This window comes from Mesoplodon mirus, assembly GCF_964341445.2.
Source record: "Mesoplodon mirus genome assembly, chromosome: 5".
Taxonomy (NCBI): domain Eukaryota; kingdom Metazoa; phylum Chordata; class Mammalia; order Artiodactyla; family Ziphiidae; genus Mesoplodon; species Mesoplodon mirus.
The window spans coordinates 44613971-44738191 of record NC_138980.1 but is presented as its reverse complement, the minus strand read 5'-3'; the positions used below and the strand labels follow the sequence as shown (position 1 = coordinate 44738191).

General features: G+C 51.9%; 6 protein-coding genes across 7 annotated transcripts; 4 read left to right on the top strand and 2 right to left on the bottom strand.

The window, feature by feature from the left end:
• The first annotated feature begins 11808 nt into the window (after positions 1-11808).
• FCHO1 (FCH and mu domain containing endocytic adaptor 1) lies at positions 11809-39438 on the top strand. Its single transcript, XM_082621692.1, has 28 exons — positions 11809-11855; positions 16691-16735; positions 17462-17532; positions 22117-22208; positions 23494-23568; positions 24701-24842; positions 26016-26168; positions 26410-26514; positions 27562-27660; positions 27753-27849; positions 28935-28979; positions 29094-29172; positions 29911-29935; positions 30327-30384; positions 30874-31052; positions 31135-31159; positions 31480-31531; positions 32099-32190; positions 32568-32843; positions 34713-34825; positions 34935-35022; positions 35178-35286; positions 36006-36161; positions 36476-36608; positions 37050-37249; positions 37895-37950; positions 38464-38628; positions 39185-39438. Exons 3-28 carry the CDS (start codon positions 17506-17508, stop codon positions 39205-39207), a joined length of 2664 nt encoding a protein of 887 aa, XP_082477818.1. The 5' UTR covers positions 11809-11855; positions 16691-16735; positions 17462-17505; the 3' UTR covers positions 39208-39438.
• A 3815-nt stretch (positions 39439-43253) lies between these two features.
• Positions 43254-59273, top strand: B3GNT3 (UDP-GlcNAc:betaGal beta-1,3-N-acetylglucosaminyltransferase 3; the record flags this gene model as incomplete). Its single annotated transcript, XM_082623246.1, is given in 9 exon segments — positions 43254-43393; positions 54122-54255; positions 55410-55907; positions 56953-57088; positions 57090-57183; positions 57185-57490; positions 57494-57571; positions 59027-59061; positions 59063-59273. Coding segments are annotated over 6 exon segments (810 nt in total). The 5' UTR covers positions 43254-43393; positions 54122-54255; positions 55410-55907; positions 56953-57002.
• Positions 59274-62133: 2860 nt separating this feature from the next.
• INSL3 (insulin like 3) lies at positions 62134-63353 on the bottom strand (the record flags this gene model as incomplete). Its single annotated transcript, XM_082622594.1, has 2 exons — positions 62134-62345; positions 63164-63353. The coding sequence occupies 2 exons, from the start codon at positions 63351-63353 to the stop codon at positions 62134-62136; spliced, it is 402 nt and encodes a 133-aa protein (XP_082478720.1).
• Positions 63354-65601: 2248 nt separating this feature from the next.
• Positions 65602-81546, bottom strand: JAK3 (Janus kinase 3). 2 transcript variants are annotated; one of them, XM_082623587.1, is made up of 24 exons: positions 81470-81546; positions 79014-79210; positions 78437-78560; positions 78013-78124; positions 77690-77835; positions 76973-77267; positions 76300-76422; positions 76043-76200; positions 75481-75592; positions 75085-75271; positions 74381-74508; positions 74020-74151; positions 73350-73434; positions 72392-72519; positions 71557-71689; positions 71323-71474; positions 71033-71183; positions 70248-70387; positions 69987-70176; positions 69364-69488; positions 68905-69077; positions 68464-68581; positions 67989-68099; positions 65602-66925 (listed from the first exon to the last, which is right to left on the bottom strand). In XM_082623587.1, the coding sequence occupies exons 2-24, from the start codon at positions 79195-79197 to the stop codon at positions 66818-66820; spliced, it is 3315 nt and encodes a 1104-aa protein (XP_082479713.1). In that variant the 5' UTR covers positions 79198-79210; positions 81470-81546; the 3' UTR covers positions 65602-66817. The 2 variants fall into 2 exon arrangements, with proteins under 2 accessions (XP_082479713.1, XP_082479714.1); XM_082623588.1 differs by lacking the exon at positions 81470-81546 and adding an exon at positions 81130-81214.
• Positions 81547-95668: 14122 nt separating this feature from the next.
• RPL18A (ribosomal protein L18a) lies at positions 95669-99161 on the top strand. The gene is made up of 5 exons (XM_082623973.1): positions 95669-95765; positions 97118-97297; positions 97898-98027; positions 98691-98800; positions 99014-99161. Exons 1-5 carry the CDS (start codon positions 95748-95750, stop codon positions 99104-99106), a joined length of 531 nt encoding a protein of 176 aa, XP_082480099.1. The 5' UTR covers positions 95669-95747; the 3' UTR covers positions 99107-99161.
• Positions 99162-104552: 5391 nt separating this feature from the next.
• SLC5A5 (solute carrier family 5 member 5) lies at positions 104553-116435 on the top strand (the record flags this gene model as incomplete). The annotated part of the gene is made up of 15 exons (XM_082622020.1): positions 104553-104909; positions 105789-105854; positions 106232-106283; positions 106466-106533; positions 107442-107596; positions 108030-108170; positions 108251-108380; positions 109452-109540; positions 110248-110360; positions 110435-110505; positions 110972-111058; positions 111124-111317; positions 113694-113818; positions 114571-114686; positions 116112-116435. The coding sequence occupies 15 exons, from the start codon at positions 104553-104555 to the stop codon at positions 116274-116276; spliced, it is 1929 nt and encodes a 642-aa protein (XP_082478146.1). The 3' UTR covers positions 116277-116435.
• Positions 116436-124221: the final 7786 nt, after the last annotated feature.

Sequence of the window (124221 nt, the reverse complement as noted above, 5' to 3'; positions counted from 1 at the left end):
TTATTTGTTTATTTTTACCCACCTAGGAATTATTTTGGGATGAAGAGAGAGGTAAGGATTGCCCCAACCTGGGCAATTTAGTTGTTCAATGCTATGTACAGACTTGAAACACTCCCTCCTCCCTGAAAAAGATCCCATGTGTGTCGTTGTTTGTTTCTAAATCTGTTCTAATCCATCGCCAACTTTTCTGGCCATCTCCTTGTTTTCGTTGGTATAGCTTTGTGTGCCTTAATAGCTCACCAGGCAGGTTCTTTCTCCTTAATTTTACTTTTTTCCTTCACAAAAAATTGATTTTACATTCTGATTCTTCTTGGAGTTCTAGAATCTCCACGGAGGGGACCCAAACACATGCATAAGAAGCACTGTCAACTTCTGCTTCTGACCAGATATTGGGCTAGAGTCCCAATAAAAACAACTAATATTGCTGGGTAAAAATGAGTTAAGTCTTGATTAACATAATGTAAGAGTTAAGTCTTAATTTCTGGTTGCTTAGTGAGCAACCAGAAAATAAGTAACAGTCAGAGGCCAGACCAGTGCAGACAGAAACCCCAGGAGGGAAGCGGCTTTTGTGTTAGACAAGGCAGGTTTGGTCTTCCGTTTTCATGGACCTTCAAGATGGTGTGTCTGATAAGTAAAGACCTCAAAGCATGAAGTAGAAATCAAAATAAGATCTTCCCAAGAATGGAAAGCAAACTTGGGCAGATGACATGGTTTAAAGTAGTCTAGGATGAGAGGGTGTGGAGAAACACTCTTGCATTGTTGGGAATGTAAATTGATACAGCCACTATGGAGAACAATATGGAGGTTCCTTAAAAAACTAAAAATAGAACTACCATAGACCCAGCAAATCCACTACTGGGCATATACCCTGAGGAAACCATAATTCAAAAAGAGACATGAAATGCTCATGAAACTGCAAAGCACTGTCAGGTGAAATGTGTAATGATTATGGCCAGTGCTTCTTTTTTAAACATTTATTTATTTGGCTGCGCCAGACCTTAGTTGCGGCACGTGGGATCTTTAGTTTCGGCATGTGGGACCTAGCTCCCTGACTAGGGATCGAACCTGGGCCCCCTGCATTGGAGCATGGAGTCTTAGCCGCTGGACCACCAGGGAAGTCCCTAGGCCAGTGCCTCTTAAACTGAGAGCCACACAACACATTCTTCAGCATTTTTGAGTTCTGTAGGAGAATTTTTAATTTTAGTGTTTAATTAGATGCTAATTTAAAAGTTAATACAAGCATATTTCAAATTATCTGATACACTTATTGTCTGCTGAGGAGACAGGCTGAAAAACTGCACTGACCAACAGTTTTAGATCAGAGGAGGGCTCCGTATTTATGATTGCATTTGTGCTGAGGGATCCACCAAAGAGTTTAGTTTTAAATATGTTGGTAAGAATGTCCAGCCCTACTACACATCCTGATGTCAAGAAGGTAACACTTATCCCACAACTACTATTACACAACTCATTAGTTTCAAATACAGGAAAAAAATTTCACTCTTCTTTTTTACAGTGATAATTTGCAATTGAAAACCATATTCATAGAATAAAATGTTGATTTCTTATTTAGTGACTATGATACTATCATTTGACAATGGTACATAAAAGACCTGTACTCAGAAAACTATAAGACACTGATGAAAGAAATCACAGATGACACAAACAGATGGAGAGATATACCACGTTCTTGGATTGGAAGAAACAATATTGTGAAAATGCCTATACTACCCAAAGCAATCTACGGATTCAATGCAATCCCTATCAAATTACCAATGGCATTTTTTTTACAGAACTAGAAAAAAGATCTTAAAATTTGTATGGAGACACAAAGGACCCCGAGTAGCCAAAGCAATCTTGAGGGGAAAAAACGGCGCTGGAGGAATCAGACTCCCCAACTTCAGACTATACTACAAAGTTACAGTCATCAAGACAATATGGTACTGGCACAAAAACAGAAATATAGATCAATGGAACAGGATAGAAAGCCCAGAGATAAACCCATACACCTGTGGTCAACTAATCTATGACAAAGGAGGCAAGGATATACAATGGAGAAAAGACAGTCTTTTCAATAAGTGGTGCTAGGAAAACTGGACAGCTACATATAAAAGAATGAAATTAGGGCTTCCCTGGTGGCGCAGTGGTTGAGAATCTGCCTGCTAATGCAGGGGACACGGGTTCGAGCCCTGGTCTGGGAAGATCCCACATGCCATGGCGCAACTAGGCCTGTGAGCCACAGCTACTGAGCCTGCGCGTCTGGAGCCTGTGCTCCGCAACAAGAGAGGCCGTGATAGTGAGAGGCCCACGCACCGCGATGAAGAGTGGCCCCCGCTTGCCACAACTAGAGAAAGCCCTTGCACAGAAACGAAGACCCAACACAGCAAAAATAAATAAACAAATAAATAAATAAATAAATAAAAGCCAATCATTTGAAGCCCTTAAAAAAAAAAAATGAAATTAGAACACTCCCTAACACCATACACAAAAATAAACTCAAAATGGATTAAAGACCTAAGTGTAAGACCAGACACTATAAAACTCTTAGAGGAAAACGTAGGAAGGACACTCTGACATAAATCACAGCAAGATCCTTTTTCACCCACCTCCTAGAGTAATGGAAATAAAACCAAAAATAAACTAATGGGACCTAATGAAACAAAAATTTTTGCATAGCAAAGGAGACTATAAACAAAATGGAAAGACAACCCTCAGAATGGGAGAAAATATTTGCAAATGAATCAACAGACAAAGGATTAATCTCCAAGATATATAAACAGCTCATGCAGCTCAATATTAAAAAAACAAAAAACCCAATCAAAAAATGGGCAAAATATCTAACTAGACATCTCTCCAAAGAAGACCTATAGATGGCCAAGAGGCACATGAAAAGCTGCTCAACATCACTAATTATTAGAGAAATGAAAATCAAAACTAAAGTATCACCTCACACAGGTTAGAATGAGCATCATCAGAAAATCTACAAACAACAAATGCTGGAGAGGGTGTGGAGAAAAAGGAACCCTCTTACACTATTGGTGGGAATGTAAATTGATACAGCCACTATGGAGAACAGTATGGAGTTTCCTTAAGACACTAAAAATAGAGCTACTATGTGACCCAGCAATCCCACTACTGGTCATATACCCTGAGAAAACCATAATTCAGAAAGACACATGCACCCCAATGTTCACTGCAGCACTATTTACAATAGCCAGGTCATGGAAGCAACCTAAATGCCCATTGACAGCTGAATGGATAAACAAGATGGGGGACATATATACAATGGAATATTACTCAGCTGTAAAAAGGAATGAACTTGGGTCATTTGTAGAGATGTGGATGGACATAGAGACTGTCATACAGAGTGAAGTAAGTCAGAAAGAGAAAAACAAATATCGTATATTAACACATATATGTGGAATCTAGAAAAATGGTACAACTTTGCAAGGCAGAAATAGAGACACAGATGTAGAGAACAAACATGGACACCAAGGGGGAAAGTTGGGGGGGGTGGGATGAACTGGGAGATTGTGATTGACATACATACACTAATATGTATAAAATAGATAACTAATAACCTGTTGTATAAAAAACAAAAATTTTAAAAGGGAGACATGTACCACAATGTTCACTGCAGCACTATTTACAATAGCCAGGACATGGAAGCAACCTAAGTGTCCATCGACAGATGAATGGATGAAGGAGATGTGGTACATATATACAGTGGAATATTACTCAGCCATAAAAAGAAACAAAATTGAGTTATTGGTAGTGAGGTGGATGGACCTAGAGTCTGTCATACAGAGTGAAGTAAGTCAGAGAAAAGTAAATACTGTATGCTAACACATATATATGGAATCTAAAAGAAAAGGGGGGGGGCGTTCTGAAGAACCTAGGAGCAGGACAGGAATAAAGACGCAGACGTAGAAAATGGACTTGAGGACACAGGGAGGGGGAAGGGTAAGCTGAGACGAAGTGAGAGAGTGGCATTGACATATATACACTACCAAAAGTAAAATAGATAGTGGGAAGCAGCCGCATAGCACAGGGAGATCAGATCAGGGAGAACACCTAGAGGAGTGGGATAGGGAGGGTGGGAGGGAGACACAAGAGGGAGGGGATATGGGGATATATGTATAAATATAGCTGATTCACTTTGTTATACAGCAGAAACTAGCACCACATTGTAAAGCAATTATACTCCAGTAAAGATGCTTTAAAAAAAAAGTCTTAAGATTTATAGATTTTAAATAAATACTTACTGAACACATTAAAAAAAAAAAGTAGTCCAGGATGGTGGTGACCCTGGGGGTCTACTGGCAGAAACTTCAACCCCAGTCTTAAAGAATCACCCCAGTCACATCCCAGGAAATTAGAGCCAGAATCAAAACTCACACCCTATCAATGCCAGCAGCAAAGACCTGATATCTTTAATCCTGGTGTCTTTGCTGTGTTTAATCTTAAAAAGTGAACAAAGAGCAAGAGAGAGTAATATTTGTAGAAGAACCAAATAGAACTAAGAGAAATTAAAAAGCAAATAATTGGGTCAACAGTGGATTTGAGACAGCTGAAGAGAAAATTGGTGAACTAGAAGATGGAACTGAATGAATTTCCCAAACATGGGAACAGAAAAAGATTAAGAGACAGAGGAGAGAGAGCAGAGGCAAACTCTGAAGGGGATAATGGCGGAGAATTGTCTAGAACTGATGAAAAGTATCAATTCACCCGTATTCAGAAAGCCAGCCAAATCCCAAGCAAGATATATAAAAAGACAACTGATAGTGCAGGAAACCAAAGTCAACAAGAAAAGCAGACCAAGAGCCAGCTCCTCAGCGCCACAACATGAAACTCAGGACACAGTGGGGCACCATCTAAATTGCTAATAGAAAATAGCAAGAAGTTCTCACGCAACAGAAACATCTTTGGGTGAGAGAAATGAAGACCCTCACTGAAAGAAATTCTGAGGGAATATATTTTCAGGCAGAAAGAAAATGATCCAGGTGGAAGTGCTGACTTGCAGAAGGAAACAGCAGAAAAGCAGGAAAAACATTGATGCAGCTAAAGAAACATCACCATCATTAACAAGAATTATAATGTCCAATATGTAGGATTAAAAACTAAATTAAATTTAGGCAAAAATGGCCAATAATAAGAGCTGATTGGAGTAAGGTTTTAAAATCTTTGTATTGTTTGAGGGGAGAGTAACATATTGCTTAGCTGAGCAGAGTAGCAATATTAATAGTTACAGTAAATACTAGGAGAATAGAACTAGTCTATAGCTTCCAAATTAGTAGAGGGGGAAAAATTAGAATGAAGAAGAAATAATCCAAAATAAGCCTTCCATAGGGAAGGAGGTACAAATAGAAAGCACAAAATAAGATAATGGAAATACATAAAAATTTTCCAGTACTTAAAAGAAATGCAAATGGACAAAAACCTCCAGTTAAAAGACAAGATTTTTTAGACTGTATTTTTTTTAATTCGTTTTATGCTATTTACAAGAAACATCTCAACATGAAGGTGCTGACTATTTACAATAACCAGGATATGGAAGCATCCTAAATGTCCATCAACAGATGAATGTATAAAGAAGATGTGGCACATATATACAGCGGAATATTACTCAGCCATAAGAAGGAACAAAATTGAGTTATTTGTAGTGAGATGGATGGACCTAGAATCTGTCATACAGAGTGAAGTAAGTCAGAAAGAGAAAAACAAATACTGTATGCTAACGCATATATATGGGATTTTAAAAAGCGTTACTGACGAACCTAGTGGCAGGGCACAAATAAAGACGCAGACATAGAGAATGGACTTGAGGGCATGGGGTGGGAGGAGGAAGCTGGGATGAAGTGAGGGTAGCACTGACATATGTACACTACCAAATGTGAAATGGATGGCTAGTGGGAAGCTGCCGCATAGCACAGGGCGATCAGCTTGGTGCTTTGTACGACCTAGAGGGATGGGATAGGGAGGGGGGAGGGAGGCTCAAGAGGGAGGGGATATGGGGATATATGTATACGTGTAGCTGATTCACTTTGTTGTACAGTAGAAACTAACACAACATTGTAAGGCATTTGTACTCCAATAAAGATGTGAAAATAAAATAAAATAAATAAACATGAAAGTGCTGAAACTTTGAAACTAAAGGATGGAAAAAAATAAACCTGGGAAATACTAAAGAAAAAATTAAAGCTGATATACCCATACTAATAAAGTTATATGTTTGGTATAGTACTAGAAATAGGACTATCAAATCAAAACTTTTAATTCACCAAGAAGATGTAACAGTTCCAAACTTGTATGCACCTAATAACAGGGCCTCAAAATAAATAAAGTGAAGAACCACTGGAGGGAATAAGTTTATCTTAAAAAATCTATTAATAGGTTTTCTAACATTGATCCATCCTTACATTCCTAGAAAGAACTCCACTCTGATTTTTATTTTAATAAGTTGTGTATGTGTTGTGGGGAGAGGGGGGTCTGGACTTTTGCACTCAACACTTGGTGGACCTTTCCCTGCCCTTCAGATTTCTGATGCTCTTGTGTTTCTCATCACCCTCATTTAACAGCCCAGCATAATGGAACTTCCACCATCTAGAACATCAGGTGGCAAGACGGGAAAGGGACATGGCAAATCAGGCACCAGCTCCTAGGGGTTTCCACCAGGAAGTTACATGCCACTTCCACTCTCCTTTCATTGGCCAAAGCAAGTGACATGACTCTGCCTAATTCAGAAGCTGAAAGGTATACTCCTCCCTTGTACGTGGAAGGAGGAGAATCAGAAATAGTGGTGAAAATCAATGAATAACCACTGACACATCCCCCCAAAGAGATAGTTTTGTCCTGGCAGGAGGTTGGCAAGCTCATTCTGTAAAAAAAAAAAAAAAAAAACAACCACAGATGATTTTTTTTGGTGTTGTGGGCCATAGAGTCTGTCCAGACCTCAACTCTGCTGTTATAGCTGAACAAATGGAAATAAATGGCTGAATTCCAATAAAACCTTATTTACGGAAAGAACCCAGTGGGCTGGATTTGGCTTATGGACTGTGGTTTGCCAACTCCTGGTCTAGGGCATTACTCTGACTCTTTCCCATCTGCCTCCTAGAACAATTTGGGGCCTGGAGTTCCCTGCCCCCTCTTTCTCCTCTCTCTTTCTCTTTCCTCTCTGTGCCTCTCTTCTTCCTCTCCCCCAGTCCCTCCTGACAGCTGTCTGGCCCAGCCTCTGCGGAGCATGCGCTAAAAATATCCTGTCAGTAGCTGAAACACCTGGGGACCCTGGAGCATGCGGCAGGAGCCAGATGTGCGATCTTGACCTGGGCACCCACTCTCTGCGCTACCTGCTCGTCGGCAGCCCCTCCCCGATACTCAGCCAGAGCCCGATCCGCAACCGCCCCCTGATTTCTCTGTGTTGCTTCTACATCCACATCCCGCCTCCAGGCCTTTGCACCCGCGGTGTCCACTCCCTGGAATGCCACCATCCAGCCATTCATCAGTCAGCACCTACTGGATGTTGCCCTCGCGGGGCAAACAGTGTCAAGTAGGGGAGTCAGACGCATAGGTGGGGACAACAACCCACAATGACGGGTGTGGTGGGTGGCACGGGGCGCCAGAGGAGCCCCCCAGGCCTGGGGGTCGGGGAAAGCTTCCTGAGGATACAAAGTATTAAGCCAATGTTAGGGGATGACAGAGAGCATGGCTGGCGCAGGGACCCGCAGAGGCAGAGGCTTGGTCTTTTAGAGGAACTGAGAGGAGACAGAAAATTGAAGCTCCCGGAACACTGGCAGGCCGGGGGCGGGGCCGGCCCTACAGCTGCGTGGACACCCCACTGAGCAGTTGGGACTTCCCCTTCAAAAGACTGGGAGTCAGGGAGAGAGGGGTCCAAGCTGGGGAGCTGTGAGCATGCCAGGGTTGGCGCTTGGAGTTGGCAGGGGTTCCCGAGGGGATAGAGATGGGTCTGAGGGGACCGGGTCCCTCGTGGGTTGTGGCCAGGGCACTTTTCTGGAAAGATGTGGACTCTTTGAAGGCCACGATGGAGGAGGAAAGGGTAGCCTTTCTCTGAAAGAGCAACGCAAAACCTCTATATCTTCCCAACCCCACCTGCTAGGGGCCCTTCTCCAGGAAGCCCTCCCTGTTCTTCTCCTGGTCCCCACGTCCAGCCCAGGCCCTTCTCTGGCTCTTCCTGACCCACTCCCTTTAAAATGCCACCCTGACCACCAGTGAGTCACCCTCTTGTGCTGCCTTCTGGTCTGTAAGCTGGGTTGCTGCTGGGACAGGACAAGGTCGGCACCCGCCTACACAGTATGTGCCCTTCCCCTCCCTGGCACATAGTAGGTGCTCAGGAAATGTTGGTTGTGTCCCAGCTTGGCATCACTGGGAATGTGACCTTGGAAACATTACTTAACCTCTCTGGACCCCACCGACCCCCCACCCCACACACAATCTCAGAAAACTGGCCTGAACCTCCAGGTACCCTCGGGCTATATTGGAGGTGACTGTACACCTGAGTTTCCTTCCCCAACCCCAGACAGGCCTGTTCTGCATCCTGTCTTCCCCATCCTCACAGCATCTTTTGGGATCCAAGGTCAGGCCAGGCGAGAGCTTAGGCATCAGTGCACCTGGGTCAAGCCCTGCCTCTGACATGTCTTCACTCTCTGACTTCAGAGAGTAGCCTCTTGTCCACCAGCCTTGGTCCCTTCACCTGTAAAACAAGAATCAAAGCCCCCTTCCCAAACTTGCCCCTGGCCCAGGCTTGAGGGAGGCTTGTATGGGGGTATGAATGCAGTTCAGACCCCACCTGGCTGGTGTGGGTGGTGCCAGGCCCCCATGGATCTCCCAGCTTCTGGCAGGGAGAGGGCCAAGCCTAACACAATACCCCAGCCCTGGGGGTTATCACTGGGCTGAAAGGAAGCCAGACCAGAGCTTCCATGCAGGAACTGAGAGCTAAGTTACCAGTCAGATGGGGAACTGGGAAGAGAGCACTCCAGCTGGAGGGAACAGCAGGTGCAAAGGCCCTGAAGTGGGACTGATGGTGGTGGGACTGCCGCAAGGGGCGCGTGGCCAGACTGGGCTGGCCTGGAGGGCTTGGCGTGTGTGTGTGGGGGGGTCTTTACTGAGGGTGCTGGGCACTCAGGCAGGGTTTGGAGCTGGAGAGGCAGGTGATCAGTTTCTGTTTGAAAACCGCTCTGTGGGTACAAGTTAACATCCTGAAGCCACTATGCCTGTGCCCCTGAATGGAATAATTAAGCGAATGGAGAGCAGTTGGTGGGAGCCAGGTTTCTCACTACTGGAGTGGGAGGTTATAGACAGGCAAGGGAGGAGGCTAGGAGGATCCATTTGGTAATGGATTAGGTATAGACATATCTGTATGAACTCATGTTTAACTTAATATAGATACAGTTACATATGGAAATATTTACAGATCTGTGTATATACACAGGTTAGTATACAAACATATATGTCCTTGCTCTGTCAGCCGCCTAGAAGCAACTACACCCCAGTAGTGATGAGCAAACCTACTACCCAGATCTTGGTTTCTAACAGTATTCTCCAATAAAAGACACCAGGGCTGCTCCTTGGAGAAAGGCTGATTCTAGGACTGGGGCAGGAAATATACCAGATGAGCTTGGAGCATTTTGTAGTGACAACGTAAGCGAAGTGCTAAAAGAAAACAAACCAAGGATGCGATGGATGGGGGCATGTCAAAGGGACATGAGAGCCAACTGAATGAGCTTCTGGGGGCCAAAGCTGGAAAAATTTGAGTAAGAAAATCAATAAATTAGTATTGGATTATAACCCAAAATGTAGAATAAATATCCATGAGTCCGTACTGATATGAATGACTGAATAGATAAATAAATGGGGAGAAGAGATATATTTCCCATCAGAGGAATTCCAAATAATTTTTGCCCTCGAGGTGGGGGAGAGTGAATCCTTATCCCTTAGGTGTGAGCTGTAAATAGTGACTTCCTTCCAAAGGGTACAGCAGGGAAAGGGGGAAGAGACTAACTTGACAGTGGAGACACCTGACAGATGCTACCTCAGCCAGGTGATCTCAACATCAGAGTGAAAATTCACGTTGATGGCATGTGCCCCGGGAGTTTCACCTCTGTGATCCTCTCCAAACCTATCACCCAAGTCTAACCCAGAGAAAAACATCAGACAAATACCAATTGTGGCAAGCATATTAAGGCATATAAATGTATCAAATCCACATGTTGTACACATGAAATTTATACAACGTTATATGTCAAATATAGTTCAACTTAAAAAAATTTTTTTAAATCTTGACTGAGGGGCATCCTACAAAACACCTGACTAGTTCTCAAAACTGTCAAGGTCATCAATACCAAGAAATTCTGAGAAACTACTTAGCCCAGAGGAGCCTGAGAGACATGATGACGATCCCTAACAGGATCCTGGGACAGAAAAAGGACATTAGGGGAAACTGAGGAAATCTGAATAATGTATGTATTTTAGTTAATAATAATGTCTCAATATTTGTTCACTAATTGTGATAAATGTACCATATTAATGTAAGATGTTAATAGGGGAAATTGGGTGTAGGACACATAGGAACTCTCTGTATTAGCTTCACAATAATTCTGTAAATCAAAAACTGCTCTAAAATTAAAAGTTTATTAACAAAAAAACCCTGTAGTTGCCATGGGGAACAGGGACTGTCGGGGGAGGAGGTGGAGGCAACAAGAGGCCCAAGCAGAAGCCCAGGCAGCATCCAGGCTGGAGATGACTGGGCCCAGGCCACTGCAGGGTACAGGAAAGTTAGCAAATTGGGAGTGTTTCAGAGACACAGGGCCAGCAGGACCAGTGTGGATGATGAAGGGAAGAGAAGGCTCTCAGGGACTCCCAGGCCTCTGGCCAGCCTCCTGAGCGGCCTTTCTAAGCTGGGGAGGCTGGTGGAGGAGCAGGCCTGTGGGCAGGCAGATCAACCAGGAGTGGAGGTTTGAACGGAGGACCGGCAGGTGCTGTATAAATCTCATTTTATGAGGACTCACTTGAGGGCGACTGGACCCTTTCAGACTTGTGACATGACGACATTCTTTTTTTTTTTTTTTTTTTTTTGCGGTATGCGGGCCTCTCACTGTTGTGGCCTCTGCCGTTGCGGAGCACAGGCTCCGGACGTGCAGGCCCAGCGGCCATGGCTCACGGGCCCAGCCGCTCCGCGGCATGTGGGATCCTCCCGGACCGGGGCACAAACCCGTGTCCCCTGCTTCGGCAGGCAGACTCTCAACCACTGCGCCACCAGGGAAGCCCCATGACAACATTCTTAACGATGGTTCTCCCTACCTCTGGGACCAGATCCTGAGACTGCTCTTATAAGGCTGTGGACTTGCTATGTGGCCTGCAGGAGCCTTCTCTGAGCCTCAGTTTCCCCACCTGTAAAATGAGGATCAATAATGTCCCACTCACAGTCTTGTAGAGGGAATCAAATGAGTCCTTCTCAATGCCTGACACACATTGGGAGCTCAATAATCTATAGTCACCCCTTCCCACCCAGTCTCAGGTGAAAAGAGCGGGACCTGTCGCTTTAAATTATGGAGATTTAAAAAAAAAAAGGAGCCGCTTCTCCGACTCAGCCAATCAGCGCGCTGTGCTGGAGGGGCTGGCCTCCTAAATGGTCCAATGGTTGGCGGCGGGCTCTCAGAGCCCGCCCCTGCCTCCAGGCCGCCGCGGAGGTGGGGACTCTCCAGGCCACGCCCCAAAGGCGGAGCCAGCTGGCGGCCGCGCCGCACCGCGGAGGGAGGGGAGAGGAGGGGCGGGGCGGGCTCGCGTGTCAGCGACCGAGCCGCAGGTGGCGGCGGGCGCGGGGCTCGACCCGAGCTCGGGAGGTAAGTGCTGTTCACCGAGACCCCCCCGAAGCCCCCTGGTCCGCGCAGCCCCCCATTCGCACCGCGCCTGGCAGCCCGGCGGCCCCGGGGGTCAAAGGCGCGGCGGGGTGTGAGGGATGGAGAACAGGGGGTGGGGGGGCTGCGCAATGGGCGCCCCGTCCTTCCCCTCGCTCCCCCGTGATAATCGGGGATCCGCGAAGGGAGCTAGAGACCCCTCCCAAATCCTCCATCTCCTGGCCTAGAACTGGAGCGTGCAGCGGGGCAGCTATGAAGCGAGACCCCTCCCCAGATCCCTTTATTCTAAGCCTGGATCTGGGTCTAGGTTCCGGGGCAAAGATGCGGACGCCACTCTCCCTCCAGCCTGGGACCCAGGACAGCCGAAACGGGTCCCAATTTCCCTGTTCCCAGCTCTGGCCTGTAGACCCCTGGGGACCAAGACGAGGAACCCCTTTTCTCTGCTATGAACCCCGATCTAGGCCTGGCCGAGGAGCTGGGGGTCCCCTGGTCCCTCCTCTAGAGTGCCCTTTTCCAGCCCCCTGAGCACAAGGATGGGCGGTGGAGGGGCCTTTCACTGGCGTCCTCTGCAGGGACCCCAAGTTTGGAATTCTAGCGAGGGGTCAGTGTGGGGTCCCTTGCCTGGCAGGCCAGGCCGGGCCAGGCTTAGAGAGACTTAGAGCATGGACTTGGTGGTGGTCCCTGCTTCAGTGGGGTTGGGCAGCGAGCATCTGTTCCCAGGGATTAAAATAAATCGTAAATTAGGATCTTGCTGGAGGCTGGCTGCAAGTGGAGTGCGGAGGAGTGTTGGGGGGTGGGTGGCCCCTCCATCTGCCTCGGATCCCAGAATTCGCCTGCCCCAGCCACAGTGGGGACCTGGAGGTGGCTTTGGATGGACCTGACTCACTGGTGACCTTGGGCAGGTGACAGACCTCCCTGAGCCTTGATTTTTTTTTTTTTTATTTGAAAGTGGGCTTTGGAGCCTGTATTCTACAGATTCTGAAACCCACCCACCCCATCTTTTGCCACATGTAACTCCACCCTTTTGCTAAAGATGTTGGTGGTTGGAGGAGAGAGAGCAATAGGTTTGGAGATCTCCCCATATGCCTTGCTGGCCTCTGAGCCTCAGTTTACTGCACTGCAAAATGGGTTGATGGTCACATTCTGGCATTGCTGAAAGGGTTGCTCTGCCAGACAATAAAACATATTGCCAAGCTGCCATCATCAGAACAGGAGCTCCTCCACCCTGGTCGCACCCACTGGACTGCCCGGGGCACACCCTGACCCACATGCCTTCACCCACACCAGGGGCAAAGCCGGTACCTGGGCAGGATCCTGGGCAGGAGGAGGTGGGAGGCACTGGGCCAGTCTATCCCCTATCCCTTGGGGCTCTTTCCCTGTGGTGGGGCTGGGAGTCCAATGCTCTCAGGTTCAAATCCAGCTCTCCTGTGCATGGCTTTGCCCCTCTGCACCTTGATGTGTTCTTCTGTGAAATGGGCTGAATCCCCATTGGAAGATCAGAGCAGACTGTGAGAATGGGAGTGCTGCAAATGCAGACATGATCATTATAATACTACAATCATTATCATACAATATTATAATCATTATAATATTGTAATTATAATACTAATTACAAAATTAGTGAGCATAAATGGGGTCAACAGCTGACTCGGGTTGGGGCAGGGGTAGGAGAGAGGGGAGTCTGCAAGGGTATTGGCTGCTGTGTCTCCAGAGCTCGGTAGTCAGGTACACAGTTGGTGCTCAATAAGTGTTTTCCAAGTGAAGTGTTGGAGAGGGAGGAGACCAGGGCGGGAGGACTGAAAAATTCCTGAGCATGAGCTCAGATGCTGTTCACAACCCAGTCACTGTGTGACATGGGGCTGGTGCCTCAGTTGCCTCATTGGGGTAATGGCTGAGTTGAGACACTGCTTCCAAGTGCCACTGTGAGAATCAAGCCAGATTGTGTACATGGGCACAGCCCTGGTGGTCAGCCTTAGAGCGGAGGAAGCACATGACAGAGCTGGTCCTTGAAACAGCATAGCCAAGCGGCCAGTCACAGGAAAGGAAGAGAAAAACCCCAAACTGGCCCTACTGTGAGCAAATTGGAGTCCAAGGGGGAACAAAATGACAGATCCTGTTTCGCAGAACCTTAGAGGCCCAGAGAGGTGAGGGGCAGCCCAGGGCCACCAAGTGAGAGGTCAGGAGCTCCAGACAACCCATCAGGAACATGAGCCCTGCCTTCTTTGCTGACTTGGTTCCTGTCTTGTTTTATCTGCTCCGAGACCTGCTCTAATGCTGAACCGGCAAGAAGCCCCAAGGTTTTGGGAATTGGTGCTGGGGAGGGTGGATCTCTGGACAGCACCCAGAGCCTGTGTCAGCCACCTCCCAGAAGGACTCTTCCCCACTTCCAGCAGCCAGAGGATGGGGACATCCAGGTCCACTGACAACCTGCTCTGTGACCTTGGGCAAGTCCCTGTCCATCTCTGGGCTTTGCCCTGGCTCTGTGGAGGCTGGGAGACCTGGGTTCACGCAAGGCTGACTTCATCAGACACAGTGACCACCATGTCTCAGGCACAATATTTTAGGGATCTGTAAAGGTGTTTTAACTTCTTTTAAAATCAGAAGGGGGAAAAAAAACAAGTTTTGGGGTTAAAGAAAACATTTAATATATGGTATTAATATATTCGTCTCTATGCCAAATGTAATTGTAAAATATAGTTTAAATTCTCTTTTTTTATTGGAGGAAGGGGCCCATGAAAGCAAAAGTGCCTCTGGCCTATGAACGTCCTCATGCGGCCTTGGGTTCGAGTCTTGGTGCTCCCATTCATGGGCTGTGCAACCTTGGGCAGGTGGACTCCCCTCTCTGAGTCTTGGGTTCCCCCCCAGTGAAGCAGGCATCATTGGCCTACCTCCCAATGGTGAGGTGTGGAATGTTTAGCCCAGGGTTGGTGCTCAGTTTGTGGGTACTATTATTTCACAATCGTTGTGAAGGTTATTTGCTCGGTAATAATAGCCCCGGCTAGGGGCCTCAGCTTACCCACCCAGGACCTGCACGGTGCCAGGGAGGTCCCATGGGTGCTGTCTGGAGGGGGAGGGGAGGTGGCGGTTGGGCTGTGGGCGGGGCAGGGTGAGCTTCCTGTCCCCCAGGCACAGGGGCCTCTGCTTGGTGCTAACGGAAGTGGCAGGGGCCATGTGGCTCTCTCCTGGTGCCTTCCCCAGCTGACAGGGGCTCTGGCCCCATTCACTGTCTGGTGAGTTTGAGCCCAGGCCAGGAGGCCCCCATTGCCCCCCCTTGCCCCGCCCAGGAGCAGAAGGGAAACGCTTCTACCTGGCCCGGGTTTCAGGAGAAACAGTAGGTGTCACTTCCTGGGCCGGGCTGGGGCCTGCGCAGGGCCACCCTTTGCTCTGCCACCCTGACCCCCATTACGACTCTTGAGTGGCAGGAGGGATGGCAGGGTGGTTGGGGGAAGATGGAGATCCAGAGCCAAGTGTGGAAGTTTCGAACAGGAGTTCTTTTGCAGACAGGTCAGGGACAAAATCATAGTGACCTGGGGCCAGTGAGTGACCTCTCTGTGGCTCAATTTCCTCATCTGTAAAGTTGGGATTGAGCCTTGCGGTGTGGTTGTGAAGGCTGAATGAATGTGTGGTACCTGTGAAGAGCTGGGCACAGTGCCGCACACACACTCGTGCTCAGTGTATGTGTTGGGGGAGGGGCCATCTAATGGGACTTGTAAAAACAGTAGCATCATGCTTGGTTTCTGGGGAACTTGGGCCCGGTGGCTCCTAGGATCCTCTAGAGCTGCACTGTCTAGCAGAACTTCATCTGTGCTTTCCAGTAGGGTGGCCACCGGCCCCATGTGGCTCCTGAGCCCTGGAAACAAGACTGGCACAACTGAGGAACTAGGGGTTTAACTGTATATAATTTTATTTAGTTTAAAATTAAGTTGCCACATGGGACTAGTGGTTCCCTTATCAGTTAACATAACTCTAAGGGATTTGGAGATGCTCAGGGTCTAGGTCATAACCAGAAACTAAGAAATGAGATGGGAATTTAGGGCTTTTCCCCCTTGGGATGTCAGCTTAGCATGTCCCCAGCTAGACTGGGTTTCCTCAGGGGCTACACTAGGAGCTAGAGTTTCTCAGGGGCCCCAGCATCACCCAGCACAGGGTGGTGGTTGGGAATGTTTGTTGAATCAAATAATTGTTTGCCTGGTGAACACCTATTCATGCTTTAAAACCCCAACTTCCATGCCCCCTCCTTTAGTCCAGGTCCCCCAGTCCTTGTTCCTCCATTTGGTTCAGCTTTGACCCTGCAGGACTGGGGTATCTGTGTTCAGCTCTGTTTTCCTAGACTGAGGGCTCCTCAGGGAGCAGGCCCAGGGCTGAATCATCTCATGGACCCTGGTATTGTCCAGGCCAGGTAGGCACATGGTGGGTGCTGGGTGACTTACAGAAGTCAAGTGACCAGGGGCTAGCTGATAATGGGTCGAATTAAACTCACTTTCAAGATTAGAAAACTGAGGCTCAGAAAAGGGCAGCTTTGTCCAAGGTCCTTGCTCAGTTCTTTCCTGGTGAGGCCCAGGGAGTTTTCCCATCCTGCGGTCACCAGCCCCGTCCCTGCTGCTACTGTGCCTCCTGGGCTCCCAGCTGCTGCTGAGCTGCCCGTGGGGTCATGAAATATGGATGAGGCTTGCGGGCTCCAGTGACAAGCCCAACGTCAAGAACATGCCAAGGACACCAAGTGTCCCTCCCTCGCCTGGTGGCTTGGCCCTGCCCCCTCTGCAGGGAGGCCTGGGGTCCTCCAGCAAGACCCCTTCTAGGCATTCCCTCTTGTTTTGCAGATGGGGAAACTGAGGCACAGAGCTGGACAGTGACTCAGATACCAGGTGAACATACTGGCTTCCAGCGGGTAGGGTTGGGACTCATGGGGCCACCAGTGTCAGCTGGGTCACCATGGTGAGGGATGAGCTTTCCATCACAGGAGTGTGCATGACATGGGGACTGTTGTAGAGGGATTCAGGAGACCCCAAGGGAACCTTAGGGACACTTCAAGGACCCCGACTGCCATGTGGCCGATCACAGTCCCAGTGTCCACCTCTCACCAGACCCTCTTCCCACAGGAGCTGCCCATCGTGGGGCTGAGTGCTCAGGTTGGGACTCAGCTGGCCCGAGTGCAAATCCACTGTCTCCTGGCTGTGTGACCTTGGCAAGTAGCTTCCCCTCTGGGCAGGGCTCAGTTTTTCCATCTGTGAAATGGCCTAGAGCTTTTCTACCCATCCCCGACCGTGAACTCCTATTCATGCTTAAAAACCCCAACCCCTATGCCCCTTCCTCTAGTCTAGGCTCCCCTAGCCCATATCTCTTCATTTAGTCTGACCCCCCAGGGCTTGGGCATCTGTATCCAGCTCTGTCCCCCTAGGCTGGGAGCTACTTGAGGACCATGCCCAGAGCTGTATCATTTCAGGGGCCCTGGCATACTCCCAGCCTTGGGATTTTTGGTTCATTCTCCATCCTCTTTCTCCCTCCTCCACAAGGAGAGCAGTTGGAAATTCCCTTCCTCAGGCCCGAGCTGGCTATGACTACAGCTCAAACTTGCCTCTCTCTTCAGACAGGCACCAGACGGGAGCCTTCGGGGGTCTCCATAGAGGCCATCAGGATGTCGTATTTTGGGGAGTATTTTTGGGTAAGTAAGATCCACTGTTACTTTGGTGGGGGCTCCTGGAAGGGCTGTGGGTGCTTTTATGGAGATGGAGGGACCTGGGGGCTTGTGGGCAGAGTCTTGTGCAGATGGAGGGTCTGCAGGGGGTAGAAGTTAAGGTGGGAAAAGTCAGGCTGGGTTTGAATCTATACCCCCAGATGTCATAGGCCTTGTGATCTCGGGCAAGTCACAGGTTGAACAGGAAGACTGAGGCCCAGAGTAGGAATCTCTCACCTGAAGTTGCCCAGTGAGAAAGTGCAGAGTCAGGGCTCAAACCCAGGGTCAGACTGAACTTTCAGGATCCAGGATCATTCCAGCCAGGGAATTTCCACATCTTCCCCATCCTGGAGAGTTGGGGGGTTTTCTTCACTTGACCCCTAGGGACCCGCTCACCTGTCTGCCCTCCAGGCTGGGGACCACATACTGTGACTCAAGGAGCCAAGTGAGACAGACTTGTTTTTATTCACTCCCTCCCTCCCTCCCTGTCACCACCACCCCACACCCAGCCAACTCTGGGAGATGCTGGAGCCGCCAAGAGATTCCATCCAAGCCCTGACCCTGAGAAGCCCCCAGTCTGGGGGACACAGAGCCAGTAAGATACACCCAGCCTTGTAGGGTCAGGGCTGAACCCAGCCTTGGGTATGCCCAGAGGAGGAGCAAGGACACAGAGCTGTGTTTGCCATGGGCTTTGAAGGCTGATTTTCCAGGATGTCAAAAAGACATTCTGGGCAGGGGGAACAGCCTGGGCAGAAATCCAGAGGTGTGACACTGGGTGGCCAGTTGAGGGCACAAGGACTCCTCCCGCAGAGCTAGGCTAATGGGGAGCCACAGAGGATGTGTGAACAGGAGAATCAGGGAAGGACCAGGGCAGAAAGCCCCTTCCTCAGTTGCAGGCCCAGAGCTTGCAGAGGAAGCCCAGTTGCTAGGCAACTGGTTGCCCATGGCAACAGGCCATTCTCCCTCCCCAGCTGGGGCTCCTCTTACTAGCACTTGCTTTCTTAGAGGGGCTGCATCCCCTTGCCAATTGCGGGATGGGGTGGGGACGGATCTCCACCTCCTTCCCAAGGGTCAGAGTCCCTGGATTTGCCTCTGAACGGCTGTGTGACCCCATCAAAGGGCTGCCACTCTCTGAGGCCCTGGTGGCGATCTGTGTAAGTGTGGGGGGGGGGGCTGTTGAGCCGTTTGAGGATCGGTGGTCGCCCAAGTATTGGAACCCTGACAGCGGCACCTACATTTATTTTAAATTTCTCTTAATGGCATGCGGCACCTACATTTCTTTTAAATTCTTTTTCATTGTATGAGGTATGCAAGTTCGCTGCAGAAAATTCAGACCAGCAAAGAGAAAATAGAAGCCACCCCCAACTCCTCCTTCCAAAGATAGCCTGGTACACAGTGGATAAGAGCTTTGAGTTTGGGATTTGAATTGGGCTCTTCTGGGAGCCCTTGGGCAGGTGGCTTTGCATCTCAAAGCCTCAGGTTCTGCATCTGGGAAAGAGGGATGAAACTCCTGCTTCCCCAGGACTAAGGTAGTACCCCTAGAATGTCTGTTTCTTTTAATTAATGTTTCTTTTTTAATCTATTGTTAGTATTGGTGACTCTTTGCTGGGTGACGCTGGGGCCCTGACTGGCCTGAAGGAGGCTCCAGTCAGGGGAAATCAAGCCAGACAGGGATGCCCCAGTCTTGTTGGACCAAGTTAGGCCTGGAGGCATGGACGGCACTGGGGAGCCACGGGGGAAGTGTGAGCAGGAGAGGGACATGATCAAGCTGTATTAGAAAGATCTCTCTGGGGCTGGCGTGGGAGCAAGATTGGAGTCCAGAAGTTCTGAAAGAAGACACAGGCCCGAGACAGCCCCTCCCAGGACCCTCGGCTGCCAGCCCAGCCTGAGGGAGCCAGACACTGCTGGGGGCTTTGCCAGGTCTGGGAAACAGGCCAGCAGTTGGCTCTGAGTCAGCTCCAGATGCTGGCCTGGGCGGCGGTGCCTGGTGCAGCCTCACCCGAGGATCCCCTGGGCAGGGTGGGCGGGGGCCTGCTGGGGCTGTTTGCTGAGCCCTCAGCACTGTGCAGGAGGCCCTATGTCTTGTACCAGCCTCATCTCACCAAGACCTTTGGGAGGTGAGTGCTGTCATTGTCCCCATTTGTCAGATGAGAAAACTGAGACCCAGAGAGGTGAAGTCACTGGCTCAGAGTGACCCAGTGCATAAAAGGAGGATTTGACACTTGAGCCTTGAAAATACGATTCTAGGGAATTCCCTGGCGGTCCAGTGGTTAGGACTGTGTGCTTTCACTGCCGAGGGTGCAGGTTCAATCCCTGGTCAGGGAACTAAGATCCCGTAAGCCGAGGCCAAAGATAAAATTAAATTAAAAAAAAAAAGAAATATAATTCTAGACATGAGAAGAGAGAAAATATATTCCTGGGGAGCTGGAGGGATCAACAATGAATGTTGGGAAGTGGGGGTCTGAGGAGGGTCTAAGAATGTTCCTGAAGGAGGAGGGCCTGGCAGTGATCCTTGAGAGGTGGAAGAATTTGGATGTGTTGAAAAAGTTGCAGGCTAGTGAGCCAGGTGACAGTAACAGCCCCAGCAAAGATACCGTGGTGGGAAAGAGCAGCATGTCTGCACCATTTGCTGTTTGCTGGCGAGGCCAAGAGGCTGTCCTGGGTCTTCCCAGTCTTAGCCTCCATTTTTCCATTTGCACAGCAAGAGGGATTATCTGGTGGTGACTTCTGGCTTTATCCTTCAAGCTTCCAGGTAACTGGGAGGGTGAACCCCTCAAGTTGGAGGAGGATGGCGGAAACCATCATTTCCAGAGGGTCTGTGAAGTGCTCCCAAAGGGGTCACTTTAGTGATTTGTGTTGGGAATTAAATAACATTGGTTCCCTCCACGAGCTTCCTCTTTCAGTCTAATTACAAGGCCCCATTTGGTGCTAAAATATCTCTACTTCCCTCCGACCCCAGCTGATCACCCTTTTTAACTGACAGCTCAGTGTTCAGACATGTTGCCTTTCACGTGTGACAGGTTCTGGCTGGCATTAAAACATAGTCATTGCCTTATTTTTTCCCGTCCCCTTCATTATGGCAAGGGGTCCTGGCTTTCCACTTAGAATAGTGGTAGGGACTTCCCTGACAGTCCAGTGGTTAAGACTCCACGCTTCCACTGCAGGGGGCATGGATTCGATCCCTGGTTGGGGAGCTAAGATCCCACATGTTGTGTGGTGTGGCCTAAAAATAAGAAAAAATTTAAAAAAAGAAAAAGAAAAAAGAGAATAGTGGTAAGCATTGCCCTTTTAAATCAATATATTTGGAGAAGAAACGAGCAACCTTAAAGCAAAATGATAACTAAGTAATACCATGAATCAGCAAAAACTAGGGTTGCCTTTGGGGCTTCAGGGGACCGTGATGTGGATCATCTTGGTGTTTACTTCATCCCCATATGAGAGGTAGGTGACTCCCTGCCCCCATCTTAATGAGGAGCCACTACAAGTTCAGAGAGAGTCAGTGACTGATCTGGATCACACAGCACAGCCCTGGCCTCTCCCACCATGGTAACCCCAGAACTAGGAGGAAAGAGGTTTGGTGCAAGGCATCAGCAGGCACCAGGGTAGAGGCTCTGTTCCCACCAGTCCCAGGTAAGAGCAAAATAACTTTTGTCCACCTATTCAACAATCTGAAATGCCCTTTCTGTGCCCCACCCTGTACTGGATATTGCTGGGTCCTGAGAGAGGTGTCAGACCTGCATCCTGCTTTGTGGGGTCCTCAGAGAGGGAGTTTTCATGTTGAAGAGAACAGAAAACACAACTACAGTGACTTAAGCAACAGGGGTCATATTATTTCATAAAATTGAAAAGTTGTGCAGTAGTGTGGCTTTCAGGGTTGGTTTGATCCAGCAACTCTACTTGACACACTTTTTATTCAGACCCTCTCAGGTTCAGCTTCTTTCTAAAGTTCATGGTTTCCACTTGGTTTCCAGTATCTCCTGTGACCACATAATCATTTATGGAAAGATAGAGAGAAAAACAGGGGAAGAGACTGATAGAGAAAGGAACAAACAGAGGCAGAGATACACACACACACAGAGACAGAAAGATAGTGACAGAGAGAGACAACCAGTGAATGAGAATGTCTCTCCCTCAACTATGGGAGAAAAATCCCAGGATTCTTTCTTTTTTTAAATTTTAATTTTATTTATTTTTAAATTTTGTTTGTTTGTTTATTTATTTATTTATTTATTTATTTATTTATTTATTTGTCACACCTTGCGGCTTGTGGGATCTTAGTTCCTTGACCAGGGTTGGAACCCGGGCCCCCTGACGTGGAAGCGCAGAGTCCTAACCACTGGACCGCCAGGGGATTCTCCCAGGCTTCTTTCTGATTGGACCAAATTAAGGGCCATGAACCAATCCTTGTGACCAGGGGGAAATGCAACAGGCTGACTGGCTCAGGCCTGAACCAATCCCTACAACCAAGAGGATGGACTTCTTCTGGTTAGCTCCTCAGCCCAGCCCCTGTTGCTAGGTAACCTTGATGTCCTCTCCATCCCCTTTCTCAATCTCCACCCCCATTCCCTGCAGGGAGAGAAGAACCATGGCTTTGAGGTCCTGTACCACAGTGTGAAGCAGGGACCCATCTCCACCAAGGAGCTGGCCGACTTCATCCGGGAGAGGTGAGGTCCCCAAGCCCCACCCACCCCATGGCCATGTCCCACAGTCCACACAGCCATGCTCATCTTGTGCCCCAACCCTGGTGCCCCCTTTTTCCTTGCCCATTCCATCCTCCCACCACACCACACCCTGCCAGAAAGGATCCAGGCCCCTGGGGTCTCCAGGAACCAAATGGGCTTGAAGACCCTCCAAACCAACGGTTCTCAACACTGTCAGCCCCATGGCCCATCTTAAATGACAATCACCAGGTTCTAACGCCTCCCCCTGAAGAGACGCTAATATGACCTACTTACAAGGAGAATTTTGAAAACTCAATCTCGGGCCCTGAGTATGATAAAAGAAAAATCATGTATGATGAAATAATCTACATCTCAGCATGTCAATGCTCCAACGTCTGAGAAAACATAATAAACTCAAATTGCAAGGCAGCCTCTGCTCCCCAGCTTCTCAGCAGCTGAACGCCCGTTAAATCTGGGCAGAAAGTCCAAAGGATTATTAACCAGGTTTTTCTCTTTGTGGCTGTCACGTGGGACCTGTCACAGCCATACAGGAGAGGGGCCACTCTTTATTTTATGGGCCTTCAGACCCTGGATCCATCCACTGTTGCTTATGCTACCCCATGGGTGCCTCTCTCAGAAAATACCCCAATGGGCTTCCCTGGTGGTGCAGTGGTTGAGAGTCCGCCTGCCGATGCAGGGGACATGGGTTCGTGCCCCGGTCCGGGAAGATCCCGCATGCCGCGGAGCGGCTAGGCCCGTGAGCCATGGCCGCTGAGCCTGCGCGTCCGGAGCCTGTGCTCCGCAACGGGAGAGGCCACAACAGTGAGAGGCCCGCGTACCACAAAAAAAAAAAAAAGAAAATACCCCAATGGGTAACTGGTTTTAACTGGGCACACTGCTACCCCTAACAAAACTGAGGTTCTATTAGGATGAAAATGTGAGTGGATATTAGGTAGGCATTTAGCAGTGTCTGTCTAGAGGGAAAAAGGAAATAAGAGTTTGTCTTCTGCAATTGAATGAGACAAAGCATACAAAACATTTATATTATGTGCTTAAAAATATGCTTATTTGCTGTTGCTACTGCTGCTACTACTACCGATGTTTTACTTAAGGATTAAAACCTCTCCCATGAATTTCCAGAACACCTCCCCCTGTCAGGGGACTGTATCATTCTCCTGGAGAGACATTGCTCAGATGTTTGAGATGGGGAAACTGAGGCCCAGGGGTGTGGGGCCTTTTCCAAGTGTGCTCAGAACCTTCCCCATCCTTGCCTTGTCCTCCTACCCAGGGCCACCATCGAAGAGACCTACTCGAAGGCGATGGCAAAACTTTCCAAGCTGGCCAGCAACGGGACCTCGGTGGGGTGAGTGGGCTCTGGGTGGGGCAGGAGTGGCCAAGGGTGTGGTGCGCTGGGGGGGGGCAACAGGAGCCTGCCGTTGGGTGGACATCTCTTCACGCTTGTGATATGTGGACCAGGGAGTCATCCTCCTGCTTATGGGGCTAATTGGACCAAGGAATATAGTTCATTCATTCACTAGTTCATTCATTCATTCACTGGATATTTACTGAGCACCTACTGTGTGCCAGGCACTGTTCAAGGCACCAGGGGGCCCAGGACAATCAAGACAGATAAAGCCTCCCATCACCTTCATGCCCTGTTCATAGGTGTACATCTGGGATGTGTGACGAGATGGTTGTTAACCACAAACATGAACAAAATCCTTTCCCAGGGAGAAAAGTGCTAGGAAGAGAACAAAATAGGAGCATTAGAGGCTGGACACTATCTCTGGAGCCAAGACCTCAATAATGCAAAGGAATCAGCCATGGGGGTGTCTGCGGGACACAGACCCAGGCAGGTGGCTCAGCTAGTACAAAGGCCCTGAGATAGCAACGCACCATACATGTTCAAGGAAGAGCAAAGAGACTGGCATGGCCGCAGGGCCTGGACAAGTGGAGATGAAGTAGGGGAGAAATAGAGGGAAGGGGCCACAGGGCCCCAACACACAGGTGACTCTTACACCAGGATGTGATGTGGTTCCATTGGCATTGCAAAGTTCCCTGTGGCTCCTGTGGGGCAAAGGTTCTGTCGGGGGCCGAAATGGCGGCAGCAGAGAGCGAAGGCAGTGGCGAGGCCAGAGGGATCTTCTGTCGAGGTGGGAAAGCCCCGCAAACTTGATTTGGGCAGGTTGAGTCTCAGCTTCCTGTGAGTATCAGGTGGGGCCTGGAGTCCAGACAGAGGACTACGGGGCCTCGGCCTGGGTTTAAATTCCAGCTCTGATATTCATTTGCTGAGGGCCCTTGGGTGAGTTATGGAGCCTCCCATGCCTCAGTTTCCCCATCTGCCACAGGCCCACCTCACACAACTGCAGTGGGGATTAAATGAATTCATATGTGTTCATGCTTAGCAGGGCCCGGCACACATTAGATGCTGTATGAGGGGTCCCTGGGGAGCTGGGCCTGCTGGGCCCGGGATGTGTGACCCCAGCTGTTTCCAGGACCTTCGCCCCACTCTGGGAGGTCTTCCGAGTCTCCTCAGACAAGCTGGCGCTCTGCCACCTGGAGCTGACACGGAAGCTGCAGGACCTCATCAAGGACGTGCTCCGCTACAGCGAGGAACAGCTTAAGGCACACAAGAAGGTGTGTGCTGTGGGTACCACAAGGCTGGTGGATGGGGGATGCCAGCGGCTCCCAGGATCCCAGGACTTCTGGGGCCTTGGAACCTCCAGCCCCTGGTGTGTGCCTCTGAGAATTCTGTTAATTCCACGACATCAAACTCAGAATCTCACAGACCTGAGCATTGGTGAATTTCAGTCTCAAAATTCAAGAGCAGGGATCTGCAAACTACGGCCCGCGGGCCACATCCAGCCCACCACCTGTTTTTGTGCAGCCCTCGAGCTAAGAATAATTTCTCCATTTTTAAGTGGTTGAAAAAAAAATCAAAAGAAGAATATTTTGTGATGTGTGAAAATGACCCCTGATCTAGAGCATCAGGGGCTACAGATCTTGTTATTTGACGTTTCTAGACTCTGGAAGAGTCAGACCTTAGACTCTCGGGATCCCAAAATGTTTGAAGCTTATAATTCTAGAGTTATAAAGGCTTTGCATTTACAGATCCCTGGAATCTGCAGGGGTTTTTGTTCGTTGGTTTGTTTTGTTTTGTTTTCTGGCCGTACCTTGCGGCATTCGGGATCCTAGTTCCCTGACCAGGGATCGAACCTGCGCTCCCTGCAGCGGAAGTGCAGAGTCTTGACCGCTGGACCGCCAGGGAAGTCTTGAGTCTGCGGTTTTTAACCCCTGTTAAAAAAGGGAGTTGGTAGTACTTCATACTGTACAGTTAAAAATGGTTAAGATGGCAGCTTTTATGTTATATGTGTTTTACCACAGTTTTTTAAAAATTGAGGAACAAGGAAGTTTTCTACAGGCTGATATGGAACAATCTTGGGAATGAATTACTAAGTGGAAAAAGCAGTGAGTTTAACAGTATGGACTGTTGCCATTTGTCATAAAAAATGGGCACATTTGATGGTCCACGTGCCAGTTATTTCTGGAGAAGTATCATGGTAATGGAGGTTTTTACCTGAACTCATCCCTTAAAACTTTCTGAAATGTGAATTATGTGTAAATATTACCTATTTAAAGAGTTAAAATTTTTGAAATTCATAGAATACTCAGAAAAAGTATTCTCTAGGACCTGGAATCCCACAGAGTTTGGGAAGCTGGGAATTTCACGGCATACACCTGGGGTCTGCTCAGGTCCTGCACCCCAGCAGGGGCTTCAGGTAGCCCGCATGCTCTTCTCCGCCCCCACAGTGCAAAGAGGAAGCAGTGGGCACCCTGGACGCTGTGCAGGTCCTTGCAGGCGTCAGCCAGCTCCTGCCCAAGTCCCGCGAGAACTACCTGAACCGTTGCATGGACCAGGAGCGGCTGCGGAGGGAGAGCACCAGCCAGAAGGAGATGGACAAGGTGGGCACACAGCTGCAGGTCCCCAGCCACCGCTGGCCCACCCAGGTCAGAGGAATTTGCTGAGGGGTGACGGAGCTGCCTGCTGGGAGAGTGAAAACATATCACAGAGCGATGGTCATTGAACCTGCATGAACCACATACATGCTGGGCACCCCAAGGAGTCTACGTGCTGGGGGATGGGGCCGGGGGAAGTGCCCTGAGTGTCACCCTCTCAACTCCGTCCCCTCCCTGTGCCTCCTAGGCAGAGACTAAGACCAAGAAGGCAGCAGAGAGCCTGCGGCGTTCAGTGGAGAAGTACAACTCAGCCCGTGCTGACTTCGAGCAGAAGATGCTGGACTCAGCTCTGGTAAGAACCAGGCATCTGTACCTTGGAGACCTACACATTCCTGGGCCCAGGATGCTCTGGCCCCAAAAGTCCAGAACCTTCCAAACCCTCGACTCCAGAAGACTTAGAATCACAGGCTTAAAGCCGTAGAATTCTAGAGCCACTTAGCTATTGTTACTGTTATTATTATTTCAAAAAATAAATCAGTTTTGTGCCTTAGTTTCCCCACCTGTAAAATCGGGGCAGTAATAGTACCTGACTCATAGAATTGTTGTGAAGATTAAATGAGTCACCATATGTGAAGTTTTCAGACTAGTACCAGGTGCATAGAAACCACTCTATGAAGTATTAGTAGTATTATTTTTATTATCACTGATGAGGTTTTTGAAGAAGACAGTGTAGGGTTTAGAAGCCAAGAGTCTCCTGACATGTCATGGTGGCTGAAAAGCCTGGATTCCTGGTCCAGCCTCCATCTCTCACCAGCTCTGCAACCTTTGGCAAGGCACTGCACCTCTCTGGGTCTCTGTCTACCCAAATGTTTGAAAAGCAGATTGGGATCTCAGGATTAAGAATCAGATTTTTTTTCTGATTTTGCAGTGATAGAAAGTTGCAAGTGATAGAAATCTTCATTCAAACTGACAAGGAGACGTATAGGCTCAGGGAACTGAAAAGTTCAGGGGGCAGAGCTTCAGGTATGGCTGGATCCAGGTGCTCCAATGGCATTGGCAGGAAGTTGTGCCTCTCTGCTTCTCAAGTCTGTTTTTCTCCCTGAGGGCTTTACTCCCAGGCAGACATACCCTCCCGGATGTGTGTGTGTGTGTGTGTGTGTGTGTGTGTGTGTGTGTGTGTGTAGCAAAGTAGCCACCAGCAGCCCCCACATGCATCCACCAACACATTGACTCAGGGTATGAAAGTGTTTTTTTCCATGGTTCCAGCAAAAGTCCCAGAGCTCTTCCCCAAACCAATCACTGAGGCCAGGGGATTGGAACATCCTGATTGGTCAGGCTGGGTCACATAGCCACTCCTTGTGGCCCCACCTTCCCATTTGCCCCTCCCCTCCTGCCTCAGCGCTTCCAAGCCATGGAGGAGACCCACCTGCGGCAAATGAAGGCACTGCTGGGCTCTTATGCTCACTCAGTGGAGGACACCCATGTGCAGATTGGACAGGTGAGTGGGGCCAGGGCTGGGGAATGAAGCTGGGGTTCTGGGCAAGAGGGCCTTGGCCCTGCCTGATTACACACTCCGTCCGCCTGGCCCAGGTACATGAGGAGTTTAAGCAGAACATAGAAAACATCAGCGTGGAGATGCTGCTGAGGAAGTTTGCAGAGAGCAAGGGCACAGGCCAGGAGAAGCCTGGTGAGTGTGGGCATCTGTGGGGGTTGGGCTGTGGAGCTGTAGGGAAGGAATGAGAGGGAGGAGAATGAACCTCTCTGGGCTTCGTTTTCCTCATCAGAAAAATGGGCTGATGACAAATCTAAGTCAGCAGCCCACAGATGAAGAGGATCTGCTGCCTGATCTTATGTGTAAATCTCTTACACCTGGATACCAGAGGGGCCTTGAATGCCAAGCTCAGCCTTTCAGACTTTTCCCTGAGGGCCCAAGGGAGCCACTGAGGGTTGTTGAGCAAAAGACCAATTTGAAAATGTCCAGATACAGAGTTGAGGAAGAATTGAGAGCAAAAGTTTTGGGGTCACATCTGGGTTTGTGTCTGTTCTTTGTCGCTCATTGTGTGACCTTGGACGTCTGTCTTGCCTTCTCTGAGTCTCAGTTTCCTCATCTGTAAAGTGGGGATGATAATAACCCCCACCTAATGGTGTTGTGAATGTTCGGTAATTTGATGCAGATAAAGGGCAAAGTGTGTACCCGGCACATAGTAGGCACTCAGTAGATGCTGGTACACAGTTTACATCCCTAGCTCTAGTCAACCACTAGGGTCTGTCTTTTCTCCCTCCTGTCTCTATAGCTCAGCACCAGCTCAGGCCACCTCTCCTTGTGTGGGCCCCCACTCTTGCCCTTCACTGGTTCCAGGTTTGTCATGCCCTGCTCCTGCTCACATAACCTCTATGGCTCCCCATCACCCTTGAGAGAGAGTCCCAGGTCATCATCCTGGCACCTGAGGCTCAGCCCACCTCACAGACTTATGGTCCATCCCCTGAACCACCCAAGTTCCACCCAGAAATGCTGGAGGTAGAAGAAATAACTCAGGCAGCGCCCCCTCCAGTCCATCCCAAGGTGGCAACCATCCAAGGCAGGACCAGAACACTTGGCCCATCCCACTCATGACCATCTCTGGGGCTGGTTCAGCATCTTGGCTCAGGCCCTGGACCCTGACTGGTCTTGAGCTCAAATCCAGGTGCCATTGTGTGGCCAGAGGTATGCTGCTACCCTTGCCAGGCCCAGTCTCCCTGCCCAGCTGAGTTTCTCAATCTTTTCTGTTTCAGGGCCTTTGGACTTTGAGGCGTACAGTGCGGCTGCCCTGCAGGAAGGCAAGTACGTCTGGGCCTGGACGCCCAGGCTGGACCACAGGGATGAGGGAGACAGAGCTGAATGGGAAGGGGAACCCCCCAGGGCTCAGCTGCATCCCCCTCATCTGTCCTCAGCAATGAAACGTTTGCGGGGAGCCAAGGCCTTTCGCCTCCCAGGACTGAGCCGGCGGGAGCGGGAGCCGCCTGCAGCTGTGTGAGGAAACACCCCAACCCAGCCCTGGCCCAGGCTAACCCAAGATCCCTCCCCCTGCCCAGGGTATCCCCGAAGGTCCCTGCTTAGGGTAGCCCAGGAGAATCGTATTCCAAGCTAGCCCAGGAGTCCCTCTACCCAGGTTAGGCCAGGACCTCCTCTGTTCCAGACTGGCTCAATATTACCACTGCCCAAGCTAGTCCAGAATTCTCCTTTTGCCAAGACTAGACCAGGGCCTGCCTGTTCCCCCTTCCCCGGCTGGCCCAGGACTTCTCCCTTTGTCAAGGCTAGCCTTACTGTTTCCCCACCTAATCTAGCCTGGCAATTCTTGCTTTGTTAAGATGAGCCCAAGAGTCCCCCTGCCCAGACTAGTATCACTTTCTTCCCTATGCCCATGGTCTCCCTGGCTAGCCCAGGATTACCCTTGCCCAGGCTAGCCCAGGATTCTTTTCTTTGCCAAGGCTAGCCCCGTTATTTCCCTGCCAAGGTGAGCCCTACATTCAGACTAACTCCAGGGTTCCTCTCCTCCCAAGTTGACCGAGAACACCCCATGCTCAGCTAACTCCAGATTCACCGACCCGGCCCCAAGCAAGCCCCAAGTTCCCACCACCTGCAGGGCTAGTTCAGGACAACATAGCAGCCCAGGGGTTGGCCCCAGGTTCCGTGTCCGGTGTTGGGGGCGGAGGGGAGGGCCAGAGGAGGTGGGGGAGCTGACACTGACACCTCCTTCTGCATTCCCAGAGATTCCCTGGAGCCCGATTCAGGGGTGAGTGCCATGGGAGGGGCCAGGCTGGACTGCAAGTGGGAGGGGTCCATCCCACCTTGGCCCCGCCGCCCAGGCCTGGAAGCCAAGCCTGGAGCTCAAGGGGCAAGAGGTAGCACAGCTTAGGGACCAGTTTCAAATCCCACTGTGGCTGCAAACTCCCATGGACCACGTGGGAGGGACCAATGTCCCCTCTTAGCCTCGATTTGCCCCTCAGGACAGGTTGCGGCATGTTCTGTTCCCCCAAGAACCTGCCCACAAACTGCGAGAAGATCGTTATTGCCATTGGGGTTGTTTCTCGGTCTGAGTCAGGGCCCACAGGTGGAGGGGGGCATGGCAGGGTGAGATGGGAGGTTTGGTACCAGAGAGACTAACTCACCACTTGTGCCCCCAGACATGTCCAGAGGTGGATGAAGAAGGTTTCACTGTCCGGCCTGATGTGACCCAGAACAATATCCTCCTGGCGCCTTCTGGGGGCAGTTGTTGGCACAGCAAGGACAAAGCTCTGTCCACAGTGATCCGCCCACCATTAGCAGCCCTCTCTGTGTACATCCTGAGGGGAGCCTCCAGCTGTGAACCAAGCAGATTCAAATGCAGACACTCGCCCTGCGCCCTGCGGGGTCAGGGCTGAACAAGAGGGAGAGAGGGGAGCTTGGTTACCCCAGAGGGGGAGCCAAGGGGATTTCCTGGAGGAGGGGGTCACCGGTGTTGGGGTTTAGCAGCTGAATAGGAGTTTGCTAGTTAGGACAGGGCATGCTTGTATGAAGGCTTGTGGGGGGAGGAGAATGGCAAATACATGGTGTCGAGGCAAGGGAGGCAAGTGGTGAGAGATGGAATTGTGCAGCGCCTCGAAGGGATGTGAGCAGGAAGAGATGGATTTGAGGGCTGACTGGAGGGAAACCCCGTGTTGGAATCCGCTTGGCCCCTTGACTGCAGTGCACGCACAGCGGAGCCCTCCCGCTTCTCATCCAGCGACTCCGATTTTGACGATGAGGAGCCCCGCAAATTCTACGTGCACATCAAGCCCGCCCCGGCCCGGGCCCCACCCTGCAGCCCCAAGGCAGCCGCAGCACAGCTTAGGGCCACAGCTGGCAGCCTCATCCTCCCTCCTGGCCCAGGGGTGAGGCGTGGGGAGGTGCTGTGTGGGGGGCAGGTGGGGCTGGCTTGATGCCACCGACCTGATGCCACCTCTTTGTCCACAGGGCACCATGAAACGCCATTCTTCACGTGAGTAGCCTGTTAAGGGGTCTTCAGTTTTACGAACTCTGCTGTGTAACTTGGGGCAGGCTGCTTACCCACTCTGATCTCCTTTTATAAAATGGGGTCATTATGAGAATTAAATGAGAGCCAAAAGGGATTGCTGGGGCTGGGAAAGAAGCCAAAAGCTGGAGACAAGTTGGCTCAGGTTCGAACCCCTCTCTGCCTGATTTGCTGGTCACCTTGGGCAGCTGACTAGACAGCTCCAAACCTTGGTCTCCTTGGTGTGTGGAGTGGGAAGCAGTGCAGGCTGGGTGACAGAAAGGCTCAAGGAGGTACATCTCTTGCAGGGGACACTTCTGGGAAACTACAGAGGCCTCGATCTGCCCCAAGGGCTGGCAGGTGGGTTCCATGGGAGGTGGGGCATTGGGCCCACTTGAGTGGGCAGGTGAGGGCCATCCCTGCCTCTCTCCTCCTCCCCTGCTGCCTCCCCATGTCTCTGACTCCCCTTCTCTTATCCTGGCGGGGAGTTAAGGGCGTGCCATCTTTGAGGGACCACTTCGTCATTCACTTGATGAACATTTATTGAGCACCTTATGTGTACTTGTGCTATCCTGGGTTCTGGAGATAAATAACCAAGACAGGTCCTCCTTCTCAGAGTCACATTCTAGAGGCTCAGATTTTTTAAATAGTAAATAAGTTAGAGCATATTCGATGCTTTCCAAGTGCTGTGAAGAAACTAAAGCAGGCAATGTGATGGAAAATAGGAGTGGGTGACTTTAGTTGGGGCCGTGGTGGAGGGGTAGCAGGGGAGGTGGGGAGGACTTTGAGCTGAGCCCTGAAGAGGAGCAGGAGGTGGCCGTAGGGAGATCTAGGGGAACAGAGCTCAAGACCAAGAACAGCAAGTACAAAGGTCCTGAAGTGGGAGGAAGCATGGAAACACCCCTCTTGTCCATTCCCTGTCCCCAGCTATGCAGAGAAGCTGCAATCAGATGAGCAGGTTTCCAAGAACCTCTTTGGGCCTCCCCTAGAGTCCGCCTTTGACCATGAAGATTTTACAGGTGACGGGGCTGGGGCTTCGGGGACATGGGCGGCCAGCAGGAGGAAGGGTGGGGCCACTGCAAGGATAGGAGGCTCAGGACCCTGGGCCAGGCCGGAGGGAGGACGTGGGGGTCCTTTGTGGGTCAAAGTTGGGGTGGGCGAGGCCATGGCATGAATGGGCGGAGCCGGCGAGAAGGTGTGGCCTTCGTGGGAGTGAGGATGACAATGAGTGGATAGGCAGGCATCAGTGGAGGTGAAAGTAGCCAGAGAGCATGGCCTGGGGTGGAGGAGACATCGAATGGGGGCGGGCCTTCCTCGACATGGGCGTGGCCTGCGGGAGGATGGACGGGACTCCGTGTGAGGGGTCTGGAGCTGGCTGCCCCCTTCCCTTCCCCAGGCTCTAGCAGTCTCGGCTTCACCTCCAGCCCCTCGCCTTTCTCTTCCTCGTCGCCCGAGAACGTGGAGGACTCCGGCCTGGACTCACCATCCCACGCGGCACCTGGCCCCTCCCCAGATTCCTGGGTTCCCCGCCCAGGCACCCCACAGAGCCCACCTACCTGTAGGGTGCCGCCCCGAGAGTCGAGGGGAACGCAGCCCCTGCTGCCATCGGACTCACCACAGCCCCTTGCACCATCCCCGGGTCCCTGGGGGGTGGAGGCTGTGGCTGGAGGAGGTGAGTTCCTCCACACCTAGTCTGAGAGTTATTTGAGTCCTGGGGGAGGATTGAGCACCTAATGTGGCTAGGGTCTGAACAGGGTGCTGGGGACACAGCTGGGACCCAGGCAGGCAGAAACCCTCACCCTTGCAGGGACAATAGTGATATGGATATTTAACAAGGCAGGAGGTGGCAGGTGCCTGGTGAGGACTCAGAAGGGTAGGGCCTCCCTGAGGAGGGAACATCTGAGCTGGGATTTGATGGAGGTGAGGATGCAGCCGTATGGACATGGGGGGGAAGGGCATTCCCAGCAGAGGGCACAGCCTGTGCAAAGGTCCTGGGGTGGAAGCAGGCAAGACCCTTTGAGGAACAGTTAGGAGGCCAGTGTGGGTGGAACAGAGTGATGACAGGGAGAAGGAGGGAGTGGAGGGGGAGATGCTGGCAGGGAGATGGGATCAGGTGGGGGCTGGTGGTCCCAGGGAGAAATGTGAGTTTTACCCCTAGCAGGGTCGGAGCCACAGGAGGGAGGGCTGTGAGCAAAGAAGGGGTGGGACCTGCTCGGATTGCAGGCTCTCTCTGACCGCTTGGTAGGCAAGGATGAGAGCCAGAGACGAGGGAGGTGAGTCCAGGTAAGTGGTGATGGGGTAACAGTGGGGAGAAGGCCAGCAGACAGTCACGGGGCCCAGAGAACAGAGGAATCAGGGCAGAGGGCCTGAGGGCAGCTGAAAGGAGAGGGAAGGGCAGAAAGAGCAGGGAAGATGGGGCGGAAGAAGCTGGGGTGGGGGCGTGTCAAGGCTGGGCCTTTAGATGGCAGGTGGATGGGGGAGGCCCGTCTGGAGCACCCTGTGGACAGCTGCATGAAGACATCATCAAGATGAAGTGGGATGGAAGGCTGCCCAGGGAGAGGGTAGGAGAGCGCCCGGGGTGGAGCAGGGGCAGGGCTAGAGGGGGGAGGAAGGAGGGGATTGCCTACTGGTTGGCTCCTGGGGGCCTGAGTCAGAGGGACTGTGGGCTGTGACCACATGAGGTCCCCAGCAGTGGTGACGGGGTGGCGGGGGGTGGGGTGGGGGGCTTGGTACCATCCTTGGTTAAAGAGCCTGATTGGAGCTGGTTCAAGGGAGGGCTCAGGGGAGTGAGTGTAGACCATGAGTGTAGACAGATAAAGTTGTCTGCGCTTCACTGTAGAACTAAGGTTCTCAGCTGGGCCAGTTATGCCCCTCAGGGGACACTTGGCAATATCACCACTGTTACTGGATTGTCACCACTTGGGGGCGGGGTATACCTGACGTCTGAGGGGTGGAGGCCAGGGAGGCTGTTCAACACCCTACAGTATGCAGGGCGGCCCAGCATCATGAAGGATCCAACCCTGTTGAGAACCTTGGCACAGCCTGGGGTGTAGGTAGGAGGGGAGATGGACGAGTAAGCGTTTGTAGATGGAGCAAAGCAGGGACACTAGTGAAGCAAGAGAGCGAGGGGAACCTAGTTGTTACACCATGATTAGTTAATTTAGAAGGGTGTGACTCAGACACAAGCCAGGGTGGGAGACTACCCTTGGAACTGCCGAATATTGGGTAAAATGCCTCTGCCAAATCCCCACCCCCCCGTAGAGTGCCTACCTCCTGAGCATCCAGCCCTTGCTTGCATACCCCCAGTGATGGGGAGCTCACCCCTTATTGAGCCACCAGTGTAGTGTCTGGGAGACTCAGGGTTGCAGATGGTGTCTGCAGTCCTGTCCAGCACCTTCTCTGTAGCCCTAGGACTCCCAACCATCAGGGGGTCTCCTCCTATAAGCCCAACTCCCAGTTTGGGGCTGAGTTCCTCCCCTGGGGAGGTTGGAGAGGCCCAGGCAGCAGCTCAGCCATGTCTGTTCTTATGCTCATTCCCCAGACTTGATGCCTGTACCTGCTGACCTTGCAGCCAGGGAAGGCCTGGCAGCCCCACCCCGGAGACCTCGCTCCAGGAAAGCATCCTATCCCCTTATGCGCAGCAACGGGGACCTGGTAGGGTGAGGGGGGGTGGCAGGAGCTGGGCTGGGGGTCGCCTCCAGGGTCAGCATCGGGGCACTGCTGCTTGGGTGTTCACAGGCCGGCCTATCTTCTTTCCTTCCAGTCTCGTTCCCTGAGCCCCTCCCCACTGGGCTCTTCAGCCCCCAGCACCATCCCAGAACGGCCCAGCTTCTCATCCCAGGCAGGACATGGTACGTGGGTCCTCTCTGGGCCTCAGTTTCACCTTCTCTGGTCCGGGTGTGTGGCTTAGTGATACAATGGAGGCTGTGTCGGCAGCGGGTGGGTTCTGGAGCCTGAGACCTGTGCTCACTCTGCCTGTCCCTCGTTCCCTCCCTGCCACCCCCAGGAGTCTCCCGGGGCCCAAGCCCTGTGGTCCTGGGCTCCCAGGATGCCCTGCCCGTGGCCACTGCCTTCACTGAGTATGTCCACGCCTGCTTCCGTGGCCACAACCCCAGGTACACAGTGGTGGGGCACAGTGCAGATGGTGACAGGCAAACAGGGCTCCCTGGGGGCTGTGCATCTAGGTTCCAGCAGAGACAGCTTTCAAATGGGTTTCATGATCTGCTTTACCGTGGAACAGCTTCGAACACTGAGCTGAACAACCAGACCCATCCTGAGGGCTGTAGGGACCATGGAAGGCGTTTGAGCAGGGCTAGGCATTGATGTAGCCACGGTTTAGAGGAACTCCTCTGAGGCTGCTGTGGGCGTCAAACTGAAGGGAGCAAGACCGGAGGCCAGGCCCGTGGAGGGGGCAGGTTAAGGGTGAGTTGAGGGACCAGGGATAATCTGGGGGCGGTGCCCAGCCGAAAAGACCTTAAGACCAAGCCACAAAGAGGAGGAGAGTATTGGACCGGAAACCCAAGCTGAGGACAGTTACAAAACTGAATGTTTTGCTTTGAGCTTCCTGGTGACCTGGGGAAAAGAGAACTGGAGAAGGGGGTGTTCCTGTCTCCTTCAGCCCAGTGTGGATTCTTCCTGGTGTCTGGATTGCTGTCCAGGCAGGGACACAAGAGGTGGAGGCTGGGGCTGGGAGGCTGGCCATGATCAGAGCCTTGCTGATTCTGAGGGACCTGGTGAGCCACAGGCTACAGTGAAACTAGGAGAGAGGGGAGTGTGAGGTGCCAGGCAGAGCCCTGAGCCAATGCCCAGTGCCTTCACCACCCGCCCCCACCAGCTGCCTGGCTCGAGTAACTGGGGAGCTGACCATGACCTTCCCTGCTGGTATCGTGCGTGTGTTCAGCGGAACCCCACCCCCACCGGTCCTCAGCTTCCGCCTCGTGCACACGGCCTCCATTGAGCACTTCCATCCCAATGCTGACCTGCTCTTCAGGTACTGTTGAGGAAAGGGAGAAAAGTTAGGGGGTTCCAGGGACTGGTGGGGGCCAGGAGCACCCTGGCTCTGAATTCCTGTTCTGCCTCCCGGGATTTGCTGTGTGACCCTGGGCAAGCTGCTCTCCCTCTCTGAAACTCACTCTCCTGTCTTTTGCTTCCCACCCTCGCCCTTCCCTGGGAGTTATGCTTTATTGGTCCCAAGGTTAGCCTGGGAATCTGCATCTTTAGGAAGCCCTTGGTGTAGGTGGGATGCTGGAGGCCCTTGGGACAGCATCTCCCGAGGCCTGGGGTGATTATTCCTGGTCTCTGCAGTGACCCCTCCCAGAGTGACCCTGAGACCAAAGACTTCTGGCTCAACATGGCGGCTCTGACTGAGACCCTGCAGCGTCAGGCAGAACAGAATCCAGCTGCTTCCTACTACAACATAGTGCTGCTGCGGTACCAGGTGGGCCAGGTGGATGGTGGGGGCAGAGGGGGCAGGGAGGGGATGGGTGGGTGGGGACAGGGTGAGCAGGCAGCAGAAATGGAGGCTGATAGCAATGAGCGTGGGGTGAGCTGTAGGCGGGGTGGGCAGTGTAGGGGGGCCTGGCCTCCACTAGTGCAGATGGCCCCATCATGCAGATTAGAAGAGGTCCGATCCCAGGACCTGGCAGCTGGCACCTGTCCCCAAGACTTTGTTAGAAGGGGGCACTCGTCTGCCCTCTGCTGGAGACGTGTTGTAACACAGCCTCTCATCCACAAAGAGCCCCTGGGGTGTCCTAGGCAGTGCAGTCAGGTCGGTTGAATGGCGGGTGGCATGGCAGGGGCAGTGTGGCTGAATAGTGTGCGGTGTGGCAGGACAGGATGGCTCAAGCTGTGTCCTCTCTCCTGTTCTCCCTTCCCCTAGTTCTCCCGCCCTGGTCCCCAGTCCGTGCCTCTGCAGCTGAGCACCCACTGGCAGTGCGGGGCGACCCTCACTCAGGTCTCGGTGGAGTACAGCTACCGGCATGGTGCCACGGCCGTGCCCACGCCACTCACCAATGTCCAGATCCTGCTGCCCGTAGGGGAGCCTGTGACCAACGTCCGCCTGCAGCCGGCTGCCACCTGGTGAGGGCGTGTGGGAGGCCTGGGGAAGCTCAGCAGTGCCCCCAGAACCTAGCAGAGCTCCCTTTGATATGCCAACTGAAGGGTCCACCCTAGGCCTGACCATTCACTGTGGGCTCACCTTGCTTGGAGCTAAGGGTGATATTACTAGCAATAATAATGTCTGACACCGAGAGCTTCCTACACGTCAGGCTCGTTCCATGCGTTCTGCACACACTGACAGGCTCGGGGCTTTTAGCAATCCCTCAAGGGGTTGGCCACCGTCATCCCCACTTATGGAGGGGGAGCTGAGACACACAGAGGCTAAGTCACCTAGGTCACACCAGGATTGCAACCCAGCCACCCACTCGTGGTCCCTGGCTTTTAGTCCCTGCACAATGTTGCCTTTGTTTTGTACAAAAGGTAGAACCTGTCACCAAGAAGCCAAATTTATAGGGCCGAATGCATCATCTAAAAGTGCTGCAAGGCTGTAGAGCCTTCAGGAACCAGCTGCTCCATACCCCATCCCCATTTCACACATGGGAAAACTGAGGCCAGGAAGGAGACCCGGCTTTCTCGGGTCATGTAGCCAAGAGGCAACTGAGCTGGGACCCTGGGCTCCCAATGTCCTTTCTGGTGGAGACCGGACCAAGCTTCTCTTGATGCCAGGAATCTGGAGGAGAAGCGGCTCCTATGGAAGCTTCCAGATGTGTCCGAGACAGGGGGTGAGTTATGATTGTGCTTAAGGTCTTGGGGGTCTCAAATGGGAGAGGCTTATTTCAACTAGGGGAGAGGGAATTCCCTGGCAGTCCAGTGGTTAGGACTCCACTTTCACTGCCGAGGGCGCGGGTTCTATCCCTCATTGGTTAACTAAGATCCCGCAAGCTGCGCAACAGAACTAAAAAAATTTTTAAAACAAACTAGGGGAGGATTTGGGATGTGCTAGGAGCAGGGCAGTGTAGGCATCAAGGAAAGCTTGAAAGGGCTTTGACGAAGCTGGAGGAGAAGGCATCCCAAGGGGTGGGCACAAGAGGTGCAAAGGCCCTGAGGCAAGATTCCTTTGCAAACCACACACAGCCCCGTGGGGCCAAAGGAAAAGGGTGCAGGACACAAGAGGAAGTCAAAGGGAACAGACAGAGCCACAGTCCAAAAGGCTCGGGTTCAGGGCTGAGGAGGAGCCCAGGTCACAGCAGGACTGGGGTCGGGGACAGGACACAGCTGACCTCAGACCTCCCCAGGCTCTGGCCACCTGTCTGCCAGCTGGGAGCCATGCTCGGGGCCCAGCACACCCAGCCCTGTGGCTGCTCAGTTCACCAGCGAGGGGGCCACTCTGTCCGGCGTGGACCTGGAGCTGGTGGGGAGCGGCTACCGCATGTCACTGGTAAAGAGAAGGTTCGCCACAGGTACGCCCTCGCCCTGCCGCTGCATCCCCGGAGCCAAGACCAGGCCGGGCTCTGAGCCCCACTCCCTGCTTCTGCCAGTGTGTGGGGGTGGGGGAGGTATTTGGGGTGTTTGGAAAGGAGAGGTGGGTGTTGGGGCCTGGAGACCCAAGATGGGGGGCACAGGTGGAGAGGGGTGGTCGGGGCCCCAGTGAGAGGGATCAAGAAGTGTCCCCTACGGGACTTCCCTGGCGGTCCAGTGGTTAAGACTCCAAGCTTCCACTGCAGGGGGCATGGGTTCGATCCCTGGTCGGGGAGCTAAGATCCCATATACCGCGGGTGCAGCCAAAAAAAAAAGAAGTGTCCCCTGGCCGGCATCCTTGTAAGAACCCAAGGCAGGGAGCCAGAAGCCCCTCTGGCGCACCCATCCCCACCCCCATTCTCCCGTCCCCACAAGGGGCTGCTGGGGTCCATGGGGCAGTGGGAACAGTGAGTTACAGGGGTGTTTTGAAGAGGATTGGGGGATCCCACGGTAGGGGCAAGGGCCCCCCCTGCACCCCTCACAACGCTGCCTCCACAGGGATGTACCTGGTGAGCTGCTGAGCCTGCAGAGGCCGACCAGCACCACTGGCCCCAGCTCTGCACTGCGTCCTGGTGCTCACTGACTGCTCCCTGGCCCTCCTGCTAGAGCCGAGGGTCCCCCACCCTGGCCTCCCCTGACGCCCTGACTCCATGGAGAGGATCCCAACGCTCAGTCTGGCTGAACCTGAGATCCACTCCTGCTCATGCCAACTCTCATGCAGGTCCTTGGCCTTTTAATGTTCTTTAAATAAACACTCTATTTTCTAATAAAATAAATAACAAGCCTTTTCCTGCTCCAGGAAGTTTCCTTCACATCTCCAGAGAGGAGGGGAAGAAAAGACAGATGGGTGGGAGAAATCTAATATCCTTAATAATTCTTATCCCTACCCCTCCACCCCCACCTAGCCTGTGTGGGGCGATACTGGGGGAGAAAAAGCCAGACGTGAACACCCCCAGCCCCATGGACCCCTCCAGTCCTGTGGGCTGGTGGAAGAGAACAAGGACCAGAGGAACCTAGAGGGGTATGCCAGAAAGACTTCCTAAGCAGAAGGCATTATAAATGGGGCTTTGAGGTTTGAGTAGGAGTTTGCAGGCTGGATATGGGCATGCCAGGCAGAAGGATGGTGAGTTGTGAGTTCTGTAAGAAAGCAATTAGTCCACAAACACTGATTGAGCACCTACTGTATGCCAGGCTGTAGAGACACAGCTATGAGCAAGAGAAAGCTCTTAGAAGCCGTGAGGCTGTGAAGTCAGAAGGTGTGGGTTTAGAGCCTGCCTGGCCCCCAGTGGCTGCGTGTCTGAACTAGTGACTTGACCTCCCCAGGCCTCATCTGTAACCCACCTCACTGGCTGGTTGTGAAGAGGTCACATACCTTGAAGAGTACCTGGTACAGAATAAGTACCCCAGAAGTGCTGGTATTCTTTTATTTATTGGGGGTCCTGGGGTGGAGGGTGGTCCTAAGTGCAGGTGTGCAAGGGGTAGCCCGAGGTGGGCCCAGGACAGGTGTGGTAATCAGCATGCTGTGGTGGAGAGCAGGGCTGAGCTTGATGGAAAGTCCTGGGTCCCAGTGGACATGTGGGTATGCTGGGTGCCTGACCCTGAAGACCATGAAGATTCCAGCGACCAAGCCAGGACCAGATGGAGCTCAGGAAGCAGAAAGCAGGATTTGGCCTGTGTGCTCTGATCCTCCCACTCTGTCCTCCAAAGTCAGGGTGTGTGTGATGGGGGGGGGGGCGGCTGTGCCTCAGTTTCCTCCTCTGTAAAATGGGGGAAATTCTCTAGTTGGGAGAGGTCTGGGGAGCATCCTCAATTCAGAGCAAGTACACGATCAACACTGTCTGTATGAAGGGCAATTACTCTAGTCCCTGCAGCAAATGGGGGCATTTCAGGCAGTGATGTCACCAGCACACACACTTCACTGCCTCCAACAGCTAGGATTTTGGAGCCACTGGAGGTGGGTCCTTTCCCTTTCTGGCCCTCAGCTCCTCAGCTGCAAGTTCATAGTCCACACTCGCCCTATGGGGCTCTGCGGTTCCCTGAGCTCATGGGCCCCATAAAGAAGCTAGAATCAAACATCTGAGCCTATGGGATTGTCCCCTCCATCCAGGTCTTTGCACACATGCGTGCATGAGTGCGTGCATGCTCAGTGGCTTTGAGCCTTCTAAGACGGTCCCTTTGCTGGTCCTGTGGCTGAATGGCTAGGGTGCCATATCCATACTGTAGGCCACTGAGTGAGGAGATACTGTTTGCCACGGCTCTGAGCATTATCTGGGTTTGGGTTCTGGCCCATCTGATAAGAGACAGGAAAATGGCACCTCCTGGTGGCTTTCATTTGCTTTCTTTGGGTCACCAGTGAGGCTGGGCAACCTTTAAAACACAGAAGGCCTTTCTGGGTGCAGCCTCTTAAGTGCCCGGACATTCAGAGCTGGTGTGACATGTACCTACCTGGGAGGGTGAGTCCCAGGAGGGAAGGTGGTATCCCCATTTAAGTGGCCAACCCCAGGCAGGTGGGTTGTCATTTGGTGGTTTACAACACCCTGGTCTCCTACACCTGGGATGCCCCAAAACCTCAGTTTGGGGCACAAAGCAATTAGGTGACCAGCCAGAGGCCACACCCAGTAGGTGAATGGTCTAATTGAGATAATTTTTTTTTTTTGCCATACGCGGGCCTCTCAGTGTTATGGCCTCTCCTGTTGCGGAGCACAGGCTCCGGACGCGCAGGCTCAGCGGCCATGGCTCACGGGCCCAGCCACTCCGTGGCATGTGGGATCTTCCCAGACCGGGGCACGAACCCGTGTCCCCTGCATCGGCAGGTGGACTTTCAACCACAGCGCCACCAGGGAAGCCCTGAGATAATTTTTTAATTGAGGTGACATTCACATAATGGAAAGTTAATGATTTGAAGTAAACAATTCAGTGGCCCAAACACAATGTTGTCAACCATCCCCTCTATCTAGTTCCAGAACATTCCCATCACCCCAAAAGGAAACCCATTCTCATTAGCTGTCACTCCCCATTCCCCATCTCCCTCCAGCCCCTGGTAACCACTAATCTGCTTTCTGACTATGGATTTGCCTATTCTGGACATTTCATATAAATGGGATCATATGCAATGTGGTCTTTCTAGTCTGGCTTCTTTCACTCAGCATATTTTGAGGTTCCTCCTCATTGCAGCATGTGTCAGTGCTTCATTCCTCGCTATGGCTGAATAATATTCCACATTTTGTTCATCCACTCATCTGTTGATGGACACTTGGGTTGTTTCCACCTTTTGGTGATTGCGACTAGTGCTGCTCTAAACATGGTGTACACCTATTTGAACACCTGGTTTTGATTCTTTTGGATGGATACCTAGGAGTAGAATTCTGGTCATATGATAATTCTAGTCTGTATTTGAACCCAGGCCCTCCAGCGCCAGACTCTGCCCTGACGCTTTTGAAGCCACTCTGGCAGTATAGCAGACTCAAACTTCTGACCGGGCAGATCTCAGTTTCCACGTTGCAAGCAGGTCTGGGGTGTGACCCAGCTCCCAGGGCCCTCACGTTCCCCGGGAGATGACACAGGAAGGGGCCCTTGCCTGATGTGGAGGTACATGGGCGGAGCCACGCCCACCAGATCCGGTGTTTGATTCCGGCTCTTTTATGCGGCTCATGAACGCAGGAAACCCAAGGGGACCCGTAGGATAGGAGAAGACCTTAAGCGCAGGAAACCTCAATGGGCTCCAAAGTTCAAGGGTTTGCCGCCGCAAGAAAGTGTATGAGCTAGGGCCTCTGAGGCCTGAAGTGCCCCCATTTGATGCAGACATTTAATGTAATCGCCCTTCAACCGCTGTAGTGTACATCATGCAGTTGCTCTGTGCTGACCTTGCTCCCCAGACCTGTCCCAGCTAGAGGAACCGGGGTTTAGTTCCTCCACTTTACAGACGAGGAAACTGAGGCACAGCCAGAACCTGCCCCTTTTCCTCCACGAGAAGAAATCGCGATGGGAGAGGAAACAGGGGATGACTTGAACCATCACCTGGCTCACACCTGTGGACCTGGATCTTCCCCCTCCCCAGAGCTCCCAACTCTAACGTGTCAACACCAGAAACTTCTAGAGACTCAGACGCAGCACACAGCAGGGTTTGAATCTTCACCAGCCCCAATCCCAAGAATCTTCCTATCTGACTTCTGAAAATGCCAGCCCACGGCATCCAGACGTCTGGTGTCTCAGGATAGGTTATCGGGTTCTGAAACATTCTAACCTCTTGAAGAGCCACTAGGTTCAACTTACCTCCCTGCCCCTCTTTCAATCATTTCTTCATCGAACACACGTTGGACCAACCCTGCCCGGGGCCCTGTGCCGAAGAAGGCGCTGTTTGCACACCTCCAGCCGCGGGGAGCTCACTCTCTGACTGTGGGCAGGACTCAAGTGGGGTCGTGAGCCGGGATAGGGGCGGGGGAGGCTAGAAGCAGCCTGGGTGGTGCCATGCGGTCAGTGGAGGGGAAGGGGCGGGGCCGGGGAGGGAAGAAGGGAGGGGCCGGCAGGAGAACTTGTACTGGGCCCTGCAGAAACGGCCCAGCTGGAAGTGGGGGCTCCAGCGGGGAGGCAGGCAGGAAGCAGAGAAGCCGGGAAGGGCGGGGGCTCGTGCTCAGGTGAAACGCTTCCTCCTGCTCGCGAGCCAAGAGGAGCAGGGATAGGGGTCGGAGGCTGGACGGCTGTCTGGGGGTGAGTATTGGGGGCCTCGGAGGATCTAGCGGAACCCTGGTGGGGGGCGGAGTTGGGGCTCTAGGGAAGCCCCTGCAGGTCCCTGGGGTCGGTTATCTGCCGCGTTTACCCTGAACAGGCAGGGAGATCCTGGAGCCCCGGGTCTCAATAGCCCTGTTGCCCTCACCCATCGGTAATAGTACTCGCCTGCGTGCCAAGGCCGGCTCAGTCTTGGCCGGGAAGGAAGCCTCACCCACGCCTGGGGAATGGGGGGAGACCGAGGCCACGTGGAGCTGTGGCATCCCTGATCCTGGACAATGTCCCGTCGCAGTCGTGGACACAGTGAAGCGACCCTGGACTCCCACCTCCCATCCTCCTCCTAGGATAGGGTGGGATCGGAACCCAGGAGTGGAGGAAGCTTTGTATGCGCTGGCCGTTACTATTACTGTTATCGTTATTGTTGAGATTGTTAGCATACTGATTGAGAGGGTATAGGCAGGAACAACACCCGGGTTCCCAGGTTGGGTTTATTATTGTTTCTTGAGGGAACCACTGCTGAACCCCAGCGCTGCCAGGCGCTGGACCAGGTTCCGGCCTGGGCACCCCAGTTCACAGTTTCCTCTGGGATCCATTCAGGTCCCTGCTCAGCCAGTGCCTGGCTGTGTTGCTTGCTTTTGGTTGCTCCTGGTCTCTGAATGCACCTCAGTGTCCCCTCTGGGAGGTAGCAAAATGACCTGGCTTCCATGAGGATGCCTGAGGGGTTAGGCAGTGGAAGCTGTTATGATGGGGGCGCTTCTGGCCACTGAAAGACCTCAAGTGAGTGACTATAGGTCTCTGAGCCTCAGTTTTACTATGTGTCAAGTGGGGCTCATGATACGGAACTGTGGTGAAGGTGAAATAAGTCAGTAAGTGCAATGGCCACTCAGTGGGGCCCACAGAATGTCAGCCATCACCATAAGTATATTACAGTTACGTCATTAGCCACCTTTCCAGGTTCTCAACCAACTTTCCCTCTGGGTCAGATTTTTTTTATCATGGCCACTTTTCAGATGGGGAAACTGAGGACCCATCCCCCTCCCCCCAAACCCTCTACGCCAACCCTCCCCTCCCCCCTCTCCCTACCCCCCTACCCTCACCTCCCACCCCCTGGGGCCAGGGCCTCCCTGTTGTCCAGATCTGGAATTCAGGGCCCAGAGGAAGTTTGATGGATTTGAGGCTGGCCCTGGGGCCACCACTTTCTCCCACTGCCCTTTCAGTTCCCAAGGCGGCCACCATGACAGACAGGGCTGAAGAGTCCAGAGGAAGAGGTGTGGCCCCTGTGTCAGGTCACTGGGCCCCCACCTCTTAGCAGCCTAGGTGAGCAGCTCATGTTTGCCCAGCCCAGCCTGGACACCCTCCCTTCCCCTCTCCCTCACCCCCAGGGTGCAGAGAGTGATTCATGCCAGGTACTCTGGGTGTGGGGGAACTGAGAAGGGGCGTTGGAGCTTCTCTGCTCCAGGCCAGAGCTTGGGGAATCCAGACAAGCCTGCTTAGCCCAGGGACCCTGGGGCTGGGCTGGGTTAGCCCAGGAGGAGGAGATAAGACATCACTGAGTGTCTTCTCTTCCTGCCAACAGCCTCTGAGGCCCAGAGTGAGTCAATAACTTGCCCCCCACCCCCCATGAGCCAGGGAGGATGCCCATTGTGGTCCCTCCACCTGATGGGAGTCTGGCTCAGCTTGATTGCCCCCCGTGATAGGGGAACTCACTACCAAGATAGCAGACTAAAGGAGGTCCCACCGGGTGGTGGTTAAAGGCAGGGATTGGGCTACCACTTGACCTCCCTTGAATGGGTTCCTTGACCTCTCTGTGTCTCAGTTTCCCCATCAATAAAAATGAGGCTAACATAGCCCTACCTCCCAGCACAAGTGTGGAGTGTCGATGAGCTGTTGGTGGAAAGGCTGCATGCAGGATATGGCATGTTAACTCTAATCCTGATTATGTGGCTCATTGGTGATATTTATCTTTGCATGAAAGAAATTATGTCGGACCAAGCCTGGATTAGGGTCCTGACCAGGTGTGGAGGTCCTCCAGAAGGTTCCCAGAGGTTCAATTTGCACATCAGCCCTGGATCATGGGAAGATTCTGAGGTTGAACTGCGATGCACAGCCTGCCTCCCTAGCCTGTTTCCCCATCTAGGAAATGAGCCCAGAGATGCCGTTTGAGGCTCAGCCGGGGGCAGGGCTGGCATTTAATCAGGGGCCTATGTCCAGCCTCAGAATCCTTCCTGGACCCATCCTAGGTACCCCGGGCAGTTTCTGCAGTGGGGGAGGGCAGGCTCATCCAATGAGTCATCCATTAGGAGCCCTGGGACCTGGAAACAGAAGACTCAAGGGTCCAAAGTGTGTGTGTCACCCTGCCCCCTCCCACCCTTTCTTCCACGCCCAGGGGTTCACCAAAGTGAATGTTGGACGTATATTTGCATAAAACCCACTTACACACATGGTAAGCAGAGTTGGCCCATAACGAGGCTTTCTTACGAATTATCTTTACTGGGCTTTCTCTTCTTTTATTTTCCTGTTTACAAAAGCAACTCATGGTCCTTGTAAAAAGGGACCAGCCCGTCATTACTGGAAGGCCAAACTGGTATGAACCTGTGAGGGATCACCCGCAGGTCCAGCTCGTCAGTGTTCAAATTCCAGCAACCTGGCCTCTGGTAGGTGGGTGCCTTCTCTGTGCCTACCTTGCCCCCGCTGGGAACTGGAACAGGGGACCTCCTTGGGAGGCCCAGTGAGAGCCACGGGGGCCCATCCGCAGGCCAGTGGTTCGCACCCTCTCCTGCAAGCACCCCTGGCTCCCGTCCTTGGGTCTTCATTCCTGGAACTTACCCTTTTCTGGAAAATTGTCTCCTTCGCTGCCTCTGTTCCCCATTAGCCCATTGGCTCCCCAAACATGGTGGTTTGTCTCCATCAACTTGGTTGGGTGCCCAGAACCTAGACCAGGGCATGGTACACACCGGGCGTTCAGCTCAGAGCAGTGACCAGTGTGCAAGTGATAGCGGTAGCTGCTGCTGCGATACTAATATCGTCATTGTTGGCACTTCGTATATGTGTGACTTGGAGAAAAGGTGACCGCTTAGTCCTCTAGCCTTTCCCAGGGCTCAGGGGGTTATACACACAAATGGGGTTCTCCTGTCACCCCCAACCCCTCACCTCTCCTTTTGGCAGCCCCAGAATATTCCAGGCCCCCATCCCCATCCAGATCCCAGCTGAGCGTCAGTGGGGCGTACAGGAGCAATTGAAGCCACAGCGGAGCTGATACTTAGCACCTGCTGGGGGCGAGCCGTGAGTGGGCAGCTGACGCCAGGCAGCTTTCCAGATGAGGCTGCTGAGGCCTGGAGCGGGCAGGGGGCAGCTACCTACCCCGCGCCCACAGATGACCAGTAGCCGGGTCAGGCCTTCCTTCCTCGGGGGCCACGGTGGCTGTCTCAGGAACATCAGCTCTCTTGGTCCTCACGGCTGCTGGGTGAGTGGGGGGAACGAGCCCTCGTGTTCCTGATTCAAGAACTGAGCCCCAGTGACTGGGCTGTTTGGGAGCACCCAGGCCTGGGGGTCCCCAGAGCTGGGGTAAGGAGGGGGGCGCATGGGTATGTGTCTGACAGGCCTGGAGAGGGACCCAAGATTCACCCTCTCCAAGCCTCAGTTTCCTCATCTGAAAATTGGGAGCGTCGTGTGGGGATTCACCTTGATGTGATGGAGGCCTCCAAGTCAGTGTCAGGCAAGCCCCCACTGTCTGTGAAATAGTGCAGGGTGGGGATGGGGCCCCCCAAGGGTGCTAATGGGTAGGGCCTTGCCACCTGGATTGTGTGACATTCTCACTTCCCCATGTGCCTCAGCTTCTCTGCCTTCCTGGCCTCCCAAGGGGAGGTGAGGGGCACAGAGGTGCCTGGAGCCATACGTGCCTGGGTCCTTGACAGACCTTGACTGTCACTTGGGGGTGTAGGCAGAGGTTGGGGGACTAGAGCACTGTCACCAGCGGGGGCCCCTAATTAATTCTGCTGAGTGGTCAGCCCCTTCCGTACATCGAGTGTCTCATTAATATTCAGTGAGTTATTAATATTTAGTACTGAGTGTATATATGCAACGAATCATGACTATTCAGTGACTGTCTGTTCAGGGCGGTTTTAGTGGCTCATTCATATCATATTCACTGTGATAATATGCATATTCATTAATGCGTCACAAATGTGCCTTGCAACTATTAATTGTTGCCTTATAACTATTTCATGTATTATAAATACTGGGTGCCTCCTGCATATTTAAAAGATCATTAATATTCAGCACTTCACTAATATTCAGTGCTTCTTGCTCATTAAATGCATCCTGAATATTTTAGTGCCGTGAATATTTGGCCCTTTAGCACGTTAGGACTATTCAGAGTCAGGAATATTCAGTGCCTCTTGGTCCTGCCCCCTTGGCTCCAAGGATGTGCTTGCTGACTTATCAGGACTGAATCACCTGCATCCCCAAGGTCCCAGGTAGGGGACGGTGGCAGCTGCTGCCTAGAATGGGGTTAGCCTGAAGTGAGGCACAAGGAAATAACCAATATGTGAGTCATTGTTAGCATTTTTCCTCATGCAGCAAACAGCAGTGAGCACCAACTGGGGACGCAGCTGTGAGGGTCAAGATGCTGGGCCCCACCCCTCTGGAGCTCCAGGCTGGCTGGGGAGATGGACAGGAGGGAAGTGAGCAGTTTTGTCTAATGGCGGTGAGAGCAGCAGAGGAAAGCAGAGCCGGGGTGGGGTGTTCTAGCTGGGAGGTTGGGGCGTCTCTAAGGAGGTGATGTTGGGCAGAAGCCTGAAGATCAAGGAGAAACAGGGGGAAGAGCAGGAGAGAGGGACATCCAAGGTGGAAGGAAAGGCAGGTGCAAAGGTCCTGTGGCAGGGCTGAGCCCGGGTGTTTGAAGGAGCTGTGAAGAGGCTGGTGTGGCAAGAGTGGAGGAAAGGGGGCAGTGGACATGGGGTGGGAGGAGAAGGAGATTGAGAGCACCCCGGGGGGGGGGGGCTTTTGGGTTGCAGCCAACGAAAACAAGTGGTTTTGCTGGGTGCGCTGCAGAAAGCAGGCTCTGAGTGATGGTGAAGTTGCAACAGTGCATGGAGGGCAAACAGCCCCGAGCAGGACTGGCCGGTATTGCAGTGAGGGGACTGGGTGATGGCCCCTGAGAGTCAGCCCGGACATCACTGCTGTGACTCTGTACACCATGGCACTACGGTCTGTAGGGAGGAACATGGAGGAGGCCCTGCCACGTGCAGGCACTATATGGATGTGTTAATCCATCAAATGCCTGATGGATCTTCCTGGTTTACATGGCATCGTGTCCCGAAGGCTCTCGCCCAGACACCACACCTGGGTCACCTGCTGCCCAAAACTCCCCTTGTGAAAGGCTCAGAGACTTCTCACATTTTGTTCTCCCTGGTCCATCCTTCTCTGTCTCCCACATCCAGGCTCTAAATTTTGTTTCTTTTTTTTTTGGCCATGCCACACTGCATATGGGATCTCAGTTCCCCAACCAGGGATCGAACCCGTGCTGCCTGCAGTGGAAGTGCGGAGTCTTAACCACTGGACTGCCAGGGAGGTCCCAGGCTCTAAATATTGATGACTCCCTTCATCCTATTTGCTGAACTCACCCACGTCCCTGTACCCCGCCAGCCAGCCCCTATCCAGGTCCCCAAATTCTTCTTCCTGGTTGCTGCCCTGGCCTCTAACTCCTGCCCTGATCGCCTTTTCCCCTTCAGTGGCCCCACAGGGGACTTCTTCAAAGCATAACTCCATCTTGTCCTTCCCCTACTCACACACCGTCCATGGATCCCCATTGCTCCTTACTTGCAACATAAGAGCTGCTTTGTGGTCTGCCCCATTTCCTGATCCTCCCCCTGCCATCATCTGGCAACCCTGCCTTTATCTCCCTCCTCCTCCACTTCTCCAACCACACCGCCTCCTCTCTCTCCCTTTGATAACCTAAAGGCCCACCTCAGGGCCTTTGCACTTGCTGTGCCCTCTGCTTAGAATGCCCTTCCCCTGGGGCTCTGCCCAGGTGATTTCCCTTCATCCTTCAGGATGTCCCCAGGCTGCTCAGGTCCCTCCCCTGACAGGGATCCCTCCTTCTTCAACAGCATTTATTGCAGCTGCGACTAAACAAATCACTTCCTCATGTATTAATATCATAAAAGAAGGGCTGGCTTGGCCATGGCTGTGTCCCCTGCACCCTACACACAGTAGGTGCTTAGTAAATACTCTATGGCCCACAAGTCAGTGCAACAAGTAAAACGGTTGGATTCGTACATGTTCATAGACACTCCTGCTTTATGCTGAGCCTCAATATCCCCATCTGTAAGTGGGGGCACTAAAGGAGCCAGGACAATGAACCAAGGTCACTGAGGTTGTCATCGCATAGTCAATGTATGCCAAGCCCTTTAATACTCAATAGAAAGTGACCCATTGTGTGTCTGTAGGGCAGGGAGTATTCTCAGCACTTCCATGTGCTAATGAGGAAATAGACTCCCAAGGGGAAGTGACTCACCAAGGTCAACTCAGAGCAAAGAGGTACCATTCAACAAGGAATCTGACCTCTCTGCTCCCTGCTCACACACCTCCATGGCTCGCCCATGCCCCCAGGAAACAGCCCCACTGCTCAGCCTGGCATTCAAGGTCTTTACAGGGTCTGGCTCCACCTCTTAGCCTCAGAAATCAACCCCTTTCCAAATTCTGCTTTTCAGCAAAATAAACTACACATGATTCCTTGAATAGGCTTTGTTTTCTTTCCCTTCCTTGCTTTTGTATTTGCTCTCTTTGCTACCTGAACTCCCCTTGGTGAACTCATATGCATCCTTCAAAACCTCAACTTCAATATCCTGATCCATTCTTCTGGCCCAGCCCTGATCCCACAGGTGTCTGGATTTGTCTCCCCCAGATTGAGGGCTTCTGGGGGGCCAGGCCCAGGGTTGAGGCTTCTCAATTCCTCCAGAACCTATTTGTTGAACGAATGAATAGTTTTCATATATGTGTTTTGAGATAAGAGCCACTGAGACCCTTCTCAGAGCTGAAGGACTTGGAGATAATGTGGATTTCTGTGGTGATGTGAGTCACCCACTGGGCCACCTTGGGACAACTCTCTGAGCTTCACTTCTCCAGCTATGAAATGGGGGTGGGGATTCCCCCAGAGTTATTCAGACCCCACAAACTTCAGAGTGAGCAGCTATTTGGGCTTCCACAAGCCCAATCCTTCCAGAACTGGAGAGGGTAGACAGGAGAATCTTGTGTGGGGTCAGGGAATCGAAAGCAGACCTGAGAGGAACTTCTCACCAGCCATACAGCCCCACCAGCAAAGTCCCCAGAGCTGCCGCACAGTCGCTTAGGAGGAAGTAATACCAAGAGGCTTCCTGTCCTTGGCTAAGTGGAGCCCGTAAGCCCCAGCTTTTCCCACGGTAGGTGTGAGGTCCCAGCCCATTTAGAAAGTAAGGCCTGTAAGGAGAGGTTGGGGACTACCTGGGATACAGCCCACTGAGACACCCAGCAAGGTATCCTGGACCAGTGAATCCCCAGCACTCTCAGCCTGGCTGAAAGCGGGGCCTGGAGTTTCTTTTTTATGCCAGTCTGGATGTGGGATGTTGCGAGTTTGGAAACATTTGCTGCTTGAAGTTTTAAGGGGCCATGAGTTAGAGGTGGAGGTAGCCTTGGTGGCTGGAAAAGGGAAGGGGATCTGGGATGCATTAATAGAGGTCTAGTATAAGGGGAAGGGGACGTGAGCCTCCATCCCCTCCACCCCCAACTTGAGCTCTCAGACCTCAATCAGGAGCCTTATGGGGGCTGGGAGGGTGACGTCGCTGTAAGATTCCTCCATTTAAAGAAACCAGAGACCTGGCAAGAAAAAGTTGGGAATGCAGGTAGCCAACAAAGATGAAGTGTTTCATATGCAAAGGGATCTTGCAAATAAACAAGAAAGAAAATGCAAGGAAAAGAACGGGCATTAATGGATTTAATTAAAACCAAATGGCCACCCCCAAGAGCTTCTATTTTGCCCAGATACCCTGATCCCAGTGATATGAGCCATTTAGTCATTTTACCTCTTCTCACACCTTCCCCCTCCCCAATGTCCAGGTTTGGCTGAGTTGTAAATATTCCTATTTGTTGAGGTATCTTTCTTTGTTTTGGAGCTCTTGTTTGGCGCTAAACACATTCCCAGCTAACAGATCCTTGGCCATTTAGGTTTGATTTTCTATTTAAATAGCAATAAATCTCATAAATACTCCATCTAATGAACTTAACTAAACCTATATCAAGCTTCTTTGTTCAGTCCTTCATTCTCCTCTTTGGATCCTTCCTCCTTTTGAGTTCTCTATTCTGGTTTCTGTGTTTATTTAGACCAGGATTTCTCAATCTTGAAATTGCTGGATCATCTTCTGTCATGGGGCCATCCTGTGCCCTATAGGATGTTAATTTAAGCAGCATCTCTGGCCTCCACCTGCTCGATGCCATTAGCAGTCCCATATCTCCACCCTGCCCCAATCATGATAACCAGAAATGTCTCTAGACATTGCCCAGTAAGTATCCTGTGGGAGCAGAATAACCCCTAATTGAAAACTGATTTAGACTCTAAACTGCAGATGGGGTAGGGGGTGAATCACCCTCTAAATTTTCATGGGATTCTGAATGAGGGTGTCTCTTAGCCAGAAGTTAGGGTCCCAGGCACACCCTTGTCTTCCAGCATCTGTGGGTCTCTGGCCACCAGTGTCACCGAAGAGAATGTTGTGACATCTCTGGTCTTATTTTTGGTGACTTGGGCTTTCTACTGCAGCTCTTGAGTTTTTTCCCGTCCTCGGAGCTCCAGGGATCTGCAAGGTTCACCTGGGAATGCTCCTTTCTTGTGGTCCACTCTGGACTCGGGCCCCTTTTCAGCTCAGGAAAATGTCCTTCTAGGATTCTGTTCATTCTTGCATCATTTTTCAGTTCACAGTCTCCTCTCAAGATTATGATTTGCCTTTTTGGGTCTCCCAGACCTGCCCTCCGGATGGTGAACCACCCGCTGAGGCTGTCAGCTAACCCAGGGATGCCATGGAAACAAGACAGGCTCTGTGCCACCCACAGACAGGGTCCCCAGCTGCTCAGACTCCACCAGCTCATTCCCACCTCAGGGTCTTTGCACCTGCTGTTCCCTCCCTGGGGATCTTTCCCTCACAACCTCAGCCATGATGGCTCCTCTGTGCCATTCACATCCCAGCTTAAATGTCATCCAGACCTCAAGATCCACGCCCGCCACCCAACCCCATTTCCTTCCGTGGCATTCATCCCCTTGCATCTCTTCACCGAGGTTTTTATTTAGTGTTTGTTCCCCCTCAAGCATGTGGGTCCCAGAGTGGCCGAGACATTGAAGTATCCCGTGCCTGTTCACCACTGTGTCCCCGCTCCTGGGAGGTGCCTGGCACACAGGAGAAGCACAGTAAATATTGGCTCGAATGAATGAATGTATAAATTCATTCTGAGAGTCAATATGTATATATTTTGGCCACACCATGTGACTTCCGGGATCTTAGTTCCCCGACCAGGGATCAAACCCGTACCCCCTGCAATGGAAGCACAGAGTCCTAACCACCGGACCTCCAGGGAAGTCCCAAGAGTCAATATTTTTTCAGATGCTGTGGCATCCCAGCATTTGTTCGTTCATTCATTCATTCAACACATTTACTGAGCGCCTACTATGCACCAAGCACAGTTCTAGGGGCTGGGGATAAAATGATGAATAAGACTTATTGCATGGAGCTTGTATTCTGGTGGGGAAGATGGATGAGAAGCAGTACATTTTTTAAGGTTTTTTAAAATTAATTAATTTATTTATTTTTGGCTGCGTTGGGTCTTCGTTGCTGCGCACGGGCTTTCTCTAGTTGCGGCGAGCGGGGGCTACTCTTCGTTGCGGTGCGTGGGCTTCCCATTGCAGTGGCTTCTCTTGTTGTGGAGCACCGGCTCTAGGCGCGCGGGCTTCAAAAGTTGTGGCACACGGGCTCAGTAGTTGTGGCACACGGGCTCAGTAGTTGTGGCTCACGGGCTCCAGAGTGCAGGCTCAGTGGTTGTAGCGCACGGGCTTAGTTGCTCCGCGGCATGTGGGATCTCCCCAGACCAAGGCTCGAACCCGTGTCCCCTGCACAGGCAGATGGGTTCCTAACCACTGCGCCACCAGGGAAGCCCCATTTTTTAAGTTTTTATTTTAGGAGGTGAAAAGTGCTGTGGAAGAAAGAAAAAGTAGGCTAGGGTGGGGGATCAGGGCTGCCAGTGAGATGGTGTGTCCTGAGGAGGTGTTCCTGAGAAGGGGACATTTGAGCAAAGACAAGAGGAGGGGGAGGAGGGAGTTGTATAGAAATCTGGAGAATCAGGCAGAGGAAACAACCTGTGCAAAGGTTCTGAGGCAGGACCGTGCTCAGCATGTTTGAGGTTAAAATCCCAACCACACTCTTACATAGGGTTAATTCCCATTTTACTTTGAAGCTCAGAGAGGTCAAGCTTCTTTCCCAAGGTCACACAGCAGAACCTGTGGAGTGGGATCTGAGCCCCATTTCGGGGAGACACCTGGCTGGAGAGGCCTTGGCCAGGCAGTGTGCAGAGGCAGTGATGGGCACGTTGGGGAAATGGCCTCATGGATCAGGGAAGGAGCCTCTGTCCCCAGCACCAGCACCCGTTTGTGGCTCTAGATAAAATGGGAAACTACTCTCTTCTTGCTCCCAGGCAATTGCTGGGTGGTGTTGCTTGGAGCTCGAGGGGCCTACCAGAATCCACTGACTACCCCCACAGTGTTTTAGGTGCCAGAGGGGAGAGCGAGGAGACCCCCAACGAGCACAGACATCCTGAGGCAATCTGAGGTAAGTGCTGGGGTTCACATATTCATTCAACAAATACTTGTTGAATAGCCACTAGGTACCAGGTGCCAGGAACTCCCTTCACACCTGCACAATCTAGTGAGTTGCTCAGATGCCCCCTTTATAACTGAGGAAACTGAGACCCTAGGTATGGAGGGCACACAGCCAGGGAGTGATGGAGTTGGGATTTAAACCCAGGAGTTGGACTCCAGAGGGCATCTCTCTGAGGTGAGACAATAAGTGTTTACTGAATTGGTAAGTTCTGCCTTGGGTCTAATCTGGCATTTTCATGCTGAACTGGAAGATAGATCTTCAAAGTTAGGGCTGGAACACAGCACAGATACCACCTTTCCAGACAAAACGATATTGAGGGAGTCCAGGGAAGCCTGGGAAAGGGATCGGGACAGGAGACCAAGGCCTCTGCCTACATATGGGAAATGAAGTCTTCGGGCGGGGTGGGGGTGGGGGGTGGTTGATGGATAAATAAGAGTGTGCCAGGCTGCTCTCACCTTCTGAGATGGCCCACACTCTGTCTGAGTGTGTTTCTCTCTAAATAAATCCACTTCTTACCTATCACTTTGTCTCTCACTGAATTCTTTGTGATGAGACATCAAGAACCTGAGCTTTGTTAAATCCTGAGACCAGAACGAAAACCCCCAACAAGTGGAAAATGTTAGCATTCTTCACTCCAGAAAAGACCACCTGAGGCCAGATTCAAGGAACCAAAGAAGCTCATCAAGAGATTACCTGAGGGCTTCCCTGGTGGTGCAGTGGTTGAGAGTCCGCCTGCTGATGCAGGGGACACGGGTTCGTGCCCTGGTCCGGGAAGATCCCACATGCCGCGGAGCGGCTGGGCCCATGAGCCATGGCCACTGGGCCTGAGTGTCCGGAGCCTGTGCTCTGCAACGGGAGAGGCCACAACAGTGAGAGTACTAAAAAAAAAAAAAAAAAAAAGATTACCTGAGACCAGATTAAAGGAGTGCAGGCCCTGCACACACCCTAATCCTTATCAGCAACCCTGCCCTTGAACCATTGCCAAATCCTCCTGGGTTGGGACACACAGTTTTAAGGGTCAGGAGCCTGCTGCTTCCCCCTTTTCCCTGGCAAAGCAATAAAGCTCTTCTTTTCTTTCTTTCTTTTTTTTTTGCGGTACGCAGGCCTCTCACTGTTGTGACCTCTCCCGTTGCGGAGCACAGGCTCTGGACACGCAGGCTCAGTGGCCATGGCCCACGGGCCCAGCCGCTCCGCGGCATGTGGGATCTTCCCGTACCGGGGCACGAACCCGTGTCCCCTGCATCGGCTGGTGGACTCTCAACCACTGCGCCACCAGGGAAGCCCTCTTCTTTTCTACTTTACCCCTCCCCCGCCCAAAAAAGTGTGCCAGAGAGAAACTTAATGAATTTACTTTTATTCATAAATTCATTCATTCAGACACTCTCTGCTTTCCCCGTGTGTTTGCCTCATGCTGGGCAATGCCAGGACCCTCAAGAAGCCCCCAGTCTTGGGAAGAAAAAGTCAGAGATCATGATGAAACCTCAGATTGGGACTTGAACCCACGTGCTGGGACTCGAACCCAGCCTAAACCCAGACTGACACTTGGACTCGAACCCGGCCAAAACCCACAGTCTTCCAACTGACATCACACACCATATCAGGTGAGAAAGGCACCAGGGTATGGGGTTATCAGTTTTTATAGGGGTGGGTAATTTTATAGGCTAATGAGTGGGAGGAGTATTCCAGCTATTTTGGGAAAGTGCGGGGATTTCCAGGAATTGGGCCACCACCCACTTTTTGATCCTTATGGTCGGTCTTGGAACTGTCATGGTGCCTATAGTGTCATTTAGCTTGCTGATGTGTTACAGTGAGTGTATACTGAGGCTCAAGGTCTAGTGGAAGTTGACTTATCTGCCATCCTGGATCCATTTGGTTCTAATCAGTTTATGTCATGTCTGTGGGCTATGTCATTCTTTCAGAGGTTGTGCCCTGCCCCCTTCCCTCCTGTTTCAGTGACCTAGCCAGAGAGGGAGACAGGGCTAAATAGGAAACCAGGACCCTTCCTGAGAGGTCCAAGAGGACTACCCAGAGAATGGATTATTTGAGATGGGTTTTAAAGGAGGAAGAGGAGTTTGCCAAGGAAGATAGCTTTGTTTGAGACATGCTGGGCCTGAGGGTTCTGTGAAGAGCCAGGGCCCATGCTCAGCTCACAGGACCATTAAAAATAGTCAAGAAGAATGAGTGACGGTTATATCAGAATCCCAGAAGCTCAGAGCTTCCTGGAGGAGTAAGTGAAAAGGGAAGCAGGAAGGATCCCAGCAGCTCTCAACTGCTAAATAGGGAGTTCTCTGCCTCTCTCCGGGAGGCTCCTGGGCCATCTCTGAGAGAAGGACATAAAGAGGACCAGCTTGGATGTGGGGGGTGGGATTCTGGGCACACTGAATCTGGGAGGCTCACCTTGGCATCTCCATGCCTGTTTTCTCTGTAAATATTGATCCCCGGTAGGGCCTGGGCAACAGTCAGAGCCAACATGGGGTACTGGAGGAGGTGGGAGCCGGGGGAATCTCTGGGGGTGAATTTCAGTATTTTTCCAACTTGAGCAACTATAGGGCTGCAACCAGGTGTTGGGGTCCACAGGTAGCTCTGGAAAAGTGCTTGGCCCATCTGGCATCTTCAGGCATCTTCAGTGAGTGTTATTGTCTGCAGGAGCTGCCCAGGGGTCTCTTCGGACCAATCCCAAACTCAGACGGACCAGAATGAGGTGTTCTCGGCCCCTGCGGACAGAGATGGGCCTGGCTGTGGCTCTGGGCACCTTCACCCTCCTCTTCCTCTTCAGTCTGCAGGTCACCACCCACCTGCCCAGGCCTGAAGGAGCCACCAGGCACCCCCGTGGCTCTGGTCTGGCCCTCGCCACCCTCCCGCCCACCGCCCACCCCACTGCCTGGCCAACACCTCCATAGCCGCCCCGCCGGACTTCACCAGGCAGTCACAGCACATCCGCAACTTCCTGCTGTACAAACACTGCCGCGACGTCGTGCTGCTCCAGGACGTGCCGCCTGACAAGTGCGTGCAGCCAGTCTTTCTGCTGCTGGTGATCACGTCCTCGCCCAGCAATTACGGGCACCGGGAGCTGGTGCGGCGCAGGTGGGGCCGTGAGCGCCAGGTCCACGGTGTCCAGCTGCGCCGCCTCTTCCTCGTGGGCACGGACCCCAACCCGCTGGAGGCGCGCAAGTTCAACCAGCTGTAGGCCATGGAGGCGCGGATGCTCGGTGACATCCTGCAGTGGGATTTCTACGACTCATTCTTCAACCTCACGCTCAAACAGGTGGGCTGGGGGAGGGAGGGTGTCACCTGATTGGGGTGCCCAAAGTTGCTACCACCTCCTCTGAGGAGCTCTGGGGACCAGAAACTCCCATCAACCTCCCCCCAACCCATCTACTGTCCTCATGGTGATCCGAAGTCTTCTTTGTCCAAGGGAGGCAGGGAGAAAGGACTTACAAGCCTGACTTTCCAAGCCTTGATGACCTGGGCTCAAATCGAGACTCTGCTTCTTATCTGCTGTTTGCCATGGATGATCATTCACCTCTCTGTGCGTCAGTTTCCTCATCAGGGAAATGGGATATTAATTGAACTCACCCACCTCTGAGGGCTGCTGTGAGGATTACATGAGATGATATTCATAAGGCACCTGGGCCAGTGCCAGGTGCTCAGATAACATTTGGCAATGGCACATGGGGAGAGCTGGACAGAACACATCTTATTTCTTTGTTCTGGTTCTGTCTCCCCATGAGGCCCAGGTCTGTGTGGAAGATACTCAACAAAGACCTTTCTGATGGAAAAGAAACCATGAGAGGTAGACAGAAACTTGCCCATGCTCAGAGGAGGAATTGAAGGCTCCAAGGACGTACCCAGGATGTGGAGGGTGGGGATGGAGTAAGCTGAGTAGAGATACAAGTTGAAAGGGGCCCAGTGCAGGTTCCTGCTCATAGTAAGCACAGACAGGTCTGGGTTCAAGACTTTGAACAACAGACCTTCTCTGTTGTATGACCTTGCTCAAGGCACTTTCTCTGGAGAGCCTCTATTTCCTCATCTGTAAATGGGATTGAAGACCACATCTGCCTCTTAAAATTGTATTAAGGATTCAAGGTAGGGCAGGTACTGAGTACAGTGCCTAGCATGCAGCCAAAGTTATGGAGGTAACTGAAGCCGAGGCGGGTAGAGGACCCAGAACCTCTTAACATGCCATGTTCTTAACGCAGAACACAAAAGCATGTGATAAACATCAACTTGACAAACATGAATCCAGTGCCTACAAAGTGTTGACCCCATAATGGGTGCCGAAGAGATGGCACATAGGAGAGACACAGCTCCCACCCAGGCGGACCCCAGAGTCTGATGGGGGAGGTAGATGTTATATAACAATCATACAAGTAATTATTTAATGGTAGTGCTTGGCAAGGCAGAGTCAGAAGGAATAGCAATAAATGTAAATATGACAATTTTCAAGCACTTCTTGCTGCTTTACAGAGCATCATCTCTGTAGATCCCCAACACTCCTGGAGGCAGGTCCCATGATGTGTCCTGTCTGGGAAGTTGGAAACTGAAGCACAGAGAGGGACAGTTGGTTGCAAAGGACCACAGAGTGAGTTCTTTAACCCAGAATAGCCTAACTGGAAAACACATCCTTGCCTGGCCTCGCTGGGCTGGGGTGGCTGACAGGGACCCAAAGCTGATGGCCCCAGGCACCAAGCCCATGTGCCCTGTCCACCCCCCCTTGCAGGTGCTCTTCCTACAGTGGCAGAAGACACGGTGCACATGCCAGTTTTATGCTCAACTGGGATGATGACGTCTTTGCCCACCCAGACAACGTGGTCACCTACCTGCAGGGCAACAACCCTGACCACCACCTCAGACAGGTGTCTGAGATAGGCTTCACAGGAATTGGGGCAGTGGCAAAGGGGGCCTCACAGCAGAATGAGGACTGGAGACCAGGTCCTCAGGGAATAAAATGTTTTGCAAAGACTTAGAGGTCTTTTTTTTGTTGTTTTTTTAAGTGATTTATAAGTTTTAACTCAGATCAGTCTACATTCATCCTTAAAATCTCACTTCCAGAAGAAAATATATACCAGTAAAACAGAGCAAGGATGAAGTAGAGGCTATGGAAGCTTCTATCTGGCAGATCTCACATCATCCTCCCCTGCCCCCCACACATACCCTCCATGGCTCCCTATTGCCCTCAGCTTACATTCCCCCCTGCAGACTGATTCTCACTGCCAGCTTGATGGCAGGGTCCGGAGAGAGAGACACAGGGGTGATACTGCTCCTAGCTGCATGGGACGCTGGACCCACCTGCTTCTGGCAAGGCTCCTACTGAATCCCACCCCGCCACCACGCAGCCTCCCCTCTCTTCCGCGGGCTCACCTCCTCTCACCGGGACTACAGCTCTACTGTCCTCTGTCTCACTCCTTGTGTCCCTTCTTTAAGTATTTATTGTGCACCTACTGTGTGCTACACGCCTTGCCCTGTACTCCTCCTCCCAGCCCCATGGAAAAGGTCAGGGGGCAGTGACCCACTTTATAGTGAGGACACAAACCTGTGAACAGTGAAACAGGAAGTTACCAGAAGTGGTAAGAACTTTGAGGAGAATTCAGATGAGGTAATTGGACACACAGTGATGGGGACGGGCACTAGCCAGGAAGGAAGTTGGGGTTGGGACTGCAGAGATGGGGCCTGAAGGAGGAGGTTATGGCCTTGGGGAGAATTGGGAGGAGGATGTTCCAGGCAGAGGATACAGCATATGCAAAGGCCCTGAGGTGAGACGATCTGAGAGCATTTAAATTGCAGCCAGGAAGCTATGACTGGAGGTGGGTAAGGAGGAGATGGAGGGAAAGGGGACAGGAGATCACAGGGACTAGTCACATGGGGCCTCGTGGGTTTGGGTGAGGAGAGAGGGTGTTATTTTGAGGGTTACGGCATCTTTGGAGCAAGGAAATGACATGATTAATTTTATTTATTTATTTATTTATGTTCGGCTGCGTTGGGTCTTCATTGCTGTACGCGGGCTTTCTCTAGTTGTGGCGAGCGGGGGCTACTCTTGGTTGCGGTGCGCAGGCCTCTCATTGCGGTGGCTTCTCTTGCTGCGGAGCACGGGCTCTAGCCGTGTGGGCTTCAGTAGTTGTGGCACGAGCTCAGTAGGTGTGGTGCACGGGCTTTGTTGCTCCACAGCATGTGGGATCTTCCTGGACCAGGGCTCGAACCCATGTCCCCTGCATTGGCAGGCGGATTCTTAACCACTGTGCCACCGGGGAAGTACCGACATTATTGATTTTTAAGTTTTAAGAAGCCCTGCAGCTGCATGGAGACTGTTGAAAAGGAAGGTGGAGGCTGAGGCAGCCTCCAAGCCAGAGGAGACAGGCCTGGATGAGGCAGGGGCTGCAGGGGTTTCTACCAGGTAGATCTGATCTCATCCTGCCCCTGCTCAAACACCTTCTGTTTCTCCCCTTTGCTCTTGGGAAAGAGTGCTGCTCCCCTGCTGCACCGGATTGAATAGTGTCTCACAAAAGTTCCCATCCACCTGGCACCTCAGAATATGGCCTTATTTGGAAATAGAGTCTTTGCAGATGTAATTAAGGTAAGGATCAAGATAAGATCATCCTGGATTAGGGTGGGCTCTGAATCCAATGAGAGTGCTTTTAGCAGAGACAGAAATGAACACACAGAGAGACCTGGAAAAGAAGACGATGTGAAAATGGGGGCAGAGCTTGGAGTGATGCAGCTACAAGCCAAGAATTGCCAGTAGCCCCCCAGAGTTGAGAGAGGCAGGGGGACAGAATCTTCCTCAGAGCCCTTCAAAAAAAATCAACCCTGCCAACCTTGATTTCTGACTTCTGGCCTCTAAAACTGGGAGGGAATAAGTTTCTACTGTTCTAAGCCGCCCAGTCTGTGGCTGTTCCAGCAGCCTTAGGAAACTAATACACATGTGAACAGATCACATAGTCAAATGCCCGAGCATTTTTTTCAAGAGGGTCAAATCATACAATTCCTATCTCAGGATGAAAGGAGGACACAAGTGAAAAGAATGGTGAGAGTTGGATCACTAAATATCCACTGTGAGGGGAATTCCCTGGCAGTCCAGTGGTTAGGACTCCATGCTTATTGCAGGTGGCACGGGTTCAATCCCCGGTCAGGGAACTACGGTTCCACAAGCCCCACGGCACCGCCAAAAAAAAAAAAAAAAAAAATCCACTGTGACATTCAGACATTCATGTGTTGTGTTGGACGTTAAGTGAGGTTAAGGCCCCCCATGAGCCATGACAGAGGCCTGGATTCGAATCCTGAACTTGATCATTCCCTCCGTCTGACCTTGGCAAACAGCCAGCTCCCTTGGCCTCAGTTACCCCCTTTTTATTGTGATGCGTCTCCAATTGTTATTAAGTTTCTGGAAGTGTTGGTGGGTCCACGGCTGCCAGAGGACAATTCCACACAAAGGCTGACCCAGGCTTGTGCCTTTTTCTTGAGAAAATGCAAAAAGTTTCTTCAGATTCTGCTGGCATCTTATTTATTTACTATTGATAGGACAGCAAGAGGGGTGTCAAATGCAGGGAGCACGGTAACTGGGCTCCTCTGAGGTGAGAACATTTGAGAACAGGTGTCTGGCATCTCCACAAAACCAAGGATCCTCCAAGCCCGGTTTGGGATCTGGTGTTTTCCCCAGCTGGCCCCCCAGAGGACAGGTGGCCTGGGTGAGGTGGTGAGCACCTTGTCCTAGGAGGTAATCAACAAAGTCCCCCCAGACATGGGGCTTCATGGTGCTGTGTGGCATCAGGAGTTCACCAGACCGGACCCCTGTGGGTCTCGGGCTCCCCCAAGGCCACACCCCAGGAGGGTTCAGTGGGGACAGAGGGTCAGCAGGTCTTGCCGGGTGCAGCCACTGAGGCAGCAGTGACGGACAGGGTTGGTGGCAGCTGCCCGGCGACGGCGGTGGTGGTGATGGCGAGAGGCCTGGGGCAGGGGCTGTGGGGCGAGTACCAGCATGGGGTCCCCACTGGCCATCAGCCCGTGGAGGAGATGTTGTCCTTCCAGCCACTGTAGCAGCTCACCTGGGGACAGGGAGGAATTCAGCATAGAGGGGGGACCCCAGAGGACCCCACCCACGCTGCACACACAGCCTCCACTCATCATGCACAGAAACAGAAAGTAAGCATTTATTGAGTGCCCAGTGTATACCAGGCACAGATTGAATCCCCCATCCGGACGTGTGGAGTCTCGACCCACACCACACTTAAGTCCCCAGCTAGGCACACTCCCACGTGTCACCTATGGTAAGAAGGCACAGACACTTCACAGAGCAGATGACAGAAGGGGTGACATACGACGTATACATGTACACACAGACGCAGGCGCACACCCTCATAGCCCCTCCCACTTCCCTGCACACCTCTGCACACCCATCTGTACCCGGTCACACACACAGGACACACACGCATGTGACAGACGTTGTACACAAAGCTGTTTGATACTCCCTGCACCAGGGCCGGGACTAGGGTGAAGAGAGCCAGGCTCGGACCTGGAGCCCACAATTTTAAGGGGGTGCCAAAAAACCTCAACAACCAAGATCAAACATATTGTAACGGAACATTTTAAAATTAAAATGAATGCAGAAATTCCTGAAGATCAAAATATTGAAACTGTAAATAAAGACAGATCTGATCTGGCTACGCACTTGTTCAGACTCGCTCGCGTCGCTCGCCGCGCACTGATTCCCGCTCCTGGCAGGGGGCGCATCCCCCGTGGACTTGCACACACCCGCGCAGCCGGCAGGCGGACCCCAGAACATGCATGCAAACCCGTCTGCATGCACCTGCCCACGCCCGGCCCCAGAGACCCCACAGCACAGTCCTCGCCCACTCCTACTCACGGTCGCCGCCAGCCACATGTCGCCCATCCTCGGGGGACCAGCGCGGGCCCCCGCACAGCCGCACCAGCGCGCGCACGAAGTGGTGGCCGCACAGCTTCTCGGGCGCTTCCTGGACGGGGACAGGGCGTAGGGCGAGCGCCAAGGCCGGGCCCAGCAGCACCAGCGCCCAGGTGAGCCGACGGGGGTCCATGGCTGCGGGAGGCACTGGGCCCCAGCGGGGATCCCCCTTATAGGAGCTGGCCCGCCCCAACTGGGAGCCTTGGAGGGGGGACAGAGCATTCCTGCAGGATGGTCCAGGGAGAAGGTCAAGGGCAGGGTCAGGGCAAGCATACTGGAACCCCTGATAGTTGGGTTTCCTTTTTTTTATGATATGAGTGCCTGACAACCTTTGATTGCGGAGGCATCGGCTTCATAGCTGGCTCCCCAATAAATGTGACTAGGTAAAGGGCCAGGCCACCTCCTCCCACTGAGGCACTTTTGTTTTACACATCTCGGCTGATTTCAGTCACTTACCACTTGGGCCACTTGGTTGCTTGTTTTGATTTCTCTTCTTATGCTTTAAATGCCAACCTATGTTAAATTCACCAATAAAGAGTGAGCCCACGAACTCTTAGGCTCCCACCCTTGACCCCAATAAAAGCAGGACCCCAGACCCACACTTCTCTCTCTACCCAGGACCTTGCTCTGTGGCCCCGGGAGTGCTGTGTAATTTCCAGGTGTACTGTGTAATTTATAAGTAATAAACCTTTATTTTCTCAAAGTTTCCTGATGGTTGTTGCTGAATGGCATCTTTCAATCATAATAAGAACTCAAGGGCCGGTCCAGCCACAACATTGATTTTTTTTTAATTAATTAATTAATTTATTTTTATTTTATTTTATTTTTTGGCTGCGTTGGGTCTCCATTGCTGCGCGCGGGCTTTCTCTAGTTGCTGTGAGCGGCAGCTTTCTCTTCATTGCGGTGCACAGGCTTCTCATTGTAGTGGCTTCTCTTGTTGCAGAACATGGGCTCTAGGCGCGTGGGCTTCAGTAGTTGTGGCGCATGGACTCAGTAGTTATGGCTCGCGGGCTGTAGAGGGCAGGCTCAGTAGTTGTGGTGCTCGGGCTTAGTTGCTCCGCAACATGTGGGATCTTCCCGGACCAGGGCTCGAATCTGTGTCCCCTGCATTGGCAGGCGGATTCTTAACCACTGTACCACTAGGGAAGCCCAACATTGATTACTGATAGGCCGAGATCCATACAAAACAGCCATGGTATCTCTCCCTGGGCCAGGGCCTTGGGCGTATCTCTCCCAGGGGGACCACTGGTTGAGGAGTCTTTATTTTATTTTATTTATTTATTTATTTATTTATTTGCAATACGCGGGCCTCTCACCGTTGTGGCCTCTCCCGTTGCAGAGCACAGGCTCCGGACGCACAGGCTCAGCGGCCATGGCTCACGGGCCCAGCCGCTCCGCGGCATGTGGGATCTTCCCGGACCGGGGCACGATCCCGTGTCCCCTGCATCGGCAGGCGAACTCTCAACCACTGCACCACCAGGGAAGCCCGAGGAGTCTTTATTTTTTAACCATTTTAAAGAGTAGAAATAGATAAACTGAGAAATAATCATTCCATGGGATGGTGGCAGTGGGCATCCAGCCAACTGAGACCAGGGCCATTCAGAATCTTGTTGTCCTTATTAGTGGACAAATAAGGAAACCGAGGCTCAGAGAAGGGACTCCCACACTTGCCCAAGGTCACAAGAGGATGGGCCCTGGGGCTGCGAGTCTTGGTCGGTTCTGCCTCTCCCACATCAGGGTCTCCTTGGGTTGGGCAGGGGATGGAGGGCCTCTACCGGGTGCCAGTCTGGGTGCCAGTTTTACCAAGGAGGGAAACTAACGCAGAGAGGGAGGTTACTCAACCCAACGTGGGTGAGACCCTGAGCTGAAAACCCGGCCTTGCAGCCCCTCCCCCTTTTCACCAAAGCAGGCTACGACAGTAGGCACAGAGATCTCTGTCTGTGTCTCTCCCCTGCTCCCTCTGTCTCTCTCGAGTCTCTCTTGGCCTTTCTCTCTCTGTCTCTGTCACTCTCGAAATCTTTCCAGCAGTCCTGAGGAGCAAACAAGGGACTGGTTTGGGCCCTGCTAATGTTGGACCCCTCCCCATAGCCTAACCCTCCCAACCAGGCCTTGCCCTCTGGCCCCCACTAGAGCAGCCTGTTCCTTCCCCCCACCAAGAGCCTGTAATCAGCTCCCCAGGACAGTGCCAAGGCCAGCAGCTGGGGCTGGGGGGAGGGCTTCTGTCCTCGAGAGCCCCATCCTCCTGTCCCTCCTCCCCCAGCCTGCCCTGAGGCTCCCATTGTGGCCCCCAGGGGTCTCTATCCCCCAGCCCTAAGCACATTCCTCCCCGGCTCACACTCCCCCAAGGATCCCCATTGCCCAAGTCCAGCAACAAACCATCCTTTTCACTGAATTTCTTTATTCATTCAACAAACACTCCCAGAGTCCCCTCTGTGCCCAGCCCAGCCCCCAAGGAGCCTCCACATCAGAAGAGACGGAGCTGGATGCAGACACCACCCCAGCCCTAGGGTCATAAGTACAGGGCTGACTGGGAGTGGTGGGAGAACGCTAGGGAACGCTGCAAGGAGGTGATAGCTGGGGTTCTGAGAGATGAATAAGAGTTTTCCAGGGAGGCAAAAAGTGGCAGAAAAACCTTACAGGCTGGTGTGAAGGAGTGGTGGGGTAAGCTTAACCTGCACAAGATGCCTTCTCACAAGCCTCCAGAAGTTGACTCTGTATAGCCAAAGGGCCAACACTATTGCCCATTATACAGAGGATGGAACTGAGGCCCAGAGAGAAGCAGCAGCTCTCCCACCATCACACAGCAAATAAGTGGCAGAACCATGGGCTCCAACACCTGTGCTCTTAACCTCTGTACTCTGAGCCTCCTCCTTTCACCATGCTGTTCCCTCTGCCAAGAATGCCTTTCCTTCCTTCACCCGCTGAAAAACTCCTGTTAGGCTCCATTGTCATCAGTTGTGTGATCCTCTGGTCCAGACAGAAAGGGCCCCAGCATACAGGGAGGAAAACTGAAGCCCTGGGACACTCAGGTTCAGTTAGGGTGGACTGGGACATCAGCTTCTCCTGGTCTCTTACACATTTCTAAACAGTCACACAGGCTCCCCCCAAAAAGTGAATTTTCAGCCAGGGCAGCTCTCTTGTCCTTGGCTTCCTCCAGCTAAAGAGGCAGTGGGGAATAGAAGCCTGAGATCACATATTTAAAGCTATATAATGTCTCCTCTGGAAATGAGACAGGAAGCTCCAGGACAGGCCCTCAGAGGTTGGGAAGATCGGGGGGACTTAACTCTGGTCCCTCAATTCTGGGGGGGCGCTCAGTAGACCCCACCATTGCATCTGTCTTGAATCTTTACAAGTTCCCAATGCTACGAGGCTGCTGTTGCTCTACAAGCCAGGGGTGCTCCCCCAAGTGCAATGTCATTTGCCCCATGAGGGGGTCTCTGAAGCGGGAGGGCCAGAGAGGGGTAGGTCCCTGATCAAGGTCACACAGCCAGTCCATGGAGACCAGAACCCAGAGGTCTGTGTGCAGGAGATATAAAAAAGACAGAGAATGGGGTTCTCCCTCTAGACAAGCAGGTCAAGGTCTCCTGCCTCTGGACACTATTCCTGGCTTCCACTCCACAGTGCATCCAGCTGGGGGCCCAGGGCGCTGAATGGTGGCCGGTCTTGTGGGCTAGGGGCCCAGCACAGCTTCATGAGCTCATGAACCTGAGGGGGTGGGAAGAGACAACAGGGTCACATGTGAGTGGTAGGAAGGACATGACTCCTGTTCAGTTTTAAAATATAAATTAGGAGTCTGCCGGGTCTCGCTGCCCGGTTGGAACTCGCGACGCGGGGGGAGGGGAGGGGAGGGGAGGGTAAAAAAAAAAAAAAAAAAATATATATATATATATATATATATATATAAATTAGACTCCATCCCTCCCTTGCTCCAAAGACTCCCATGGCTCCCTATGGATCTTAAAACAAAATTTCATCACCTCCCCTGCCTCCCTCCCTCTACCATCACCTCCATCACCTCCTCTCTTGTTCCATGCAGCCACATTGCCCCCATCTCATTTTGTAAATACACCAAACTCATTCCCACCTCAGGGCCTTTGCACCTGCTGTGTGCTCCACTGAGAATGCCCTCTCCCAGCTTTCCCCATGGGTGAGATCCTCTTCCTCCTTCAACCCCTCTAAGAGGCCATCCCTGACCACACACACCCCCATCTCTTTCCAGACATTGATCACCACCAGAATGTTCTTGTTAGCTTCTGCTGGTTACAGGGAGGAGGGGTAGTATCTCTTCTGTCCCCTGCTGGATCCCCAGCACCCAGCACAGAGCCAGCACACAGTCAGCGCTCAATAAATGTTTGTGGCCTGAACAGATTAATTTGTGAATAACCAACCACATGTCAGACACTTCCACAAAAGCTGTGATGAGAAACTGTAAGAGTCATCATCATTTATTGAGCACCGACTGTATGCCAGGCTCAGAGCTGAGCAATGGAGAGATGTTAGCTAATCTGATCCTCTCCCACCCTATAAGGCATTGTTATTCCCATTTTGGAGACAGGTAAACTGAGGCTCTGAAAGTGTTTGTGACTTGCCATACAGTGAGAGAGCAGCAAAGTAGAGGCCAGAAATCCCCTTCAGCCTCATGCTCTGGTCCCTGCTCTCAATCAAGAGATGTCTGTGGCGGAGAGACCCAGAGGGACCAGCAGGCTTGCCCAGGCCCCCTGGTGAATCTACAAAGTTGGGAAGCTGAGGCAGGCCCTCCAGTGCTCACCTCACCAGGACAGGCAGGAGGTGCGGGCAGCCTCTGGCCATCGGCCAGCAGCTCCAGAAGGCGGCAGAGGGCTGGCACATCTCTCTCACATCCCATCATCCGCAGGAACTCCTGGAGCCAAGGGGGAGGGCCCGAGGTGGGGGAGGAGCCATCCATGATGGAAGGGGGAGTGGCCGCCCGTGATGTGGGGGTCAGCCACAGTGAAGGGAGGAAGGGAATCACCCACCCGTGGTGGGGGAAGGGGCCCTCCTTAATGGAGGAGGAGGAATTGTCTGTGATGCATGGGGGAGGGGCTGCCTGTGGTGGTATGGGAGGTGGGGGTCAGCCATAGTGAAAAGGGGTCCTACTGGAGCCTCTAATGCTGGGACCAGAGGACCCTGAGCAAGAGAGGGACGAGGGCATAAACAGGACGGGTGTTGGCCAGGAAGGGGTTGTGGGGGAGGAGGGTCTTGGGGGTCCAGGGGTGCCGACTCACGGCTGAGGGGCTACAGCTCTTGTCACTGTAGGTGAAGAGCTCGTACAGGACGACCCCGAAGCTCCAGACATCCGACTGGCGCGAGAAGATGTTGTCCGAGAGGGACTCTGGGGCGTACCTGGAGGGCAACAGGGAGGCCTTGGGGGGCGACAGTAAGGAAGAGGACGGGAAAGGACGCAGCCTCGGACTGGGGTAGCTGGTCACGGTAGGTGGGAGTTATGAGAAAGTCTCCAACCCTGGGGTGCCCCAGGGCGGGGCCTGGGCGGGGTCAGGGCGGAGCCAGAAGAAGAAAAAGAGCGTGGTCCGGAAGGGGCCGGGGCCGTGGGGACGTGGCCAGGGCGGGCCCCAGACCCTGGGGGGAGGGGCGGGGCCAGGAAGGTGGGGGCAGGGGAAGGGCCTGGGTAGTGGGGAGGAAGGGTGGGGCAGGGGCGAGGTCTCTACCAGAAGATGGGGCTCTGGCCTGGCTCGCGGACCACGTAGTAGTCTTTGTCGAGCGGCAGCAGCTTGGCGAGGCCGAAGTCAGCGATTTTGACATGCGTCTCGCTCTCCACCAGGATGTTACGGGCTGCCAGGTCGCGGTGCACGCAGCGGCGGGAGCCCAGGTACTCCATGCCCTGCGGGAGGGCACGGAATATGGACCCCAGGATGCCTCCGCAGGGGCCCCAGTCTGACATGGAATCCAACACCAGCCCCAACCCAGACCCCGAGCCTAACCCCACCCCTGACCCATCCTGCACTCCAGTCCTGACCTTAGCCCTAACTCAACCCCACTTCCAGCCTGACCAGGACCCCAAACTTCAACCCTCAGCCTTCCTGGCGAATCCACGCAGACCCTGCCCAGGTCGAGCCAGGTCAGTTCCCGCAGATCTGACGGGCGCCCCGCCCTCTTCCGACCCGCACCTTGCAGATTTGCGAGGCGTAGAGGAGCAGGCGGCCAGCGTCAAGGCGCGCGCGGTGCCGCTGCAGGAAGTCGCGCAGGCAGCCGCTGGGCAGGTACTCCATGACCAGCCGCAGGCTCAGGCGGCCTAGGGGAGGCGGGGGAGGCAGGGAGAAGTCACCACAGGGCCTAACTTTGTCTACTCCCCTCCCCATTCTCCTTCCCGGTTGAGAGTGGGACCTCGTGTCCCTCCTGGCCTCAATATTGCTTTCTGTAAAATGGGAACGGCACAGTGATGCTTATCGCTAATGTCTTTTTGAGTACTTTCTACAATATTCATTGATTCTTTTAAACCTCATAATGACCCATTTTTTCCGGTGGGGAAATTGTCGATCCCAAGGCAGTCTACATCAGTAAACAAGACCAGTCAGGGGGATATATGTATATGTATGGCTGATTCACTTTGCTGTACAGCAGAAACTAACACAATATTGTAAAGCAACTATGCTCCAATAAAAATTAATTAAAAGAAAAAAAAAGACCAGTCAGTAGCACCCGCACTGGCGTTCTCAGACCACCCTAAAATGGTACTGCAGAAGGATGAGGATGTGTGATTTGAAGAGCATCCACTTGGGAGGTGGCTCACCTGGGCCATAGCTGACACCCCGGTACTTGACAATGAAGTCACTGTGGAGGGCTTTGAGGATCTGGATCTCCCGCTGGAAGTCCCTCTGCTGTTCTGGCCCGCTGTGCTGCAACTGCTTCACGGCCACCAGGGCACCTGTGTTGTCGCCCAGCGGGTCATAGCGGCACAGTTCCACGCTGCCAAAGTTGCCCTGGAGGAGAGCAGGGCTGGTGTCCACGTGCATGGGTGCTACCCCACCCACCCCAGCCTAACCCTCCTCACCTTGCCCAGCTGTGAGATGTACTTGAGGTGTCTCTCCTCAAAGATGGTAGGGTCCTGGCAGGCATAGAGCTGGGCGCCATTCCAAAGCCCATCATGGGGAGCCAGGGCACCAGGTGTGGGGTCTGAGAGGAGCTCATAATCTGGGGGGCACAGGCAGTGAGTGAGCAGTGCATTGGGCCCTAAGCCCCCACTCCTAACTGGCTTGCTGTGTGACCTCCATCTGAATGCTTAGCCTCTCTGTGCATTATGGCAGGGCCTCTGCAAGCCAAGAAGTACTTTGTGGGGCTGGAAAAAGGTGCTCCTGGGCAAAGGCAGCCCTCTTATGCAGTGCACATGCTGTACACAGACAGAAGGGCATTTCCCAGACTCCACTGCCATGGGGTATGGTCAAATGACTGAGCTCAGGCTGATAGGGGACAGGGACATGCTGAATGCCCCCTTAGGCCTGGCCCATGGAAACCTAGGTGGGACCTTCTACACTCTCTCTTGTTTGCAGAGGATCCAGCAGGGGCCTGAGGCCATGGGATGGAGGGAACCACAAAGGGAGAGTTTCTTGTTGACCTGGACACCCTCATTGAATGAGAGCTAAACATCCATCATGTTCAACCTTGAATTGAGGGGCCTGTTTGTTACAGCAGCTGTTGAAACTCGTGCTGACTGTCACAGTCACCAACCATTCCAACCTTGCCAGGCACACAGGGCAGGCTCTACATGCAAACCTCGCTCTCCTACTGGGCCCAATATGACATGCTGGCCCTCCCCACCCTGCCTGGCCCAGTGGGCACCTGAAGTGATGAGGCTATTCAGGTCACGGATGACAGCACGGAAAGAGGGCCTCTGGCCTGGCTCGTAGGCCATGCACTGTTGGATCAGCAGGGCCAGCTCCATCCACTTGAGTGCAGGCAGTTGCTGCCGTTCCTGGTAAAACTGGAGCTTCTGAGGGCAGGAGGAGGGGCTGGTCACCCCCAGTGCACCCTCAGAAGGCACCCCCAGACACCCCCATCCTCCCCAAGCTGGACTTCAGTCTACCCTTCTGTCAAATGAGAGCTCTAGAGGCCAATACTCGTGCTCTGACCTTGGCAGGATCCAGGGTGCTGATGGGCATTGTGACACCGCTGAACACCTCCCAGACTGTGGCACCAAAGCCCCACTTGTCAGCTTCCAAGCCAAGTGTTCGGGCCTCCTGGAGACACTCAGGGGCCACCCAGGGGATCCTGTCAGTGAGCACTGGTGGAGAGGCAAAGATGGGGTCAGGGATCTACTTCCTTGCCTCACGAGGCCCCTCCCTCCTCCACCCCTCAGCACTTACTCTCCAGGCTTAGCACAGTGGGGCTGACACCAGGGTCACTCAGCTTGATGAAAGGCAGGTTCCCGTCAGCCCCCTCCCGAGCCAGGAGCACCTTCCGGGCTGAGACATTGCCGTGAGGGAGACCTTTGTCTTCCTAAGTGGACCAAGCATAGGAAAATGCCAAGAATGATGAATGAATATTCTGGCTGGCGAACTCCTGCACATCCTTCAAAGCCCACCTGGTACTGCTCAGGCCATACTTCAGCATCTTCCCTAGACTATTGGCAGTCCACCCACCATGTCCCACCCTCTTCTCAAACACTGCTCCCCCATCCCATGGCTCCCCACTCCCTTCAGGATAAAGTCAAAGGTCCTCAGCCCAGCACTCAAGGCCCTTTGAGATCCAGCTCTTGTTCACTCTTCCCATGAGCTTCTCTCTCCCACATCTCCACCCTGTTCTCCTGCCAGGCAACCTGCCTGGTGCACCCCAAGACAGGCAATACACCTTCTGAGCTGCAGCCTTTGCCCAGGCTGTTCCCTCAGCCTGACATGCCCTCCTTCCTTTCTCTTCTTAATGAACTTCTACTTAATCTTCAAGGTCCCAACTCTAATGTTCTTTCTTCTGGAAAGCCTCCCTCCCTGGCCAGCCTCATTGCTCACTACTCCCCTCAATTTCCATGAATTACAAGCTGTTCCCTTCTGCTCTTACACCTCTGAACCTGTTTATATGCTGTTCTCTCATTCTAAAATGCCCTCCCCTTGCACCCTTGCCAAACTCCTGTCCACACGACAGAGCCCACTCTCAAAGTCCCGTACACTCTGTGAATGGAGGGTGGAGCCGCAGAGGAGCACTCACCAGATAGTTGAGGGCATAAGCCAGCTGTTTGATCACCTGTAGCTTCCAGCTGGCCAGCACCAGCTGGCCACACTTGCGCAGATATGTGTCCAGTGCTCCCAGGTATACAAATTCCTGCACCATTATGCCTGGTGGCAGTAGGGAGGGGCACGGTTGGGAGGTAAGACTGTACTTGTGTTCAACAGGCTCTGCCCCATCTCCACCTTCAAGGGTCCCTTGAACTCTCAGCTCTGACTTTTCCCTCCCCTATTCCTCCATCCTTACCCCACTCACCTCTCTTCCTCCCCATTTCCCATCTCAGAACCATTTGTCTGAAATGCCTGGAAGGTGCCAAGCTCTCTCCATGACTCACTTCCAGCCCTTTGCATGTTCTGTGTTTCTGCCTGGGACATCCCTCTTCCTTCACTTCCCTAATGCCTATTTATCCTTGCCTTTCCAGCTTAGAACTTACCCTTGCCTTTCCAGCTTAGAACTTATCCTTGCCTACCCAGAATCATTGCTTGACCTCCAAGCTGGGTTAGCAGCCTCTGATCACCCACAATGCCCTGCGCTGCCCCCATCACACAAAATCATTTATCATCCTGCTCAGCTTATCGTGTTCTATGCTAGGCATCCAGCTCCTGGCACATACTGGGCTCCCAATAAATAGCTGATGAGCTGAACTGATGGAACAGAGGCATGGAGAGGTGGCGTGGACCTTGCAAATCTGCAACAGAGTGAGATTGGAACCCAGGTCTGCCTGACTTGAGATAATTTGGGGGGCTGGTATAGGTGGGAGCCTGGAGTTGCTTGCCCAAGGAGGGATGATTCATGGAGATGGGTATAGGCTTGGAGATTTGAGGGGGAGGGTGATAGACCCTGGTGGAATGGACCCCCAGCCAGGGCAGGCTCTGGATGTGTATAGCTATTGCTGGGCTCAATGAGGCAGGGCAGGGGTGGGGCGGGGCATGTCTCTCACTGTCTCCAGCCATGCACACGCCATGGAGCAACACGAGATGCTGGTATGACACTTGACTCATCAAGGTCGCTGCTTCCAGGAATGACTGGGGAGGAAAGAAGGGAGAGAAGATGCGTGGGTTTCTTCCACTTCAGGGTCAGACCAAGGACCCTAAACTTGCTGCTCTCACACCTGCCTCAGGAGACCTGGCCGCCAGCCTCCTTTGGCCCTGGAGTCCACCATTAGTGCACACAGCACTCTGTATCATGATTTTCTGATGGAGGCAGGAAGTCCCCACTGTATTCTACCTTGAATCTCTCACACAAGTGGGAGATTTGGGGTTTGAGAAGGGCCCAAACCTTCCTCTGTGATGCCCAGCCCCTGCTGATGCCTGCATCGGCATCATTCCTCTCTTCTCCTTTGCTCGTTCCTCTCTGACCCACTGGCCTCCTTGCTGTTCCTTAAACATGCCAAGCTTGGCCCTGCCTCAGGACCTTTGCACTGGCTGTTCCCTCTGTCTGGTGTACTCTTTCTGTTTGCATCTAACTGCCCTGACCCTTCTATATTTCATGGAGATGCTGTGGCTACATTTCTGTTGTTTTAAGACCCTGTGTGTTTCAAATTTCTCTGAATCCATGACCCTCTCTCCACCCAGGCTCTAACCCAGGAGGCCTGGTCCCACCCTGCTCACCTCCATGCAGTTCTTGTGCTTGGCATCCATCACTTTGAGCAGCACCTCTGTCTCTCGGGCCTCCCCATCCACAACCTCATGGCGACAGCCCCGGTAAATCTTGGTAAAGGACCCATGACCCAGGTTCTCATGCTGGAGAGTGAGGGGGCAACATGAGAGGCCAGTAAGGGGGCTCCCATGGATCCAGTCCCCTAGCCCTGGTCCAAGCAAGGCACAGGTAATGGACTTATTTTACAGATGATGAAACAGAGGCATAGGGAGGTTACATCACATGCCTGAGGCCACACAGAAGAGAGGGATGTAGACCTGGTCTTTCTGGATCTCAACTGAGGTATCCCCCCCATTTCCTGGGGCCCCTTACCCACTCCAGGCTGTCAGCAGGGATCTTGTGAAATGTCATCTGACTCAGCTGGCATTGGGATTGGGGCTGAACAGGGGATGATGTGGGTGGGTTGCAATCTCTCCGGACCACAATCAGATTGGACTTTTCTATGGGGAGTGGATGGAAGAAAACCAGAGGTCAGAGGTGAAAGGTCCTCAAAGGTTTGCTCACTCCCTGTCTCAGTGTGGAGTCTTCTTCAGAAGCCAATACTAAGAGGAGGACTCCAGGGCACATAATTTATTTGAAAGGAGACTCCAGGAAGTCCCATTGAGGGGTGGGAGAGTGAGACAGAGAGGGAAGAAACCCTGCAGGGGGTGCAACTGAGCAGATGATGCTGTGGGCAGCCTGGTCTCAGTCCTGCTAGGGATTCTGGGAGACTCTGAAGAACTCACACCTCAAAGCTGTCCCATCGAAGGGGTTTGTCTGAGAGCAAAATTCACCCAGAGGAAGAGGCAAGAGATGGACAGAGGCTAAGTGCTAGTGACATCACTCAGATCCAGCTGTGCCCGGATCTAACCATGCCTGAAAGCAGCCTCTATCCCACGAGTCCCGAATCACCTTTTTTTCCCTCCTAAACTACCTTGACCTGCAGTCTCTGCCACTTGCCATACAAGAGCTGGAACAGACACAGAAAGGCAGGGACCCAGATTGATCACTCAGCTCAGGGGAGAAGGCAGGCTCACCTTTGGGTCTGGGGGTGCAGCAGAAGGTGAGGTTCAGCTCAACCCCATCCACGTGCAACCCACCATCCCAATAGGCTGCCAGGAGCTCTCGAAGACTGCTGTGGGGATGGCCAAGGCCAGCCAGGGAGAAGGTTCCTGTGGGGTCGCACCGGATGAGGCAGCCCTTGTAATCAGGGCCCAGGGGGGTCTGCAAAGAGGAGTGATCCCTGAGTGGGAGTGGGCGGCACCCTCTCCCTCAAATCTCCAAGCCTTTGCCTATGCTGTTCCCTTCACTGGGAATGCCTTTTCCCTCCCCTTCTTCAGGAAGTAATGCTGACTCATCTTTCAGTTCTCAGCTCAAATATCATCTCCTCCAGGAAGCCCTCCTTGCCCTCCTGGCCCCTATGGTAGACTGACCGGGACACAGACAGTTAGGAGGTAGCTGTCGAAATCCTGAGGACTGCGGCGGAGAACGTAGGAGCCGGGAAGTGAACCCCCAGCCTTGAGTTTGTTGATGGCAAAATCCAAGCTGTGGGGAAAGGTGGGAGGGAACTGAGATTCGAAGATGGAGAGAAACAGAGAGATAGAGGCAGAGAAACCAAACTAAACCTGAGTTCTAATTCTGGTTTCTCTGAAGCCCTGGGAAGGTCACCAGGTAACATTCCCTCACTCCCTCCCATTTATAAATTGAGCCAGAAGTTAGGCTTCTGCCTCAGGGGTTAAAGAGGAGGCTGCAGGTGAAGCCGGGCACTGCGAGCATCCCCAGAAAATGGCTCTGGGACCTCGAGGAGGGAAGCGGCTGCCCTGGCAGCAGAAAGGAGACCCTAGACTCGTTGAGCGCCAACTATGCACCTGGCGCTGTTCAAGCACTTGATCCCTTGTCCAGGGCTCCTGAAAGGCGAGGACACAGAGGCTCCAAGATGGGGAGTGACTGAGATTCGGTCCCGGTGAGTCTGGCCACATGGGGGCGGGTCCTTACGTGATGGGGCCATGGCACTGCACAGCCACCTGCTCCAGCAGCCGCGGCGGCGCCACCTCCTTGCAGAAGTAGTGCCCGGAGTCAGTGGTCAGCCGGAAGTAGCCATCCACGAGCGCCACGAAGGACAACGCTGCGGGCAGCCCCGGGAACTCGGCCTCCTGTGAGGATCCGCGTCAGCGCACGCTGCGGCCCGAGGGTGACAGTCCCGCATCCCTGCCCTCGGGTAAGGCAGGAGGGGAACGGGGTCCAGCACCCACCAGGATCTGGTTGTCTGTCCTGGTGATGGTGACCAGGCGGTGCTCCCCGGCGGGGCCAATGCGTGGGGCCTGCTTGATGCTGATATCCACGATTTCTGGAAAGTCGCAGAAGGGCTGGAGGACCTGGGAAGAAGGGGGAGGACTGCAGCTGAGGATCCCTCCCACTCCGAGCCCCCATTCCCTTTTGGAAGCCTGGACCCCACCAACCCATACAACCCATACTCATGAGACCCGCCCCTCTCAGCCTCATCCAGTCACGTCCCTCTCCCACCCCACCACTGCCAAACCCCGCCTCCTTCTCTCGGCAGGTCCCCCAGCCCACCTCACCCCGAGCCCCTCCCTCACTTAGCTCCACTTTATCTCGCGGTGTCTCTTAGTACACTCGGGAGCCCCACCCACCCTCAGTCCTGCCTCTTCCCTCAACCTGCAGTTAGCCCCACTCTGAGCCCCGCCCACCCAACTAGCCCCTCCCTCTACGCCCCGCCCATTTCATTCCCACCTCCTCGCTCAGCCCTACACCTCACTCAGCCGGGTGCCCTCCCCCACAAGCCCTCTCACAGTCCCTCTTCTCTTCGGCCCCGCCCCTCACAGCCCCTCCCACTTCCTTGCCCCTCCCCTGGCCCCGCCCCCGCCGTTGGCCCTGCCCAGAGCCCCAACCCACCCGACCTCGCACCTCGTGTTCTCCCGGGCTCCAGGCGATGCCGCTGCCGCCAGCCACGCGGAGCTGCCCCGGCGCATCCTGACCACCAGCAGCTCCGGGGAGGCCCACGCGGAAGGTCTCGGTGGCCCTGTCTGGGTCCAGCCGCTCGAGGTCCATGATGTACTTGGCCATGAGCGAGTGCTTATCAGCCTGGCAGGCGGCCAAGCGGCTCAAGGCCCGGCGCACTGTCCTTCGGATACGCCTCCGCGTCACGAAGCTCAGGCCCTGGATCAGGTCGCGCAGGCCGGGGGGCAGGCAGACCTTGTAGCTGCGAGCGGGGGGAGTGGGGCCCTCAATGTGGAGAGGGGCCTCCGCAGGGAGGGCAGGGACGTACATCAACCCAGACTTTAGTTGAGGGGCTGGAGTGTCGCCTCAGTAGGGGGGCACAGAGACACACTCAGGGACAGGCATGGGCGTAAGGCCTCTATAGGAAGGGCCATTGGGGCCCATAAGACAGACAGAGACACACATAGTCCTTTTAGCTGCCTGAAGCCCGACAATGGAGTCTCAGTGGGACTGTGTTGAAAGGAGGGGTGTGGGCTGGGTGACATGAACACACTGGTGGCTTGTAGGTGGGCAGCCCCAAGGTGGGCAACCCCAAGGTGGGCCTGGACTCTGGCAGTGCCCTGGTGGAGCCATGCTGGCTCACTCCTAGGTAGAGGCTGGGCGCCACAGCCTGGAAGCCCTCACCTGATGGTCTTCAGCAGCTCCTCGGGCCTCTGACCCTGCTCGAGGGCCATCTGGGCCAGGTCCAGCACAGCCAAGCTGAGACACTCACCCTGCTCCTTGAGGCTGAGGCCCATCGGGAGGCGGCCGCTGACCAGGTCATTGCGGTGCTGCAGGCCAGTCACAGCCCAACCATGAGCCCTGATGTTGCTCTGTAGACCCCCACACCTGGGCTGACCTCCACCCCTGCACTGCCACAGGGAGGGTCAGCCGAGGCTGCCCAACCACGAGCCCTGATATTGCCCCAGGGACCTCACCCCTGGGCTGAGCCCCAGGCAGACCCCTACCTGGGCAAAGAGGTGCTCCAGGACTGGCAGGTCAAGGATGGCACTGGCTAAGTCCTTTCGTAGCCCAAAGCGGTGACACTTCTCTAGCCCAAACCAGTTGGGGAAGTAAAAGCTGTGCGAGAGGGAGAACCCTGGAGTGGGGATACGATGGAGGGACTGTGCCAGGACCTCAAAAAGCCCAGGTTATGCCAGTGACTTGCTGTGTGACCTTGGACAAGTGACCTACCCTCTCTGGCATTAGTTTCCTCACCTGTGAAATGAGCAGTGACCACGCCCTCCCTGGGGCATCCACCAGGAGGTACGTGGAGATGATGATCGAAGGGTCACTGTTGTTTTAAACTCCCATTTCCCTCAGCCAAAGGCATGCCCTCTCGGTATCATTTAACCCATACCTGTGGGGGTGGGGGCAGGGGATACTTCCTACCGGAGCCTGTAGACAAGGACCTGGGTGCCTGTGTCCTCCACGGAGAAGATGTGGCTCGGGGGGAACCAACAGGACAGGTCCTCCAAGGCCAGAGCAAAGAGGGAGTGGTACACGGGCAGGATGCCTGAGGGGATGCCCCCATCAGTTCCCTCCCAAGTCTCCCCATCTGTCTCCTTCAGGGCTGCCATGTTATCCCCATGCAGCCCCACAGGCTTTTTCTCATCCTCAGCTCTGACACCATGTCCCACCCCTGCTCGCACCCATTCTAGGGCTCCCCATTGCCCTTAGGAGAGAAGCCATGTGCTCAGTCTGCTTCTCAGGGCTCCCTGCCCCTCTACCCAGAGCATCTCTTTCCATGTACAGTTTACCTCGAGGGATGACCAGCTGTTTCCCCTAGTATACCATCACGCCTCTGAGTCTTTGCACATGCCGTTTCCTGTGCACCCTCCTCCCTTACCACACCCCTACTCATCCCTCTAACCCCAGCACCAATGCTGACTCCACTTGGCAGCTCCCAATCTGTGTTCCGCACAGTCCTACCCCTCCCTCTGGCCAAGCCTTCTAGGGACCCACTCACCACTGGCCTTAGCAGCCCAAACACAGAGCTCTTCAGCTGAGTGGTCCCCAAAGGAGAAGGATAGGCACTGCGGGGGTCCAGGGCCCCGAGGGGGCAGCAGCACGTGCAGGGCACCAACCTCTGAAGAGGAGAGGCTGCAGGAGCGCTGAGGGATCAGGGGCGTCTCCTCACTTGGAGGTGCCATGAGTGCAGCCTGCCTGGACACAGAAAGAGGCAGCCCCTCAGTTGTGATCAGGGGACAAGGCTACAAAGCTTCTGGGGTGGGGTTGGGGGCAGAGATGCTGATGAGTGAGGTAGGGATGAAGCTGGAGAAAGAGAAGACAGGGACAGAGGGAAACTCAGAGATGGAGAGAGATAGAGAGGGGGAGCTGAGTGTGCAAGGTGGGTGAGGAGCCATAACCCCCCAGGTGAGGGCTGTGCTGGGAGGCTGCAAGACGTTCACACAACTTTGTGTGAACTGACACTCCAGACTATTGGTGCCCAGGACAGACATCTCTAGTCGATCTCCAGCCTCCACACATACCACCTCTCCAACAATTCTCCAGACAGGCATGACTAATCAATCACAGATATAGGGATTTGCCAACCAGAAAGCAGATAGATACTGGCCTGTGCACATGGGTGGGGATAGAAGTGGCCATCCCTCCCTGTGAAGCTGGAGGATTCAAGCATTTCTGAGGCTGGGGCTAGGAGCTTTTGCAGCTGGTGTGATGCATGCCTTGGGGGCAGATCCAGACTGATGACTCAGTCAACAGAGATCTCTGTGTGTCTCCCCTGCTCCCTGCATCTCAGTTCCTTTCATCACTCCCACCATTAGGTCCCCATAGTAGGAAGCCCTCCCTGGGATAGGCCCAGGAGGAAACCACCCACCTTATTCCCAGGTGTTCTACACCAGCCAACTTCCAGATCTCTGTCGCCCTGGGGGGCCCAGAGCCCAGGACCCCTGGCTGGGTAGAGGGAGGAGTTGGGTTTCAAACCCAATGAAGAAAAGGGTGGAGACAGAGAAGAGCCACGTAAATTGACCCAAATGAAGAAGATACAAAAAGAGAATGTTGGATAAAAACTATGTTCCAAAATAATAGCCGGAGGGGGGCTGATAGCATTAATGAGATTTTAACACACCCAGAATATAAGCCTGGGACTGGGGATAGGTAAAAACCCCAGGCTATGGGTTCAAATCCCAGCCCCACCGCATTCTGGTTTCATGACCCCAGCAGGGCTTCCACTGCTGGGACGCAGCTTTTTCGGCTGTGAAATGTGCTGATTCCCACCTGCTTCAGTGAGGTGGCTTGCTGAGCCCAGCCTGAGCTGTCAACACGTTTAATCCATGCTAAGTGGCACAAATCCTTGGTGACATGCCCAGCAAGCCCTTGACAAATGCCAGATGAACCAGACAGGAAGGTCCCTTAGCACAGTGGTTTAGGGGTTACCATCAGGGAGGCAGGGCGTGGAGGAGACAGAACTTTCCCCAAGGGACAGTCCGTTGTCATCAGCTCCCAGACCAGGAATTGGAACGTCCCCGTCCCGTGAGCTCTGACCCTCCCCGCCACCACCCCATCTTGTCACTCCCCACAGAGGTGCCCACAGTCTTATTTCTCAGTGGTCCTGATCTTGCCCAAATTTGCACCTTTATGTAAATGGAATCACACAGTGTGTCTTGTGTTTAAAATAAATCTTAAAGAAACATGATTTTTAAGGCTTCCCTGGTGGCTCAGTGGTTAGAAATCCACCTGCCAATGCAAGGGACACGGGTTCGAGCCCTGGTCCAGGAGGATCCCACATGTCGCGGAGCAACTAGGCCCGCGAGACGCAACTGCTGAGCCCACATGCCACAACTACTGAAGCCCACGTGCCTAGAGGCTGTGCCCCGCAGCGAGAGAAGCCGCCGCAAGGAAAAGCCCACGCACCGCAACGAAGAGTAGCCCCCGCTCGCCGCAACCAGAGAAAAGCCTGCTCACAGCAATGAAGATCCAACACAACCAAAAATAAATACATACATTTATAAAAAAAAAAAAAAAGAAAGAAACATGATTTTTAAAATATTGAAAGTAAAAAAAGAAAGTCTGTCTGGAGCCCAGAAAAATGCCCCTGTTTTAACACCAAAAGTCCCGCATACCGGGAAGGTTGGCTGGTCCCCCAGTGTTCCGGCCTGGGACCTGGGATTTTAGGGGCTTCGAACTGTCCCCTCAGGGACCGGGAGCCCTGGGCGCATGCGCAATTATTCTTTCAGGTCCAGGAAGCTGGGAAGTCGAGGTCTCCTATGCAGAACGAAACTGAGGCCCAGAGAGGGGAGCGCTTTGCCAGAGGCCACACACCCAGCTGTCCCAGCTCACATCTGGCAGCTTTCCTCAGAGGCCTGAAAGGCAAACTTGCCTTTGTCCCCAGCTGCGACCATCCACACAGTCTCCTCCCACGCCCATCCCCGACCAGAGCCCTGTGGCACCACCAGCTCTTACCTGGAGGTGAGGACCTCTGGGCCAGCTACGGGAGGGCAGAGGCGAGCAACAGCGGGAGGAAAGTCCCACTCGCTCCTTCCTGTGTGGGCCCCTCAGCTTCCTGAGCTGCTGTCACTTACCGAAAGTCATGGCCATGTGGGCGATGGGGGGGAGGGGCAGAAAGTTCCGGAAGCCTCTGCAGCAGCAGTCCTGCTCAGACAGGCTGCTGGAGACCCCAGACCTAAGGGAAGGGGTGACAGCACAGAGAAGGGCCCAGGTCACACAGAGGGGCCTCAGCAGGCTGCAGGACTCACTCTCTGTGGGGCCCTGGCAACACCCTGGCTTCTCCAGCCTCAGTTTACCCATCTGTGGCATGTGTGAGTTGGGCACCTAGATGAACTAATTTCGCACCTAAGGAAGGGAACTGGGCTGGATCTGCCCAGGAAGGAGGCAGGGAAGTTGCCCCAGACAAAAGTCAAGTTCTCCTTCAAGGTATTTCTCCCAAGAGACCCTGGGAGGGATAATAGCCCACTATTGTGCTCTGTGCCTTAAGCCCAGCCCTAGAAACTGTGAAAACCAGACAGACCCGGACCTGCCCTCAGGCTCACCTCACTATCTGGTCTGGCAGGAAGGCAATTAATCATTATGGATAACAAAGAAAACCAAGGTGACAGGACAGGCACAGGCTGGGGCTCCGGTGCAGGGGTCCGAGGCTCTGTGTAGAGGCCAGGAAGGATCAAGCAGGAATCTGAAGCGGGACAAAGAGGGCTCCTGGCAGAGAACACTACCAGTGCCAAGGCCCAGAGGTGGGAGTGAGTCGAGCTGTTTATGGCCCCAAGGGCGTGGCTGGGTGCAGTGAGGAGGGAGGGGGATGGCAGGGCAGTCAGCTGGGGCCAGATCACAGCGGGGTCTGATGGATGTTTTTTAACACCCCTGAGGCTGTCATGAGTGGAGGAGTGGGGCAGTGTCCAGGTCAGACCAGGGCCAGTGTCCTTAGTAGGATACAAACCCCAGAAAGTAGAGCTTTGGGGACAGATTTAAGAGGACGCTTTCATCTCTGTAATCCCGTCACAAGCCCTGGCACTAAAATGGCTTTGGTACGATTTTGTTGACTTTAATTCAGTCACCCACAGACACTTCTTGGGCACTTCCTGTGTGCAGGGCATTGGGGACACTGCAGGGGACAGAGCAGACCCAGTCTCTGCCTGGTGGAGCCAACAGTCTAGTGGGGGAGATGACAATAAATAAACTATTATCGAATCAGTGTTTCAGTGGCCCTCGGTGCCAGGCTGCTAGGAGAAACTCTGAGTCTGGGAGAGATGCGTGGAGGAAGTGACTTTGATACTGAAATCCAAGGACAAGTAGAATTAACCAGAGAGTGATCTGGAGGCGTGGGGAGTTCTGGCAGAGGAACAGCCCAGGCAAAGGCTGAGAAGATGGGCAAGGTCACAGTGTTCCTGAGAAGGACAGGGTGGCAGGGAAAAGGTGTGCTGAGACGTTTGGAGGCATCAGTAGGGACTTGTGGGTGGAGGGAAGAGGTATGAGGTGTGTCCTCAGCGCAGTGGGAGCCAGAGCAGGCTTGTGGCAGGAAGTGCTGCATGGGAGCTTAGCCATAGTATTTTTCTTTCATTTCCTGGGTGGCTTCAGCAGAGAAGAATGCAAACGTGTACTCCCATCCCTGGCCCTGAGAGGGAGGTTCCTGCCCTCCAGGAAGGACAGTGAGTCTCTAGGCCCCTGACAATGCTATGGTCACTGTGGTATGTTGAGAATGAGCAGAAGGGGAACAGAGTCAGGACAAAGGTGGCACCACCAGTCCCAGATAGGAGCATGTGACGTCTCCATGAGGAGATTCCAGGAAGCAGAGCCCAGAATTTGCCCAAGAATAAACTGGAGGGCTTCCCTGGTGGCGCAGTGGTTGAGAATCTGCCTGCCAATGCAGAGGACACGGGTTTGAGCCCTGGTCTGGGAGGATCCCACATGCCGCGGAGCAACTAGGCCCGTGAGCCACAACTACTGAGCCTGTGCGTCTGGAGCCTGTGCTCCGCAACAAGAGAGGCCGCGATAGTGAGAGGCCTGCGCACCGCGATGAAGAGTGGCCCCCACTTGTCGCAACTAGAGAAAGCCCTCGCATGGAAACGAAGACCCAACACAGCCAAAAATAAATAAATAAATTAATTAATTAATTAAAAAAGAATAAATTGGAAACTTCAGTGATGCAAATATCCCAACTTTCCTCGAGGCAAAAAGCCATAAATACAAAGGATAAATAAATGGAACTGGAAACAAAGGTAAGCTCATGTCATGGATAAAATATCTTCATAATATAAGCAACTCCTAGAAGATAATAAGAAAATGCTGATGACTTAGCAGGATATGAACCCAGAAATCACAGAAAATGAAATACAAATGGCTGTTAAACCCAGAAAAAGATCTCAGCCTCACTCATAATAAGAGAAATGCAAATTAAAAGCTGGATTGACCCTTGAATAACATGGGGTTGAACTGTGAGGGTCCACCTATACACAAATTTTTTTCAATAAATATGTACTACAGTACTACACATTCTGCAGTTGATGAAATCAGTGGGCCCTCAGATATGGAGGGCTGAATATAAAGTTATCCATGGATTTTTTACTGCATGAGGGTCAGCACCCCTAACCCCCCAAGTTGTTCAAGGATCAACTGTATAGTGAAACCATATGATTATTTTAATGGATACAGGAAATGAAAGTCAACACCTCTTCATGATAAAAAGTCTTAGCAAACCATGTGCAAATGGGAACTTCCTCAATCTGTTAAGGAATACCTACCAAAAAAGTCTACAGGTAATATTATACTTAATGTAAAAGATTGAATTGTGTCCTCCTGAGATTGGGAAAAAGACAAGGATGTCCATTCTCACCTCTTCTATTCAACATTGTTCTGGAGGTCATAACCATTGCAATGAGGCAAGAAAAATAAATAAAAGGTTTAAAGATTGGAAAGGAGGAGGTAAATTTGTCCCTGTTTGCAGATGATATGATTGTTTATATAAAAATCCAAGGGAATCTATGACAACTACTAGAACTAATAAATGAATTTAGCAAGTTCACAGGTTAAAAAATTAATGTGTAAAGTTCAGTTGAATTTTTATATACTAGCAGGAAACAACTGAAAATGAAAACAATTTTAAATGCCATTTGCAGCAGCACCAAAAAGATAAAATACCTAGGAATAAATCTAACAAAAGAAGTCTAAGATTGTTGTACTAAAAGCTACAGATATTGCTGAGAGAAATTCATGAATACATAAATAAATGGAAAGAAATACCATGTTCATGGGTTGGAAGATTCAATGTTATTAAAACATCAGTTGTCCGCAAAATGGTCTACAGAGTCAATGTAATTCCAATCTAAATTCAGCAGAATTTTTTTTATAGAAACTGGCACTGACTTTAAAATTCATATAGAATTGCAAAGGGCCAAGGTGACTTTTAAAAAGAAGATAAAATCAGAGGACTTATTCTACCTGACTTCTAGGCTTATTATAGAGCTAGAGTAATCAAGACAATTTGGTATTGGTGAAAAGATAGACAGGTAGATCAATAAAACAGAATAGATTAGAGTAACGGACTCATATAAATATAACCAGTTGATTGTTGACACAGATACTAAGGCAACTAAATGGAGGAAAGGAAAGTTTTTTCAACAAACAGTAATGGAACAACTAGACATCATATGGGAAAAAATTAACATCAATCCTTACCTCACACCATACATAAAATTAACTCAAAATGGATCACAGACCTGAATGTATAACCTAAAGGTATAAGACATCTAGAAAAAAACATAGAAGAAAAAATTTTGCAAACTGTGGTAGGCAAAGTTGTCTCAGCTAGAAAACATTGATAAGTTAGACTTCATCATTTTGCTCTTCAAAAGACACACAGAGGGACTTCCCTGGTGGCCCAGTGGTTAAGACTTCACCTTCCAATGCAGGGGGTGTGGGTTCAATCCCTGGTCAGGGAGCTAAGATCCCATATGCCTCATGACCAAAACACCAAAACATAAAACAGAAGCAATATTGTAACAAATTTAATAAAGACCTTAAAAATGGTCCACGTCAAAAAAAAAAATCTTAAAAAGAAAAAAATATCTTTTTAAAAGACACCACTGAGAAAACAGAAAGGCAAGACATAGATCAGGAGAAAATATTTGCAATGCATATATTAAATAAACAAAATACCTGTATCCAGAATATATCAATAACTCTAACAACTCAATAATAAAAGACAAACAACTCAATAAGAAATTGGGCAACAGATTTGAACAGACACTTCACCAGAGAGGACGTATGAATGGCCAACAAGCACATGAAAAGATGCTCAACATTGCTAGCCATCAGGGAAACGCAAATCAAAACCACATGAAGATACCACCTCACACCCACTAGAATGGGAAAAATTTAAAAAGACAGACAATAACAAGTATTGACAATGCATTGCTGGTGGGAACGCAAAATGATGCAGCCACTGTGGAAAAGAGTTTGGCAGTTTCTTAAAGCTGAACATAGAATTACACTCTGACTCAGCCATTCCACTCCTAGGTATTTAGAGAAAATAAAATGGATGTCCATGCAAGGCCTTGTATTCCACCGTTCATCGAAGCTTTATTTGTAATAGTCTTAAACGGAAAACAACCTAAAAGTTCATCAGCAGGTAAATGAATGAACAAGCTGTGGTCCAGCCATCCAGTGCAATACAACTCAGCAATAAAAGGGAATGAACTATTGATACAAACAACAACATGGAACAATCTCTGAATCATGATGCTGTGTGAAAGGAGACAAGCACAAAACTTCCATATAAAATTCTGGACCGTGCAAACTCATCTTAGTGACAGAAAGCAGATCAGGGTTGCCTGGGGATGAAAGTGGAGAAAAATCACAGCAAAGGGGTGCAGGATACTGTGGGGGATGGCGTTCATGATTTTTTTTAAATAAATTTATTTATTTTTGGCTGCATTGGGTCTTCGTTGTTGGGTCTTTGTCGCTGCACGTGGGCTTTCTCTAGTTGCAGCAAGCGGGGGCTACTCTTCGTTGCAGTGTGCGGGCTTCTCATTGCAGTGGCTTCTCTTGTTGTGGAGCACAGGCTCTAGGCCCGCGGGCTTCAGTAGTTGTGGCATGTGGGTTCAGTAGTTGTGGCTTGCAGGCTCTAGAGCACAGGCTCAGTAGTTGTGGTGCACGGGCTTACTTGCTCCGCGCATGTGGGATCTTCCTGGACCAGGGCTCGAACCCGTGTCCCCTGCATTGGCAGGCGGATTGTTAACCACTGCACCACCTGGAAGCCCGGTGTTCATGATCTTGATCGAAGTCATTATTTCATAGATTTACACACTTGTCAAAACTATGTAAAGTGTGCATTTTAAATAAGTGCAATTTTGTGGACTCCAATTATACTTCAGTCAAGCCGAAAAGATGGGTGGTAGGGAGGAAGGAATACCAAAGGGCCGTTTCCCACCTGTCAGACCATCACAGATGAAAAGTGTGAGAACTTGGTGTATTCTTGAGGGTCTGCAGGAACAAATTCTCGTTTGCTGCTGTCAAGAGTGGAAATGAGGGAATTCCCTGGTGGTCCAGTGGTTAGGGCTCCTCGCTTCCACTGCTGTGGGTTTGATCCCTGGTTGGGGAACTAAGATCCTACAAGCCGTGAAGCACAGCCAAAAAAAAAAAAAAAAGTGGAAATGACCCAGCTCAATGGAAGGGACCAGACGAAGCTGAAGAAATTGCCCTGAAACCCAGCAAGTCTCCTTCTAGCAAATGAGCCTTCCAGGAATGATACCTATGCAGTGTTATTTATTCATCAAAGCATTCTTATAACAGCAATCAGTTGGAAACAACCTAGATGTCCAGCCACAGGGGATTCACTGAATAAACTATGGCCATTCTCCGCATGAAATATTATGCAGATATGCAAAAGGATAAGGTAGCCCAATGCTGACAGTGTGGGAAGACCTCACAGATATTCTGTGAGGGAAAAAGCAAGGTGCAGGAAGTCTGGGCAGGAAGTTTCAGTTTGTATAGAAAGAGAAGAGACAATGAAGATTTCCTCATATTGGTGAAGACTCTCTTTGCAGGGAAACATAAACAACTTGTTCCCATGGTGTCCGCTGGGGCAGAGAACCGGGCAGCCATGATAGGTGAAAGAGGGAGACAGTTTATGTTGTTTACCTTCTTGTGCCTGTTGAATTTTCTATCTGTTAATAGTGTTTAAAAGTTAAGTGTTTGGGGCTTCCCTGGTGGCGCAGTGGTTGAGAGTCCGCCTGCCGATGCAGGGGACGCGGGTTTGTGCCCCGGTCCGGGAGGATCCCACATGCCGTGGAGCGGCTGGGCCCGTAAGCCATGGCCGCTGAGCTTGTGCGTCCGGAGCCTGTGCTCCGCAACGGGAGAGGCCACAACAGTGAGAGGCCCGCGTACCGCAAAAAAAAAAAAAAAAAAAAAAAAAATTAAGTGTTTGATCAAAAAAACGAAACAGGACTTCCCTGGTGGCGCAGTGGTTGAGAGTCCGCCTGCTGATGCAGGGCACACGGGTTCGTGCCCCGGTCCGGGAAGATCCCACATGCCGCGGAGCAGCTGGGCCCGTGAGCCATGGCCGTTGAGCCTGAGCGTCCGGAGCCTGTGCTCCGCAACGGGAGAGGCCACAACAGTAAGAAGCCCGCGTACCGCAAAAAAAAAAAAAAACGAAACATATTTAACTACATAGATTGCGAGGGGAAATGGGAATGCCTGGAGCTGCTGTTCGGAGCTTGACCGTGAACCAAACCAATCACTGATAATGAGAACAACAAACACATATCAAGCGCTCACCAGTACACCAGGCACCCGTTGAGGCTTTTATTTTATTTTTTCTTTTTTTGTCTGCGTTGGGTCTTCGTTGCTGTGTGCGGGCTTTCTCTAGTTGTGGCGAGCAGGGGCTACTCTTCGTTGCGGTGCGCGGGCTTCTCATTGCGGTGGCTTCTCTTGTTGCGGAGCACGGGCTCTAGGCTCGTGTGCTTCAGTAGTTGTCACGTGCGGGCTTCAGTAGTTGTGGTGCACAGGCTCACTTGCTCCAAGCATGTGGGGTCTTCCCAGACCAGAGATTGAACCCACGTCCCCTGCATTGGCAAGCAGTTTCTTAACCACTGTGCCACTAGGGAAGCCCCCCACTGAGGCTTTTGACACATAGGAATTCATTTAATCCTCAAAACAACCTCAGAGGTGTGCACTGTGATTCCCATTTACAGATGGAAAAATTGAAGCTGGGGGAAGTGGAGCCTCCAGCTTGCTTTGCTTCCCCACCTCACAACGCCCTAGGACTCCCCCACCCCAAATTAGGCTGAGAAAGGGAAATGGGGGTTTGGCCCCTGGGCGTGGGTTGGGGGGAGATAGCTGCACAGAGCCCACAGAGAGCACCTTCCTCACTTAATTTTTCTCCCTAGCACACATCACGCTCTGCTGTGGCATGCATTTTTCTTATTTATCTTGTTTTTGTCCATTTCCCCCATTAGTATGTCAGCTCCCCCAGGGCTGGAGTTTTTGGTTAACCTTGTCAGGGCTGTGTCCCAGTTCCCGATACACAGTAAGCACTGATGAATGAATGAATGAATTTGGCGGAGGAGCCTTAGGAAGTTGGGAGAAGGGACAATTGGGGACAGGAGAGGAGGGGGCAGGAGGCTAGGGCCAGGATGGGGTGGCACCTGGGGTACAAGGGAGTGGATGTCTTGGGGACGTTTTGGGGACAAAAAGAAAGGAGCAGAACTCCTGCCAGCCGGGCTCTGGAAGGATGGAGGTGCCAGTAACCGAGATGGAGAAGGGAGTGGGCAAGATAGGGGAGCTCCGAAGGTGACAGTCAAGATAGGAGGGGCTACTTGGTGATGCAAGCCGAGGTGCACACGAGAAGCCTGGATTAACAAACTGTTCCCGGGTGCTCAGGGGCCGCCTCTCGAACCAGGAACCTGGCTGCACCAAATTGAATGGTGATGACAGAAACGGAGGGACGCCTGGCTTGAGATCCCCGGTCCAGCACCAGCTTATCCGGCTCGGGTTCCTGCGTGGCGCGAGGTGGGAGAGCCGGGAGGGATGCGCAGGCGCAAAAGGGTGGGTCAGGGGCGCGGCGGAGACCATGGCAAAACTTGCCAGGCAGGACCAAAATGCCAAAAAAAAAAAAAAAAAAAAAAAAAGCTTTTTAGTCAGAACACACACACATACCCCACACGTTCGTTCCTCCTCCTAGCTGCAGGGGTCACCCTAACCCAGGCTTTGGAGATAGAAGCACCAGGTCCCAAGGCCAGGGCTCTGCCTGTGACCCTCCCTCTCTACTTCATCCTCCTCCCCTTTCCCTTCTCCTCTCCTGTCCTTACTTCCCTTTCTCTGGACCCTCTCCTGCCCTCCCAGGACTTGATTTGTGCCCCAGGCTCCAGGACCTCTTTCCACCGCCTGTTCCCTCCCCGCAGCCTGGGGAAACCGAGGCCTAGAGTTCAGGCACAGTGGGAAGGGCACAGTCTGCAAAGGCAGAGCCCCTGCCACCTCAGTCCAAACAATTATACACCATTTAAACCTCCCAACAATTCTAAGATCTGGGGACTATTATTAACCTCACCTTACGGATAGGGAAACTGAGGCCCAGAACAGTGATGCGCCAGGAAACATTCGGTGAGATTCGAACCTGTGCCTATCCCACACAGATGTCCCCGGCTATTGGCCTCGACCCGGCAAAGACGGGCAAAGGCTCTGCTGCCACCTGGTGGACACTTGCGGCAGCGCTGTTCGGGTGGAGTCGCCTCTCGCCTGTCGGACGGCCCAGGTAAGGGGCCAGAGCCAGGAGGGTGTAGGCCTGATGCCTTGACCGCCCTTCCTCCATCATGTTCTCCGGCCAAGTTTCCCAGTTTTCACAACCTAAGTGTCCACCTGGAAGACATGGACTAACTAATCTCCTTCCCATGTTGGGCTCACGACTTCTTCAGCACAGAAAGACCCCAAAATGCAGGGGAAAAAAAAAAAAAGCATTAATTGGAATGCATACAAAAAACTTAAAGACCACAGATAAAGGTAATTCTGTAATTATAAAAAACAGCATACATGCATATTTCTTCTCCTTTTGTCTCATCTGATTTTAAAAAGCGCGTGTATAAAAATATATATTAATTTTATTTGGGGGCCTATAACATGTAGAAATGTAATATATTTGTCAATAATAGCACAAAGGAGATGAGAGGAACAAAGCTGTATTGAAGTCAGGAAATGACACCAGGTAGTAATGTTACTGAAATTGCTCGCTGCTCAAAAGCCAATAAAGAGGCAAGCTAGAGCTTCCCTGGTGGCACAGTGGTTGAGAATCCGCCTGCCAGGGCTTCCCTGGTGGCGCAGTGGTTGAGAGTCCGCCTGCCGATGCAGGGGACACGGGTTCGTGCCCCGGTCCGGGAAGATCCCACATGCAGCGGAGCGGCTGGGCCCGTGAGCCATGGCCTCTGAGCCTGCGTGGCCGGAGCCTGTGCTCTGCAGGGGGGAGGGGCCGCAACAGTGGGAGGCCCGCGTACCGCAAAAAAAAAGAAAAAAAAAGAATCCTCCTGCCAATGCAGGGGACACGGGTTCGAGCTCTGGTCCGGGAAGATCCCACATGTGCGGAGCAACTAAGCCCGTGTGCCACAACTACTGAGCCTGCGCTCTAGAGCCCGCAAGCCACAACTACTGAGCCTGTGTGCCACAACTACTGAAGCCCACACGCCTAGAGCCCGTGCTCTGCAACAAGAGAAGCCACCGCAATGAGAAGCCCACGCACCGCAACGAAGAGTAGCCCCCGCTCACCGCAACTAGAGAAAGCCCACGCTTAGCAACGAAGACCCAACGCAGCCAAATTAATTAATTAATTAAAAAAAAAAACAGTGAAATACCACTTCACACCTGTTAAAATGGCTAGCATCAAAAAGACAAGAGCGGGGGCTCCTCTGGTGGCGCAGTGGTTGAGAATCTGGCTGCCAATGCAGGGGACACAGGTTCGAGCCCTGGTCTGGGAAGATCCCACATGCCACGGAGCAACTGGGCCCATGAGCCACAACTATTGAGCCTGCGCGTCTGGAGCCCGTGCTCCGCAACGGGAGAGGCCGCGATAGTGAGAGGCCTGCGCACCGCGATGAAGAGTGGCCCCCGCTTGCCACAACTAGAGAAAGCCCTCGCACAGAAATGAAGACCCAACACAGCCATAAATAAATAAATTTAAAAATTCACGACATATGTCAAAAAAAAAAAAAAAAAAAGACAAGAGTGGGACTTCCCTGGCAGTCGAGCAGTTAAAACTCCGTGCTTCCACTGCAGGGGGTGTGGGTTCGATCCATGGTCAGGGAACTAAGATAGCACATGCCTGCTGTGCGCCCCCCCCGCCAAAAAAAAAAAGACAAGAGATAACAATTGGAGGTGAGAATATGGAGAAAAAGGAACCCTCTTGCACTGTTGGTAGAAATGTAAATTGACGAAGCCACTATGGAAGATAGTATGGAAGTTCCTAAAAAAAATTAAAATTAGAACTACCATATGATCCAGCAATTCCACCTCTGTATATTTATCTGATGGAAAACAATAACACTCACTCAAAAAGATATTTGCACTCCCATTTCATTGCAGCATTATTTACAATAGCTAGGACATGGAAGCAACCTATGTGTTCATCAACAGATGACTGGATAAACAAAATGTGGAATATGTATACAAGGGACTATTAGCCATTGAAAAGAAGGAAATCCTGCTATTTCCAACAACATGGATGGACCTTGAGGGTATAATCCTTAGTGAAATAACTCACAGAGAGAAAAACAAATACTGTATGATCCCCACTTACATGCAGATACCACACATAGGTTCCATTTATATGTGGATGCTAAAAAAAATGAACTCATAGAAACAGAATAGATTGGTGGTTGCCAGAGGTGGGGGTGGGGTAGGGGAGATGGGTGAAGGGAGTCAAAAGGTACAGACTTCCAGTGACAAGATAAATAAGTTCTGGGGATGTAATGTACAGCATGATGACTAGAGTTAACAATACTGTATTGTATATTTGAAATTTGCTGAGAGAATAGATCTTAAAAGTTCTCAACACAAGGGAAAAAAACTGTAACTATGTCAGGTAATGGATGTGTTAACGAAACTTATTGTAGTGATCATTTCACAATATATACATATATCAAATCCTTATATTGTACACCTGAAACTAATACAGTGTTATATGTCAACTATATCTCAATAAAACTGGGGGAAAAAAAGAAGGAAAGCAGTAAAGGAAGAATAGAGGAAAGACAAAAAAGATGTGGGACGCATAGAAAAACAAAAAGTAAAATGGCAGATGTACTGTTGTTAAAGTGACAACACTCCCCCAATTGATCTACAGATTCAAAACAATCCCTGTCAAAATCCCAGCTGGCTTCTTTGCAGAAATTAATAAGTTAATCCTAAACTTCATATGAAAATCTAAGGGACCCCAAATAGCTTTTTTGATCTTGAAAAACAAGATCAAAACTGTAGAATTAACACTTCCCAATTCAAAACTTACTACAAAGCTACAGCAATCAAAACAATGTGGTACCGGTATAAAGGTGGATATATAGATCAATGGAATAAAATTAAGAATCCAGAAATAAACACATTTATCTTTGACAAGACAATTCAAAGGGGAAAGAATAATCTTTTCAACAAATGGTGCTGGAACAACTGAAATATCCACATGTGAAAGAATGAAGTTGGACCGTTGTTTCATATCACACATAAAATTAACTCAAAATGGATCAGAAGCCTAAATATAAGAGCTAAAATTATAAAAGTATTAGAAGAAAACATAGACATAAACATCATAACTGGATTAGGCAGTAGTTTCTTAGACATGACACCATAAGCACAAGCAGCAAAAGAAAAGATAGATAAGATGGATTTCAAATTAAACCTGTGTGCTTCAAAGGACCCCATCAAGACAGTGAAACGTTAGCCCACAGGATGAAAAAAAACCTGCAAATCATATATCTGATAAGAAACTATGAATCTCTAGAGTATATGAAGAACCCTTACAACTCAATTATTTAAAAAAAAAGCACTCAATTTAAAAATGGGCAAAGAATTTGAATAGACATTTCTCCGAAGAAGATATATGTATGGCCAATAAGCACAGGAAAAGATGCCCAATATCATTAGTCATCAGGGAAAAGCAAATAAAAAATACAGTGAGATACCACTTCACACCCACTAGGATGGTTATAATAAAAGACAAATAATTAAAAGCATCAGTGAGGAAGTGAATTTGGAGCCCTCACACATTACTGATGGGAATGTAAAATGATGCAGGAATTTTATAAAATACTCTGGCGGTTAAACATAGAATTACCATGTGACCCAGCAATTCCACCTCTAGCAATACCCAAGAGAAATGAAAACATACATTGACACAAAGATTTGCACGCAACTGTCTTATCTCCTTATTTACAATACCCTAAAAGTGGAAACCATGAAAATGTCCATCAACTGAAGAATGGATGAACAAAATAAAATATATCTACACAATAGAATATTATTCAGCCGTAAAAAGAAATGAAGTACTGATCCATGATATGTGAATGAACCTTGAAAACATATGCTAAGTGAAAGAAGCCAATCACAAAAGATCTCACTTTGTATGATTCCAATTATGTAAAATGTCTAGAATAGGGAAATCCATAGAGGTAAAAAGTAGATTCTTAGTACCCCTGGGCTGGGGAAGGGGGAGGGAATGGAAAGTGACTGCTAAGGGTAAGGGGCTTCTTTGGGGGATTATGGAAATGTTCTAAATTTTATGGTGATGTTGCACAACTGTGTGTGTGTGTTTATATATATATATATATATATATATATACACATATATCTGTAAATGCAATTTAAAAAACCATTGAATTGTACAATTTAAATGTGTGAATGGTATGGCATGTGAATTATAACTTAATTAAGCCATTATTAATTTTTTACTTAATAATAAAAAAATTCTAATTGGGCTCATTTGTCACCTCCTCCAAGAGCCCTCCCTCCTAAAATAAACCCTCCAATTTACCCTCTTTCCTCTTTGTTTTTCTTCACAGCCTGACATTGTGAGTTCTTTCCTTTTCTATTCTCGGTCTCCCCTCCAGGAGAGCCTCTTTTTGCCCCAACAAATTGCTAAGCCCGGAGCCCCTCAAAGGTGGGGCTGCACCTTGATCGGTTCTAGCGCCTCCCCCCGCCCCGCCCCCCCGTCCCCCGCTGCCCCAGGATCTGTACTGGAAGCAAGCAGATGGGGTTTAACTATCTGCTACTATGAAACACAAATCAGACACCCCCCCCATAATAATAATAACTACCATTCCATCTCTTAATGAACGTTAGCGATTGTTAATCGCTCTGTGCCTGGCGTTTTACACGAGTTATTTTATCTAATTTTAAAAAATTTATTTTGGCTGTGTTGGGTCTTCATTGCTGTGCGTGGTCTTTCTCTAGTTGTGGCGAGCAGGGGCTACTCTTCATTGAGGTGCGCAGCCTTCTCATTGCGGTGGCTTCTCTTGTTGCGGAGCACGGGCTCTAGGTACACGGGCTTCAGTAGTTGTGGCACGCGGGTTCAGTAGTAGTGGCTCGCAGGCTCTAGAGCGCAGGCTCAGTAGTTGTGGTGCACGGGCTTAGATGCTCCGCGGCATGTGGGATCTTCCCGGACCATGGCTTGAACCCATGTCTCCTGCATTGGCAGGTGGATTCTTAACCACTGCGCCACCAGGGAAGCCCTATTTTATCTAATTATTGTAACATTTCTAGGAGGAAAAACACCAGTATTATTCCCATTTAACAGAAGAGAACTCGAGAACTCCGTTAACACACCTCCGGGAGAAAAGAGACCCGGAGTGGGAGGAAGCGCCGCGACCTCATCATAGCCCCTGGACCACCCGAGGTCCGCTTCTACATACATAAGCATCCCGGGGTACTGGAACCCAAAACGGGCCACCGAGACCTCCCGGAGTATCTACCACGCCCGGCATGCGCGCGCGCCAACGCTCCCTTACGTCGCGTTTGAACAGGAGCGCTAGTCTCCCCGAGTCTTGGGAGTTGTAGTCTCGCCGCAAACGGAGGCCGGGCTGTGAGAGTTTGGTGGATCTGGAGCCAATGAAGAAGCAGATCTTATTGAGCTCGGGGCCGACGAGCCAATGGGCTCGCGGCCTCGAATGGGAGGGACTTCCGGCCACGAAGTCGAGATGAGCGGCTGCGCGAGAGCGATTATTTCCTTTTCGAGGGTGGCGGCGACCGTGGATAGAGCGCTATGAAGGCCTCGGGCACGGTAAGACGAGCACGGTGGGGCAGGGAGTCGGGGAACGCGAAGCGGGCCGAATCGTGGGCCACGGGAGGAGGCATGGGACACGCGGGAAGTGCTTGTTCCGGCTAGGTCCCGCGCGCCGCCGTCCCCAGTTGCAGCCAACATGGCGGCCACTGCGGGAGCCGCGTGGGGAGACCGGTGCATGGCCCTGGCCGGCCCGGGGATCGCGGAGGCCGGGGAGGCCGAGTCTCCTTTCCAGGGGAAGGGACAAGTTGCGCGGCGTGGAAACACGCGCCGCGGGACCTCATCGAGCTTCCGAGCCTCAGTTTTCCCGTCAGCAAAGTGGACAAGGTGGCGGGAGGGCGGAGTTGGGGGGAGGGCAATAGAATTCTGTTTCTCCTGGCATGGCTGTGAGAGAAATAGAAGAAATTTATAAGTTCGAGCTGACATGCAGAATGCGAGCCTTATCGCTGTGGAGAGTGCTGGGCAAAATCAGAGGGTGTTAATAGCACAGAGATGGAAGAGTAGGCCCTGGGGAGAAACAGTATGGGTGGGTCATTTTCAGCTTTCCAGTCCCAGTTTCCACACTGGAAAAGGGACCGACCGCATCGGCATCCCTTCCTGAATGGGTGGTCCGGGAGGCCGATGAGTCAGGTTGAGAGATAGAAGTAGGAACCGAGTTTGTGAGGTTTGGGGTTATGTTCTATTGATATTAGTAAAATGGTGACGGGTCATCTTATGGAGATGGCTCCATTCTAGTATAGCACGGGATTTGGACCTGGCAGACATCTTCACCTTTTGCATCTGTGTAAACAGGGAGCTTACACTTGGGAGTCCCAACCCCTTGGACAGCAGCTGGGAAAACTGAGGCATCTGCAAGTCATGACAGCAGTGCAGGGAGCCCAGAGCTGGGCAGGGAACTGGATTCTTGTCCTGGTTCTGCCTGCAGTTGGCTGTGAGGTCTCAGGCTGCTGACTGTCTATGGGGTCCGGAATGAAAGAGGATCTTGGCAAGTTACTGTGAGCTGCAGAGATGCTCTGGAGAAAGGAGACAGCTTGACTGTTCCAGGCCAGCCCATAGAAAGGGAGAGGAAGGGAGCGGTTGAGATCCTCACCCAGCTTTCCTGAGCCAGGGCAAAGGGCACACAGGCACCTTGGTTAATCGTCCCCACTCTCACTCCCTTTTATGTGGAAGGTTCAGACAGTGGCATGACCCACAGTCAGCCAGATTTCATGTGGAGGCCCTGGGGTGGGACTTACCCTTCTCCGTTCCCTGATCCGGTTGTCAGCAGGCTTGGGAAGGGGAGCAGAGTGAGTCTCCACAGTTACCTCTGGGCTTTGGGTGCTGGCCCCACCTCACCCCCGTTTCTCTTTCAGCTTCGAGAATACAAGGTGGTGGGGCGCTGCCTGCCGACCCCCAAGTGCCGCACACCGCCCCTCTATCGCATGCGGATCTTTGCGCCTAACCATGTTGTTGCCAAGTCCCGCTTCTGGTACTTTGTATCTCAGCTGAAGAAGATGAAGAAGTCTTCAGGGGAAATTGTCTACTGTGGACAGGTATGGGGTGTCTGAGGCTGGGTGGGATCCGGAGAGGATTTACACCCTCCCATGGGGCGTCTTGTCACCCCACAGAGTTAGCAGACTTTACAAATTCTGGCCTGTTCCCTTGTGCTCTTCAGGCCCTAGGTTGGGATGGAATAGGTGACTCGGTGCCCTTTTCCTAATGAGAAAGCCCAAGGCCCAGGGAAGGCCTGCTGGGACCCCTTGGCTGAGGCTGGGCCTCATCTGTAAAGTGGGGGGGAAATGCTGGACTCTGCATTGTGAGGCTGCATTGGGCAGCAGGTGGGTTTTGGCCCAGATGGTCCCAGGAGAGTTGTGTTGAGGGGTGGTCTGGAGCTGTGTCAGTCCCCATGGGGGAAGCATCTCGGCCTGGGCTGCTCTGCACCCCTGCTGTTGCCATGGGAATTCCCCTTGCACAGCAGATTTCCCCTCAGATGTCTGAAGGTGCGGGGACTGGGAAACAGGCAAGAGAAGCCTGGGGGCTGGGCTGTCCTTTGGAGCAGCGGGGCAGGGCGGGAGCAGAGGTTCAGGGATGGAGGGGGTCTGATTGCAGCCCACTTGCTGCTCTCGCCTCAGCTGGTCTCCTCTCCTTCACAGGTGTTCGAAAAATCTCCCCTGCGGGTGAAGAACTTCGGCATCTGGCTGCGCTATGACTCCCGCAGTGGCACCCACAACATGTACCGGGAGTACCGGGACCTGACCACAGCCGGCGCTGTCACCCAGTGCTGTAAGCCACCGGGTCCCCAAACTGGGCCCCTCCTTTAGGCTCACAGGGCAGGCACTTGCGGCTCAGTCTGACATCCTTCCTGCCAGACTGAGGCAGGACAAACGTAAGAGCTTTCTTGGGGGTAGGTGGGAGTCCCAGGGATGGTGACAGGGGAGGCACAGGAGGTGTTGCTTTGGGGGCAGGAGTGGAGAGGATGCCCCAAGCACACCTTTTTCTGGAACCTTGGCAGCAAGTGGACTTAGGAGATTGGAGGGAGGGTACTCGAGTCATTCCTGAGCCGGTTCAGTCACCCACCACCAACTGCATCTGGAACCTCCTTCTTGAGGTTTGAGGTCAGCCCCTTGTGTAGAGGCAACTGCTGCTCAGAACCTAGTCCAGCCCCTGTCCAGTGTTGGGACCTGCCATTCACAGCCCCAGGTGCTCCCAGGGTGGGTCACCTACCAGGACCAGAGCCCAAGCACCTAAACCCAAGAACTGCTGTTTCTTGTAACAGCGGTTTAAACAGAGGTGCTAACAGCAAGTGGATCTTGTCGCCTTTGGGGGCCTGCAGCCATGCCCCTCAAAGTGAAGTTGGAGGTTCTACACATTTGGTAGCCAGTACCTGCTGGGACCAGATGCTGTGGCCACTCGTTCCCCAAGTGCCCCCATTCCTGATCCCTGTAGACCGAGACATGGGCGCCCGGCACCGTGCCCGGGCCCACTCGATCCAGATCATGAAGGTGGAGGAGATCGCAGCCAGCAAGTGCCGCCGACCAGCAGTCAAGCAGTTCCACGTGAGTGCCCTCGGGGCCCTGCTGGGCAGGCTGGGCTGAGGGGGCTGCCCTGGAACACCAGACTGGCCTGGCAGCTCCTCCAGACTTGGGAGATGCAGTAAAGCACCGGGTTTGACGCAGGAGCCCAGTGGGGGTGGCCACACCTCAGTGGTCCCTGGGAGACGACGTTAAGAGCCTCCCCCAAACCCCCTTGCCTGCCTTTTCTTATTACAGGACTCCAAGATCAAATTCCCACTGCCCCACCGGGTCCTCCGTCGCCAGCACAAGCCACGCTTCACCACCAAGAGGCCCAACACCTTCTTTTAGATGCAGGGCCTCCCTGTCCCCAGGTCTGCCCAAATAAAACTCGTTGGGAAAACCAGGCGCTCTGATACAGTTGTTTTCTTTGCACACCCTGCAGAACTCAAAAGGGTGCAGCCAAGCTGTGAGTGCTCTGGGAGGAGTCCTCTCCTCGAGTAGGACCCTGACACTGGATTCTCCAGAAGGGGAGCTCTAGGAATGGCCAGCCCCTGCCCCCCTCAGCTCTCTCAGTGCCAGCAGGCAGCTCTGTGCTGTGAGCTTTGGGGTATGCTGTAGGCCACAGGTTTGGCCCCCAAATCTTTCTTACCTGCCTTATTAGACACAGTTCTCAGCTCTGTGCCTCCCGCCCCCCATTTCTGTGGTGGTGAGATGACAGCTGCACCCTGGGGGAGATCAGGTTGATGGGGTTGGTTTCATTCTGTGTGTGGCCTTCCCCACCCAGCCTACAACCCTGGTCAAGATCCTCACAGCAGGCACAAGGGGGCGTCCAAGAGGGTCATGAGCCTGCTGTGCTAGCTTGTTTCCCCTTCGCCAGCTGGGGGCCCCTTGAATGAAGCTGTCCTAATCCTGCCCAAGGAGGTCAAGGTTTCACAGTGGGCATCTGTCTCCTGGAATTCCAGGCATGAAGCTAATCCCACCCTGGCCTGAGCTCCTCAGCCTGGAGGCTGAGGCACAGCTAAGAGCTCAGATGTTGGGAACATCTGTCCTTGGTGTGTCACCCTGGGCAACCCTGGCCCTTTGAACCTTGGTGTTCTCTTCAGAAGGTCTGGACACTGACCTGATTTGCTCAGTTGACAAGCCTTAGGGAGTCACTACTATGCAGGCAGTGGGTACACAAGTCAACGAGAACCTGCCTTGTGTTCCAGAGAGCCGTCGATTGGGAAGAAGCTGAGGCACAAAGAGGTAGTTGGGCGGGCAGGGAGAGCAACCAGTCCTGAAGGGTGGTCCTGGATAGGGGCACAGTCTCCCCTTCCCCACCTGTGGCGGTGGGACTAGTTGGCAGGACGATCCTGGGTGGTTTCCAGAAAACCAGCTCACTTCAACCCCACCTGTTGGAGAGGTGCCCAAGGCAGGGCTCAGGCACAGCTAGCCATTCTCATGGGGAAGACAGGCCCTGGGTCCTTGCTGGCTGCTTCGCCTGTTGTTCCAACACCGGTGCTTCTTTCCCACCTCCCGGGCCTTTGCACTTGCTGAGTGCTGTGCCTAGACTACTCTCCACAGATCATCACTGCCTCGCTGAAGACTGTAAACCATTGGGTTTCTGTCCCCCACCAGACTGAGTCTGAGAGGGCAGGGACCACCTGTGTCACTGCGTCACCAGGAGGAGTTAAGTATGTCTGAGAAGAGTAGTGATGGCCAGTGAATATCCCTCTACCTGTATCTGCACCACGTGGGGTAAAGTCCTGGGTCTGGCAATGCTGGGTCAAATTGTTGATGTTAACTGCCAAAATGTCTTCCACAGATGTACCAATTCATTCTCAACAGTACTTAATAAGAAGGGGTCATGTTTTCCTCCAGCCTTGCCCACAACTTGGGTTAGCAAGCTGGTGGCTGAAAAAAAACACATCTTAGGATTTGAATTTGCTTTTCCTTATGTGAAAGTGTTCTGCCCTGATACAAAAATCATTTATATGAATGAAAAAAATCTTACGAAGTTGAATCACTTTTTAAAAGCTCTGGTATCGTCATTCCCTGGCAGTCTGGTGGTTAGGACTCGGAGCTTTCACCCCTGGGGCCCGGGTTCAATCCCTGGTCGGGGAACTAAGATTCTGTAAGCCATGTGGTGTGCACCCACGCCATCCCCCGAAAAAAAAGCTCAGGTATGTGGGGCAAAAGCCTGAAAAAAATCTCTATGTTGCAAATACTTTTTTCCTCGGGGTACTTTCTGATGTTTAAGGTGTATTTTGGGGGGCCAGGCCAAGTTTTTCTTTATGTTTCCCTAGTTGATTTCATTAACCCTGTGCTTTCTGGCAGGAATTCCTGGTTGCCCTAAATATTCCTTCTCTCCTTCCTCAGGAACCCCCATATCTAGATGCCACCCAGAAACGTTTCCTAGCCTCCTCTTACCTTAGGGGTGGGCATGTGATGCTAGCAGTAGTGATGTGGGCCATTTCCAGGAACTACCATCTGGCTAGAGTGTAGGCACAATGGCTGGTACTCCAGCAGCTGTTTTTACCCTGGGTCTGCATGACTAGAACACGAGAAGTAAACACCTTTGTAGGCTTCCCAAAGCTGGCTGGAGGTGAGGACCACTGAACTGAACCCTCAATCTCCAGTGGGAGTTGAGATGCCAGGACCAACCAGCGCAAAGGCCCAGAGCTAGGAGGAAATGGGCCCATCCATGTGTGGTCTGTGAGGCAGGACTGGCCACTTGGATCACTGACTCCTCTCTGTGGTCAGCTGGGGCCCAGGAACAGGTCCTTGCCTGGGCTCACCCAGCCAGCCCAAGGATGGGCAGGAATCTGGAACCCGAGAGGCCTGGTGGGCCCCTCCCTCCTCCTCAGGTGCTGAGGCACTCCCAGGTCCCGCCCCTGGGCTTGTCAAGGTGCTGGGTGTCACAGACTGGTCAGGGCTGGGAGCCCTGGGGAAGAGCCGCCCATCCCTGACCCACCCTGCACCTCCTGTGTCAGGACCAAGGGCAGGTGCCAGGGCAAGACGGGGGCGGGGGGGGTGGGGGGGTGGGGGTGGGGTGGGTGGGGGGGGGTGGGGAAAGGCCCAGGAGACCTGTAGTAGATAGATCCTGACACCCAGAGTGGTAATAAAGGTTTGCTTTTACTGAGTGCAGGGTTAGATGTTCAAGGACAGATACCCAGCAGGTCATGCTGGGGCCAGAGTAGCTTATGACCTCTCATCTCCGCCCTGGGAACGCTGGAACCCAGGCAGCAGGCAGGAATGGGGGCAGCAGACACCCACCCAACACCCCGACATTCCTGCCCCTTTTGCTTAGACTGCTGCTGCTGGGCCTTCAGGGATCACCCTGCTCCTCTCCCCCCATCGACAGGGGGTCCTGGGGTCCTGCCTGCCCTCCTCCCATTCCATGACAATCACACAGTCAGGGAAGGTGTGACTGCTTCCCCTCCCTGCTCCCTGCCCTCCTCCATACTTGCTCCATCACGCACCCTGCAGGGCTTCCAACTCTGGGCCTCCCGTGCAGGAAGTCCAGAACATGTCCTGAATCCACCCATTTCTCCCCACCCCTCAATCCCCGCCTTGGACATGGTGGGCTTTTCAGAACCTAGAACTCTCGTTAGGTCCCTCATTTGCTCCGGACTCTCTAATGACGGCCCGTCCCCACTGACCAGCACCCTCCGAATAAAACCCAGACCCTTCGCCAAGGCTCAAGGTCCACTGTGTCCCTCCCTGTCCTGCTCCTTCCCACCTCAGGGCCTTCCCCCCAGCTCTCTCGAAGCCTGGCTCATTCTCTGCCTGCAGGGCTCCTCCCTGAGACCCCCACATTAAGTGGCCCCCCAGGCTGTCTCCATCTTTGACCTTGCTTCACTCTTGTCATCTATTAGCTTCTGAAATGGGTATTCGTCTGCTGGCTTGGTCAGAGCCATGAGGCCTGAGCGGGGTGGGTCCACCTGGATCCTGTTGTATCCCCAGTGTCCTGTTCCTAGAACCTCGCTGGGGAGATAGGGGAGATAGGACAGGTTTTGCCTGTTTGCATCAATTTGCGTATATTTGCATTCGCTTGCTTGGCCTTGTGGGAATCCTGGATTACCCCTTTCCCACCAGGTTTTCCAGGAGGATGCAGCAGGGGAGTAGAAGGAGGAGGAATTCGGTGTCCTCCCCATCCTCCTGGCACAGGTGAAAGGTGCACACCAGCAGGCAGCAGATGCAGGGAAGAGCAGGCCGGCTCTGCATCCTTGCGCAGAGAGAGAGTGAGAAGACGGTCCTGGGCGAAACATGAGGATGCCTGGGGGACGCTGGACCCAGCTTGGGTGACGTGTGTAGGCCAGAAGAGGCCACCAGGGGGCGGCAGAGGCTGGGGAGGGTTCCAGTGCCCTAGCATGAAACCGGGCAAATTCTTAGATCCCTCTCGCTTATGGAGGAGGGAACCCAGCTATTGGAGGTCGAGCTAGGACTTGCACCCGGAGGTCAGAGCCTCCAGATGACAGTGTCTGAGTTTCTTGATGGCATGACCCTAGACAAGGGACTTCCCCTTCCCCTGTACCTCTGGTCTCCTCATTTGTGCGATAGGGACATGCCAGACACTACTTCCCCAGGTAGTCCTGTCTCCATTTATTCAGGTTCATGGCCACAGACAATCCGTCCCCCATGACCTCCATTATACACTTAATGTCTGGCACAGCGTAGACACTCAGTTCATGTTTGGTGAAGGAACCAATGAATGGACAAGAAATGAATGAATGAGGTACCTCCTCTGTGTCAGGCTTTTGTTATGCAGGTTCAGTTTATTCCTCTGAGGCAAGGGCTATTTTACCCCCATTTACAGATGGGGAAACTGAGGCCCAGAGAGAAGCAAAGACTTCCTCAAATATGTATGCATTCAGGACTTGAATGCGTCCCACTCAGCTTAGCCTGAGAGCGGGGTTTGGTGATGCCCTCCCTCTAGGTTCTAGAGAAAGGAAGTGGGTCACGGTGTCAGTTGGGGGCGGTGGTTCAAGCAGAGCAAACTTTCCTTATGGGACCCTGCAACCTTGAAAGTAAACCCCACTCCTGTGGGTGAGTGAGCTCCCCGTAGCTTAAGGTACAAAAAGCACAGTGGGGATTTGAATGGTGCAGCCACTGCTCCAGGCTGTGTGGCCTTGGGTGAGTGACATGCCATCTCAGAACCTCAGTTTCCCCACCTGTCAAAGGGAGGCATTAACAGCTTATGGCCAGCGGAAAGTGCCACACGAAGCAAGGGGGGGGGGCATTTGGGAGCCTCCCCAGCTCCGCCACCCGCCCCCCCAGCAGCCACCTACGTGTCCTGTCCCGGCTTATCCGATCGAATCCAGGGAGGAAAGGGTGCGGGTCCTGCCCGCCCCCACGTCTGGGGGCGGAGTTTGGCCGACCCGGGAGCCCAATAAATCCACAGCCCGCCGCCACGAGCTGCCCCTTTAAGCCCCACCGAGACCTCCTGCAGTCAGCGCTGAGCACAGCTCCCAGGGAGAGGGACAGACGTCTGGGTGGTGGACGCACAGTTGCACCGGGCAATCGGACCGAGTGGGAGGCCAGGTGGACAGACAGACGGTGGAGACAGACACGAAGACGAAGAGGAGGGACAGGGAGACAGGCGACCTTAGCAAGGAGCCACAGATTCCTTGCCCAGGGAGTCCCGGCCCGCGGGGGACCAAAGGGGACAGGCTTGCCGTGTAGTTGCCGAGGCCGAGCATCCTCCCATCTCTGCGCAGTCCTGCCTCCTCTGCCACTGCCAACTTCCCTTACCCGAGACACGCGGGGTGGCTGGAAGGGCGGAGGACACACCTGGTCCCCTCACCCACACCTCATGGCCGCCGTCGAGGCAGGGGCGCGGGCTACGTTCGGAGCCTGGGACTACGGGGTCTTCGCTCTCATGCTGCTGGTGTCCACCGGCATCGGGCTATGGGTCGGGCTAGCCCGGGGCGGGCAGCGCAGCGCCGAGGATTTCTTCACCGGGGGCCGGCGCCTGACTGCCCTGCCCGTTGGCCTCTCGCTGGCCGCCAGCTTCATGTCGGCGGTACAGGTGCTGGGCGTGCCGGCCGAGGCCTACCGCTACGGCCTTAAGTTCCTCTGGATGTGCCTGGGACAGCTGCTCAACTCTCTGCTCACGGCCCTGCTCTTCCTGCCGGTCTTCTACCGCCTGGGCCTCACCAGCACCTACCAGGTACCAGGCAGAGGCCCGGCAGCGTCAGGACCTGCCTGGCTGGGAACGCAGGGTCGCGGCGGGGGAGATCCTGAGGCTTTGAACTGCTGTGCAGGGGGCCGCAGGGGGCCGCAGGCGGGCTCCTTAGTGCTTTAATGTGGGGGCCCCCGGGCGGACAGGTGGCGAGGGTTCTGGGAAGAAGCCCCAGGCACTGGGGCCAGGGGCAGGAAGGAGGAAGAGGAGCCGGCGTCCGGATTCTCTTTGGTGGAAACCCGGTCAGGGCGTGGCCAGGCTCGGCCAGGGGCGTACTCACGTGCGCACAGGCACACACTTGCAACCCACATGCCTGGGCTTGCGTACACCCGAGTGCTCGCCGGGCGGCGGGCTCCGGATTCGAAATCCGACATCCCCGCCTCCTCCTACCTTCGGCATAGGGTTGCCTCTCTGATCGGGTTTCCCAAACGTCAAACTGGGCTAATTACAGGACCTCCCTCCCGGGCAGTGGGCAAAGTGATTAAAATCTTGACCAGTGTACGGTAGGCAGCCAGCTACAGGCACTGTCTGTATCTTGCCAAAGTTGACTCAGAGAGGCGGCAGCCTCGGGGGACGATCAGACATGAATGGGAGTACGTGGGGCTGATGTGTACACACTCTATGGCTCAGTCCTCCTAGGCGCACGCCATATGCACAGGCGCGGGGATGGCGCGTGTGCGCAAGTGTGTGCAGATAGGTCGGAGTGTGTGCTCCTGGCGGTAGCCCCCGTGGGCAAGAGTGCGGAGAGCGCAGTTGCCCTCCCGAGGGCGGGCAGAAGCCAAGAGGGCGAGTGAAGGACCCCAGACGCCTCGGGCCCCTGGGTAGGGCCTGTCCAAGTGACCATGAGCCCTCGGCTCCTCCTTGCAGTATCTGGAGCTGCGCTTCAGCCGCGCTGTGCGGCTCTGCGGGACCCTGCAGTACCTGGTGGCTACAGTGAGTGGCCTCGGCCCCGCCCTCGCCCCCAGGGTCCAGCTCGGGTCAAATCTTGGTCGGTTCCGCCCACAGCCCTCTCCCTTCCCTCACGACCCCGCCCCGTGGGTCCCGCCCCGACCCCGCAAAGCCTTGCCTAGGCCCCGCCCACAATCCTTCTGGCCCCGCCCCCAAGAGGCTCCATCTATAATACAAGTTGGGCTCACAGGCCTCTCGCATACGGGCTACCTGAGCCCGCCGTGACCCTACATGGCCCTGTCCATCTGCCCCCAGTCACGTACCCCAACCACCCTTCTCCCCCTCTCTCCTAATGCCTTCTTCACCCAGGACTCCCCCAATCCCCCCGCCCCTACTCACCTGCCCCTGCCCTCTACCTGCAGATGCTGTACACCGGCATCGTGATCTACGCCCCCGCGCTCATCCTGAACCAAGGTTTGACTCAGGGGAGGGTGACGGGGAGGGGACAAAAGCCTAGAGACTGGACCAGGGGAAGGAAGGGGCAGCCCTAGGAGAGACTTTGGAGGGAAGTATCCTCCTGGAGAGAAGAGGGCCCAAGACAGTGGAGCCCAAGTTTACACCCTGCACAGTGGCCTAATGCGAGGGTCTCCTTGCAGTGACAGGGCTGGACATCTGGGCATCGCTCCTGTCTACCGGAGTCATCTGCACCTTCTACACTACTGTGGTGAATGTCCCCCTACCCCCACCCGACGTGGGGCTCCATGTCCACTGAGTGGGAGAGACTGTGGGCAGGCCCATCCACTCCCTACCTTCCCTTCCTCCGGAGGGAGCCTGTGTCCCAACTGGGCCTACTTCCTCATCTTTATTATGAAAGGTGATTTGAAAGGTTTATTGCTGAAAGTCCAAGGAAAATCTAGCTTCAGGCATGGCTGGATCCAGGGGCTACAACAGAGTCCTCTGGGTCCCTCTCCCATCTCTAGGGACCTCATTAGCTCCAGGCTTCCACCCCTTTTGGCTTCCTTCCAGCAGCAAGTGAGTTCCAGTTTCAGGATGGGCTGGCTGAGGTCCCCAAAGGGCTCTGTTTGGCTGGCTCTGGTATTCTGTGAAGGATGAGCCATTCACAGATGTTTGAGTAGCTAGGATGTTCTGATTGGCTATTCCTGGAGCTGGGAGCAGGGTTAGCTTCCCCCAAATGACCTGGGTCGGGGGAAGGGGCTTCTCCAAAGGAAAATCCAGGGGCTGCCAAGACAAAAACATGAAGAACATGCCAAAGACATGAAGGCTGGATGGGTAAAAACAACAGCTAATAATAACAGTAGTAGTAATAATGGTGGCAGCCATCACTCACTGAACACTTTTAAGTGCCAGATGCTCTTCCAAATGTTTTTCTTGTAGTAACTAATTTAGTCCTCACAATGATACCCTGAGGAAGGTACTGTTATTACCCCCATTTTACAGATAAGGAAACCGAGGCAGAGAGGGGTATTGGTCCCAGCCACTGCTGGAGGCCAGGCTAGGTTGACCCCAGCCAGGTCCGCCACCTGACTCCTCCCTCCTACCCCTGCCTTGTCCTGTAGGCCCCAGACAGATTCCCGTCTGACACCCTGTCTCCCTCTCTGTCACATCTTGCAGGGCGGCATGAAGGCTGTGATCTGGACCGACGTGTTTCAGGTCTTAGTGATGCTGAGTGGTTTCTGGGTTGTCCTGGCTCGCGGAACTATGCTCGTGGGTGGACCTGGGCAAGTACTTGAGCTTGCCAAGAACCACTCCAGGATCAACCTGATGGAGTAAGTGAAAACATAAAGGGGGATACTGCCAAACGATGGAGCTGACATCTGTCTGCCCTGGGAGAAGCCAGCCAATGCCTCCTGCTCCAGGAAGCCCTCCTTGCTCCCCTCCTGAGACTCCCCACGGACAGAACCCTGGCTCCCCCTCTCTGTACTCCCATAGCCCCCATCCCTCCATCGGGCCCAGACTTCTGCACCACCCCACCCCCTAGCCCAGACTGGGGACTGCAGGCTCTCTGAGCTCCCAGCTGAACATAGAAAAAATGTTTTCTGAATGCATACATGAATGATTGAAACTCCTGTTCACACTTCAGAAGCTACCCCAAATATCCCTTTAAGGCCCATAAGGTGCAGAATGGCTATCTGGGGCACTTTGGGAGGGTGAAGTCAGTGTGGCATCCCCACATGGCTGACTTGCCCTGCCCTCATCCAGCTTTGACCTGGACCCAAGGAGCCGCTACACATTCTGGACTTTTGTTGTCGGTGGCACATTGGTATGGCTTTCAATGTATGGTGTGAACCAAGCACAGGTGCAGCGCTACATGGCCTGTCGCACGGAGAAACAGGCCAAGCTGTGAGTATTTGGGAGGGGCAAAGTGGATACTTTGGGGATGTGCTGCTCCCCTCCCCTTCTGAGACCACCTCTCCCCCCAGGGCCGTGCTCATCAACCAACTGGGCCTGTTCCTGATCGTGTCCAGTGCTGCTGCCTGTGGTATCATCATGTTCACATTCTACCTTGACTGTGACCCTCTCCTGGCAGGGCGTATCTCTGCCCCAGACCAGGTGAGTCTGGTCCAGGCCCCTAGGCCACTTCTATCTACCCACCCCCACTGTGAACCTCTGGATGAGTCTCTGCGGGTGAGAGTGGAAAAGTAGAGACAGCCTGTGCAAAGGTCCAGAGGCAGGAAAGAGCTCAGCTCACAGGAGGATCTGGGAGGTGATGGGAAGCCATGGGAGGGAGTAGGGGAGGGGCATTTCAGACTCCCTGAAGGCTATCAAGGAGGAGATGGGACCATGGTCCATCATGAAATGGTGACATTAACCATAATGACCCTCTCTCATGTCCCAAGTGTCTACTCTGTGCCTCATGCTGTTCCCTTCACAAGCAGTTAATTTCCCATCAAATTTTTCAACATGTGATGAGGCCAAGGTTGCCATGGCCCTTGACTTACAGATGAGGAAACTGAGGCAGGAGGTCGTGGGTAGAGCAATTGCCTGAGGTCCACAGGCAGGTCAGGGGCAGCACCAGGGCCAAGACCTAGACCTGCACACCCTGGCGGCTTCTCTGACCCTGAGGTTCAGAGCTGGCAGAGGCTGCAAGACCATCCCATCAGATCCTCCTCTGGGGTCAGATCCTGGACTGTCTGACTGTGTAACCTCAAGCAAGGTGTGTACCTCTTTGGTCTCACTGGCTCCATCAGTAAAGTGGGGATGACACAGGACCTTGCTTCACTCAGGTCCCAGGGCTCTTTGGGTATTTTTTTTTTTTTGCAGTACGCGGGCCTCTCACTGCTGTGGCCTCTCCCATTGCGGAGCACAGGCTCCGGACGCGCAGGCTCAGTGGCCATGGCTCACGGGCCCAGCCGCTCCGCGGCATGTGGGATCTTCCCGGACCGGGGCACGAACCCGTGTCCCCCGCATCGGCAGGCGGACTCTCAACCACTGCGCCACCAGGGAAGCCCCCCAGGGCTCTTTGCATGGTATCACAAAGTCAATCAACAAACACACACACGCTAAGTGCCCACTGTGAGCCTGGTCTGTACAGGGTGCTGGGGATGTGCAGTGTAAGGACAGACAGAAGCCCCTGCCCTTGGGGTGCTGCTGTCCTAGAGGTTGACCCCTGACTCCCCCCAGTACATGCCCTTGATGGTGCTGGACATCTTCGTGGACCTGCCTGGAGTCCCTGGGCTTTTTCTGGCCTGTGCCTACAGTGGCACCCTCAGGTGAGTGGCGCAGCTTGCTCACTTGGCCGCATCTGAGCCCGTGGGTCCTCCTTGTCTGTACCAGCCACTCCCCTGTGAGATGGAATGTGCGGGGCATGTCCATCATTTACTGCTCAGTCCCCATCAGGTGGGCTCTGGCAAAGGGCATAAGGACCCCAGCTCCGGAGTCTTTACCTTCTTATTGCCCGGCAGGGCCACACGAGACTCCTTTCCCTTCTTTCTGTCCTCCATCCCCCAAAGAAATGTTTGTTAAGCACCTATGGGGCAGGGACTGCTGTTCTAAATACTGGGGCACAGCCATGGCCAAGTGGTCCCCCACTCTTGCCCTCAGGGGCCTCACACTCTGGTGGTTTCAAATCGTCTACAGCTTCTGGCCTGCTCCTGCTGTGACCAGAGTTCCATGTGACTGTTCTCTGCACCCCATTATTGCTCTGTAGTGAGAATTTGTGTCATTTGTGTCCTTGGTCATGGGTGTCCTTGCTCCTGCGAGGGTGTCTCAGGTCTATGGGGGAGTGTGGAGATGTGGACATCTCCACTCCTAAGGAATTCTGTCGCCCCTGCCTCTGCCCTCGGGCTGGCTGGGGGTCCTGGCAGGTCAGATAGTATGGGCAGCTGGAGGCCTCCCCTAGCAGGTAGGCCCCAGGGGGGTGTGTGGTCAATCCCTTCATGTAGCCTGAGGACACCCCTCCCCACTCCCTACCCGCCAGCACTGCATCCACCAGCATCAATGCCATGGCTGCCGTCACTGTGGAGGACCTCATCAAACCTCGGCTGCCGAGTCTGACCCCCCGGAGACTTGTCATTATCTCCAAGGGGCTGTGTGAGTTGGGGGGACCCGGGTGGGGGGCCAGGGCAGCCTCTCCCCGCTGACAGTGCCATCCCCATCCACTACAGCGCTCATCTATGGCTCGGCCTGTCTCACTGTGGCAGCTCTGTCCTCCCTGCTGGGGGGCGGCGTTCTCGAGGTGAGCCCCGCTCCCCACCCTGCCCTAATCTCCCCAAGAGGTGAGGCAACATCCACGTTGAAATGAGGCTCCAAGAAGGTTATACATGTCAGCGGCAGAACTGAGTTCTGACTGATGCCACAGGGAGGATACTTCCTGCAGCCACCTGGCCAGAAGCGGGGGGTGGGGGGTGGGGTGGGGGTCGGGGGGGGAGCTAGGAGGGGGAGTGGTGGCCTGGGGGCAAGAAGGGCCTCCTTCTGGCCTGGAGGTGGAACAAAGTTTGTCAAGAGACAGAATCAGCATCTTTGGGAGAGAGGCAGGCATAAGGAGTCCCCTCCCCTTTGGGGAGTCGCCTCCCCTTTAGGGCACAGAGGAGTCTCAAGGTCCACAGTAGAATTCCCCAGGTCTTCCTTTCCCAGCGGGTAAACTGAGGACAGGAAAGGTGGGAGAGCTCTGCTCTCAGTCTCAACCCCACCCACTCTCCCAGGGCTCCTTCACCATCATGGGAGTCATCAGCGGCCCCCTCCTAGGAGCCTTCATCCTGGGAATGTTCATCCCCGCCTGCAATACGCTGGTGAGTGGGGGTGAGCGAGGTGAGGGGCTGGGAGTACCCTCCACTGACACTGGGTCCCCCATCAGGGCGTCCTGTCCGGGCTGGCGGTGGGCTTGGCGCTGTCGCTGTGGGTGGCCGTGGGTGCCACTCTTTACCCGCCTAGCGCACAGTCCATGGGGGTCCTGCCTTCATCGGCCGCCGGCTGTGCTGTGCCCTCGGCCAACGCCTCTGGCCTCCTAGACCAGCTTCTCGCCACCAACGCCTCCAGCAGGGCCTCCAGGTGAGCGAGCTGGTCTGAGCGGGAGGCGTGGCCAGGGAGGGATCCTGGCCCGATTGAGAGGAGGAGTGGGGAGCAGGAGGAAGTGAGGGAAGGGCATTCCCAGCAGAGGGGAAGGAAAGTGCAGAGGCTCTGAGACCCTGAGACCAGGGTTCAGTTTGTTTCTTTGTTTGTTTGTTTGTTTATTTTTTGCTGCGTTGGGTCTTCGTTGCCGCACACGGGCTTTCTCTAGTTGCGGCGAGCGGGGGCTACTCTTCGTTGCGGTGCGCGGCCTTCTCATCGCGGTGACTTCTCTTGTTGCAGAGCACGAGCTTCAGCAGTTGTGGCTTGCGGGCTTAGTTGTTCCGGGGCACGGGGGATCTTCCCGGACCAGGGATCGAGCCCATGTCCCCTGCATTGGCAGGCGGATTCTTAACCACTGCGCCACCGGGGAAGTCCTGCAGTGTTCAGTTTAGTTCATTCCAACTATGGTGAGGTTGGGGTGGATTTCATGCGAGGAGTAAGGATAGGAGATGAGGTCCAGCCAGAGGAATCTGATTCTTTTCTTTCTAAATTGAGATATCATTTACAGACCATAAAATTAGCCATTTAAAAGTGGCTTTTAGTATATCCCCCAGGTTATACAATCATCACCACTAACTGAACAATATTTTCATTACCTCAAAAACAAAAACAAACAAAACAAAAAAGACCAAAAAATAAAACTCTGTACGCTTTAGCAGTCGCTCCCCATTTCCACCTCCCTCTAGCCCCTAGCAACCACTAATCCAGTTTCTGTCACTGTGGATGTGCCTATTCTGGACATTTCATATGAATGAAATTGTACAATATACGGCCTGTTGTCTCTGGCTTCCTTCACTCAGCACGGTGTTTTTAAGGTTCATCCACATTGTAGTAGCAGTACTTCATTCCTTTTATGGCTGAGTAATATTTCACTGTATGGATGGATCAATTTTATTTATCCTTCATCAGTTGATGGACATGTAGTGACTGTGAACAGTGCTGCTATGGACATCTGTGCACAAGTATTGGGGTAGATATATGTTTTCATTTCTCTGGATATATACGTAGGAGTGGAATTGCTGGATCATATGGTAATTCTATGTTTAACTTTTTGAGGAGCCACCAGACTGTTTTCCACAGTGACGACATCATCTTACATTCCCTCCAGCAATATATGAGTGTTCCAATTTATCCACATCCTCTCCAATACTTGTTATTTTCCCCTTTTAAAAATTCTAGCCATCCTACTGGGTATGAAGTGATATCTCATTGTGGTTTTGATTTGTGTTTCCCTAATGACTAATGATATTGACCATCTTTTCATGTGCTTACTGGCCATATTTATATCTTCTTTGGAGAAATGTCTACTCAGATCCCTTGCTCATTTTTAAACTGGGCCATTTGCCTTTTCATTGTTGAGTTGTAATTTATATATTCTTTATATCTTTATAATTCTGGATGTTAGATTCTTATCAGATGTACGATTTGCAAATATTTTCTCTCATTCTGTGTGTTGTCTTTCATTCTATTGACAGTATCCTTTGATATACAAAAGTTTTCCATTTTGATGAAGCCCTGTTTATCTATGTTTTTTTGTTTTGTTTTGTTTGGCTGTGTTACGTGGTTTTTAGGATCTTAGTTCCCTGACCAGGGATTGAACCCACCCCCTCAGCAGTGAAAGCAAGGAGTCCTAACCACTAGACCACCAGGGAATGCCCTCTATGTTTTCTTTGGTTGCTTGTGCTTTTGGTGTCATATCTAAGAAACTATTGCCAAATCCAAGGTCATAGAGATTCACAGCTGTTTTCTTCTTAGAGCTTAATTTGGTTTGATTCTGAGGGCAATAGGGATCCATGGAGGGTGATGAGCAGTAGCAGGAGGTGATCTGAGTTACATTTCTTTTTTTTTTTGGCTGTGTTGGATCTTCGTTTCTGTGCACGGGCTTTCTCTATTTGTGGCGAGCGGGGGCCACTCTTCATTGCGGTGCGTGGGCCTCTCACTGTCGTGGCCTCTCTTGTTGCGGAGCACAGGCTCCAGACGTGCAGGCTCAGTAGTTGTGGCTCACGGGCCTAGTTGCTCCGCAGCATGTGGGATCCTCCCAGACCAGGGTTCGAACCCGTGTCCCCTGCATTGGCAGGCAGATTCTCAACCACTGCACCACCAGGGAAGCCCTGAGTTACATTTTAGTAATGCTCCCTCTGCTTGTGTGTACAGAATGCCTGAGGGTGTTGGTGGGATAGCAGCAGGGAAGGAGAACAGGCACACGTCCAGATGAGCAATAATGGAGGACTGGGCTGGGTCGTGGGAGTGGACACAGGAAGAAGCAAATGGACTGGGAGTGGATTTTTGACTCATGCTCAACTCTCCCTCCCCCAGCCTCGAAATGGACCCTGATCAACGCACCTTAGCTGACAGCTTCTACGCCATTTCCTATCTCTATTATGGTGCCCTGGGCACACTGAGCACCGTGCTATGTGGAGCTCTCGTCAGCTGCCTGACGGGTAAGGAGGGCGTGTGGCATCCTTAGAGGTCATCCTGTCCATCCCTCTGCCTCTAGGACCCACCAGACAGGGAGGGAAGGAAGGATCCTTCTGCCAGCCAAATGGCCACTGTGTGCTAGCCGCATCTACACCCTTTGTGCTGCATCGCCTTCAGAACAACCCTCCACCTCGTGGGACTTGCCCTATTTTGCAAAGGCAGAAACAGAGGCATCCCCTATCCACCTCTCTATTCCCTCTGCGCCCCCAAAAATTACGTCTTTGCTAGAGGAAGTTGGGTAGGGCCACGAGACGCTGTCCCTGGTGCTGATATATCTTGTCATCGAGGCCTTAGCAACTCTGCGCTCCTCCAGGAATTCTGAATCCCATGGAGAAGTGGAAAGAGATCAAAAGAAATCACTAGAGATAATAGTACCTGTTCTCGCTTTCTGAGTCTCAGACTTTGCATTCACCAGGCCTTTACTGCGTCTTTCTCTGTTGGGCAATATTCTAGACAATAGGGACATAGGAGTGAATGGAACCAAGTGCCGGACCCTCCTGGCCATCCACTGTTGTTCTATTACAACTCTTCACTGTATAGATGAGACAACTGAAACCCAGAGAGGGGCAGAGACTTGCCAGTGTCCCCAGTGGGTCACTATTGGATCTCGGATTGGAAACCATCAGAGCTCTCCCTTCCCATCCCCAGGACCTGGTCTCCAGTCCCCGCCACCCACCCCTCGCTAAATAATTCCATTTTCTCTCCGCCCCCTCAGGCCCCACCAAGCGCAGTGCCCTGGGTCCTGGTCTGCTGTGGTGGGACCTCACACGGCAGACGGCATCTGTGGCCCCTAAGGAAGAAGTGGCCACCCTGGATGACAGCTTGATGAAGGTCAGTCTCAGGGCTGTGCTCCCGGAGTTGGGGCAGGGACAGTGAAGTGGCTTCGGGTGCTCTGTGTGTGGCCATAACTCAAGGAAGTGACAGGGTGAGTCAGCATCTTTGTCTTTCTCAACTTCTCCTTACCTCCAGTGGAAAGACTCAGTTGGGAGCTAATGTGTCTTCAACACTTTCTATTACCCCCTTTAACAAGCACTGAGCAGAATTCATTTTCATCGTATCTGTTTTTACAATTATTTCCAATCTATGGCAAGTGAAACTGGTTTGTCTTTTGGTGTTGATATAAAGTGTCTCCTGAAAATAAAATTGCTTAATTCAAAAGTGAGTCAACTTAGGAAAAATCTTACATAAGAAACACCACAGGGAGTAGACCAACCTTGGCCAAAGCTGTGTGGCTGCTATTGGAATGTCCCGAGTTTAAGAAACATTGTCCCTGGGGGGTCTGATCCAGGCCTACTCTTGCTTTGGATTCCCTGTTTCATTCTCTTATTTATTAAGCACTTGCTGTGTACCCAGACCTGTACTGGGTACAGGAGCAGAAGAAAGCTAAACCAAGAAAGGAATAGGATCTAAGCAGGTGGTGAATATTAAGAAGAAAATAAAGCAGAATACTATGATGGGGATGGCCTCTTGGAAGAGGTGACATTAATAGAGTCCAGAATGAGAAGGAGACAGCCATAGGGAAATCGGAGGGAAGGACATTCTTTTTTTTTTATTCTTTTTTTTTAATTTTTGGCTGTGGTGGGTCTTCGTTTCTGCGCACGGGCTTTCTCTAATTGTGGTGAGCGGGGGCCACTCTTCATCGCGGTGCACGGGCCTCTCACTGTCGCGGCCTCTCGTTGCGGAGCACAAGCTCCAGATGCGCAGGCTCAGTAGTTGTGGCTCACGGGCCTAGTTGCTCCGCAGCATGTGGATCTTCCCACACCAGGGCTCGAACCCGTGTCCCCTGCATTGGCAGGCAGATTCTCAACCACTGCGCCACCAGGGAAGCCCTGTGGGAAGGACATTCTTGGTGGCGGGCACAGCAGGTGCAAAGGGTCTGAGGCCAGAGCAGACTCAACGGTGAGGGCTGGGGAGAGAGGGGATTTGGCTTAAGTGTTTAAAGCTCCCTCCAGCTGCTGTGGGAAAATATTTATTTCCTTGAAGAACAATAGGCAGAGTCAGAGAGAGGAGGTGGGCAGGCATCCATGGAAGCTCTGATGGCCTGGACTGTAGGTGACACGGGCATTGGGGAGAGAAGTGGATGGAGGTTTTGGGGGCAGAAGGGACAGGACTGACCTATGCACTGGACAAGGGGATATTGTGCAACTCTGCCCAGGTTCTGTCCTCCCAGACCCTCTGTCCCCAACTGGAGGATATCTGAGCTGACACAGCAGAAGTGGTCTTTATGACAGGGTCTTTCTTCTCTCCTCCCCCCAGGGTGCTGAAGAATTGCCCCCAGGAGCCAAGAGGCCTCCTGACTTCCTGCCCACTGACGAGGACCATCTGCCCTTCCTGGATCAGAAGGAGATGAATGGAGCTGGCTCCAGGACCCCAGACAGTGAACATGACAAAGGTCTTGACCTGCGAGAGACAGACCTCTGAGATAGTCAGGGACTGACCACCTGGGATGGAACCCCAGGGGAGCCAGTCCCAGGCCATGAGTCGATGGTCTTGGGCTCCTATTGGCTAGGCCACATCATATGCAAATAAACTTGGGACTGCACGTCCCTGCCCTATGGGAAGAGGTGAAGCCCCACCTCCAGAACGTTATTTTATCCTGCCTCCTCCTTCCAGCTGGACCCAAGTCTTAGATGCTGCACCCCTGCCCACTCCCCCAAAACAAGGCCAGATATTTCTCTACCTACAAGAGAAAGGTGTTGGAGTCCCCTCTGGACAACATGGGAAATCCCCAGGCCCAACACTGGGGTCTGAGAAAGACCCCAGTTCTTCCCTGGGAAGTATCTGAACCTTAGCAATGATTTTGGAGGTCCTCAGACCCAGCCCCTTGTGCCCACTTCACAGGTAGGGAAACCAAGGCCTGGAAAGGGGCATTGACTTGGCCAAGGTCACAGAGCAAACCAGAGACTCATCGAGAGTTGGACACCAGCTCTCCCTCCTTCATCCCTTCCCTATTTTCCTCCCTTTGGAGGGACAGACATCACATGGCCTCTGATCTTGTGAGGAGGAGGGGAGGAGAAAGGAGGAATAATGTTTTCAGCCTTCCTTCTGTGCCTGGACACTTTACCCATCTCATCCATTAAAGACCATGAGCCCACTTTACAGAGGAAGAAACTGAGGCTCAGCGAGGTTGCCTGAGGTCACCCAGTGAGTCGGGTCAGGGCAGGGACAGACCTGGGTGCTGCATGATGCTGGGGCTCCGTTGATGATGTGTTGCTGGTATACAGGCGAGCTCACATACCAGAGACGCGTCTGACCCTTGGTTGGAGACTTCATCCATGCACATCAAGTAAATGGACTCTTGATGTTCTGTCTTCTCTGAAAAATCATTCTGGCTGTCACCCTAGATCTCCTCAGTCAGATCTGAGTGCAAATCTCTTTATCACTATCCCTGAGCCTATGATGAATAAACCTGAGTATTTAAAGCATCAGAGCAAGGTGATCACTCCCATGCTAGGGTGCATTACACTGCCTTTCCAGACACACAGCTTCTCTCCCCTCCTGACTCCCTCCCAAAGCATCCCCTCCTCACTGCCCTTTGTACACTGTCCCTGCACCAGCCCCTGGGGTTTCTGTGACCCTGAGAGCTGGCTGTACCCACCTCTGCCCACAATTGTCATGGCTCCCATGGCCTCCAGGGAAGCGTCCCCTGCTCACCTGGCAGTTGGGGCCCTTATACTAGGTTCAATAGGGTAGCCCCAAAATTCATGTCTACCTGGAAACTCAGAATGTAAGCCTCTTTGAAAATAGGGTCTTGGCAGGTGTACTTGGTCAAGTTAAGATTAGGTCATACTGGGACTTCCCTGGTGGCACAGTGGTTGAGAATCCACCTGCCAGTGCAGGGGACACGGGTTCAAGCCCTGGTCCAGGAAGATCCCACATGCCGCGAAGCACTACTACAAGCCTGTGCGCCACTACTACTGAACCTGCGCTCTAGTACCCGCGAGTCGCAACTACTGAGGCCACGTGCCACAACTACTGAAGCCTGCACGCCTAGAGCCTGTGCTCCGCAACAAAGAGAAGCCACCACAATGAGAAGCCCGCGCACCACAATGAAGAGTAGCCCCCGCTCGCCACAACTAGAGAAAGCTTGCCTGCAGCAACGAAGACCCAATGCAGCCAAAAATAAACAAATTAATTAAAACTAAAAATTAGGTCATACTGATTAGAATGGGCCCTGAATCTAATGACTGTGTCCTTATTAGAAGAGGAGAAAAGACACAGATGTGGACAAAGAGGCAGAGATGAGTAATGTACCTACAAGCCAAGTGATGCCAAGGATTGCTGGAGCCACCAGAAGCTGGAAGTGAGGCAGGGGAGGGATTCTATCCTAGGGCCTTCAGAGGAAACACGGCCCTGCCAACATCTTGATTTCGAACTTCGTGCCTCCAGTACTGCGAGAAAATTAATTTCTATTGTGTTAAGCTGTGGCAGCCTCAGGAAATGAATATACCCCTCCTGACCTGGCCTCTCTTGACCACTCAGAGACCTGGCCCTCTGTGCAGGCTGTTTTATGGAGACCTTTAGATTTGGACTTAAAAATGGCCATCACAAATTTTTTTTTTTTTTTTTTTTTTGCGGTACGCGGGCCTCTCACCGTTGTGGCCTCTCCCGTTGTGGAGCACAGGCTCCGGATGCGCAGGCTCAGCGGCCATGGCTCACGGGCCCAGCCGCTCCGCGGCATGTGGGATCTTCCCGGACCGGGGCACAAACCCGTGTCCCCTGCATCAGCAGGCGGACTCTCAACCGCTGCGCCACCAGGGAAGCCCTAAAAATAACCATCACAAATTTTAAATCAATGACTGAGTAAAGTGGGAACCAGACTTTCGGCTGGTTGATGGTCCTTCCTCAAAGCACAGTTCGGGGTGGGGCAGGGAGCAGGGCTGAGGCTTCCCAGGGCAGGCAGAACAAGCTGGTCTGGCTGCTGTTTTAAAGATCCAGCCATGTTGTCGTGTGAATCGGTAGTTCATCACTTACTATTGCTGAGTAGTACTCCACTATATGAATGGACCACCGTCTGTTCCTCCATTCACTAACATTCATGTTATTTCCAGCTTTGGGCTATTACAAATAAAGTTGCTAAAAACATTAGTGTACATGTTTTTGTGTGAACTTTCATTTCTCTTGGGTCAATTCTTAGGAATGAAATGGCTGGATCCAACAGTAGGTGTATGTTTATTTTAGAAATTGTCAAACTGTTTTCCAAAGTGGTTGACTCATTTTACACTGTCACAAACAATATATGAGTTCCAACTGCTCAACATCCTTGACAGAACTTACATGGTCCATCCTTTTAATTTTGGCCATTCTCGTGTGTGTGGGGTAGTATCTCAATGTGGTATTGATTTATATTTCTCTGATGACTGAAGATTTTGAACATCTTTTCACATGCTTGTTATCTATCCATATAGTTTTGACCAAGTGTCATTCAAACCTTTTGCCCAATTCTTAATTGGGTTCTTTATTTTCTTATTGTTGCAAGAATTATTTTTGTATTCTGGATACAAGTTCTTCATTGGTTATAAGCATTGCCAATATTTTCTCCCAAATTGTGTCTTGCCTCTTTAGTTGCTTAATACTGCCTTTGAAAGATCAGAATTGTAGTTTTGATTTCCAAAAAATTATAATTTTTTCTTTTCCTCTTTGTGGCAAAAATTACATAAAATAAAAGTCATGATTTTAACCATTTTAAAGTGTATAGTTCAGTGGCATTAAGTACTTTCACATTGTTGTACAATGACCACCATCCATCTCCAGAACTTTTTACTCATCTGAGACTGAAATTCTATACCCATAATTTCTAATTCCCAATTCTCCTCTCCCACCAGCCCCTGGTAGCCATCATTCTATTTTATTTTTTGGCTGTGCCATGAAGCTTGCAGGATCTTAGTTCCCCAACCAGGGATCAATCCCGGGCCCCCTGCAGTGGAAGCTTGGAGTTCTAAGCACTGGACTGCCAGGGAATTTCCTCACCATTCTATTTTCTTTGTCTATGAATTTGACTGTTCTATGGAGCCCATATAAGTGAATCATACATTATTTGTCTTTTTGTGTCTGGCTTATTTCATTTAGCATAATGTCTTCAAAGTTCATTCATGCTGAAGCAGCTGTCAGAATTTCCTTCCATTTAGAGGCTAACTAATATTCCACTGTATGTATATACCACATTTTGTTTATCCATTCATCCATCAACAGACTTTTGGATAGTTTCCACCTTTTGGCTATTGTGAATGATACTGCTGTGACTATTGATGTCAAAATATCTGTTCTACATTTGCTTTCAATTCTTTTGGGATTATATCCAGAAGTGGAAAACTGGATCATATGGTAATTCGGTTTAATTTTTTAAATATTGTTTTACATTCCTGTTTTAAATACTATTTAATTTTTAAAATACTGTTTTACATTCCCACCAAATATTAACAGTCATAAAGAGAGAAATTGGCAGTAACACAATAATAGTAGGGGATTTTAACACCCCACTTACATCACTGGACAAGTTATCCAGATAGAAAATTAATAAGGAAACACTGGCCTTAAATGACACACTAGATCAAATGTGTGTCACACACTAGGACTCCATATATATATATATATATATATATATATATATATATATGGAACATTCCATCCAAAAGCAGCAGAATACACATTTTTTCCAAGTGTGCATGGAAAATTCTCCAGGATAGATTACATTTTAGGCCACAAAACAAATCCCAGTAAATTTAAGAAAACTGAAATCATGTCAAGCATCGTTTCTGACCACAGCACTGTGAGACTAGAAAGCAGCTACAAGAAAAAAAAAACTGCAAAAAAACACAAACGCATGGAGGCTAAACAACATGTTACTAAACAACCAATGGGTCACTGAGGAAATCAAAGAAGAAATTTTAAAATACCTGACAAATAAAAATGAAAACACAATGATCCAAAGCTACAGGATGCAGGAAAAGTAGTTCTAAGAGGGGAGTTTATAGAGGTAAAAGCCTATCTCAGGAAACAAGAAAAAGTCAAATAAACAATCTAACTTTACACGTAAAGGAACTAGAAAAAGAAGAACAAACAAAACCCAAAGGTAGAAGAAGGAAAGAAATTGTAAAGATCAGAGCAGAAATAAATGAAATAGAGACCAGAAAAGCAATAGAAAAGATAAATGAAATTAAGAGCTTGATTTTGAAAATATAAGCAAAATCAATTAAACTTTAGCCAGACTCATGAAGAAGAGATGAAAAAGAAGTTATAACTGACACCACAGAAATACAAAGAATCATAAGATTACTACAAACAATTATACCTCAGTAAAATGGACAACCTAGAAGACATGGGTAAACTCCTAGAAATGTAAACTCTCCCAAGACTGAACAAGGAAGAAACAGAAAACATCAACAGATCAATTACCAGTAATGAAACTGAATCAGTAATAATAATAATAATAATAATAATAAAAACTCCAACAAACAAAAGTGTAGGACCAGATGCCTTCACAGGTGAATTCTACCAAATATTTAAAGAAGAGTTAACACCTATCCTTCTCAAAATATTCCAAAAAATTGCAGAGGAAGGAATGCTTCCGAACTCATTCTATGAGGTTGGCATCATCCTAATACCCAAACCAGATTAAGATATCACACAAAAAAGAAAATTACAGGCCATTACAGGCAAATTATTGATGAACATAGATGCAAAAATCCTCAACAAAAAAATAGTAAACCAGGGCTTCCTTGGTGGTGCAGTGGTTGAGAATCTGCCTGCTAATGCAGGAGACACACGATTGAGCCCTGGTCTGGGAGGATCCCACGTCGCAGAGCAACTAGGCCTGTGAGCCACAGCTACTGATTCTGCGTGTCTGGAGCCTGTGCTCCGCAACAAGAGAGGCCACAACAGTGAGAGGCCTATGCACTGCGATGAAGAGTGGCCCCCGCTTGCCACAACTAGAGAAAGCCCTCACACAGAAATGAAGATCCAACACAGCAAAAATAAATAAATTAATTAATAAACTCCTACCCCCAACATCTTCAAAAAAAAAAAAAAGTAAACCAAATTCAACGATATGTTGAAAGGATCATACACAATGATCAAGTGGGATTTATCCCAGGGATGCAAGTTTGGTTCAATATCCACAAATCAATCAATGTAATACACCATATTAACAAACTGAAGAATAAAAATCATATGATCATCTCAATAGATGAAGAAAAAGCTTTTGACAAAATTCAACATCCATTTATAATAAAAATTCTCCGTGAAGTGAGTATAGAGAGAATATACCTCAATATAATAAAAGCCATATATGATAAGCCCACAGCTAACAACATACTCAATGGTAAAAAGCTGAAAGCATTTCCTCTAAGATCAAGAACAAGACAAGGATGACCATTCTTGCTACTTTTATTCTACATAGTATTGGAGTCCTAGCCACAGCAATCACACAAGAAAAAGAAATAAAAGAAATCCAAGTTGGAAAGGAAGAAGCAAAAACTGTCACTGTTTGCAGATGATGTAATACTCTACATAGAAAATCCTAAAGATGCAAACCAAAAAATTGCTGGAGTTAATCAATGAATTAGGTAAAGTCGCAGGATACAAAATTAATATACAGAAATCTGTTGCATTTCTATATACTAATAACAAACTATCCAAAAGAGAAATTAAGAAAACAATCCTATTTACCATCACATCAAAAAGAATAAAATAACTAGGAATAAATCTAACTAAGGCTATAAAAGACCTGTATTCAAAAAACTATGACACTGATGAAAGACATTGAAGATGACAAAAACAGATGGAAAGATACACCGTGTTCATGGATTGGAAGAAATTATATTGTTAAAATGACCATACTCCCCAAGGCTATCTACAGATTCAATACAATCCCTATCAAAATACCAATAGCATTTTTCATAGAACTAGAACAAATAATTCTGAAATTTGTATAAAAACGCAAAAGACCCTGAATAACCAAAGCAATCTTGAGTAAGAAGAACAGAGCTGGAGGTATCACACTTCCTGACTTCAGGCTATACTACAAACCTGCAGTAATAAAAACTGTATGGTACTGGCCATAAAAACAGATACATAGATCAATGGAACAGAATAAAGAGCCCAGAAAAAACCCACACATTTATGATCAATTAATCTACAACAAAGGAAGCAAGAATATACAATGGGGGAAAGACAGTCTCTTCAATGAGTGGTGCTGGGAAAATTGGACAGCTACATGTGAAAGAATGAAATTTGGGGCTTCTCTGGTGGTACAGTGGTTAAGAATCTGCCTGCCAATGCAGGGGACATGGGTTTGAGCCCTGGTCCAAGAAGATCCCACATGCAGCGGAGCACCACAACAACTGAGCCTGTGCTCTAGAGCCTGCGAGCCACAACTACTGAGCCCACATGCCACAACTACTGAAGCCTGCGCTCTTAGAGCCCATGCTCTGCAGCAAGAGAAGCCACTGTAATGAGAAGCCCACGCACTGCAATGAAGAGTAACCCCCGCTCACTGTAACTAGAGAAAAGTCCATGTGCAGCTACCAAGACCCAACACAGCCAAAAATAATAATAATAATAATTTAAAAGAATGAAATTAGAACATTTTCTTATGCCATATACAAAAGTAAACTCAAAATAGATTAAAGACCTAAATTTAAGACTGGAAGCCACAAAATTCCTAGAAGAAAACAGGCAGGGCACTCTTTGACATAAATCATAGCAATACTTTTTTGGATCTGTCTCCTAAGGCAAAAGAAACAAAAGCAAAAATAGACAAATGGGACCTAATTAAACTTAAAAGCTTTTGCACAGCAAAAGAAACCATTGACAAAATGAAATGACAACCTACTGCATGAGAGAAAATATTTGCAAATGATATGACTGATAAGGGGTTAGTATCCAAAATATACAAACAGCTCGTAAAACTCAATATCAAAAAGAAAAGACCCAATCAAAAACTGGGCAGCTGACCTGAACAGACATATTTTTCCACAGAAGACATACAGATGGCCCCAATAGGCACACAAAAAGATGCTCAAGATGGCTAATCATCAGAGAAATGCAAAGCAAAGGCACAATGAGATATCTCCTCATACCTGTCAGAATGGCTATCATCAAAAAGAACACAAATAACAAATGTTGGAGAGGATGTGAAGAAGAGGGAACCCTTGTACACCATTGGTGGAATGTAAATTGGTGCAGCCACTATGATAAACAGTGTAGAGTTTTCTCAAAAAACTAAAAATATAACTACCATATGACCCAGCAATTCCACTGCTGGGTATATATCCAAAGAAGACACAAGCACTAATTCAAAAAGATACATGCACCCCAATGTTCATAGTAGCACTATTTACAATAGCTAAGACATGGAAGCAACCTA

Bases quoted from the DNA above. Each gene is read 5' to 3' on its own strand.
- FCHO1 (XM_082621692.1), top strand. From the start codon at position 17,506: ATGTCGTATTTTGGGGAGTATTTTTGG. The intron at 29,173-29,910 runs GTGAGGAAACAC...CTGCATTCCCAG, and splicing joins CGGGAGCCGCCTGCAGCTGT to AGATTCCCTGGAGCCCGATT. The intron at 34,826-34,934 runs GTAGGGTGAGGG...CTTTCCTTCCAG, and splicing joins TGCGCAGCAACGGGGACCTG to TCTCGTTCCCTGAGCCCCTC.
- JAK3 (XM_082623587.1), bottom strand. From the start codon at position 79,197: ATGGCACCTCCAAGTGAGGAGACGCCCCTGATCCCTCAGCGCTCCTGC. The intron at 74,152-74,380 runs GTAAGGGGCCCC...CTCACTCTCCAG, and splicing joins CTGCTGACAGCCTGGAGTGG to CATGAGAACCTGGGTCATGG. The intron at 71,475-71,556 runs GTAAGTGCTGAG...CCTCTCCACCAG, and splicing joins CACTGTGCTAAGCCTGGAGA to TGCTCACTGACAGGATCCCC.
- RPL18A (XM_082623973.1), top strand. The intron at 97,298-97,897 runs GTATGGGGTGTC...TCTCCTTCACAG, and splicing joins AAATTGTCTACTGTGGACAG to GTGTTCGAAAAATCTCCCCT. The intron at 98,028-98,690 runs GTAAGCCACCGG...TGATCCCTGTAG, and splicing joins CGGCGCTGTCACCCAGTGCT to ACCGAGACATGGGCGCCCGG.